Raw genomic sequence first — 144,179 nt, 5'->3', positions numbered from 1 at the left:
CCACTGATGGCAAAGCTGAATTTTCAGCGGACATATGCTTTTGTGAAAACCTTGATACTTTTATTCTTCTTCGAAGAATAGAAAGTTCAAAAGAACAGCATTTATTTAAAATATAAATCTTTTGTAAAATGCCTTTACTGTCATTTCATCTTCACTGTCATAAAATGTCTTGACTGCTCATTTTAATTCAACATTGCTGAATAAAATTAATGAATAAATAAATAAAATAAAAATCTTGCTCAAACCAAACATTTGAATGCTACTTACAAAAAAGGTGCAAAAGCTGTCACTGGGACATTACCCTTTCAAAAATGTCTAATATGTACCATTTAGGTATTGATAAATTTAAAGTGTTAATATGCACCCTATGCAGGGATAAATAATTTACAAAGGTACACTTTGTGCAATGATGCTGTCCCAATGACAGCTTTTGTAACTTCTTTTCTAAAAGTCTACCATGGTTTGCTAAAAAAAATAGGGGGAATTCAACATTGATAACAATAATAAATATTTCATAAGCAGACAATCAGCATTTTTAATGATTTTGCAATATTACTGTTTCATGTTTTTGATTAAATAAATGCAGTCTTGGTGAGGATTTATACCAAATTTTTACTGGTAGTGTGTGTATGCATGTGAACATGTCACTATATATACAGTACACACACACACACTCCTATCTATATCTATTTACAAAGACATGGCTGAGAAACCTAGAGTATTGACTGACATACACAGCCCACACATTCAAAACAGCTTCGCTCCACTGCAAAAAAACACATAACAAGTGTATATTGCCTCTCCACTATGGCCACTTTTCATGGTCTGAACTTGCAGTATATAAAATCATGGATGGTTCTTGTTGGCTAAAATCAATTTTGGGCAATGCATAAAAGAGATTTGGATGATAGATCCCATCACACAGGCTGCACTTTCACAGCAAACAACATTAAAATGCGGGTGCATGTGATAAGACATCAAATGCACAGATGAAAGATCACGGAAAACACTTCCTGCTTTCATGATGCATGAGTGTAGATCACACATCCACTCTGAGTGTCTGAAGCTCTGTCAGAGTAATCTTTGGATTTATAAAACTAAAATATCAACGCACCATCAAAATCTCATCATTTATTCTTTGTTCTTTATAATAAACAAATAGAATCTTTTAGTTTGGGTAACTGTCCAGTCTCACTGTTGGTTTTAATGTAGTAGATTAATGTATTATATTAATTTATAAATTAATTTGGAAGAAAGTAAACATTAAATAAAATAAAAAAAGTAAATTATATGTAGCCAAAATTATTTTTTGAGAAAGTGCATTGACATCCCTGCCTATAAAGTGAGACCAGGCTAGTTTTTCAGTTCATGGTTTAATTAATGGCCTGTAGACCTTGTCTTAAATGTCTAGCTTGACTGACTCTCCTGCTGCTTCCAGTAGGTCTGGAGGGGCAAACTGTCTTCGAAATAACAGACATTATCTGCTTCTACATTTAAATGCTGAAAGTCTCTTCTCTTGAGAGGAATTTCCATGCAGGTGGGCGAGACAATCAAGAGATGCGAAATAGACTCAACTGAGTTTCTTTGGCTTTTACTTTATGTACAGAATATCAGCTTTGACACCACACTATTACTAACATACCCCACCAAATCATTTTAAAATGTCATTTAAAATGTACACCTCAAAAATGCACACCTAAAATGTACAATGGTCCAAAAATATTGATGACTACCCATGCTTGCTTGATTGGGCGGAATGGTGCAGGATTTCCAACTTTAATTTTTAGAGGGCCTCAGGAGACATAGATAATGGGAGTTATTCCTGTAGGCAGAATAGGGCTATAGGTGTTTTTAGGCACATTCTGATTTGGGAAGCTTGATCTCTGGCAGAGAGGCAGAGTCTGCACAACACTGCTCCCTACAGGCCTTCAAATCCACCGCCAGAATTAGAAGAAAGCCACCTCATGTTGAGCTGTAGTCTGTCTTGTCCTGAGGGTCAACAGAAGAAGGATTGACTATGATTCACAAGCTGCTTGCATATTTAAGGCATCAGTTTCTGCCAAGAAATACCTTTAAAAAATTGGTTTAGCATTAAGCTATTTCCGTCATGAGACATTTTATCTTTCAGTAAAGGTGTATAAGAGAGTTCCAGTGATGCTCATGTACTGTAGTTGATAATGATGATCACAGGTCAGTTCATACACTCTGTTTGTTATTCATTGCACACTGTAAACAAATTCTGGTATCTATATCTCGTGATCATAAATGCTCTTAGAAAAACACTGTAAACAGAGCAGTTCTATAAATCCATCCTGATCTTGAATGTAACGCTTTCTTTTATCCTGCAGTCTCTGTTCGGTTGTGGGCAAAGAGAAATCTAAGAAGTCCTTGCTTTTTCTAGTTCATTTAGTCAGAGCCAAGGTCTATTTTCTGCTGGGATCAGGTCAGCAGTAAACACAGGCCTTATTCCTTATTCCATGTTAAAGAGAAATATTTATCCACATGTGGTCTTGTTGCCCTGGGTTTACATGCGTCACTAATACATTCACATTCACTTTTTGTTATTGTGTGGTACATGAAGGCGGTAGAGAGAGAAAAAGGAATGAGATGAATGTGCACCAGAGCTGCTTTTTTAAAAAAGAAAAAAGAAAAGGAAAAAGTGTTAAAATTGAATATTTCCTTGAATAAAAACTATAAATAATACAATGGTTTAAATCTATTTTACACAAGAAGTAAAAACAAACCTTTATCCCTAGAGTGTAACTGTTTAAATCTCTTTGATTCACTCAGATTTACTGAAAGCAAAGTGTGTGTGTCTGCTTGTACATGCACTCCCCCCACCTACAATTCCTGCCAGCCCAAGACTCAAACTCACAACCTTTCGATTGCGAGTTCAACTCTCTAACCATTAGGCCACGACGCTTTACAAGTTGGCTCACATTCACTCATTCATTCATACACCAACTGCGGTGTCAGCCATTCAAGTCGCCATCCAGCTCGTCGGGAGCAGCTGGGGTTAGGTGTCTTGCTCAAGGACACCTCAACACTTGGTCAGGTGGAGCCGGGGATTGAACCACCAACCTTCCGGTTTGTAGACGACCTACATGAACCACTGAGCCACTGCCGCCCATACCTTCACCGTTACTATACATGGCTGTGCTCAAAATAAATATGTGCTGATTGCATTTGCACTGAGAAACAGTGTGCTCAAAATCATTTGTACATTGTTTCCATTTAAATAGACCTAAATTACAGGACGATGGGGGGGCTGTAATTTCTCCAGCCTGTTCAAGTTTATGTTTTTAGAATTGAAACTCTGAGTCTGAGAAACTTGTATCTGGACTCATAGCTCTCTATAAGCCCAGGCCTTGGGGTAGAAAATAAACCTTTCATCACTCGTCTCTAACCTTGGGAAACAACAGATAAAGATGTCACTCTAAGGTCCCACCAAAAGGAAAAGTCACCTGATAAAGTATGCAATCTGTCTGCCTCTGGAGAAAAACAGAGGATGTTAAAACCAATCTCAGCCCATTGCATTCTTCCCACTATGAACATAATCTTTTCAGCACAGAAATGTCAGCTGCAAGGATGCACGACATGTTAGCTGGTGGCACAGCTGCCAAAGCAAATTGATAAACTGATTAACATCTTTTGCCTAAAGTTACTGCTCATTTTGAATAGAGAATACCGTATGCTCTGACAGGTGAGGTCGCCCTAACAGTTTACAGTGTTGAATGCATTTATTAAAGACGCATTAAGGTAAATGCACATTAAGGTTATTTGTACCAGATTTGATCGTACTGTTTGTCTCTGGACTCTTTTCACATGAGCAAATTTACATAGTCAATGAGCTCTGAATTATTTATTCAAGAAAATCCATCAGAATCCATCAACACAAGGTGCTGCAGATGGGTAAAATATAAAGTACTAACAAATAGAAAGAAAAATAACACAATAGAAAATTACGTTCCAAACAGATCGTTATAGAGTGCAACAGTGCGGAAATAAAAATCTCATTCATTTCTCCATAGGGGAATTGATTTTTAATGATAAGATAGACTAAGATAGAGCTACTGTGAGCTACGAGGTTGTTATTCGGTGATATACAATTTGGTTGAAGCCATCAGCCTGAATAGATTCAACATATGTTTTAAAATTTAAATCATCATGTTCAACAGTGGAATTCCTAGTCAAAAAAATAAAATAAAAAATAAATAAAATAAAATATGCATAACCAATTATTCTGCAAAAAATATTCATCAGAGAATCAAAAAAAGATAATTGTCCCAAAAAACACAATCTACAGCTATGATTCATCTCGTAGTTGGTTGCTTTTGTTCAAGGCTTATAACAAATACTTTAGAAAATCCATCTGGCAAAAATAAATGGGAAAAACACCAACCAAGGAACCAAGAACCAAGGCCGCTGAAAAATCAGTGATCAAACTTATAAAACTTCAGACAAATAGACTTCTCATTGTGACATCCAGGCAATTAAACTTGACTTGACATTTACCTGTCAATCAGAAAATGTAACGCTTAACAGATGTTCACTGTCATCTTGCTTGATTTTTGGAGCTATAACTTTTTGGTCACTTTATTTCCCTTTGTCTTCATATTCCTTTTAAGGTCTTACTAAGCAGTTGTCAATAAATTGTGTTCCAAGTTTCCACCTTTCCATCAAAGGACTGCCTGCAGTGGACACACAAAATGATTTCACGAAAGTTCAATCCGAATCTTAGACCTCATTATAAACATAAAATATATAATGTTGTACTAAAAATAAATATAATAATAACAATAAATAGTAATTTAATGACAGCACTGTCTTTTAAAAATGTGTATATAAATAAAATGACTGCATTACCCTGAATCCTTCATTATTTTAACCATTTGCTGAGTGACAGCAGAGACAGGTGGTTGCTGCCCCGGTTACGGCCTTTTGCTGATGGATGCAGCATCAGTGAGGAGGGCAGGGAACTATGTGTCATGAGAACCAAACATGCATACTCAAACACCCAGGATAACATAGTCAAACATGCTTCGGCTATGGGCCAAACAAGCTGTCGTGACAAGAAAATTCTTATAAGGCTGAGGGGCTGAGAAGATGAGACAGTCAGTTGCTAATCATGTTTTTCACAGTGGTAAAAAGTTTTAGCTGTACTTCGAATATACTGTACTTGCACCTGTATTCTTTTCATTTTGACCAGTGACCTAGATTCTATTTTCATGTTCTCCAAGTCTGAAGGAAAAATAAATGTATGAGGGGGAAAAACATTGCTTAAAGGCTCATTTAACACCATTTGGTGCAGGTCTAAAAAGCTCAAACCTACATATGATGTTTTGAAAAGATTATTTGGTTAGTCTATTTGTGTCAATGGAGAAAAATATCTGAGATGAAAGAAAATGCTAAAATCTAATTGCAAGACTTGGAGAGCTGTTCTTCTTGACATGAAAGAAATGAAAAGCATACATTTTTTATAGTCTTCTCCATCTTAGAGTGAATGAATGTATTGAACAACAGCTGAATATAGCCCAAAATCATTTTCATTGTCGTAACTGCACATTCTTTATATCTACTGCATAAACCAAGGGCAACAGAGCACAGCAGGGAAAGAGTGTTTCTCTGTGTCAGTCTTCTATTGCATTGAGGCCCTGTGAGTAAATATGAAAAATAACCCAGAATATTTAATAATCATTATCTTAAATTGCCCAGAATTCACATAGGGACATCTAATACTTTGATTTCACTTAAATAATCACACTGCAAGATACCTAAAGATGAATTAGATATTCTCCAGCAAACTCTACAAAGTGCTTCGGTCCTAAATTATTTACTGCTGTAAACTTTTTACGCCACGCAAATATAAGTGGTTCCATAATGGCAGTTTTATCAAAGCCTGCTGCTAGGACAGCTCCTTTGAAGTTAACTACGCTGAAAAAATAAAAGGATTAATTGAATTGATTTTTTTTTAGGAATGTGGTACATTTAAATAGCTATATTTAAATAAACAAATTTAGTTGACTAACTTTCAATTAAATGTAGCTAAAATAAATTGTTTGCAACCACTTATCTAAAAAAAAAAATTATATATATATATATATATATATATATATATATATATATATATATATATATATATATATATATATATATAGTAACATATAAAGTATATATAAAGCAGTTGTTTACACTAATAGATATAGGTTTGAAGTTCAATCGTTCAGCTCAACCTGCCCCAAATATTCTTGCCTGAACTTTTTTAGTTGGATTTGTTTTTTATTTGGGTTGGAAGTTAGAACTAAACTTTGCAGGATGTCGGCCCTTAAGAAGTAGGGTTGTACATCTCTTATAGTGACGCACATTCACAGAAAATAGGTTACTTATGCATTGCAAAATAAGGTGGATACCTGTGACTGAAACTGGAATATATTTGATAATTAACTTACATCAAGACCATTAAAAAAGTATGTCTTTTTTATGCATGCATTCATTATTAACGTAATTCAGATATACTACATCCACCATGTTGCCATTGTCAACTGAGCAATTGTGTCATCAGTTCACCATTCATCTCGGCCTTATAGGATAGGACAGTGTCCATCCGTTGTGCATTCAGAAATCTAGGCTAAGCTTTAAAATTCATGTAGGCTACTGTTTCATAAATATTAAGGAGTGTGACATAAGACTACTGCTTTTCACATGTAGGCTATGTGGAACTCAGAAGCAAGCTACACTGTAACTGATTTTTGTAATTTAAACAGGATTTTACTGTAATATGTACAGTAAAATGTTTATACAGTATTTTACTGTAAACAGCAAAAGAATTATGGGAAAATATACGTCTACTGTATTTCCTCAGTACTGTAAATCAATTTACAGTAGTGAACTTAGGTAGGACTTATTATTCCATAGAAATCACAAGTGAGTTTTCGAGTAGCCTGTCCATTATTTTCATAATAATGACCTTGAATGAGAACTGTACTAAAAATAAGACAAACAGCAATAATAATAGCAATCAATCAATCAATAGGCTACAATCTCTGTTGAAGGCTTGTGTAGCTATTACAACTATTGTGTACACATCCTTTTATAATAATGTTATGGACAAATGCAATGATTGCATCAAAAGCTACATGTAGCTTCTGCTCAGGTTAGGATGGGCTAACTATAAACTAAGCTACACGTTACAGCAGGAAAAGAAATCACCAAACTTGTTGCAAAATTATTTGGATATTAATTATTCAAGTAAAGTCTTCGTTATTCTTGTGAAATTCACGCTGATTGTTGTGTCAGTGTACGTGACTTTTGAGACGTCTGCTTTAAAACGACATTTCCCATAATAACTCGCGGCGTGACTGGCGTTACCCATAAGGCTGTTGGTGCTTTATCTCCATGCAGGAAGGTCATTGAGAGTCAGACTCGGATTGAGCAGATCTCAAACTTCAGCAGTGAACTATGCTCGGACAAGCCGTGCGACGCTTCGCCACCTCTGCGGTTCGCTCCAGTCACTATGCGGAGGGACCAGGAAAGGTGAGGAGATTTTAGGATATGAGCAAAATAAGTCGTTTGTTGTTTCAGCTTCAGCTTCTATATGACTGGTTGTCACAGGCCTTGTGTTCGTCTGAAGCCCTTCCGGATGTCGTTTAAAGTGTTAAGTAAAAAGTTATCACTTTGACGTGGCTGTGGTTAAGATTATATAAATGAATTCATTAAATTGTTAATCCGTGATTGTAATGGACCTGCAAAGGAGCAATGCAGGAGTGTCTTTATCTTATCTTAGCTTAGCTTAGCTTAGTTTAGCTTAGCTTAGCATGTTTAGCTGATCAGGCCACTGCACCGGTCTGTGTTACGTCTAGGGTAACCTTCAATGATTTTCAATTTGAATGCATTCATGTGCTTTAATTGAGTCAATAAGGTTTATTTTAATTAAATTGTGCAGCAATATTGTTTAATGCCCTTGCATTGGCAATAGTGCACCTGCTGCGTATTATTTTACACTGATCCCAGTCATTGAAATTACTTGTCTTAAATAATGGTCAGTTAAATAAATAAAATACTTTTGTAGTTCTATTTAGCTCCTAAATATTACAATTAGCTTAAACTGGTCTTTGTTTATCTATCTATCTATCTATCTATCTATCAAACTAGTGGCAAATGCGAAGATCTTGATTTTCATTTATTGAACTAAAGGTGTGGGAACTCTAGTATAAATAGACTTTTCAGCCAATACAAAATTTCTAATTTCAGTGGTAACTTTCAGTTAAGTCAGTCAATAAGTCAATTTTATTTATGAATGTAGTGTTGTTCAATGTAATTCATTTAATGAAAGTCAAAGCATAATTCTGAAATGAATTTTTGTGTTTTCATTTTTGCAGAACTTGCCATTCTCTGTAGAGAACAAGTGGAGGCTTCTTGGCATGATGGTGCTGTTCTTTGGCAGTGGATTCACCTTCCCATTCATTGTTGTCAGGCATCATCTCCTGAAGAAGTGAAGCTCCTACCAGTCACACATTGTAAGTAACTTCACATATTACACATTCTGAGCACATGTGCTTCACGGCTAAATGACCTTTAATGTTCTTTAACTTCATTAAAATTTGAAAACTATTGCAAACAATAACCAATTAATAATTTAGGATCCCGTTTTTTTTATTCTCCTCTTACATTGCTCCTTTGTGTTTTGTTTTTCTTTTAGGTCAGTGTGATTCTTGTCCAACACAGCTCTCAGTTTCTTCTGGTGTGGATCCTGTAATGTTATTGTAAATAAAAATTGCCAATGACATTGCTATGTTTTTCTCATTCTTTATTTCACACTTTCCTTAAAGCATAGGCTAAAATTTACATAAATGAAATGATTCTCCGGTTACACTTTATTTTAAGGTGTCCTTGTTGAGCAATATTATAGGTTATATATATATATATATATATATATATATATATATATATATATATATATAAATAAATACATACATATAAACTATATGGTTAGGTTTAGAATTAGGGTTTGTTTTAAGGTTACTTGCATGTAATTGGGCAGCAAGGACATGTGATGTGCAACAAGGACACCTTAAAATAGTGTTACCAATTCTCCTTGTAAATGTATATTTGGATTTAGGGCTGAAATGATTAGTCGACAATTAAAAAAAAATTGTCGACAAATGTTTTTGTTGTCGAGTAGTCTTCGTTTTGTCATAAGATCTAAAGTAAGAGCCTGCAATAACGCATTTTGACCAGTGTGGCACTGTAGCGCAAGACTATTCAGCCCTCCCGGAGCCGGATACAGTTCGTAGTTTGGATGAATATGTAAATATATACTGCACTCTTTCCTCCTCAATAACAAAATAAACGCATCAAAAACTGACAGCGGTGAGCAGTTTAAAACACATCTGATTACAGGGATGTGGATGTTTGCACGAACATACTCAAAAATGTCCTATCACTTAACCTTTATTTTGTTTCTTATCCATATGACTCACAAAAATGTTTTAGATAATTAAATGGTGAATACGAGTTTCTCTGCCATCTCATTTTGTGTGCCAAATATATTTATTTAATTGAATTGTATGACTATAATTACATATGACTTTCAAATGCTGAAGTGATTACCTTAATTTATTTGTTAGAATATGTATAACTAAGTATTTTAACTAACTGCAAAAGCTGAAAAATAAATCTCTACTGATTAATCAGCGAAATACTCAGTGGTTAGTCGATTAATCATTCTAATAATCGTTAATCGCTTTTCAAAAAAATTGTTTTTTGCAGCCCTACTTGGATTGAATCTCTCCAGAGTCCGTTACATTTTATTCATTCATCCATTCATTTGTACAATAAAATCTTCACTTAAACACTGATATGATGTTTACTACAAAGAGTTCTCTTAAAGAAAATTCTGTTCATGTACTACTCACCCTCCACTTGTTTAAAAACTATGAGTTTCACCTGACGGTAGCCATTGACTTATATAGTATTTTTTCCATATTTTTAGGTTAACTATCCCTTTAAATATTATAGACCTATATAATAACATGAAAAGGCTGTAAAGTATCAGAAGTTCGTAGCTTTTGCACTGTCTGTTTTATTTACATGCAGGATTTCAGGAACATTCTCACTTAATGAGAATGAAATGCATTCTACATTCAGTGTGATTACAATGTAAAGATTATTAAAATGGGAGCGTCAGCCAGGATTTTATGCATGCGCCGAGAAGTCATTCACTAACAGCTGGAAAGGCATTTTGGAAGGTTGTTGTTTGCCCTCTACAATTGTCAGCTTTGTGCCTCTGCTATGCTGAAGTTCATATATGAACCCATTATAGTTCAATTAACCTTATACTGCCAAAAGCTATAAATATCTAGGAACAAAACAACAGGGAGGGAGACTTGCAAAGTGACAGGGTAATATTGGAAAAGAACTGGCATTAAAAATTTTATTTCATTGGGAACTGGCTCACTCGAGTTTTGTGTGCATCAATCAAGGAGATGTGGCTTGCCAATTTTTTTTTGAAGACCATAGGACTAAGGGGTTGTAAGACTGTGAGCAGTAAATCTAGCTTGTTATAAACCATTCAGACCATACTGGTCATATACAATTTGGTTGCTTGATAAATTCAGCTATTTTTTCACTGCGCAGATTCACATGGAAATGTCATTACTCCACATCCATTTTACAATTGGTTTGTAATGTCCAGTATCTTTATTTAAAATTTCCCTTAGGCAGATTTAAATACATGCAGTATCTCTCCCACTCAGAATATTCTCATCTAAACTTGTAAAATCAGCACTACATATTACATATTAACTTTTAAGCGTATTGTTGGCATATGGCTTAAACACTTGTTTTATGCTGTGAGCATGTTATCTTTACAGTCAGTGTGACTTTGAAAGACCTCTTAGCGTTCTGGCTTAGTGTAAGCATTTATGTCTCACTGTAACACTACGTCCTTGAGAACAAAGATGCTATCTTTGCCGCTGCCAGAATGCTAAGGTCACACAGAACAGGCCATTAAAAACCAGCCATCCCTAAATCAAAGTCTGCCAGATTGTATGATAACTCTTCCCTGGACACAGGCCCTGATTAAAACAAAACAGCGTCATTAAAAATCAATTTCATAATTGTATATTAATGTTTAATGATTTTGGACCGTCATGCAGCACTATAAAGTTAATGTACCATCAAATTTGCCATAAGCAATGAAAGCGAAGGCAACAATAAACTGTGTGCGTTAATTTTGTATTTGCTCCTGAAAAGAATGTTAAATTCCAGTTTGTTTAATGGAAAGCTACCATTTTACCTCTGGGCTTTTTATATCTCGTTTAAGCTAAGATGTCTGAATGGGTCTAACTTTTTAGTTTAATTGCTGAAATAATTAGCGACTTTTGATTGTCTCAAGTCTCACTCATTCGCTCTGTCCCCTGACTGTTAGTTTGTATATGGCTATACCATGACTTTTAATGGAAAATATACCGTACATATACAGGGTTTTAAGTCCAAATGTGGGAAAGATGCTTTAAAGTTTGTTATACTTACTTGAAAGGATATCCTATGGCTTAAAGTGGCAGATCAAACAAAATTCACGGAATCACAGATTCACCCTCATATTGTTTTAAATTGGTATGACTTTGAAATGTCTTAAATGTTTGTCCATAAACAGTGGAAGTCAATGAGCAGCAAGAATTAACTCGCTATCACAAAAAAAATAAGTGAAATATTTACATTCTGTTTACTTGTTGCCCACTCTCAGTTTCAAATTTATTGTGCTTTATTTGTACAGAAATGCCGCCTAAGATTGCCAAAGCAGCTGCAAGGGTGGACAATGAAAACAAATACCGGTGAAAATAAAACAAAAATTATCCCAAAAGGAACACTTAATTTTATGTGAGCCACCTCTCGCATGCTATGCTGCTTTATTTTAGCAACCAGTTGGTTTGGAAAGAAATAAAAACCAAACTGCCTATTAGACTGAGAGCTTCTTTTTCTTTTCTTACATGATACTCTACATCAGATATCTGGCCCACGAGATCCACTATCCTGCAGAGTTTAGCTCTAACCCTAATCAAACACACTTGAGCATGCTAATCAGTGTCGTCAGGTTCATTAGAAAATCACAGGTAGGTGAGTTTGATCAGGGTTGGAGCTAAACTCTGCAGCGCATTGGCCCTCCTGGACAAGATTTGAGGAAGCCTGCTCTACAGTCTCGTCAGAAGAAGACTGTAGTGTGATTCTGGAATTTTTTTTTACTTTAATCACAGTCATTATAGGTCAATCAATGCATAAAATAAAAATAAATACAATTATTTAGCTTTGAATTTCTCTGGACAAATTTTAAAAAATACCCTAAATGCTAATTGCTGTGCTTTAAGATCTCATTAAGATCACAATTAGATAATTTCCTTAAGTAAATTGATTATTTTCCTATATGAGTAAAAAGGTTTAATTTATTTTTCATCCATTTCTGGGTAGCTCACCACAAAATATTCTCAAAATGTAGCACTTCAGGAAATCTTTTTATGATGGCTTTCATTTGGGATGGGAATGATATGGCCTAATGGTGGAAGTGTCTACAGATGAATCGGGAATATACCATGTCAAACGGATATGTTGTTTTTAAAGTTAATGACTGAAAAAGAGATATAGCTATTTTTTACATATAATACGTTTATGTAAAATTACATTTAAGATAATAAATGTCTACATCCTAATCCGATTCAAATTCTGATGGGAGACTGGAGACATTAAAATACTGTGTTTAGTGATAAAACTACCAGAGCCTAATGAGACATCGAGAGGGTGGTGACATATCGTTCCACTAGTAAATAGGATTGGCCAAGAGTCTATAACTCTCCCATTATGCCTTTTCTCTGCCACAATGTTGTTTTGCGTGGAGTTTGGGGGCTGTGTGTAGATCATTATTTGTTCCTTTTCGCAGCTGCAAGCTCTCTTTCCCACCCACGGACAGAAATAGATGTCTTTTGAACCTGATGTCTTGACGGTTCTGAGGTCTCATCTGTTAGTTTCTACCTGTGCTTGTTCACGCATTGGCAAACATCATCTGGCCTCTAAAATACGCCCTCACAAAACAAGTCGTCAAGTCCCCGATGCAATATGTTTTCCACCAGAGAGGTGGCAGACACTTGTCTTTATTATAACTCTGTCCTTCATACCACAGCAGTAAAATAAGACCCTTTCTCAGTGTTTACCAAGTACATGATCTTTAAATGAAAAGTGCATTTACTAAAGATAAATCATGCTGGTTGTTGGAGTATTTTAATAAGGTTTTTTAAAAAAAAATGGCTATTGTGTTGAAAATCATTACCAAAACCGACAAATTAAGAAAATGACAACTGTTCAGTGGACCAGGGGTGGTTTATAACGGTGATTATAGGTTTTCAAAAAATGGTTGAATGAGATTCAGAAATGAAGTATCTCTCTCTTTCCATGAGAGTAGCCTATTCCTCCCTAAATCACACTCAGGCTTCACATCTATGTCCATTGATGCTATTTGCATTGTATCTATGCCAGAGGATACTCTGTGTTCCACAATAAAAGTATTTCTGATAACATGCAATAAAAACAAAATGCTTTTCAGAACAAATGCATGATTTTTAAGAGCCACCTATATTAAATATTGCCTGATACGGAACGATGCATAATATATGAAACTAAACAAGAGTGATGGGAGAACTTTGCATCTCAGCAGAATGGTTTTGTTGGAAATAAAACCCTAGGACAGCTGCTGATGATGCGGATCAGCCTGATACAAACAATTCAAAATTGCTAAACTTACTCTTTGTCTTTCTCGACAATTTCAGTGACTGACAGTTTTGTCACCCAGGCAGTTCACTGATGACAACAGTAAGAGCTTGTCATTTTTGCAATTTGCAGCTCCTATTGCTGTCATTTGTTTCTGGCTTGACATACACAACAGCAGAAACATGACCAATTGCTGATGCTCTTATTTCAGTTATTGTTTTCAATTTCAGTGCCTTTTTATTGTTGTCATCATCATCACAAAAGGTTTATTTCATTTCAAGACCTGAAAAGACATTGTGCTGCTGTGGCTTCTTTGAGTTTAGATGGTGATATGCCTTCCTTTGGGATTTTGTTTGGAATTTTTTGGACTGTTTGTTAAAACTGCAGATCAATATTTTACCATGTTTCTATAAAATCATTGCAAATAAAAGGTTGAGATGATTCCTGAGGCTTGTTTCAAAACTACAGATGTGAAAACATTAAAAGACAGTTCATCATTTATGTATAAAACAATAAAAAGTCTCCATAACATGAAATTATAAGAATTTGCAGGTTTTATATAACTTTGATAAATCTGGCTAGCACTTTCATTATACTGTCTTCACCATTATAGAAACTTTAATCAGCAGATCTGAGCACAACATATTCAATGCATGTACAATATGTTTCTCTTCACCTTTGTCTGTCTTTACTTTGAAGCTTATAGTTGACTTTGTTTGGTCTTTATCAGTGTCATTTAAAAACACAATGCAATCTATTGCACAGCATGGTGTTTTGTCTTGCAAGGAGGGCAGTACTCTGTCTTTTTAAAGTCAGGCCTTCATTTGCTACAAAGGCACTGCTCATTTGACTATCTTCCTTTCCTGCAAAGCGAATGTGAGACTGATGTTGTTGGACCAAGACAACGCAAAGATAAAATATCCACAGACTCTGAACTTCTGAGGCAGAGAGAGTTCTCTTTAAATCTCCTTTCAATGAAAATCATTTACAAAATGACTCAGTCCGACCTTCATTCAAAGTCCTTGCCTTATACCAAGGTTCATACCTAGAAGAAAGCTGAAAAGGGCTTAGTCTTGAAGTCAGAGATTGTTTGAGCTTACCACAGCTACACTTTTTAACAGCAACAACAACAATATTATTAATAATAAAGATTTAACATAATCATTCAAATACTTTATTAAAACTGCAACACATAGGCAAATGAAAAAAAAAATGCCTCTGCCAACATTTTTGCACAACTGCAAAACATTGCCTGATATCATTCACTGCAGTTTCCAGGTGCAATTAACACTATATTGCAGTAAAACGCCAACAACATTTGTTCCTTTTCACACAAATTATGATTAGAATGGCAAATTGTAGATTATTTCTGTGCAATTCCTTGCACAATGCTAGGTTATGACCCTTAATACGTTCACCATAGTGCAGGGTTATTCAAATTTTGTCCTGGAGGGCCAATGCGCTGCAGTTTCGTTCCAACCTTGATCAAACTCACCTACCTGTGATTTTCTAATTATCCTGAAGACACTGATTAGCATGCTCAGGTGTGTTTGATTAAGGTTAGAGCTAAACTCTGCAGGAAAGTGGATCTCGTGGGCCAGATTTGAGGATCCCTGCCATAGTGCCTAAGTTAAAAGTTGACGTTTGCATCACACCACCAGCACAATATGTGTAGAGTACATCATTGCACTAGCAATATGGAGCACTCTGGTACAAGTCTCGTGAAAGACTTGTTGGTTTTAATGTTGCTGTTGAGGGTCACAACACCTGATAAAAGAGTTCAGACACTTATAAGCAAGCTAAAATGGTATGTTTGTATTTATTACATTTTTGCTTTAGTTAACACTACCAATTAGGTTTAGGATAGGACTTAGTGCAAGTGATACATTATTATTTTTAATGCAATAAAACAAACTTTTAGCAGAACTCATTAGAGATTTCATTTCCAAACTGCCACAATACATACAACAACCAAAGTAATAAAACCAGATTCATATACTTAATCTGTTTCGTATAATATTAGCTGCACTCACTGGACATTTCACTTTAAAAGTGTGGCAAATCATGCAAGAAGCAACATATCATTTTGCAGAAATATTATGACAAGCACTGGGTTGTATATATGTTTTAACAACTGCTCATTTCTATTTTACCCATTTCAATCTAAAGTGGCCATTTATTGTACATTATTAATGCTTAATAAAACAAATGCTTAATAAATTACATTTTACTGAATTCCATTTAGTTCAGTTCCAGCCTCAGTGCCCCCCTGAATAAGTTCTGAATACTTTAATTAATAGAATTTATTAAATAGCAGGTCTCTATTTGGTTTCTGACAGAAGACTACTTCAACTTTTGTTGCAATGCTAATTGATTTTCAAGATCCATAGGCTTTGAGTTGATTTGCATTACCGTGGATTAGCTATGTGATACGCCTCTCTTTCCCAAATTATTTTGTGTGATATTTGCATGGGTGGCATGACAAAGGGTTGTGAAATGTTAATTACATTTTATAGAAGCCAAAAATGGTCTTCCATATGAAGCTGAATTAGGAGACTAATGCTTTAAATGACACTTTCTTTTTCAGTCTCACAGTAAGTCAGGCTGGAATTAACCATTCAATTTTAGCCTATGATAAATGAGCTGTGTTCTGTAATTCTCAACTTTTATTAAATAGATTAATCATTACTTCATTAAAGATTTATCCATTGGTTTGAGCAGCAGATTGAATAAGTAGCTTTTATGCCATCTCTTCCTCATATCAGTTCATCTATTTCTGTCCAAGTCTGTGAGATATTGGGTTAATAAAAGTTCCAGGCTCTTTTGTGTCTTTAAGAACAATCTGAAGAAAATAGAGTCAATGGTCTGATCATATGAATCAGCAGTTTGTTAATTTAATTTCAGCTAGAGTTGGTCAGACTCCCTCGAGGGAAATAGTTGACATGAGAAAATTAGATCCAGGTTCAGCTGTGCTGCTTCCCAACAGTCTATATTTAACCTTAAGATCTTAAAGAAAAACTAGAGAACCCGTGAGCAATCGTAAAAAGCTATGTTACAATTCACAGGATCCTTACAGTGTGCACTTTTCGTACGCAGTGAGGAAATATATGTAAGTTTACTGTGTAATATAGAGTTCCACACTTTCACATACAGTCAGGTCCATAAATATTGGGACATCGACACATTTCTAATCTTTTTGGCTCGATACACCACCACAATGGACTTGAAATGAAACGAACAAGATGTGCTTTAACTGCAGACTTCCAGCTTTAATTTGAGGGTATGTACATCCAAATCAGGTGAATGGTGTAGGAATTTCAACCGTTTGTATATGTGCCTCCCACTTTTTAAGGGAACAAAAGTAATGGGACAGATTAACAATCATGAATCAAACTTTCACTTTTTAATACTTGGTTGCAAATCCTTTGCAGTCAATTACAGCCTGAAGTCTGGAACGCATAAACATCACCAGACACTGGGTTTCATCCCTGGTGATGCTCTGCCAGGCCTCTACTGCAACGGTCTTCAGTTCCTGCTTGTTCTTGGGGCATTTTCCCTTCAGTTTTGTCTTCAGCAAGTGAAATGCATGCTCAATCGGGTTCAGGTCAGGTGATTGACTTGGCCATTGCATAACATTCCACTTCTTTTCCTTAAAAAACTCTTTGGTTGCTTTCGCAGTATGCTTCGGGTCATTGTCCATCTGCACTGTGAAGTGCCGTCCAATGAGTTCTGAAGCATTTGGCTGAATATGAGCAGATAATATTGTCCGAAACACTTCAGAATTCATCCTGCTGCTTTTGTCAGCAGACACATCATCAATAAATACAAGAGAACCAGTTCCATTGGCAGCCATACATGCCCACGCCATGACACTACCACCACCATGCTTCACTGATGAGGTGGTATGCTTTGGATCATGAGCAGTTCCTTTCCTTCTCCATACTCTTCTCTTTCCATCACTCTGGTACAAGTTGATCTTGGTCTTATCTGTCCATAGGATGTTGTTCCAGAACTGTGAAGGCTTTTTTTAGATGTTGTTTGGCAAACTCTAATCTGGCCTTCCTGTTTTTGAGGCTCACCAATGGTTTACATCTTGTGGTGAACCCTCTGTATTCACTCTGATGAAGTCTTCTCTTGATTGTTGACTTTGACACACATACACCTACCTCCTGGAGAGTGTTCTTGATCTGGCCAACTGTTGTGAAGAGGGTTTTTTTTCACCAGGGAAAGAATTCTTCAGTCATCCACCACAGTTGTTTTCCGTGGTCTTCCGGGTCTTTTGGTGTTGCTGAGCTCACCGATGCGTTCTTTCTTTTTAAGAATGTTCCAAACAGTTGATTTGGCCACACCTAATGTTTTTGCTATCTCTCTGATGGGTTTGTTTTGTTTCTTCATCCTAATGATGGCTTGCTTCACTGATAGTGACAGCTCTTTGGATCTCATATTGAGAGTTGACAGCAACAGATTCCAAATGCAAATATCACATTTGAAATGAACTCTGGACCTTTAATCTGCTCCTTGTAAATGGGATAATGAGGGAATAACACACACCTGGCCAAGGAACAGCTGAGCAGCCAATTGTCCCATTACTTTTGGTCCCTTAAAAAGTGGGAGGCACATATACAAACTGTTGTAATTCCTACACTGTTCACCTGATTTGAATGTACATACCCTCAAATTAAAGCACATCTTGGTCGTTTCATTTCAAATCCATTGTGGTGGTGTATAGAGCCAAAAAGATTAGAATTGTGTCCATGTCCCAATATTTATGGACCTGACTATATAAAATGCATTCAAGTGTATTTAAATAAAATACATCTTAGGCCTATATGCTATATTTAAACAGTCCCTTATGCTGCAAACGACTGAGATGTAAGACATGAGCTGCTCAAATGCTTTGTTCTAGTGGATGATTATATACAAAAACAATGGCAAATCCCTGGGGAATCACTGGTTTTAAAAACAAAGAAACCATTGATATCTATGTGTCAATCCCTCTGATAAGATATCTTGTATCTTATCAGAGGCACAATCAAAACAATGTTCTTCCGCAAAATGCATGCCATTTAATTCCTTAAAGGGGTCATATGATGTTGCTAAAATGAACATTATTTTGTGTATTTGGTGTAATTAAATGTGTTTATGTGGTTTAAGGTTCAAAAAACACATTATTTTCCACACACTTTACATTATTGTTTCTCCTTTATGCCTGCCTTTCCGAAACATGTTTTTTACAAAGCTCATTGGTCTGAAAAGCAAGGTGTGCTCTGATTGGCCAGCTATCCAGTGTGGCGAATACCTCAAGCGTGTGACGGAAACGTTACTCCCCTTAACATACTGACTTATACTGTCTTTTAACGTGTTGCTTTGCATTGCATATGCGTATACATCGCACAGCGTAAACATAAAACGATGTCTGCATTTGTGATCGGAGAAACAACAAACAACAAGCTCTACTCTACACTGCTCAGAAATCACGTTTGAATCATCAGTGGCAAATCTTTTAAACATGCAAACGTACTTACAGACTGTGAGTCAAAAGCTCCAGACTGTCCTTGCAAAGTTTGAACTGCCCCACTTTATAGAAACAAACACCGGTTTCACGAGTTCACCTTGCAGATAATAAAGTGAGAAGAATAGTATGTGTATTTGGCATGCTGCCCAGGGAGAGGGTTTTCGAGCTCGGGATTGGCCCGAACACTGAGCTCTCCCCCTCCGGAATGGGTCGACGGTGAGGAGGAGGTGGAGGGATGCTGAAAGACTAGAGAGAATGAAGATAATGCTGCTATAAGTATTTATAGTGATTCTCTCTCATGGTGGTTGGACATCATGTTGTAGGCTACTCTCACTCTCAAACAGTCCTCATCCTCTGTGAAATGTGTTGCACACATATTTGGGTTGAACTGTTCCGGAACAGTGTTGTAAATCCAACTTAACCACTGATCTCTAGTTGTGTCTAAAGAGAAAGGAAAGCTTGAAATCGCATCATATGACACCCTTTAACCCCTAAAGGGCCAAAAGGTACACACAGCTTGAAGTTCATTCTATACTAACAAGCAATTATATTTATATAGCCATATACAGTGGGTAAAATAAGTCTTGAATACACCACCATTTTTCCCAGCTAATTTATTTCTAAAGGTGCTGTAAATTTTCACCAGATGTCGGTGATAACCAAAGTAATCCATACATACAAAAAAAACAACAACAAATAAGTTCAGAAATTAAGTTATGTGTATTAAAATGGGATGACACAGGGAAAAAGTATTGAAAAACTGAAATATATTTAATACTCTGTACAGAAGCCTTTGTTGGTAATGACATCTTCAAGACGCCTCCTGAATGGAGAAACTAGTCACATGCGTTGGGATTTTGGCCCATTCTTCCACAGAGTCTGCAAATCTTGAAGGTTCTGTGAGCATCTTCTATGAACTCTGGTCTTTAGTTATTTTCTGGATTCAAGTCTTAATGGGTGGGCCATTCTAGAAGCTTTATTTTGTTTTTCTGAAACCAATCAAGAGTTTCCTTGGCTGTGTTTGGGTCTTGCTGAAATGTCCACTGGTTTCATCTTCATCATCCTTGTTCCATAGGTGTTGGGACTGAACCCGTTAATAATAATTTCCACTGTCTAGGGGCAAGATTGCTTTTTAATTACTGATAGATTTCAGCTGGTGTCTTGGCTTTCCTTGCCTTTTTGCTCCTCCCTTTCTTCATGTGTTCAATATTTTTTCCCTGCATCATTCCATTTTATTACACATAACTTTGTTTTCTTTGTATGGATTACTTGGTTTGTTACCGACCTCTGGTGAAAATTTCAAGTCAACAGCACCTTTAGAAATATATTAACTGGGAAAAAAGGGTGGTGTGTTCAATACTTATCTCACCTGCTGTAATTAATAGTTAGTTAATAGTGAGAACTGGACTCTAATCTAAAGTGTGACCAGTATAATTTATATAGTTATCTATTATTTATTTGAAAGAATTAACAAAAAACATTTCATGTCTATCATTATATCATTAACCTCTTGAGCAGTAAATTGGACATAGCAAAATAACACACATCCTCTTACACAAAACAAAAACAAAAATAGAAAATGTATCTAAAGAGCCAAGTAATGCTTTTGTTATGAATATTAAAACGTAGCCTAATATAACACACCCTTTCATAGTCATTTTTATGTTAAGTTAAAGGTGCTCTAAGCGATGCCGGGAGTCGTAACTTCTTGTTGACGTTCAAATTGTTGTCAAACAAAACGGAGGCTAGCTAGACCCTCCCTCCTCCTCATCCGTGCACTAACCCCCCAAACCCCACCCCCAAATCTTTCTTGTCGGTTATTGGCTGGAACAGTTTGTTATGTTTCATGGTGCGGGTGAGCCCAGTTTGTTTTTCTTGTTGTTTGTGGAGCCTGTGGTGTCTAGAGAGACCCCGTTTTTTTACAGTGTATTCAGGGGACAAGCAGCTAGCGGATAGTGAGGAGATGTTTGCTGGACGTGACAAAAAATGTTTTGGCCTAAAAAATGTGTGACATCACTTAGAGCACCTTTAAAATGGCAAATGAGTTATTTATGTAAAGGACACCAGAAGGCTCCCTACAGTGATATTGACCTTGCTAGTAATAACTTTTATAGAGCAACTTACCCAACAATGTCTAGCGCATATTGGAAAAGAAACACAGTTGAATGCAAAAACGAGTTCTGTGGGAACTCCCTAAGAATGAATGCTAAGTCTATAAGAATGAATGCGACAAATACAGTATGCCAGTTATTTCTGGTGATGCCACCATAGTGTACATAAACACAGGAGCAAGTGCACTATGGTGGCACTCAGTTAGTCAAGTATTTAAGACACTAAAATTATATGGTCCGTGGTGTAAAACCGAAAACAAAAATGTAGATGCTCCACAAAAAATCCACAAATAAGATTTGCACATGTATTTTAGTTACATTTTGTGTATTATTTAATAAACAACTGGTGCTAAATGTGCTAAATAAGTGCTGCACTGTAATTGTTTAAAGTCATTGTTCATTCTTTTAATTTGTGTAATTTAGGTTCTATTCTATTAATTCCTAATAAATTCCCCGTTTTGGAAATGAATTTTTTTTAATGAAAGGAGATTTAGGAAAATGTAACCCGTTCCAAATGTCACATGACCCTTTCCTACATTTTATTTCCTACATTCCGTTGACAGTCGCTATCTCCCTTTTATTCCTTTTGGAGACTAAGATTATAAGAAGCACACAGATGGAAGTCCTCAGTGGGCTCAGCTTCTTTTCATCTGAGGACTTTATCAAGAAGAACAGTCTGTGTTAAACACACTCACACTCTGTCTCCTTTTTCTTACACACTCTTTCTCTGTCTCATACAAACACTTCGCATATCTCGTTCAGCAGCTGGAAGCAATGATTTGATTCAGTGCTTTTGGGAGATTGGACCCCCATCGTTCATTCGGCCACAGCCCATCACTGAACTCTTTCACAATGTCCATCTGGGACCTCACACTAAGTGTGTTAGATTGTCTGTCTTCAAGACTTGGACCTTTTGATATCTTCTTTGACAGCCATGACATATGTGCTGCCTTTTTAAACAGACAAATAACCTGGACTAAACAACACAGTTATTTTAAGGAAGCTAATGCATAGTAGATAAGAACTTAAAGATGGGTTGTTTCTCAGTGGGAATCACACAGTTTTTAAAGCAGTGAGAGAGTAAAGCATCTATAATATTGCTAAACTATCTGTAAATGTGGTTAAGTTACTCTGTTCTGGACAGTTTTCAATTATTATGAACATTACAGTATTACCTTTGCTCCTAATTTACCAATATACTCCTAATTACTGCTTATTAATACTTAGTAAAGTAGTTGTTTAAGAATTGGGTAGTACTAAGGATTTAGAATAAGGTCTTGCAAAACCTTTTTATTTTATTTCAATTTTAATTTTTTTAAGTAATAATAAACAACCAATATCACGGCAATATTCATGCTGTTAACCAACTGGTTAATTGTGAGAATTAGACACTTAAGTGTTACCAATATTCTTATTACCTCATCAAGTATTTAAAGTAAAAAGGGTACACAAAAAGCATGCATTTTAAGGTTAGACTTACATTTTTTATATTAAATCAACTATTGTATTGTATATACATTTTCTACAGTCTATATACAATATTAACTCCAATTACATAATGAACTGTAATTTAATTACAGAAAAAATATAACAATCCCTTACTTTGCTTTTTAAATTGAAAAGTAATTAAACTACAGTAACTAATTAAACCCAACACTGGCACTAGACTGACATATTTAGTGCTTGTGTCTTTTGCAGCAGCATCATGTGCATGACACAGCATTCTAAAAATGTCTTGCTAAAAGTAGTTAAACTTTTTAAGAAATGTTTCTCAATACCTCTGTGGGGGGTTTTTACTCCACTGCACTGTGTTTCATATTTTTGAATCCAAAAGCTTGAGGACCTTCTAAGAGCACCGCTCAAGTCAAAAACAAAAGCAAAAGAGAGCAAAAACGAAAATTCCACTGTCTTTCATCTTAGAATTTTGCATTCTACTGTATTGCTTTTCCACGTTTTCTTTTTTTTTATGTAAACTTGCACAAGATGCAGTAGCTGTGTGTTTTGCAGTGTCCTGCACATGACACAATGTTCTAAAAACGAGGCACTAAGTTAAAAGAAGTTAAACTTCTAACGGGTCTTGAAACCTTTTTTTTAATTATTATTATTATTATTATTATTATTACACTGCCCTGCATCTCACATTTTTAAATGCAAAACGTGTTCCATGTAAATGGCCCCTTATTCTGATTTCGCAACACCACATTGAAAAAAGAAACGTGCCAGCTGTTTGGCACTGCGATGGAAAAGTTGCTTATGCTATTGAGTATAAAATGTTTTAAATCTGCAGTATCTATTAACACCCACAGATTCACTAACACCACCAATAATTATTTAGGTCACCATGAAGCAGAGTATTATAATATTCTTTTGTCCTGGAAAGTATGTTCTGCATCAATTAAATGCATTATCATCAGTGTCATTAGTGTGTCTAAATCTCTGTATTTCTCTCTCTTCCTCCACCGTACGATCAAGCACCTCCTCTTCATTGGCCAGGCCTTTTCTTCTTGGTCTCCGAGGGAGAGAACTGAAGAGGTTTTTGAGTGTGCGTATGCAGCAGAATGTGAAAAACTGAAGTGCTGACTGCTTATACCTGAGCGCCAACTCAGGGAGGACGATATGCACTGCTGCTCAGCAAAAACATCTAAGTTTGTTTATCACCTCCCTCACCCTTGATAAGGAATCACACAAATGTACTATTGTGTTTTCTTCCTTGCTGTGAGCTCAACAGTCCATCTCTGCTTTTATCGCAATTCAGTTTTACAGAGCATATGCACTGTTGCATCTGAGAGTCATAAGATTAACGTCTGTGTCTCAGACTGTAAGTTCATTTTACTGTTTTGCAAAATATATAGATTATTTGAGGTTCATATTTCTCCCGCAGGTGCTCTGGCAGCAAAGTGTACATCTCAAGGATGAATACTGAGATGTCTTTTAAGCAGCACGTCACATTTCACATTTGTTGATTTATGTTTTCACATATTTTATATTTTCAATGCCAAATTAAAATTATGATTGTTTTCCATCTGGTTTCTTGCTCATCATGCAGTCTGTGAGAAAATCTTCTGTGAAAGCTATATAAATCACTGCTGATTCAAAATAGGATTTATTGTTATATAGAGTTAGGTCCATATATATTTGGACACAGACACATTTTTTTATTATTTTAGCTGCTGGCCAAAACATATTCAAGTTACAATTATATATTGAATTTGGGCTTAAAGTGCACACTCAGAGGTTAAGGGGTTACAGCTCTTTAATATGTACATCCCCCCTTTTTCAAGGGACCATAAGTTATTGGACAATTGATTCAAAAGCTGTTTCATGAACAGACGTGGGCTATTCCTCAGTTATTTCTACACTAATTAAGCAGGTAAATGTCTGGAGTGAATTCTAAGTGTGCCATTTGCATCTGGAAGCTGTTGCTGTGAACCCACATCATGTAGTCTAAGGAACTCTCCATGCAGGTGAAACAGTCAATTGTTAGGCTTCACAAACAAACAAACAAATCCATTAGATACAGCAATAACTTTAGAAGTGTCCAAATCAACAGTTTGGTACATTCGGAGAAAAACAGAATGTACTGGTGAGCTCAGTAACATAAAAAGGCCTTGACGTCCACGGAGGACAACAGTGGTGGATGATCGGAGAGTCCTCTCCATAGTAAGAGAAAGCCTTTCACAACATCCAGCCAAGTGAAGAACACTCTCCAGGAGGTGTCTACAATCAAGAGAAGACTTCACAAGGAACAAATACAGAGGGTTCACCAGAAGGTGCAAACAAGAAAAAAAAACATCTAAAAAAAGCCAGAACACTCCTGGAAAAGCATTCTTTGGATGGCTGAAATTAAGATCAACCTGTACCAGAATGACTTGAAGAAAACAATTTGGAGAAGGCTTGGAACAGCTCATAATCCAAAGCATACAACGTCATCTGATGGCATGAGCATGCATGGCTTCCAGTGGCCATGGGTATTTAGTGATGATGTGACAGAAGACAGAAGCTGCCGGAAGATTCTGAAGTGTATAGAGATATACTCTCTGCCCAGTTTCAGTCAAATGAAGCAAAATTGATTGGGCGGTGCTTCATGGTAAAAATGGATGATGACCCAAAACACAGAGTAAAAGCAACCTTGGAGTTTTTGAAGATAAAAAGAAAAAAGTGTATTATTCTGCAATAGCCAAGTCAATCTCCTGATCTCAGCCCGATTGAGCATGCATTTCACTTGTTGAAGACAAAACTAAAGGCAGAAAGACCAACAAATAAACAACAACTGAAGTCAGCTGCAGTAAACGCCTGACAAAGCATCACAAAGGAGGAAACAGTCTCTGGTGATGTCCTTGAGTTCCAGACTTAAGACAGTCATTGCCTGCAAAGGATTCTCAACAAAATATTACAAATTAACATTTTATTTTTGACTATATTTATTTTGAGTCCCTGAAATGGGGTGGTGTGGGGCTGTGTATAAAAATGCTAATTACTAAGCATTTTATGTTATATTTTTGTTCAACCCCTTGAATTAAAGTCTGCACTTCAATTTCATCTTGATTGTTTTATTTTAATTCTATTCTAGTGGCATACAGAGACAAAATTATGAAAATTGTGTCTAAGTCCAAATATATATGAACCTAACTGTAAATATATAGCAAGATTGTTGTTATTCGTCTTGCTTCCTCTCATGGGCCACCAATGATTTAAGATTTATCTTTATCTCATATTATACAAATCCATCCAAAAATACATTACTTGTAATGATATAAGCTTCTCTAGTCCTACTTTTCCACCCATAACATAAGAGCTTTTAAAATTACATGGGGAAATTATGGGCTAAATGGACTCTTAAGAAGATTCTCTAAGTGCTAAGATGGACTATGGGTCTTGTCCTGTCACCTTCAGTGTTTAGCACTCGCTGATGGGCTCTATTTTTGGGTTCAAGCTACCCCTTTTACTCAAATTATTATTCTGTAAGTGAGCTCTAATGATTTTAGTGAGAAGCTATTTCTCCTCCTTAAAAATTCAAGGATCGAGTGACATTTTCACATTGCAGTTCAGTTTTTGTTTGGCAGTGTTTTCAAAAGATTGCTAAAGCCCTGTTTTGGTAGTAGCACCAGAAACCCTATTAGAAGAGTAGAAATGATTCTCAGCTTTTCCAGGATATCCCTTTAGGATTATTCTAAATCAGATGTGCTTTCTTTTAAATCCACTGTCAATCCCAAACTTTTATCACAAATTTAACACAAACTTTGAATGGATAATCTACCCAGAAACAGACAGAATAACACTTCAGTTGTAGAGGGAAATAAAAACAATAAGTCTGCTGTATCATCTAATATGGATGCTATGAAAAAAAATATTTAAAAATATTTAAGAAAAAAAAAAAAAAAACATCAGGTCTCAATCCCTCATCCACAATATTGTAGTGTGCTAAGCTGCATCTATTTCATTACAGCAATAATAAATGAATGGTAGGTATTTGCTAATGCACTCTATTCATCTTTTTGAATGTTGCTAATGGCACGAAACACACTGCATGAACTCTGCAAATTCAAAAGGAAGCTCAATTTAATACCAATCAATCAATCAATCAAGAGCTACTGTTCAGTGACTTTTGTAAGAGCAGAAGGAGGTGGTTGATGGAGGGGCAAACAGCATATTAAGGGAGAGAGCGACCAGCATACCTCTCTTCACATGGTTAAAACTGCCTTAGGAAACGTGTTTACGTGTCTCTGTGTGTGGGTGTAAAGTTTCTGATTTCCACTGAATGTCTCATCAGTTCCTGGGTTACAGCTGCTGTTATAAGCTATTAATCACATTATGCATGCCTAATGACGTAGAAATAACTCAAATCAAAGAAATGACCACTGTGGAGCTACTAACAAAATAACACCTCATTTACTTGTATTTATGCATGCAATTTCATCCCACAATCTGATGGTGAGTCACAGGGGAGGCAGAAGAAATTGGAGATCTTTCATTAACAAAACAAAAAGTGGGGAACGGAGAAATAACACAAAGGAAAAGGTATTTAAAAGTAGTTGTAAAAGTTTAAATGCAATTTAACTGTTTAACTTTACATTTTTAAAAATATGATGTTTATGCCTTTATCTTTCATCAAGCCAGAACACAAGCCAGTGCAGAACAAGGAAAAACAGAAAGTAAAAAAAGGAAAAGGTCTTTCAAACTTGTTTTAAAAGTTAAACACAATTTAAACTTTTTAACTTTTTTTAATTTAAAAAAATATATATATGATATTCTTGCCTGAGATGAGCAGTGAGATTGAGTGAAAGTGAGATTGAGTGCAAATGTAAAACAAGGGCAGTTGTGGCCTAATGTTCTCATAAGGTCATAGGTTTTTATGCAGTTGCTCCACAGGTGTGTGTTCAGGCCAGGGTGTGTGTGTTCACACTAACTGCACTCGGATGGGTTGCCATAGTTAGCCACACATCACACCAATTAAAGGGGATATTGTATGACCATTTTCCACAAGTTTGTATAATTCCTTAGTGTCTTCATAAAATGACTGTTACATACTTTGGTTAAAATTCCTCAATGGTTATGTAAAACAAAACTCTTTTTACAAAAACAGCTCTGTTCACAGCGATCAGTTTCAGTGCATGTCTCTTTAAATGATAATGAGGCTTTGCTCACTTCAGCCCCCCCCCCCCCACCCCCCACACACACACAATATGGCTCGGAGGTGGTCTTATAGCTAGTTATCTACATAGAAACCGGCTGCAAATTGAAACAGCTTGCTAGATGGCAGTTACAGACTCGGACCATAATGAAAGCTGTGTTGCTAATTTTCATCCGATTTCTCTTTTAAAAAAACTAACTTAAAAAGTGTAATATCAGTCTATGCTCTGGCGCATGTGTAGGAAAACAATAAAAAGTATCACAGTGGCACAAAATAATGTGAGACTTATCCATTTAGTGCACCAGAAAGGATGCAAATGCATGTGGTTTTTACAGGCCAGTAAACTCAGAAGTCGGATGTCAGAGCTAGGAATGACGATACACCCAAGTGGGCCATGTTCCAGGAGAGAAGTCAGATTTAAAAATTTTTGAATGGAGTTTACTTATGTTAGCATTAGCAATGTTAGCAAAAACAGAGCATTACACCACATTTTGTTACTACAGGCACTCACATACACCATAACAACATGTTCACAAATAGCGGTTGGGCAGTAATGAGTGTATAAGCGCTTTCACACTGCGTAGTTCTGAACTAAGTTCTAGGAACTAGCCAGCAGGGGGGTTCCTAGAAAACCAATTTCCACCTCTGGACATTTTCCATTCGTACCGGCAACGGAAACTCTGAAATTAATGAACAGCTACTGTACATCTTTGTTTGCGGAAGTTGTTTTTGTTGTGTGTCATGGGTTTTGTGATTACAGCGAAGGAATGTAAATGCACAAAAGATCACAATACTGCAGACAACAGGTAAATGCCATTATTGCTGTTTTCCACATTGGATACTTCAGAGTTCCTGCTGTTGGTGTTGGAATTTTTCAGATGTGACCAGGAATGCATGTCAAGTTCATGCGTGAGGCACTATAAAAGGCTGTGATGAGTTGTGCAACTGTCAAACATGTCAAAGAGACCTTTACATCAACTAACTGACATCAGAGCTTCTGTTTAACTGGCAGTGATGTCCTGGGAATTGCACCCATGATTTCAGAGGTGTATGATTGATTTAAGTTGGTTTCATTGCTTGGTATTAGAGGTAAGTCATTGTCAGCCAATGCCAATCAACTTAATTAAATCAATAAACCACCCCTTGGGGTCCGTCCTTAATTCAAGACAATACGGCACCAGTGCAACACTAATGGTGCTTTTCCACTGGATGGTACGGCGAAATTTTGAACAAAATCAACCGTTTGAACGAGCACACCTGCTGCCATCAACCTCTTTTGAAACAAACTTCTTCATCTTGCAGTTAATAACATCCACATGCTCAGAATGAAGAACTCCATTCCATCGATGTGCTCCATTGTTGTGGGTTTGTTTGTGTCGCGTCTACGATGATGTCACGGCAGTAGAGGCGATGTCCTGGCATTTTATCATACCCGTCAGAATGCCTTACCAGGGTTTATCAATATTGTGTCCTTTTTCTCATGCTGAACAACAATATTTAACATATCTGCATAACTGTAAGGGTATGTTTAAGGTTGGGGTAGGTGTAGACTTTAATAAAACAGAATCTAATAGGTAGAAAAAAATATTTATTGTTGGTTTCCTGTATCCCTTCTAACTACAACCGTGAATATAACACATAATTACTGTATTTGCATTACTGTAAGGATAGGTTTAGGGTTGTGGTAGATGTAGACGTTCATAAGCCATGCAGTTAAAACCCACATGAAAAATACAATAGTAATTTATAGTAGGCCTAAATACTACAGTGTTTTTGAACCGTAGACTATAGTAAAAGTAGCCTACCAGAATTCATTTGTTGTGGTAATTCTATAGCCTATTGCTGTGGTAATATAACAGCAATAGTACTATAAACAAATTACTTTACCCAATACTGTACAAAGTTGTCCACAACTATAGGGTATATTATACTAATGCCTTACACTAGAGTAGCCTATACTACAGTATTTATTATAGTTTATCAGTTCACTATTAATATAGTATGCTGTAGCATTTATTAACAAAGTGTAGTAAAAACTACAATATTAGTAAGATACACTTTACTATACTATGGTTCAAAAACTCTGTAGCATTTACTACAAATTACTAAGGTTTTTTTTTTTTTTTTTGCGTGGGAAAGCGCCATAACTTTAGGAATTTCCCAGGGAGAGTGCGAAAGAGTGCGTCATTTCAGCCCCACCCATTCACAGCGCTGAAATGTTTCGTGTGATTTATGTATTTTAATTAAGCATTTTCAGAACTAGCTTTAATTTACGAGTGCAGAGGCAGTGCTGAGGGAATTGGACCGTCTCTCATTGTTCCTACAACACAAGGACACAATCCTCGCGCGCGTAGGCTGCATGTCGCACATGACAACACATTACATTCAAATCTGAGCGCCACTGTTTGTAAGGTTGATATCTGGAGCAGCTACATATTTGTGTAATTTTAAAAATGCCCATATTTGGCAGAAAGGATGGAAGCCAAGACTTAGGAAATAGGCTAAGAGAGAGAGAAGGAATGAGAGTGGAAATCCGGAAAAGAAAAGAAAACGTACTCGGTTACTAAACGTAACCTCGGTTCTCTCTAGAAGAGCGAACGAGTACTGCGTCTTAGCTAAGACGCTACGGGAAAAGTCTCTTTTCACGAAATACTGAAGCAAAAAATTATCCTTAATTTTGTATTTTTGTAAAGCGCATTTGCAGCAGTACACAGCCATAGGCGAGACGGCTCGTTCGCTCATTGGCTTGTTCTGCGGCAACTGCACAGCCTATCGAGCGCGGGCTGATGCAACATCAGACCAATAAGGGCGCTTCGCGCCCTTCTTGCCACTTCCCGCCGAAACGGGTGTGGCCCAACCTATAAAAGGAGCTCGAAAAGGCTGACTCACCTGATTTATTTCATCGCCGAAGCGAACCAGAGTGAATCGTGCGCACGGCAGAGAACGCAGTACTCGTTCGCTCTTCTAGAGAGAACCGAGGTTACGTTTAGTAACCGAGTACGTTCTCTTACGAGAGCTCTCTCGTACTGCGTCTTAGCTAAGACGCTACGGGAACCCAGTGTAAAACGCCGTGCGCGCAGGGATCACACACCAATAAACCTGAAGCAACGCCCAGGATTTACAGTGCACAGTCACCTGAGGGACTCACAGAGAGTCCAGGACAGAAAAGGGAAAAAGCCCTCCGTCCCATATCTAGCAGCATCCGTAGATGCGGCAATATGACGTCACACAGCCGAGGCAAGGCCTGACCAATGTGGCAATGCGGGTCTTACGCAATACTGCCCATATAACAGTCGGCAGCGCATAGCGCTCGTGAACTCAGAATTCCCCTCAGGGCCCTGATTCGCCTATACCGACAGCAGCCTTGCTTGCAAGGCGGGAACCTCCAGGTTATAGAACCTGATAAATGTAGACGGCGAGGCCCAACCTGCCGCCATACATATATCCTGCAAGGAGATCCCAGTAGACCACGCCCACGACGAGGCGATGCCTCTTGTGGAGTGTGCTCTGACGCCCAACGGGCACTGAAGGCCCCTGGAAGCGTAAGCTAACGCTATGGCGTCAACTATCCATCTGGATAGAGTCTGTCTCGAAACAGCCATTCCCTTGGAACGCCCACCGAACGAGACAAATAGCTGCTCCGTCTGCCGAAAGGCAGCAGAGCGAGACACATAAGCTCTTAAAACCCTGACAGGGCAAAGAAGACTCGAGTCTCCATCCTCCCCTGACACCGGCAGGGCAGACAGGGCAATAACCTGAGCCCGAAACGGTGTGTTGAGGGATTTCGGCACATAACCGTGCCTAGGTTTGAGTATGACTCTTGAGTCATTGGGCCCAAACTCCAAGCACGACTGGCTCACCGAGAGCGCGTGCAAATCACCCACACACTTCACAGAAGCGAGAACCAACAAGAATACTGTCTTGAACGACAGATGCTGAAGGCTAATCCATTGGATAGGCTTGAAAGGGGGACCTTTCAAGGCCTCCAAAACCGCCGCGAGGTCCCACATAGGGACTGACGGAGGTCTGGGAGGATTCAGCCTCCTAGCTCCTCTGAGGAACCGGATGACTAAATCATTCCTTCCTATTGACTGACCGGACGCCGTTTCAGAAAACGCCGCGATGGCAGCCACATAAACTTTGAGCGTGGATGGGGCTCTGCCCTTATCCAACAGCTCCTGAAGGAAGGAGAGGACCTCCGTCACCTCACAACTAAGGGGTGAATAACCTCGAGCTGTGCACCAGCTGGAGAACACCGACCACTTCGAGGCATACAGACGTCGTGTCGACGGAGCTCTAGCCTGAGTGATGGTATTTAGCACTCTCACTGCGAGATCAGCGGGTAACCATTGAGTGCCCATACATAGAGGGACCACAACTCCGGTTGAGGGTGCCAAATCGAGCCCCTGGCCTGCGAGAGGAGGTCTCTCCTCAATGGTACCGGCCACGGGGCGACATCTGCTAACTGCATCAAATCTGGGAACCATGGTTGGTTCTTCCAAAGAGGTGCTACAAGCAGTATTGACCATCTCGTTTCTCTCACCCGTTCTATCACCTGCAGAAGGAGGGAGACGGGAGGGAACGCATAAAGCGGGCAGCACGGCCATCTCCGTGACAGCGCGCTTTCGTTCTTGGAAAAGAACGTGGGGCAGTGAGCGTCTTCGTGGGACGCAAAGAGGTCCACCTCCGCCATGCCAAATCTCTGCCACAACAGCCGGACTGTTTGCGGGTGTAGAGACCATTCGCCCGTAGGAACATTGCCTCTGGACAGCCTGTCTGGACCCAGATTCTGCAGTCCAGGCACATGCACTGCTCTCAGCGAGCACACGTTGCGCTGAGCCCAAATCAGGAGGCGTTCCGTCAGCCTGCACAGGTTTCGGGACCCGAGACCGACCTGGCGATTTATGTAGGACACCACGGACATGTTGTCCGAACGGACTATGACGTGGTGATCCTTGATATGGGGACAAAAGCGCGTCAGCGCGTTCTCCACTGCCAGCATTTCCAGGCAGTTGATATGATGGAGCTTTTCCCATTCTGACCATAGGCCAAAGGACGGTCTGCCTTCGAGCAGCGCTCCTCATCCCGAAGTGGAGGCGTCCTTCGACACCATTTTCACACTCGGGGAAGTCCCCAGGCTTACACCTGATCGGTACCAGCCGTTCGCTGTCCAAGGTGCTAGAGCCGCAACACAGCTCTGATCGACCTTGAAATGTAGCCGGCCAGACGCCCACGCTCTGCGCGGCACCCGAGCCTTCAGCCAGAACTGCAGGGGGCGCATGCGGAGCAGGCCCAGCCGCAGAACCGGAGATGCTGAGGCCATGAAACCCAGCATCTTTTGACAGTGTTTGAGCGACACAGTCGCGCCACAGCGGAAAGAACTCGCTGCACGCTGAATGCCCATCGCGCGCTGTGATGACAGCCGCGCCGTCATGGAACACGAGTTCAGAACTATACCCAGAAACAGGATCGTCTGACTGGGGTTCAGCGAACTCTTCACCCAATTGACACTGAGGCCGAGCTTCTCGAGGTGATCGAGTAAAACGGCTCTGTGGTCCATGAGCTCCGCTCATGATCGGGCCAGAGCCAGCCAGTCGTCCAAATAATTCAGCACTCGTGTGCCTCTGAGTCTAAGAGGAGCGAGCGCTGCAGCCATGCACCTCGTAAACGTACGAGGAGCTACGGACAAGCCGAATGGCAGGACTGCAAACTGGTATGCCTGGCCCTCGAAGGCGAATCTCAAATATCGCCTGTGGTTTGACGCTATCTGTATTTGAAAATACGCGTCCTTCAGATCTATTGACATGAACCAGTCCCCTCTGCGAATCTGCGCGAGGAGCTTCCTGGTCGTGAGCATTTTGAAACTGCGTTTCATCAATGCCTGTTCAGCTGTCTTAGATCCAGTATGGGCCGGAGACCCCCGTCTCTCTTGGGCACCAGAAAGTATCTGCTGTACAGCCCCCCCTCGCTTTGAGACACAGGCTCTACAGCCCCTTTGCTCAACAGTTTTGATATTTCGGCCCGAAGTATGTGTGCTACTTCTGTTTTGACCGTAGTTTCGACGCGCGCTGAAAAGCACGGTGGGCGTCGAGAAAACTGTAGCGTGTAGCCTCTCTTTATGATGCCTAGCACCCAATCCGAAACCCCTGGAAGCACTGACCATGCATTTGCATGAATGGCTAAGGGCTGGATGCGAAACGCGCTCTGTTGACTGGGCAACGGCGGCGCTCGAGTGTGCTGCGCATCTGAGGCGGGGAGCGCGCTGATCACAGCGGGCAGATCGCTCTTCCTCGACCCCGTCCCGGCGCTTAACCGACTGGAGGGAGGCTGAGCGGGTCCCGTGGGACTCGATATATCTGCGAGTAACCGTGGGCTGCATGTGTGCACTTTTACCACTTTAAACTCGCTGTCTGCCTGTGCAGAATGTACGTGCACGGGCCTCGTTTTTACAGAAGCCCCGCGCCGTATGTGACATAGTGTATGTGGGCACTGGGAAGTGGGCACGTTTACTATGCGGCGCGCTCGACCGATCTGTGTCGATCTTATGTGCGCTAGCCCTGTGTTTAGGGCTGTGCTTATATGTGGAGATGGGCACTGGGTAGTGGGCATCGTCACTGCATTTATAGCACCATCGGCCGTGGCCGGACGAGCACGCACGGGTTTCGTTTTTACAGAAACCACATGACGCGTGTGACATAGTAATAGTGGGCACTGAGGGGTGGGCACGTTTACTATGCAGTGTGCGCGACCGACTTGAGTCGACATTATGGGCGCAGGCCCTGTGTGCAGGGCTGTGCTTACATGTGGAGATGGGCACTGAGGAGTGGGCATCGTCACTACATTTATAGCACCATCGGCCGTGGCCGGACGAACGTGCACGGGTTTCGTTTTTACAGAAACCACATGACGCGTGTGACATAGTGATTGTGGGCACTGAGGAGTGGGCACGTCTACTATGTAGTGCGCGTGATCGACTTGAGTCGCTTTTATAGGCGCGAGCCCTGTGTGAAGGGCTGTGCTTATATGCGGAGATGGGCACTGAGCAGTGGGCATCGTCACTACATTTATAGCACCATCGGCCGTGGCCGGGACACCAGAAATTACACCTTTTTCGGGAAATATCTGGGTAGCCATGATAACGGTTTTCGTGTGCAGGCAAGCGGGCAACCGTACAGGCTTGCGCATTGCAAACAACGCTGAAACAGTCACAATCTCTGGAAACTGAAACAGCGTCGCGCTTAGGTGAGAGCCCGGCCGCAGCGGAACTCGTACACCGGCGCTTCAATGAAGCAGCCATCGTGTGTAGTGCCGACGCAGCGTCATGCAGCATGCGTAGATGGCTTTCCCAGGATGGCTTCGGGGCTCCCGGCCTCACCGTAATCCTCTGCCGCGGTCCCCGCGGCGCGGGGCGACGGCCAGTAGAGCGAGAACGGTGGTCTCGAGCTGCGTTGCTGAAGCTGTTGTGATAACGGCTTTTGTGTGCAGGCAAGCGGGCAACTGTGCAGGCTTGCGCATTGCAGAAAACGCTGAGACAGTCACAATTCCTGGAACTGAAACAGCGGCGCGCTTGGGTGAGAGCTCGGCCACAGCGGAACTCGTACACCTGCGCTTCGATGAAGCAGCCATCGTTAGTAGCGCCGACGCAGCGTCACACAGGAGGCTTTAGATGGCAACACCGCTTTTGCCGCCGTCCAGCAGAGGGCGGACAAAGGTGCGTCGCTATCGCCTGTTCCACCGGCGGAAGTGAGTGGTAGTTCCTGTTTTTAGCATCATCAGTGTGGAGAATGCTAGTGAGACAGACGAACGAGTTCGTGCTGAATATGGAGCGTTCCAAGCCTTCGCCACCTCTTCGTGAAGCTCAGGAAGAAATGAGGCGGGCTTTGAGAAGTACGCTCATCCGAAAGGGAAATACCATCCAGCCGGGAACGAGAGGGGGGGGCGCTGGTGCAAACCACTCGCGGCCGAGACTCATCGCGGCCAACACGATCATTCGCCCCGGCTCCTTCTCGATGTCAGCTCGTCTGCTGGGCTTCTGAGCAGAAGGCGCGAGATCCTCGGAGCTCGCCCAGCCCTCACTGCCCGAAGCTAGCAGAGAGCGCGTGTCCTCTTCCCCCGACGCGGCCCTGAGATCGACTTCCTCGGACGACGCGCCGGCAAACAGCGGGCGCTGCCCACCGGGAAGCGATGCAGGGGGGGCCGGTTAAGCAGGGCGAACCGGCGAGCTCGGTTGAGCTGAAGACGGTTCTGGAATCCGCTGGAAGCGATGCTTTTACGGCGCCTCAGCGCAGCGGAGAATGCAGGCTCAGAGAAAAAGGCCAGGCGAGTTCTCAGAGTCACCATGGCAACAGCTCGCAGTGGGGGCATCCGCCGTCAGCGAGCGAGCGCTGCATGATCTTCACCCAGGCAGGAGACACAGATGACGTACCGGTCTCCCTCGCTGAGTGGGGCTCTGACGAGCCGCAGGAAGGCATCTTAAAAAAGACGCGAGCTCTTTTACGAGTGTGTGTCGCAGGGCGAACACACACACACACATAAAGAACAGCTTGTATATAACAGGATTGAAAGGATATAGGCGCCGGATAGCGCAGCAGGAACGGCAATGGAAGGCGGCGATGCCAGCAGCTTCAGAATGGCTCGTCCTGCTGATGTGCTTTCTCAGACGGCGCTTGCTTCCTCCGTGATCCAGCGATGCGTGAGCTTCGCTGAAGAGATGAAAAATCAGGTGAGTCAGCCTTTTCGAGCTCCTTTTATAGGTTGGGCCACACCCGTTTCGGCGGGAAGTGGCAAGAAGGGCGCGAAGCGCCCTTATTGGTCTGATGTTGCATCAGCCCGCGCTCGATAGGCTGTGCAGTTGCCGCAGAACAAGCCAATGAGCGAACGAGCCGTCTCGCCTATGGCTGTGTACTGCTGCAAATGCGCTTTACAAAAATACAAAATTAAGGATAATTTTTTGCTTCAGTATTTCGTGAAAAGAGACTTTTCCCGTAGCGTCTTAGCTAAGACGCAGTACGAGAGAGCTCTCGTAAGAGAACCGCACACGCCACGGGTGAACAGTATGCGTTCTATTGTATAGCCTCTCTGTAATGAGGTGAAACTGAGGCTATGCGTCACATTTAATTAAGGCCTGTCAGAGTCACTTTCGCTGCAAGTTTATTCTCTTCCGTGGCATTAATGGAAAATGCCGTATTAGATAACTATATAACTTAGTGACTACTGAGATTTGGTGATAGGTGTATTGGGGAAGACATCGTCATTGTCCTTCACAATAAAATATTCATAAAATTGCTGTCCCGTCACTTTTACGGCTGTACTCTGACTGTGTATGGCATCGGTGGGAATATATCAGTACGCCACATTAATGAAAAGACGCTCACTCTCTGTCCAGAGAACTGAATTACGTTCTGTTTGGACGACTGAACTGCATTTGTTGCTATGGCCAGAGGGACCCCTGCTGGAGAGAAATAAAACTAATTCTGTGAATGAATGTTTGTTTATTTATTTATTATTATTATTATTTTATTATTATTATTATATTTTTTTAATAAGCGTATTTGAATTATTTTTATGCATTTAGTCTCCACAATGTAGAATTAACAAGAACACACACGCACACAGTGGGGCCTACATGTGGACACACTATGCAATGTCCCACAATGCTTTTTGAAAGCTCATAAACACAGACAGCTTCATGTTTACTTGTTGCAGTTTTTATTTCACTGCAGTCATAATAATTGATTGCTTTTATATGCACATTTTATATTTGCTTTCCAGTGTTCCTTAACAAAGCGACGTAAAACTTTGTACAAATCACTTTAACTGCAAACATCAGGACATGTAGCTGAGAGTACACAATGCTTACTAAGCTAAGCCTTACCAAGAAGAAGGACCTAATAACTGCTGTGCTGGAAACCGATGTGTATATACTAAGATGAGTCCCAAATGCCACTGTACATCTGCATATAGACCAAAATTTGTCTCTCGGGGGGGGGGGTCTGCCTTCGAGCAGCGCTCCTCATCCCGAAGTGGAGGCGTCCTTCGACACCATTTTCACACTCGGGGAAGTCCCCAGGCTTACACCTGATCGGTACCAGCCGTTCGCTGTCCAAGGTGCTAGAGCCGCAACACAGCTCTGATCGACCTTGAAATGTAGCCGGCCAGACGCCCACGCTCTGCGCGGCACCCGAGCCTTCAGCCAGAACTGCAGGGGGCGCATGCGGAGCAGGCCCAGCCGCAGAACCGGAGATGCTGAGGCCATGAAACCCAGCATCTTTTGACAGTGTTTGAGCGACACAGTCGCGCCACAGCGGAAAGAACTCGCTGCACGCTGAATGCCCATCGCGCGCTGTGATGACAGCCGCGCCGTCATGGAACACGAGTTCAGAACTATACCCAGAAACAGGATCGTCTGACTGGGGTTCAGCGAACTCTTCACCCAATTGACACTGAGGCCGAGCTTCTCGAGGTGATCGAGTAAAACGGCTCTGTGGTCCATGAGCTCCGCTCATGATCGGGCCAGAGCCAGCCAGTCGTCCAAATAATTCAGCACTCGTGTGCCTCTGAGTCTAAGAGGAGCGAGCGCTGCAGCCATGCACCTCGTAAACGTACGAGGAGCTACGGACAAGCCGAATGGCAGGACTGCAAACTGGTATGCCTGGCCCTCGAAGGCGAATCTCAAATATCGCCTGTGGTTTGACGCTATCTGTATTTGAAAATACGCGTCCTTCAGATCTATTGACATGAACCAGTCCCCTCTGCGAATCTGCGCGAGGAGCTTCCTGGTCGTGAGCATTTTGAAACTGCGTTTCATCAATGCCTGTTCAGCTGTCTTAGATCCAGTATGGGCCGGAGACCCCCGTCTCTCTTGGGCACCAGAAAGTATCTGCTGTACAGCCCCCCCTCGCTTTGAGACACAGGCTCTACAGCCCCTTTGCTCAACAGTTTTGATATTTCGGCCCGAAGTATGTGTGCTACTTCTGTTTTGACCGTAGTTTCGACGCGCGCTGAAAAGCACGGTGGGCGTCGAGAAAACTGTAGCGTGTAGCCTCTCTTTATGATGCCTAGCACCCAATCCGAAACCCCTGGAAGCACTGACCATGCATTTGCATGAATGGCTAAGGGCTGGATGCGAAACGCGCTCTGTTGACTGGGCAACGGCGGCGCTCGAGTGTGCTGCGCATCTGAGGCGGGGAGCGCGCTGATCACAGCGGGCAGATCGCTCTTCCTCGACCCCGTCCCGGCGCTTAACCGACTGGAGGGAGGCTGAGCGGGTCCCGTGGGACTCGATATATCTGCGAGTAACCGTGGGCTGCATGTGTGCACTTTTACCACTTTAAACTCGCTGTCTGCCTGTGCAGAATGTACGTGCACGGGCCTCGTTTTTACAGAAGCCCCGCGCCGTATGTGACATAGTGTATGTGGGCACTGGGAAGTGGGCACGTTTACTATGCGGCGCGCTCGACCGATCTGTGTCGATCTTATGTGCGCTAGCCCTGTGTTTAGGGCTGTGCTTATATGTGGAGATGGGCACTGGGTAGTGGGCATCGTCACTGCATTTATAGCACCATCGGCCGTGGCCGGACGAGCACGCACGGGTTTCGTTTTTACAGAAACCACATGACGCGTGTGACATAGTAATAGTGGGCACTGAGGGGTGGGCACGTTTACTATGCAGTGTGCGTGACCGACTTGAGTCGACATTATGGGCGCAGGCCCTGTGTGCAGGGCTGTGCTTACATGTGGAGATGGGCACTGAGGAGTGGGCATCGTCACTACATTTATAGCACCATCGGCCGTGGCCGGACGAACGTGCACGGGTTTCGTTTTTACAGAAACCACATGACGCGTGTGACATAGTGATTGTGGGCACTGAGGAGTGGGCACGTCTACTATGTAGTGCGCGTGATCGACTTGAGTCGCTTTTATAGGCGCGAGCCCTGTGTGAAGGGCTGTGCTTATATGCGGAGATGGGCACTGAGCAGTGGGCATCGTCACTACATTTATAGCACCATCGGCCGTGGCCGGGACACCAGAAATTACACCTTTTTCGGGAAATATCTGGGTAGCCGTGATAACGGTTTTCGTGTGCAGGCAAGCGGGCAACCGTACAGGCTTGCGCATTGCAAACAACGCTGAAACAGTCACAATCTCTGGAAACTGAAACAGCGTCGCGCTTAGGTGAGAGCCCGGCCGCAGCGGAACTCGTACACCGGCGCTTCAATGAAGCAGCCATCGTGTGTAGTGCCGACGCAGCGTCATGCAGCATGCGTAGATGGCTTTCCCAGGATGGCTTCGGGGCTCCCGGCCTCACCGTAATCCTCTGCCGCGGTCCCCGCGGCGCGGGGCGACGGCCAGTAGAGCGAGAACGGTGGTCTCGAGCTGCGTTGCTGAAGCTGTTGTGATAACGGCTTTTGTGTGCAGGCAAGCGGGCAACTGTGCAGGCTTGCGCATTGCAGAAAACGCTGAGACAGTCACAATTCCTGGAACTGAAACAGCGGCGCGCTTGGGTGAGAGCTCGGCCACAGCGGAACTCGTACACCTGCGCTTCGATGAAGCAGCCATCGTTAGTAGCGCCGACGCAGCGTCACACAGGAGGCTTTAGATGGCAACACCGCTTTTGCCGCCGTCCAGCAGAGGGCGGACAAAGGTGCGTCGCTATCGCCTGTTCCACCGGCGGAAGTGAGTGGTAGTTCCTGTTTTTAGCATCATCAGTGTGGAGAATGCTAGTGAGACAGACGAACGAGTTCGTGCTGAATATGGAGCGTTCCAAGCCTTCGCCACCTCTTCGTGAAGCTCAGGAAGAAATGAGGCGGGCTTTGAGAAGTACGCTCATCCGAAAGGGAAATACCATCCAGCCGGGAACGAGAGGGGGGGGCGCTGGTGCAAACCACTCGCGGCCGAGACTCATCGCGGCCAACACGATCATTCGCCCCGGCTCCTTCTCGATGTCAGCTCGTCTGCTGGGCTTCTGAGCAGAAGGCGCGAGATCCTCGGAGCTCGCCCAGCCCTCACTGCCCGAAGCTAGCAGAGAGCGCGTGTCCTCTTCCCCCGACGCGGCCCTGAGATCGACTTCCTCGGACGACGCGCCGGCAAACAGCGGGCGCTGCCCACCGGGAAGCGATGCAGGGGGGGCCGGTTAAGCAGGGCGAACCGGCGAGCTCGGTTGAGCTGAAGACGGTTCTGGAATCCGCTGGAAGCGATGCTTTTACGGCGCCTCAGCGCAGCGGAGAATGCAGGCTCAGAGAAAAAGGCCAGGCGAGTTCTCAGAGTCACCATGGCAACAGCTCGCAGTGGGGGCATCCGCCGTCAGCGAGCGAGCGCTGCATGATCTTCACCCAGGCAGGAGACACAGATGACGTACCGGTCTCCCTCGCTGAGTGGGGCTCTGACGAGCCGCAGGAAGGCATCTTAAAAAAGACGGTCTGATGTTGCATCAGCCCGCGCTCGATAGGCTGTGCAGTTGCCGCAGAACAAGCCAATGAGCGAACGAGCCGTCTCGCCTATGGCTGTGTACTGCTGCAAATGCGCTTTACAAAAATACAAAATTAAGGATAATTTTTTGCTTCAGTATTTCGTGAAAAGAGACTTTTCCCGTAGCGTCTTAGCTAAGACGCAGTACGAGAGAGCTCTCGTAAGAGAACCGCACACGCCACGGGTGAACAGTATGCGTTCTATTGTATAGCCTCTCTGTAATGAGGTGAAACTGAGGCTATGCGTCACATTTAATTAAGGCCTGTCAGAGTCACTTTCGCTGCAAGTTTATTCTCTTCCGTGGCATTAATGGAAAATGCCGTATTAGATAACTATATAACTTAGTGACTACTGAGATTTGGTGATAGGTGTATTGGGGAAGACATCGTCATTGTCCTTCACAATAAAATATTCATAAAATTGCTGTCCCGTCACTTTTACGGCTGTACTCTGACTGTGTATGGCATCGGTGGGAATATATCAGTACGCCACATTAATGAAAAGACGCTCACTCTCTGTCCAGAGAACTGAATTACGTTCTGTTTGGACGACTGAACTGCATTTGTTGCTATGGCCAGAGGGACCCCTGCTGGAGAGAAATAAAACTAATTCTGTGAATGAATGTTTGTTTATTTATTTATTATTATTATTATTTTATTATTATTATTATATTTTTTTAATAAGCGTATTTGAATTATTTTTATGCATTTAGTCTCCACAATGTAGAATTAACAAGAACACACACGCACACAGTGGGGCCTACATGTGGACACACTATGCAATGTCCCACAATGCTTTTTGAAAGCTCATAAACACAGACAGCTTCATGTTTACTTGTTGCAGTTTTTATTTCACTGCAGTCATAATAATTGATTGCTTTTATATGCACATTTTATATTTGCTTTCCAGTGTTCCTTAACAAAGCGACGTAAAACTTTGTACAAATCACTTTAACTGCAAACATCAGGACATGTAGCTGAGAGTACACAATGCTTACTAAGCTAAGCCTTACCAAGAAGAAGGACCTAATAACTGCTGTGCTGGAAACCGATGTGTATATACTAAGATGAGTCCCAAATGCCACTGTACATCTGCATATAGACCAAAATTTGTCTCTCGGGGGGGGGGGGGGGGGGGTTGTGCATACAGGGAAATCAGTAATGCATATATTTTGGGTTTGTTGTTGTTGTATGAGTGAGTGTGAGGTCTTGAAGACTTCTTGTCTAACGTTGTTAGGGTGTTAACTGTTCCTACAGGGTAGGAAATAAGAATGAATAAGATTGATGATCAAAAACCCAAATTGTTGAATATCTGCTAGAATTCTGGTCAACTTTATTCTGACCAAGAGATGGAACATAAATAATCAATGGTATCTGCTGAATTCAACAGGATCTTGCCGTTTTGTGTGTGTGAAATGGACCAGAAAGTTACTTAGCAGAATACACATTCCTTGGGAGTATTTGTGATATGGAATAATGTTTTCAATCGAATTCTTTTAGCTTTAAGCTTTCCGCTGATGCCTTTCACTGGCTCAGTTGGAAGTTATTCCCTGTTAATTTGCTTAGGAACCATATGTATTGGGAAAAGTGCTAAACGCATAGATTGAAACTGAAGTATTTGAAAATCAATGTTTCAATGGACAGTAATCGCATTCAAAAGCCTTCATTCCTGTAGGCTACTTATAATGTCAGCCACTGTAATACCAAGTTTAACCAAACGAGGGCAACACAAACACAATGTTGCACTCATGTCACTTCTCTTTCCTGTCAGATATGGCTCAGCTCAGTTTATATTAAACATGCCTTTTCTTATCAATCTCTTAACTACTGGGATGACAATCACTAAATGATTATGAGTTGTTAACTAAACACTCAAAAACATGGTCACATATGGGTTGGACATGCCATAATTAAAAAAATTATATTTAAAAAAAAAAAAAGATCAAGCCTGGAAAATCAAATGGAAACTGGATAGCAAATTTACAGAAAAAAGTGGACATTTCCATTGAATATATACCCTTTAAGTTACTATCATCTGTAAAATTAAGAAAATATTTTATAGAATATAAATTATATAAAGTGACATATTATCGTCATTACAGATTTACTCATTATTAGTTACTACAAGGATCCACAAATGACTAGAAAAAGTAAAGGCCTGTGAGCCCTGAATAAAGCATTACCTCCATACTGCTCAGTCTGCAAATGAAGGTTGAATGCTCTAACAGGATGTGCACATTTTAATGGAATCTGATGTTTCTCTTGTTGAAGTAATGAACTGATTTGTCAGAGGCTAATAAAGCCAATGTGTTTCCCTTTCTAGGCCCTAAGAGTAGCTTTCAGTCAGCTTGTTTGTTTATTTATCTTTTCTCATCCCACTGAATAGATCTGTATTTGGAGCTCAGAAATGAAGCAGGCCTAGAGGCTTCTGAGCCAATCTTGTTTTTTCTGTCATTGTTATGGTCTCTCATAAAGAAGCTCTTGGATGCGGCTTGCCTGAGGGCGTTCAGAGAGAAAGCTAATGAAAAACTTGAGTGGAACGGACTAAACATCACAGACTCTACGCAGAGAACATACACTGCAGACTTACAAGGGAGCAGCTTGTTTCTGAATTGGCAGGGAACACAAGTCTTTTTTGATGCATCAGAACAGAATAATTCTTGCATACAGCCATCCTTTTTTGGTGTTTAATATGGGATTGTGATGGTCCTTATTTTCCTTTTATTAAATTTTTATAATTTATCTATATATTCATTTATTTATTTTTAATTTCTGCAGGTTTAGTCATCCATAGGTTCTAGGTTAGTTAATGAAAGAATGTTAGGTTAAAAGTGCCTTGGGAGCAATTACAATATGTAGGATATTTTTATCTTTTTGTCCAGAAGTCAGTTTTTGCATATGCTAGTCAACCTGTTTCATGTGCCCTTTGTGTGGTTGTGTGTGTTCTTTGAGCAGAAGGCTTGCCCAGGCGAGGACAGCAGTACTCTCGCAGGGCTCCTGAGGGGCCAGGAGTCACAGATGGGCAGCTGTCATGTACACTCAACCTCATCACAGCCACCAACCGTCCAGAGAAGCTGCACTGAACAAACTTCTTTTACTTTCCAGAACAAGTATTAGAGTAACATGTAGAATTTGTGCTCTGTATTTAACCCATGCAAGTCCACACAAACACAAACACTGTCAACACCTACAGCAGGGATAGGCAACTCCGGTCCTGGAGGGCCACTAGCCTGCAGAGTTTAGCTCCACTGACGTTTTTTGATTCTTACACTTTTTTTTTATCATGATAATCTTCACAAATTAATGTTAAAGCTTAAATAGGACATAAACAAAGTACACAAGGGTTACTTGACTTTAAGGTCACCACCAACCTTCCAACAACTCTTTTAAGGTCTCCGACAACCTCATACTAATCCCATTTAGCCATTTGTTAACAACCGGTTTTTATTCTGCTTTTTAATCAAGACTAATGAATAAAAGCTTTAAAAAAAATAGTATTACTGATACATTTTATTTTGCTTAAAAATAAAACATGATATCCTGAGCTTGTTTTAATTAAATACCTTATGGAATTTAACCAAAAACCCATTCAGAAAGCTCACAGGATGATGCAACAGGAAGTGATAAACTAATTTTGGCCTACCAAAATGCATCATCCATGCAGCACTTTATACCTGAGGCAACACACAGAGAATGACTACAATGAGTTCATTTGTACTGTAATGTGACAGACAACCACTTATCCAGTACTAGAACTTCAGATCAATACTACGTACTACTGTATATTAGCTTTTACTGAGAAATAGAGGATATGAAATGTCTAATTTCACAGGTGTAGATGCTGCACACGGTTTTTCTTTTTAAATTCACTTGTATTCTGTTATGGGCTGGTGAGGTACAAATGTACAAGAACGAAGAAGATCAACAAAAAGGTACTTTCATTAGAATATCCAGGAGACAGTTAAATAAATCCACATTAGAACAAAGAATAAACATCAACAAGAACAGACAAAATACCAAAGAAGACTTTAAATAAGGCAGCTGATGAGGGGAAAACAGGTGGAGGGAGTTACTAATAATGACTAATGAGCAAATTCATCAAAAACCATAGACACAAACAAGGCATGAGAAAGGGAATCACAGAAAACCAAACCAAAACAGATCATGACCATATTCATCATCATGACTTAAGGTCAGTCACAATTTTTATTAAATGACTTAAGAGCAAACTTCCGACTTAGTAATAAGGCCTGTCATATATATTGACCACCATCTATACATTCAACAAAGATTAAATATTCAGAGATCTTATTCCGATGAAGAGTAAAGTTAAAGATAGTAAAGGTAATAATAGCCCATGTATTGCCATTAAGGACAAAAGCCTGCCTTGTTGTCTGCAGGCAAATCAGCATGTTCTCTGAGATGTGAAAGCTGAGTCCTACAACAGGTGTTGTTTTGATGAGTCATGTGGGCAGAAATTGCATGTAAGGCCAAAACATTGGCTGTTTCACTGAGATTTAGTCACTCATGGTTGAGGAACTCATCATCTTTAACATGGTTTAATATGTGCCTTTCACCTATTTAACTCCAAAAAAAGGGAAGAGGACGAGTGTCCTATTTAGTGTCCACATGTAAACCTTCAGCAAAATACAGATTCTGCCCTTTTGTTATCAGAGCGATTTTTTACAAATCATTGCTACAAGTTACATAAGTTTAATAAAGGCAAACGGTTTGCCTCAAGAGGGGGCAAGAATGATAAATGTCTTTTTTCATTGATCAATCCCACTTTTCAGCCATTTGAAAGAACACACAAATGCTAGTCTGCAGTGAACGGCTGTTTTCTCTTGGTTCACAACAGAAATGTTGCAGGGCCAAGTGGAAGCAAAACACTTTTTTATTCAAGGTTTTTTTGTTGTTTGTTTATCAACAGTGCATTCACAACACTTTTACCACAATTTTCAGTAAAATCTCACCATTGACATGAACAAATGTAAGCTTACACGCCATGACATTTTTAATAGATAAATCAAATTGATTAAGTTTATACTTTTTTTTTTATGCATTCTAACTAGTGACTTTTACTATCAAGCATCACTATACTTTACACTATGGACATTATGGACATGAATGATACAGCAAATTGTGTGACTTGTTAAGCAGGTGTGCAATACTACTAGGGTTAAAGATTACTGTTCTTGCAGTTGAAATCCGTACATGATGGACAATAAAATGGTGGAAAATACCACTTACAATTAAGGAATGAAGGTCTATAGGGCGACTTGAGGGCGGGGATTTTTTTTGCTGGTAATCAACCATTCACAAGATGATAACACATTAGCATCATGATCCCATATTTTGTGGAGACAAGGACCACTTTCCTTTTCTTATTCATTGCATTCAGAAGATTAGGATATTGCTTCACATGTTACAGTCTGACTGTAACAATCATACTCTATAAATACAACACTGAGGAAGGACTTAAACACACCATATGCGTCCTCTCCCTCCACAAACAATCTGATGGAAGTGTATTGATCCAGCTCTCTCGCGAGTGGCTTTATTGAATCATCTGGTGAAGTCCTGTGATTGATCGACTGCAAAAGTCACCATTGCCAGTGATAGCATCACGTGATTTTGGAGATTTGACAAAAGATAAACCAGTCTAGTTCACTGCTGTTTTATATATCACTATATCTTTCTACAGTTGTTGGCAATATCAGTGTAAATATTTCTTCTCTTGTTAAGTATGAGAGGAGATATGTCACAAAAGTTTGTACTCATGCCACTAAAAGGTAAGGATGGTCAGCAATGAGCTTTAAATTTTGCTTTATGAGGCAGATTGGGGAGAAGAGGAGGCCAGTTCAGAAGATGTCTCCTAGGAATTTCTATTATTTACAGTCTGCCTTCCTGTGGACTCAATGTGAGTTGACAGCAACCATAAGAAGCTCATGAATAAAACCATGGGTGCTCAAAAGAGAAATGCAGATTGTGGATTTCATGTTGCCACTGGCCAAGGTTGATGGGTTATGAGTTTTGGGGGGTAAAAAAAAAGGAGATGAGCTCAGTTGGTAGTGCTAAGTATCCTTAAGCACTTGTCACAATCTCATTAAGACTCTATATTGTCAATCGCTGTGGCTCCAAAGTATCTTAACAAGCAACAGATATTACTTTATTATATCACTCATTATGTCTTTGTATGCACGCCAGTGGAATTAAAAATGCTATATTACAGCATCTCGGCTGAGGCAGGGATAGACTGAGACATCAATGCACATGCAACTCGACATATGCTTTATGTAAATCATAATATGATAAAATTCATTGCTAACCAATCTGGACAACTTCTTTCAGGTTTTTAGAAACGTACACATTCAGAAGAAATTAAAACATGTAATGATTATGATGTGCTTATTCTCTATTGAGTCCATAATGATTATATTAAGCTGTTGGGCTTTTATATGAATTTATTAAGTCAAATAAGATAATCTATGAGAAAGAACTATAAATTACTTTTACTAATGCAAACACGTTAACATTAACTGAAAAAAGTATTGCAACCATTTTTATGTAAATGTTAAATCAAAAATGTGTGCTTTTAAGATTGTAGTGTTTAAGTCAACGAGGCAAGCATTTTAATAAAAGAAATCTTTTAGTAAAAGATCTTTTTTACATCTTTTTTTACTTGAGGTAATCATGCACAAGGAGACTAGGAATGTGTATTAGGAAATTAAATAAATAAATATTCCATTAAGAAAGTGATGCTGACTGTGGAGCTCTCATGCCCTGATGATCTCATCTATTTGGCAATATTTTCCAAAAGCCTGCCGTCCGAGAGCCTTTCAGTCTGTCTAGTTACTGATATTTCAGCCTAGTAAAGCTTAAGAGGAAAAAGGTTCCCAGAGACAATGACTTAATACACGCTCACTGAATGTTCTTTACAGTCTTCTTACTGGACGTCAATTGAGGTGAGCTGCTTGTGCAACGCTGGGATAAAATCATCTGTAAATTACATTAAAGCTGCTCTGCATTTTTCAAACTGATAAAAATTCTCAAGTGTGTGTGTGTGTGTAAGAGTAGGTAAGGCCTTTGTTACAGTTATAGACATTGATTGCACACAAGAAATAGAATTACATTGCAACAAGGGCTGGGAAAAGTGATTGCTACCAACAAACAGCAGGCAGTGTTCATAAACAAAATAATTCACAGTATATTGTTTAATTAATAGCACTGTAGCATATGGCTCTCATTTTTTCCACACCTCTGAATTACTGTCACTCTTTTAAAATGATTTCTCCCAGAATAGCCCGATCAGCCATGCTTACACGTGTCATTTAGTGTGACAAAGCTATATTTGGTGTAATGATTCTTGAACACCATGTAAATTAGACATATTATGTGTTCAATATGGCAATAAATTAGATTACCACACATATCTTTTTCTACTTCATTCTTCTTTTTTTTATGAAATTGGTTGAGATTTAGAGATCAATGTTTAATACTTTTGCATATGGTCATGTTATTGTACAGCGTTTTTTAGAGAGCTCTCTGTGTGGTTGTAAATATTTCATGAAGCCATTGCAACAGCGGCCAAAAATCTAATTGCAAAACAAATATACAAGATGCACACCATGCTATGTGCAGCCTGCAGTGTCCCAGCAGAAAAGCATCATGGATGTGTGCTTGTTTGCTTGTCTCAGTCCCTCAGGGGAACTCAGATAAGTGTGGTATGGATAGTTTACATATTTTGTAGCACATGCAATTCAAGACAAGAATGGGAATACTGAGGCATACAAAGTGAGAGACTGTGGTTTCAGATGCCTAGTTAAATAAAAAAATAAAAAAAACATTGAAGACAGACTAGTTACTGGTGCTGTATTTATGGCAAGGAGTTGATTTACTTTGGAACAATTTCAAAACATAATTTATACATCATTCAGAATGTTGGACCTTAAGAGAACATTCAGAAATAAAATTTTCACAGATTTCTAGGAATGTTAACAAAACATTCTTAGAAAATGCATGCTTTTGTTAGCTAGGAAAGTGTTCAGAAAAAAATGTCAAACTACTTCTGATCATGGTTTTAAGATCATGCTGGCATACATCAAAACAGATCTGCAGGATAATGATGAGACTTTACTGTCCATGAGTTGACCTTAATTTGTCCATAAAAAAAAAAAAAACAGTAAAGCACTCATATCCTCCAGTGCACTCCAGAGTTGGCTAGAAGACTGCTTAAACATTCATGGATTTCCCTCATTTTATAAATATAAAATTCACATCATTTATTTTTAAGGGCACTGACTGCTTTTGGACATTTTTCGTTTTCAAGACTCTCAAGAAGATAGTGATTATGCTCAAATTCCCTATACAGACACTTCCCGACCTAGACTTTTTATGACACTATAGGCTGTTTAAAGTTTTATATTAATGTAACGAATGATTCGCTGACATTTTGACCTAACTGTAGTGATTTGATATGTTTGGGTGAAAATTCATGTTAGACTTTGTTTAAAGCTTTATTCAATTTATCTATAAAAGTGTAGACTATAGAACATACAGTGGGTAAAATAAGTATTGAACACGTCACCGTTTTTCTCAGTAAATATGTTTCTAAAGGTGCTGCTGACTTGAAATTTTCACCAGATTTAACAGCCCAAGTAATCCATACATACAAAGAAAACAAAACAAACAAGTTCAGAAATTAAGTTATGTATAACAAAATGGAATGACACAGGGTAAAAGTATTGGACACACGTAGAAAGGGAGGAGCAAAAAGGCATTGGAAAGCCAAGACACCAGCTGAAATCTATCAGTAATTGGAAAGCAATCTTGCCCCTAGTCAGTGGAAATTAATATTAGCTGGTTCAGTCCCAACACCTACAGTACCAGGATGATGAAGATGAAACCAGTGGACATTTCAGCAAGACCCAAAGAGCAGCCAAGGAAACTCTCAACTGGTTTCAGAAAAAGAAAATAAAGCTGCTAGAATGGCCAGCCAATCGTACTTGAATCCTACAGAAAATAACTAAAGACGAGAGTTCATAGAAGATGCTCACAGAACCTTCAAGACTCTGTGGAAGTTCAATACTTTTTCCCTGTCATCCCATTTTAATACACATGACTTAATATCTGAACATATTTGTTTATTTTATTTGTGGATTACTTGGTTTGATACCGACATCTGTTGAAAATGTCATGTCTACAGCACCTTTAGAAATATATTAACTGGGAAAAAATAGTGGCGTTTACTATACTTATTTTAAACACTGTATTGTTGTAAAAAGAATACATACTCTTAGGTTCTTTATTGGTATACAGTTCCACAAAGAACACTGTCTGAACCATTCCCTGTTGCCTACATTGTGCATTATGTGCCATTCACCGTACAGAAAATTCTAACACTGTGAACAAGTGACCAATCTCAGCTGCAGCTTCAGCATCGATTTAAAGTGTAGGGGCGGAAGCTTAGGATTCTAGAGAGCATTTAATTGGTCAGAAGATTTGATGAGAAGCTTGAAGTACGAGGTGATATAAAAAATATAAAAAAGAGAAATAGAAAAATTAATTGATCCACTTTGGCAGAAGTGACAAGCTTTGAATGCTTATCGTTTGGAGCACACTGGCTTATAGATACCCTTAAGACTAACATACATACTAACACCCAAAAAACTTTATTTTGATTTCATGGGGGCTTTAACATCCACAGAACCTAAAAGGTTATTCAAATATTCTTCACACTAAGAACTGAAAGGTTCTTTGGGGAACCCAAAATGACTTCCTCTTGCTGGTATGCAGACGGTGGATAACAAATGGGTTGCAAGAAGTCCCAATGATCTGCTCTCTCAGGATTCTTGCACTAACCATCCCAGATTGTCCTATACCTTCTTATTTAACAAGAAGCTTCAGTAGTACCACACTCAGAAAGATGTCCATAATGACAAAGTAGGGGCTAGCAGTCATCAGCAGGTGCTCATGCTCCTTCTCTTGGCTAACGCTCTAAGATGGACGATTAGCTGCACCCTGCTTTGAATCTCATTATCGTGGGTCTGGCAGACGCCATGGCAGCAGCCTGTGCAGCAGGACAAAGAGCCATCCCTCTTCCCTACAAATCATCCACAAAACACAAGCTGGCTTCCCGCAGTGTGGCCCAATCACACCACTGAGAAAACACAACCTCACTCCTACTTTGAGCACAAAGAAACGCATTATTACAGAATGTATAGGAGAGGGTTATTATCTTGCACTGTTTCCTGGCAGTATGTTACAGTGTTCTGACTGCCTGGGGATGGGGGGGGGGGTGGGGTGGTTACATTTCTTTTTTATTAGTAGTATTATTATGATTTAGAAATAATTGTAAAGGGTGCTAAAGGGATCCAATAAAAATCTGCTAAGAATTTATAATAATTTGGAGTGAGCTGAAATTCTGAATAAATCTATATTATCTCTTTAAAATTTATAGAGAATGTATTACTGTTTTGATCATATAATGGCAGCTTTAGTGCAGACTCAAAAATCATTAAAAACAAATAATAATAATAATAATAATAAATAAAATCTTGCAGACCCCAAATTTTGGAATGGTATAATAGTGTCTAATAAAAAAAAATTCTAAAGTAAATTAACACGGGGGGGGGAATACTTGTATTATTTAATAATACAAGTTGTATTCTCAAATTGGTCTACTTTCCTGTTAATACTAATGTTTCAAATTCCAAATTTACAAGAGCATAAATGTGCTTGTAGGTGCAAATGATTTTATATATGAAAATTTAGAGGAATGGAGACCGAAGCAAGTGTCTGGTTGCCCACTTTGACATTCGAGAAATGTCAGTGAGCTTTATATAGTGTCCTCAGCGCTGGAGGAAGATATATTTTGACTGTAGACGAGGAACAGTGAAAACAGATGCATCTGCATGCCTTAAGTTCCCATGGCTACATCAGATTATTGTCTGATTACTTACATAAAGCACGTATCTGCCTCCTCTCAAGCACAACTATGACACATGGTCTCAAATTTTAAGTTATACCTAAACACCAGCTCAGTTAAGGAGGTCTACTGACACTTAAAAATGAAATGAAAAATAAATGTTGTCAATTTAACAATTCAACCATACAAATATATAGAAATAAATAACATTTTAAACTAACAAATTCATAAACATTTATATTAATATTAATGCATATTGTAAAATGTAGTTCGATAAAAATAATATAAAACATGAAATAAATATTTTAAATTGAAATATAATTGGACATAAAACAACTTTATTTGATGTTCATTTCATATATATATATATATATATATATATATATATATATATATATATATATATATATACGAGTCTTCACTGTCCATGAGTTGACATTAATTTGTCCATAACCAGAATGTTTCGTCTGAGACCACTCATAGTCTCCAGTTGGCTAGAAGACTGCTTAGATACAAATTTGCATAAAAACATTATTTGATTCATGCTTAGATAAAAAATAAAATAGTAAATTAATATCAAAATAGATTCTAAATTGTATTTCTTTCCTCATTGGTCAAGGGTTTTTCTCTCTTTATTTGTCAGTGAAGATGCTAACGATCAAACTAAACATGTCTGTTGATTTAAGAACATAAATGATTTGTGTATGACAGTCAGGGACTAAAAAGGTCATATGAATATTTACAGTGATTTAAAAAGCACACACAGCTATATAGTGTAGAAACCATGACTCAGCTGCGGTGTGATTTCAAAAAAACAACTAGTTTTCATAAAACTCACCTAGTATAGAGCAGAGACTGTAGAGTCTGTATTAGCTTAGCTTGAAAGACCAAACTATTTAGGCTACATAAATCATTATGCGGCGGTATCAAATGTGAGCCGGTGTGTTTTGAATATAAGGAAAGAAGTACTTTCATTCCTTCTCTTTAGACTGCGCTGCGTCGATTGTCGAGCTCACGGATGTGAATGGGTCGGTTCGGTGATCTGCTGGCCTGGTCTGCGCATGAGCGGGGAAGCGCAGGGAGAGGAGTGGGACTGGGAGCAGCTGTGGCAAATGTTCCACCAGTCCAGCAATCTCGAGAAGAAAAGACCATTTACGACTGAAGAAAACACTTTAACGCACTCTTTGAGCGGAATCTAGTGAGGAGAATCGCGTCGGGCGTCCGCGAACACCTGCGAAGCGTCCAAAGTAGCAGATCGGCGCGTTTTCTGAACTCACTTGCAAACAAAATAACAACCCCGAAAGACTGACAATAAAAGCCCACAACTGACACCAAACCGAACCAGGGCCTCGATACACCGTCCTCTCCTCAACTCGGACATTTACCCTGCACTATTTCAGAACAGTCTTTCTTCTCTTTGTGAAACTCGTGAAACAATGAAGACTTAAACTCATGTGTTAGCCGCTGAGCTGTATGTATGTGTGTGTGTGTGAGTCTGTGCTCTTCTCCAGGAAACTTTGTCCCGTCTCTTTAAAAGACTGGAAGCAGAAGAAGCTGTAACAGACTCGGAGAAGAAGCTCAGGCTGTCTTCTTGATTTCTGTATGGAGGTGAGGGGCGAGGACAGGGGATCGGACGGCAGCAGAGGCCCCGACTCGACCCACTTTCCTCTCTACAACAAACCCCCGCGAGCACGGCTGGCGGATCCTGACATGATGATCTACCCCGGTTCTGGAGGAGAGGATTTCACGGGGAGAGCCGCCGCTGCGGGCTGCGAGTCGCCCTCCTCGGACGGACCGGGCAGCAGCCGGATGTCACCCACCGACGGGCCCACGGTTCTGCCAAGTTTAACGGCGCTCCCTCCGCCGCCTGGAATCGGGGCACAGGGGAGCGTGGATGAAAGCGATCAACAGGATGGGCCAGAATATGAGGAAGAGGAGGTTGTTTTCCCCCTTTCAGCGCCGCCCTCCAACCAGTAAGGATTCATCCCGCACACATGTGTCTTTTATATTTTTAGTAATTCATGATGGGAAAGGACTTCTGACATGGGAGGGTTACAGACCTGTTGTGATCATCTTAATGGTTCTGTCAAAAAGTAGTTAGCTATCTACTTCCATATGGTTGATGGCCGTTTGTTGTTGTTTTTGTTGTTAACTGGCAGTTGTTGTCACTAGAAATTTAGTGTGTAAAAACAATGAGGTGAAATACAGGGCTAAGTTGCAAGCATTAAGAGAAAGAGATGACAACTCTATACGCGTATGTGTGGTTATATATTAGCTATTGATAGTCTAAGCTATTGATAGTCTGTGGGAAGTCGTGGCCTAATGGTTAGAGAGTCGGACTCCCAATCGAAAGGTTGTGAGTTCGAGTCCTGGGCCGGCAGGAATTGTGGGTGGGGGGAGTGCATGTACAGTTCTCTCTCCACCTTCAATACCACGACTTAGGTGTCCTTAAGCAAAGCATCGAACCCCAAATTCTGAGTATGGGTCACCATACTTGGCTGAATGTCACTTCACACTCACACTTTAAATAATGTAGCTAATATTGATATAAATGCACTTTTACTATCTCAAAGACAAAACACCATTAACATGATCCTAGTATAAGCTTAAATTTAGCATTTAATGAGACCTGAATCAATCCAGTATATAACTGATAAACTACATACTTCAGTTAGCGAATCAGTGTTTAAGAACTGTTTCTTGTCACAAATATTGTGTATAATTGTTTTTTTTTTACTATGAAAAAATTTATAAAAGATTAAAATATTTTACTGTTACACTTTTTTTACTGTATATTGTAAAGTAACTTGCAGTTAACTAAGTTTTTACTGTTGCGTTTTTACGTTTCCCTTACATTATTTGACAGTAAACTGTAAGCTAGGTTTTGATACAGACCATTGGCAAGCATTCATAAGTAGCAAATGTAACTGTTTGTATGCATATTTAAATTTAACAGACACTCTTGTCAAGTCACCTTTGTGACTTTCATATGAGATATTTTAATTCCTCGTATTGCAGAATTCGAGGTTATGTCTTCTGAATTTTTGCCATTTAGTTATGAGTTATCAATATTACTTTACCACTTGAGATGCATAGTCTTGTGGCATTTTATTCTCCAGTGTATTCTGCCACTGCATCTGTTTTTAGTTTATGAATTATCATTTTGTCATATGCATTGCAATAATATGGTGTTTTGAATGTCTTTGGTGTATCTAGACCTTTCTTCTGCACACATTGTGAAACCGCAGTTACTGATGAATGATTTGACTGCTTTCTGTGTCATCCATTATCATATTTCTGATGAGATCAGTGGCTGAATCTAATGAAGAATGTCAGGGTGGTGACAGTCTATCTCACGATAAGCTAAATGATAGTGTGTCATTTATTGTGACTCTCATATCTTCGGTTGCTCAAGAGTAGGTGGATAATAAGGCCTGGAGTTTTATATTGCGATCAGTTGTTTCAGCTCAATTCTAAACTAAGGTTAAGGTAAAAATACATTGATATCAGAGTTTCGATATCTTACAGTAAAACATAATTTGTAAAAAATACTTGAAATGTTAAATTGTAACTTCTATTTTACTGTATATTGTACAGTAACTTACACTTAGCCAGTGTTAAGTAGCGTTTTTAGTTTTCATTTTAAATTGTGCACCATTTTTTCAGCTCCTCAAAAATACAAACACTAGCGACAATGGCCTCGTGGGCAGCATGCTGACATGTTGTGCTTCAGGTGTCCTGAGTTTGAGTCCCAGCTCGCAGACCTTTCCAGTTCCCACCCCACTCTCTCTCACCCACTTCGCTTCCTGTCGACCTACTGTCCGATCTAAATAAAAGGCATAAGACGGCAAAAAAGTCTCTCTTTTCTATAAAAAAAAACAAACAAAAAAAAAAAAACACATGAACGCTATCATCAGTTTTATATATTTTACAGTAAATACTTAAAAAAAACAAACCATCAGGGTTTTTCCTGGCTCGAAATGAGGCGGAGGTGTTATAATCCTGATCATGTGCACACAATGTACCCATCCTTTAACTGGTAGAAATAAACACTTTTTTACACGCAACATATTTTAGGTGCTATAATAATTGAAAAAAAAAAAGACAATTCTAAAGTTACATTTTACAAAAACAAACTTGTTGAACACGAAATTAAATGAAACATACCAGCTAAAATTTTGTATAGATGAGCATAACATTAGGTTGTTAAACATTTCATGAAACTGAAAATCTTTTTCCACTCCTTATCCACATGATACATCATGAAATGCGATCGCAGCAGGCTAACAGGTTCATTAGAGCTAACATTAGCACCAAGCTAAGACTTTTTAGAAAATGAATAGGAAGTTTTTTCTCAAATCTCACTTCAGTTCAGCATTGTTTGTAATAACTTATTTATATTTTTTATACTAAGCTACCAGCTTGGCATTTCTCATGAAATCTTTCTTTAATGTTAAGAAAACACCACAAATCTCATTAAATAACATACAAACCATACACTATTGTAATTGTGTGTTAAATATAGGGCCATATGAAATGTTACATTTTTTCCCAAATTTCGTTCTAATTTTTCTAGAATCCTTTTTAATCATAAAATGACATTTAACTATCAAAAAGAATGTCTAATTAATTAAAATCATGGAACTTATACAGTCACATCAGTTTATTAAAAGTTTGTCAAAAATGACATGTTTAGGGCACAATGAAATATTTTCATTTCTTTCACCATATGTTTTATTGATACCAAATTCTGTGTTGTAGCATGTCTAATTATTTGAATGCATAAAAATTACTTAATTTCTTCACATTTAATCTTAAAATAGCCTTATTAAATGTTTAATTTTTATTTTTCCTCAGAAATTCTGTATTATGTATCTGGTTATCAAATGAAGGCGTAAAACATTAACTTATCTTTAAATTATTGAACCATTATTATTATTATTTTTTTTTTGGCAAGCAAAGGGGATTCAATATTAAAATTAAAACATGGAAGAAATGTTGTGTGATCATTCCTTAAAAAAAAAAGTTGTAATAATTTTAGTAGAAGTAGTATGTACATTTTGCTGAAAAAAAAAGTCATATTTCTGCTGCAATGTATTCAAGGTAAACCAGACTTTTATTTTGACGGGTTGCCCTGAATACCTTTTGTGTGTAAATCATAAGACGCTAGTTTAACTCTAGTTAAATCATAAAATACTCATGAAGTGACTCTCAGAGCAGTTCTGGAGATGTTGTTTGTATATTTATATCCTCATTTAGTGAGACGACAAATGCTGAAATCACCGCGAGCATTGTGTGCATGTAATAAACGGAAGCGCGCGTCATTCATTCATACAGAGATATGATCACCTAATATGAGTTAATGCTCATCAGATCGCGTAAATCAGTGCAAAAACTAATAGAAATTATGATTCTGTGTAAAGAAATAAAGTAAACTTGTATAAAAATATCTGTATATTTCCAAATATAAACTAAAAGCTCTAATGGAAGCAATTCAGTGATGCTTGCACATGACGGCCTCTCTGAGTTTTGTGGACAACCAGAGGCGGCACAAAATTTTGCAGAGGCGGTGTTCTGTCGATTTGTCCTACCCTGTCAGATTTTCCTACCTCCCACTAAAACAGTGGGTAGTACAATTCAACAACGAAAAATTCTACTGTAAAGTTATGGTTTGTTAACGTCTATACCTACCTCAACTCTAAACCTACCCTTACAGTAATGCAAATACGGTTATTATGTGTTAGGCCTATATTCGGTTGTAGCTAAAAGGTATACAGCTACAGGAAACCAACAATAGATATTTTTTTCCCACCAATTAGTTTATTGGACAATTGTTTTTATTAAAGTCTAAACCTACCCTTACAGTAATGCAGATACATTATAGTTGTTTAGACTGAGGACACAATATTAATGTGCGCATAAGCACTACACCCTGGTAGGAAAATCTGTAGGTTAGGATAAAATGTCAGGACAGCGGCCGCCTCATAATTCTCTATGCAGGAAAAAGCCAGTACATTGTTTCATTGATCAAAGCAAAGCATGATAACATTAATAAGAGACCTGCCTATGATTTGACAGCAGCTCTTACTCCAACTTTAAAGCAATAATTGTGATTCAAGGAATTTTGCAATGATAATTCAGATATCATTTCCTGTTGGTTGCCAGTGGTTTCTTTGAAAGTGCTCAAAGTTGTCACAGAAAGCGTGGGGGCGATTTATTTTGTCTTTCAGTATCAAACATGGCTTTTTCAGATGTTTTTCTTTTTCTTTAGTGCTGCACAGTTCAAAAGAGGAAAAAAAACAAAGATCATAGAAGACATTCTACAGTGATTTTATAAGTTTGACTTTTAAATTGTGCCCTGCCACTCTACTGTATACAGTTGTTAGCTCTTGAGATACACTTGCCGTAGACTGGTGACCCAATTATTACGAAAGTTTCCCCAGAGCTTCCAGATGATTTACTGTGACAGACTCGACTGCCTATAAGGCTGGGCAGTGTTGCTCTCTGATGCACCGATTCAGTACCAGAGGTGCTCCATAAGCTTATATTATTGTATGCACTCAACGACTGCTGAATTTGCACCATGATGAGGTGTAATGCACATTTCAGCCCTTATCTGCTCAAAATAGCTTAGGCTGCAACATAATAGAAGCCTGTGTTGGCTTATAGCTCAGTGCACGTCTAAAATATGCAACACCTTTGCAGTGAAGAGGAAGCACATGAGTGTCCCATGCGATGTAGGTGACATTAACAACTTGAAAGCTTGTTTTATTTTTGGTGTATATTTTGACACCAGGATGTCAAAAAAGACTGCTTCTTGTGCAGGCAGTGCATAACCTGTATAACGAGTATAGCTGCATATTCTCTTGATTTCATCATTTCCAGATCCACTTTCAGTTTTCTTTTAAACTGAGGCAGTTGTTTCAGTGTTTTCTCAAAGAAGTAGGTTGAATGGCAGTGCAGTGTGGTACACATTCTCCAGGTTGGATGCGGTCCCGCGTGTCAGAATGTGTGACTAAAGTTAGTGCCACAATCATTCACGCCTCTCTGCTGTGCACTTCATTCATAAACAATGATGCCAGCAGTGAAATAAATATTTCACAGATGCTTTCTACTTTTTAACAAAGAGAGCATGTGAAGGGCGGGGCATTTCTTCTTTGTAGCACCGGGCCTTGAACGCAAACAAACAGCACTGTGGAGAGAGAGCAAGTTGATTTTGTTTCCACAAAGATTAGAATGGATTTGGAGTCATAAAGAGTTTCCCTTTAAGAGCTGGAAAGAGAGAGAGAGTTTGATTTGGAGATCAACAGTGGTGCACATTGTGTCTGCAATTGTTCAACAAACTCACTCTCTGTCAGGGGCTAATTGAGCATCCATCCTTGTTAATTGCCTTCTTTTTAAGAAATAACAGGGACTTTGGAATGCCAAGTAGCACAGCCAATTGCAGAAACTGCTGGCCGCTGTGGTGAAATATGTTCTTCACACAGTCAAGAGGCTTATGTGGTAGAAAAGTCTTCTCTTTCCTCTTTTTTTTTTTTGAACAACTTCTCTAATTCATTGTTTTTGACTGCATTCATGACCTTATGTGTTTAGTTGAAGCAGCAGTTTTATTTGACAAGGATTGTTTTTAACCATTTCTAAATTGGTCTTAATAAGTAATCTGCATTTACTCTTAACCACCTCCTTATTGCATGTTTTAAAACATGAACACCAGGATTTTTTCAAGCTTTACACATTTCCGATAATTCCCTGGCTGTTCATGGACATCTATTAATTTCTGTTGATAAGAACATAGGTCATGTAGGCCAAGCTGATATGATGTTTTCCACATTTACTGTAAAAGGTCTAATGCTGTAAAGGCTCAGCTCTTTCATTGATTGTTTAAAGACCAAAAAAATAAAAAATAAATGTCCTAAATGTCAAATGTTAGTGAGATTGCATGCATATTAGCAATGTATTTCAAAAACTGAATAATCTGAAATTTTCTTTTTTTTTTGGAACACAAAAATAATTATGCTTAATACTCTGTATGTCAAACTAGCAACAGAAACTATTTATAACAGTGATAGCAATGCAAAATGAACAAAGCAATACTTTAGAGCTAGTTTGTACATTTTAATAGCATAAACTAGGGCTACATAAACTGAATCACATGCGATTCACCTGCGATTACGAACGCGATATTGCATAGCTTGTCAGCTAACTACGGCTCTGTCTATTAAGTGCCGCTCCATTTGAAAGCAGGTGATGGACATTTACCGCTAATCACAGAACCGGCTTTACTAATGAGACACGCATGACAATTGCATGCGATTACTCATGCAGCCCTAGCATAAACGCATTTTAGGTAAAAATATCTGTTTTTAATTAACAAGAAATACTCCCAATTTTAATTATAACCAACAATTCTCCTGCATGATTCAATTGGATTGAATATACTCAATACAGCCCAAAACTCAATACAGTCTGTGATTGTCAAATCTGCAAAGGATATTTGTGGTGGTGGTGCCTTCACTTCCAAAAAAAAAACCATGATAATTTACTCAACCCCATCGCATCCAAGATGTTCATATATTTCGTTCTTCAGTTGAAAAGAAATTAAGGTTTTTGAGGAAAACATTCCTGGATTTTTCTCCATAATATAGTGGACTCCAGTGGGACCAATGGGTTGAAGGTCCAAATTGCAGTTTCAATGCAGCTTCAAAGGGCTCTACATGATCCCGGCTAAGGAATAAGGGTCTTTTGTAGCTGCATTAAAACTGCAATTTGGACCTTCAACCCGTTGGGTCCCATTGAAATTCACAATATGGAGAAAACTCCTGTAATGTATTCCTCAAACTCTTGACTTCATCTTATTAGATTTTGGAGCAGAGCTATTGTTTAAAATAAGAGTTTATAAGATTTCAAATCACAGTGTAAAGTATTCCGATTTAAATTTAGTCACTAACACTAGAAAGCTGATGATAAATCGATTTAAATTTGTAGGACATGAAAGGAGTTTGCAAATTATTTAACTTTAGGAGCAGTCTCAAGTTTAAAATCTTTCACTTAGCAGTGACTTTGGTTTATTTGAAAAAGACACAAACCTTTTTTCAACTAGCAGCAGATTTGTGGATCAGCGTACAGGTCTTGAGGATGTATTATCCATCCCTTGCTTGACCCCATTTCGGCTCCTGCCGCACAGTAACTGCTAGCTGAAGATGGGCTCTTTAGTCATCTATCTGTGTGCTGGAGGACAGTCCCGTGTGCTGACTCTAACAAGCTGTGACACTCCATCATGTGTGAAGAAAAACAAAGCTGTTTGGCAGCTGCTCCCAGACCCTGCACATCTCCACCTTTTTTTTCCAGTGTGGAAACTTCTGGAAAAAATGCATAGCTAGTCCAGGCAATTTATATAATAGTTAGTTGTTGAGCAAACCAGTGGGTCACTGATGTTCTGACCTGCAGAGTTTGCTCATTTACAGAGTGTAGTATTTTTTTTATGTTGGAATTAAAAAAGAAAGCTTGAGTTTGAATTTGAAGAGGGTGGGATGCCAAAAAGTTTATCCAAAACTAAAAACTCTACCATTATTTACACACATAGTGAACAACACAAGGGTGGTGACTTTGTGTCCTCCCACTGCTTTTAGCATCTCACATCCCATTTGTCCCCTCCCTTCCCACCCTGCCTGCTCTCTTTTGCTGAGCCGTTTCATACTTTGAATTATTTGAGCGACGCCTTCACAGAGGAAGGACATCAAAGGCAGATTCTTCATTCTCCAGCATCTCTTAGTTAAATCGTTCCCTCAATGGAGTGATAACCAGCTTGGATTATTTCACTTTTGGACATCAGCTAAGACTGTGCCAGCCATATGTGAGGTGGAGCCCCATCTCCACTCGAGTTTCTGCCCACTGACTTAAAGAGCTGTGCGGTGAGGGCACTCTAACAGCAGGTTTCTTTGGGACATGGCGACGACCAAATGGGAGGTTTGTCTGGTGAGACGGACCCCGGCGACTAAGCAGCTGAGCGGGATTACTTTGTGAGAGTGTGAGAGCGAGCCCGAGAGCCCAGGATGCAGCAGAGGATGAATTCAGCGTAAGTGAGACACGAACGCTGCCGTCCGGAAATCAGACTCACAGAATATGGAGTGAAAAACATCCATATTTTCAGTTTTGCCCTTTTTGTCTTGTCTGTTCCATTATAATAAAAAAAATATACATTTTTAATAATAATAAAAACACTTCTGTGCTTTTATTAAAATTGATGAGCACAGTTCTGACCAGAGCTGGACGATTTATTGCACATTCATCATAAATTGACAATGAATGTGCATTAAGATAAATGTTTTAATATCATCTCTGATTTAAAATAAGCAAAAACTGCTTTAAAATTGGATCTTTCAATACATTTTTATGACTCAATCAAAAACTATTATAAAAGCTGGAATAATTCAACACTTTGATTCAAGATGAAACACGTGGTTTTACCATTACTGCGGATAGATGGATGGATGGATAGATAGATAGATGGATAGATAGATGGATAGATTCCTTTGAGAAAAAAAAACCTTAAACTAATTTGATCAAATGCATTAATATTGTTATATTTTATACTGCCTAAAAATATGGATTTGTTTTAAGCTTAGTTAGTTAGCCTAGCCCTAATTGGCGCTGGAGATTGTGAAATATATTTTATACTATAATTTGTATATATTTTATACATTATTTTACATATATTTTGTATATTTATTTTATATATTTATAATTTTTGTAGTATAAACTATGAGTTTAGTGATTAAATACTAATACATTGTCTTATTTCAAATGATGAGTGATTGTCAGGTGGACAGATGTTAAACTGACAAATTTGTAGTTGAGCGTGGTTCCATAGAGTTGATGAATTATTGATGTTTTTCTTCATTATAAATGTTTTAAACCATTTGAGGGCAAAGTTGATAATTCATCAGTTTCAAACTGTCATGAAGTTTTCACATCAGGAATGCTATTTTTCTGGGGTTCAGATGGAGATCATCAGGATTTTTGGTGTCCTCTGTCCTCAGAATGAGAGATGGGCTCGTGACAGCGGACAATATAGTGGAAGGGCACTGGTAACATAAGGCTGTGCAGATTCATTACTCTGTCATGCTGATGAGCGGTGACGTGACCTCTTTAGAGGTGTTTTTGAGGTATTCGAAACCCATTGAGCGAGATGGATGAGTTGAAACTACTTGAGAGAGCGAATACAACTGCTTAATCAAGTCTCAACAAGCCTGCTCTGCCCTCGTTTCCTCCAAGATGAAGTGTAGTAAATTGAGAGGACCAGCTCCTTTTCTGATAGCTGGGATGAACTAATCGCAGAAAGGTCATGTTTTGTTTTCAGCTAGCCAGCTATGAAGATGAAACATCCAGGAAGAATACTGTCCTCCTCCTAATTAGAACTCCTAACCAATGTTGGGGAAAGATACTTTTACAAGTAAGTCATTTAGGGCTGCAACTAACGATTATTTTGATAATCGATTCTGTCGATTATTTTTACGATTAATCGATTAATCTTTATATACTTATATTTGAGTTTTGCCCATTTTTTCCAATTAAATTATTAACAAAGGGTCTTTATCATTCAACAAAGACTTTTAGAGATTTTAACCATTTTGCATTGTCATATCCTCATCAAAAATATACCTGGAGTTTTGTTTTATTATGTGTTAGTAATCCTTTGTCAAACTCTTCTGCAATCAAAACACTGACCCATACACTAGCAAATTTCACAAGATTTCAAATAATGTTTTCACCATGGCAGTCCTTAGGGCTCCTAAAGTAGTTTAACATCCCAAACAAAGCTTATTAAGGAATCTTTCAGAACATATTTTCACTAAGAATAAGAATAAAACAGAATAAATTTGCAGTACATTGCATTTTATTATTTTTTTCCTGTAAACACACAACTTATACCTGGGAAACAGCTTTATAGCTTATGCTGTGAAATTGTAAACAATCCTTCGAATAAAGTGCCAGTGGCATGAAACCTGAATGGAACTCACATTTTAAAGTAAGATCCATCAGAAGGTTGTCCAGAAAAAAAAAACAATTTGACACACACAAAAAAACCTGCTGTGTGAAAAAGAGCAGTGAATACTTAGAGAAAAAAAAGTGCATTTCAAATACATTTAAACTTTTACCTCTCTCATTCAGTCATAATAAGGCTGCAAGACTGAATTATGAACTGGTAAATGACCAACTGAACACAGAACATGTTTGTAAATCTTTAAATGTTAACTGTTAAAAAGCAATGTTATTAGCTTTTACGACTGAACATTTGCAAACAACATTGTACTGGAGAATCTGCACAAATAAAAGTCTTAAACAGTTCAGTAGTGCAGAGTTTACAGGTTACTCTTCTTTTTTTGAAAGCTCAAAGTAAAGTACTCCCACACTTTGGATGACTTCGTTCGATTAGTTTTATCTTCCGCTTTTTTCTTTTTCTTTCTTTTTCTTTCTTAAGCTTACTCCACTGCCGTCTGTCTCCAGCATCTCGCTGAATGCTGCAGACGCAGTTCGGGAAGCACGTGACATAAAATGAGGCCAGCTATTGGCTATTCGCTACTCCTGCTTTACTGGCTGAATAAAACCCTGCGGTGGCTCATTACTGCCACACTGCAGATTTAAAATATGCACAAAATGAGCCGCTTACGGCAAATAAAAGTTGTTTAGCAACTAATCGATGACCAAATTAGTTGACAACTATTTTAATAATCGATTTTAATCGATTAAATCGATTAAATCGAGAGAATTGTGCTTGAATGCTGGAACTTTCACTCTCTTATGGCGCTTTTCCACTGCGTGGTACAACTCGGCTCGGCACAGCTAAGTACGGAACGGCTCTCCACTGCAGTTTATGACCGCTTTAGAGTATTCACATGTTGTTATTGTTGTGCTGCCTCTACTGCCGTGATTCGTGAAACAACTTTTTCATTCCACGTCACCCCATCAAGATCACACTGGATCCGCTCCTCTGTTATCAAGGAGACGTACGTCTGTACTCAACAGACAACGGAAATTTTTTTGGGGGTTGTTAAAAAAAAAGTGTGCCCGTTCAAAACAGTTGCGTTCGCTCCTTCGCTGGCTGTGCTGATTTAAATCTAGTGGTTCTGTTGTGTTTGTGTCACAAGTTCAGTGACGCAGGTAGTGATGATTCTCTCCGGTCAGTCCATGATCAGTATAGTTTACACATCACGTTTTGGTAAAGGTATGGTTCACTTGGAACCTCAACCGATGTGGTACTAAAGAAAGTATCAGGTACTGTACCAAGTGGAAAACCCCCCAAAAGTGAACCATACTGAACTGTACAGTGCCGTACCATGCACTGGAAATGCACCATTATTGGGTTAATTTGGCAGCCAAAAGAGCTTTTTCACTTCACGTGTGAAGTACCACTTTTCTTGTGAAGTGTCATTATAATGTCCTGTTTGTGGGCTAACGAGCACACACTGAACTAGTGCATTGTTCTCACTCCTATTTATAATTCAGAGCGAAGTTGTGTCAAAGCTGTGAATGAAGTTGCTGATGACTCGCTGCTGTCTGTGGTTGTAATCATTTATTTTTGTCAGCTGTGCTGCATATATCAGTTGATTTCCATTACGGCGAGGCACAAAAAGGGCTTTGAGTATCAAGGCATGTGAGTGGTTTGAGTGTTATTGAGAAAGTGTCACCTGTCCACCTCAGCACACTTCCTGTTCCTCTGCTTTTGCACGAGTCGAGTTTGAGGCGACAGACTTTCACAGTCATGCTTGATATATATTAGCTTCAGTCATCTCAAATGCAAATGTGTAGCTGCAGAGCTCTTGAGGTACTTATTGAAGATGCTCAGTTTGAGAGCATCTGGCCTTTGGTCTGTGCTGGAAAATAGGCAGACTGTTGGGCTAGAGTGTAACCATTATTAAGATGTTAAAGGTGAAGTGTCAGTTCTCTAGATGTCTGCTCTTGGTCGCAGTTATATTGAGAATTTGTCTTTAAAGCACGGTTTTTAAGCAGCCTACCCTAAATGACATTCTGTTTTAGTTTGCAAACAGTATGTAAAAATGTTAGACATATTTGTTCTGCAGATCTGATGTTGATATGCAAAAGCAAGCTGTCATATTATAGCTGCGATGTATTAGATGTCATCTAATCCAACAGTTGAGTTTTTTTTTTTCGTCTCACAAAACATTTTCATTTTTTTTCTTCTTTTTTTATTGCTAAAAACTAGTCAGTAGAATAAAATGATCACATGTAATGATTTCTTACCAATGTTTAAAAAGCAAAATAAAATAGTTATAATATCATTTTACTTCCGATTCGTGAGTCCAAACTTTTGACTGGTACTGTATATAGAATATAGTATACAGCCTACATAAACAGAATATATATACATAAACACATTTTTTGCAATGATAACCCAAATGTGGTGACCAAGCACTTATGTGTGAAAAACATAGGTCTATGTAGTGGAGCCAGGGTATTTTAACAATTTAACAATAAACTTTATTATTCCAAATGAGTCTGACATCAGTCACTTAATAGTAGATTTACTTATTATAAATAACACAAATAGAACAAAAAATATATAACTTAAATTAAGAAATTAAACAAGGTAACTGTGTACTATGTGTACTGTGTACTCGGGCACGGTTCACATCCTTCGAAAATTATCGCACAGCCTAATCAATATTCAGTCATAAAATCGACTAATCGAATATTCGAAAATCGTGGCCCATCCCTTATATATATATATATATATATGTATGTATGTATGTATATATGTATATATGTATGTGTTTGTGTTGTCACGGTACCAAAATTTCAGTATTCGGTACCGATACCAGTGAAAATCCACGGTTCTCTGTACCAATTTCGGTACCAAAGCAAAACACAAAAATATGCTAATTAAAAAAAATTAATTAAGATTAAAAAACTTTTTATCACTAAAAATAAAACCAATGCCATTCTTTATACTTATTTACAATTGTGTTTAAAGTTTTTCTACAAGGTATATAATTATGAAAAACAGTAAACAAGTTTCACCCAAATTTAATTTGTCTTTTTATGAAATTTAAACACATTTTATTTTTGGTAAATGAAGGGGATTTGCTATTAAAATTAAAACATGGAAGAAATATTTTGTGATTTATTTCTTTAAAAAATAAAGTTGTATTAATTTTTTCAACAGTAGTAGCAGTATCACATACATTTTACTAAATAATAGTAATATTTAGTAGCACAATGCCTTTATGTAAAAATGAACTTTTAATGAATGCATATTTGTCATTTTAACTGAACTTAAGACTGGTGGTGATGCTTAAAATATTTTTGGTCATTGAGGGTTTCTGTAAAAAAAAAAAATAGTAATAGATCATATGAATTATTATTAAAAGATAATACTGCTACTAATTCTACTACCATACTAACAATATACAATGCACTATGGATTGATGAACTGCTGGGTTCATGAATATTAATCACGTTGTATGCGATCGGTCAAACTGATTTGCTGAAATCAAAACAGGGACGGTAATAGATGAATGCCAGCCAATGAAATTGCCATTTGCGCATTAGCTCTGCCCACTACTAGAAAAACCGGCATATTGACGTGAATCGAAAAGTACAGATCACTTGATGGAGAGAGAACGCTGAAGCTCAGATGCTGAAATTAATGCAAACGTCACGCGCTTCAGTCTATGTAGTAAACAAACCCGTACATCTCTGCCATTCGATCATTCACACAGAACATGCAGGATTCATATTTCAACAACTTTTGCGGCTTAACATTTACCGATATTGGTCCATATGGAGATATGATTTGATTAATTTATGCTAACTTTGACAAGTTCCGTGACTGTCCATATTTTCATAGTTTCATTTTCATGACTGGATTTTGAGATTCCGTCCTCGTTTTCTGCTTCGCGGAAATCATAGCGCTGTATGCGTCAAGAACCGGGTTTGAACGGGACCTCGGTACTACCGGTACTTAAAGAAACCTGGTAACGTCACATTTAAATTTTTTAGTACCGACTTGGTACCGAAGTACCGGGTCTTTTGACAACACTAGTATGTGTATATATGTATATGTATGTATGTATGTATGTATATGTATGTGTGTTAGGGGTGTAACGGTACGCAAAAATCACGGTTCGGTACGTACCTCGGTTTTAAAGTCACGGTTCGGTTCATTTGCGGTACAGTAAGGGAAAGAAATGCAAACATTAAACTGCAGGTTGTTTATTACTATAAACTTTTTTTTTTTTAACAATTTGTTTACACTTTTTTTAAAATATTTTTTAATAAAATATATATAAAATAAAAAAAGAATAAGAAATAAAATACTGCTGCAAAGTTCTCCACTAAATAAAATACTCTGTCTCAAACCAATATCATATAATAAAATATAATGAAAAATATGAATAAATAACTATGATTACAGTGCAGCATTACCAATCCCAGCTTGTAGGCCTGCTCATATTTAAAAAATATATATAACTTTTCCAAAGTGTAAAGTGCAGCATCAACAGTTTCAGTTTTTAGACCTGTGTCCTTTATCAGTAGGCTTTATATTTATGCTCAACCTGAAGTATAGATATTGTTGTCGTGAAGACAAGATCCTGGTCTGTCGGCGCCTCGGCGGCCTCCCTCTATGTCACCTACAGTAGCAGCAGCACGCCAGCGCCGCGTCAGGCTCCGATTCTGGTGTGTAAAGACACAGAAAACGTGAAGCAGCCGTCACGCAACTGACACGCAGCAGAAGCGACATGCTCACGCCACACAGCCAGTGTGTCACCGGCCTTAGAATCAGCTGCAGGGCGGAATTTGCACTGAACGCGAAGACTTCCACCACTTAATATGTTCGTTTGGAAACACGAAAATTCATATGTTCCGCAAACAAAATATTGCATTCGGTCAAGTCTCAAGTCATTTAATGGCTTTCACCCCTTTTAATTAAACTATGCTTGCACACATGGGGCTGTTTTGTTTATAGTTCTTTAAGCTACTTAATTATAATTGGTTTATAAACATTATTTTAAATATTATGCACTTTTTTCACAGTCATATTTTCTTATGCTTTGAATAAATGTGCATTAGTAATATTTTGCCCACTGCGCCCTCTTGTGGCCTAAGAACCCAAAAGCTTTTATTCACCCTAACTAAAATTATGCATTTTAAATATAAATATATTTAATTGCAAATTCAAATTTAGTTTTTCAGCCATTTTGACAGCCCTAGTTCGCACAGCTGCATTGTGGCACGAACACTCATATAAACAGTAGCAGTGAAGATCGCGCGCACAGAGGAATGCAGAAACTAGTTGTCAGCGCTGTCCTGTGATTTATCACTAAAGTAGCTTGGAATCTCAAAACTTATTATAGCATATTTTTCTACTTTTGAAGGAACTAGGCTATTTACAACCCACAGCTTCACAATAATATAGAGACGGTATGACTAATTCACACACACCATCACTCGTACTGGTACTGTGCTAATTTATCTTTATTTGATCTTTATTTATCTCTTACACCAAGCAGTAATCTGTAAGAAATGGTACGAACATACGAAGATAAAATAACTGCTGATAGTGAGCTATGATGTCAGATCGCTCTTTCAATAGGAAAAAATATCTCACCTTTAATAGTCAATCATATTTACAGTACAAACCTTGTCAGTGAACTATGAGGGCAAAAAAACAAAACAAACAAAATAATCATTCATTAATCGTAATCGAGGTAAAATGTTCAATTAATCGAGGTTTTGATTTTAGGCCATAATCGTCCAGCCCTAGTGTAGAGGTGAGAAGCTTGTTCAAATTTAAAACAAGCTTCATCAAAAAAAAGTTTCATCTGCAGATTTGGTCTTGTTTAGGGATTTGTGCCTTTGTGCATACAGACATCTGACTGCTAAGTAAGTTAGTGATTGTGTTTTTCAACATTAGTGTGCACCCTTCATTTACAGAGAAAAGAAGGTCCGGGAAAAATCTGTAGATGGAAAAAAAACTCCATACAAGTTCATTGTGCATTTTTCTTTTTTTTCTACTCATTACTTTGCACTTTTTGTTAAATAATAATAATAAAAAAAAATTGTACTATTTATTAAGGTTTTTAAGGTATCTAATATTTGGATAGTTAATTTCCATGATCTAAATATTCTCAAAAATTAAAAGTTTGTTGTCATTTGGAAGTGTGTAGGCCTCCTTACATTTTATGCTGTTACATTATGATTTTATAATCGGTGGTCTTTAAAATGACTTTTTTTTTTTTTTTTTTTTACACAATACCATGAAGATTTAGCTAGATAATTGAAATTCAAATAATATGCCTTGGTGAGCATAAAAGAGCTTAAAAACAAACAAACAAAAAACTTACAGTACTTTCCCTAAACCAAACAGAACTATAAAATATATGTTTATTGTATGATAATATTATACTAAAATATCATAATTTATATTTGTAAGTAATGTTATCACTCTCTAAATAAGGAATAATGGCATTACAATGGTGGAATATGTAATGGTCTCAGTATTGTCATTTAACTTTTCATCTAAAGGCTTGTTGGTGTGAACAGACATCAAGGGTGTGTGGCTTTTGTTGCTTGTACGTTATGATGGCCAATATTGATGTCCCGCTTCATCTGGTCCCCACATCTGTGTTTTCAGGAGCCTATGAATTATTTGACCGCTGACGTTTTAATAGAGCACTAATAACCCTGTATTACTGATGTCATTTCATAGCGTACAGAGCTGCGAGGCAGTCCCACTGAGAACAAAATGCAGCCTCCGGGAATTATGAGGGACTCTCCTTCTGCTAACAGTGCAGTTTTAGTCAAAGAACTGCTTCACAGAGCCCGCATATTCAATAACTTAATATAGAGGGAAGGAAGAGCTTAGCCTAGTTAAGCTTGCAGTGTGCAAATTACGCCTACGCTCTTTATCACTGTGGCTGATAAAATGGGCCAATAGTTTACATGACCAAGTGTATTTTTCATCTTGTAAATCATCAGTTTTTACTTTTTGGACTGTATAATATGTGCTATAAGGGGAGCTTGGGACTGTCGCAATCACAACTTTAGAAAATGTCCACAGAAAACTGACATTCAGCACAAACTACACCGCATATGCTTCTGTATGAATACAGTGAGTTTGAGTGTGGGAGAGCTGCTTGCCCACATGATATCATGCTGTCTGCAGTCAGTGTGACATTTCATCATGGGCAAGACTCTAAATATCACCGTTGTTCTCACTCTCATCTCCCACCTCCTCTATTCACTTGCAATCACTTCCTCTTCACCACATCAACACACACACACACATGTACTGACTTTTATGCTGTAATTGACTTTGTCTAGTTTTTGTGCCATGTTTGAAGTGCGTATTGACTTGCTGTTCTTATCAGTTTGAATGAGATTAACTGTGCAGCCAAACGAGTCTAAACATTAAAATTTAAGTGCAGATGTACCATGAGGTGTTTTAAGTGTGTATTTATTTATTTATTAGTTGGCTTACATGTTTTAATTTTAGAAATACTCTGAACCACAGTGGGCGTGCAAAATCATGATGTTTATCAAATGCCTTTTTTATTTCTGAAAGTTTCAGAGGACACTTCTGCTTGGCTTCTTTTTGCAAGGACCCTTTGACATTTAATTCAAGGAGTGGGCAACATTTTCGACACGTACAGAAAAGGGCTGTCACTTTTTATTCGATATTCGAATATACATTCGAACATTGTGAAATATCCATAATAGAACTATAAATAAAATATCCGGTTTTTAAAATGCCATGTGTAGCGCATTTTTACAGTCTATGATTAGACCGTTTGTTTTTTATTTTCTTCTTTGCCATCTTATCCAGTAGAGGGCACTCTAGACGTATTGTAGCGTAGGCCCATGACCAAATCAAGCAAATAATAGCTAGTAGCCCGTAGGGCACGTAGATATTTGATATCCGTTCGAATTAGACTTTTCACAAAAGTGACAGCCCTAGTATAGAAATGTTTTATTTTTTCTTGTTTTTAATTGTATATTTAAAAAGAATATTCAATATATAAGGTTTTGTGTTATCATGTTATTTCTGTTTTTTTTTGTATTATTATTATTAATTGGATATTTAATTGTGCATGCTTATTTCCTATATTTTAACATTTTGATTTAATAACGCAGCTGGATGTAGTAATCTTTAGCAAATCTCAAAATGAAAATCCATTTTTTCCATATTGGGATTGTTCAATTCTCTTGTAGAGTTTAAAACAATTTAATTGAGTTTTTAGTGTTCTATTTTTACTTTTTATTAGATAAAACTTTGTATTCCAAGATTATTTAATTTTCTTTAAACCATTTTTAAAACCTTTTTTTTCTGAAAGAGAGAAAGAGCAAATATGAAAGCAGACCAAGCTATTACTATGTATGCGTAACCCACTGGATAAGCAGTTTACTTGCCTAACGGTTTTCTTGTGTTGTCTATTATAGTTACGTTTTATCCGCAGTGCGTGGTTCACTTGGAATCTTTGGCTTCCATAAAGCTCATAACTAAATAAAACTGGCTGTGGGACGAGTAGGAACATTACTGCAAGATGAGTTGTATATTTCTTAAATAAACAGTATAATAAAAGCTGCATTTAATATTAACCGTTTTCATCCTTAACGCTCACATGCCAGTGATCGATCTTTCATGTGTGTTTTCTGCTTTACGCTTACATACAGTTATAATGGAGCTACAGTGGGTTTATGTGGATTCACAATGGTTAATTGGATTTTTGTATCTGTATAGATGTCAGTTGTTCTTTTACTCTCTGTCTTTGACCCTCTGTTGCAAAACACTAAAATCAGGCAAGAGTTGTTCTTTTTAATTTTTTTGCCCCTTTTTCTGCAAGGATCTAAAATCACTGAAAAATTAACCAGTGTTGTTAGAAAAGCTGCTGTTTAATTTAGAGAGCCCCATGTTTTTGACGACCGAGGCTCTGCAGTAAAAGCTTTTTACATTTTCTCGCTGTGCTGAGGCGCTTTTTTTTTTTTTTTTTTTGAGCAATATTTCACTTTGGATATTTCCGCATGAGTTTTTGTGGAGAGAAATATTGCAGCGGGAGCCCTGTCATATCTCTGAGTGAAATGGCAGCTTACATTTTTTTTTCTTTCTTAAAATCAAAAGCAATCTCTGCAAGCCTCTTTTTACAGAGTTACAGCATTTCAGCAGAGCTTTTTCGAAAAATCTGGAAAGTGATTTGGTATAAAATGTACTAAATATAGGATTGATTATGTCAGCATGCCAAAAAGATCCTTTTAAAAAACCTGCTTCAGCATTTTTCCAACATTCAGGGCTGCATTAAATCAATGCTGATGGACCAAATAGGAAGACACTAAAACCTGATTTACTGCCGACTAACTTCCGTCATCTGTGCTTTCTTTCTTTCAGATGGTACCATGGAATGTTGGACAGAACCATTGCAGAAGAGCGATTGCGTCAGGCTAGGACACCGGGCAGCTACCTCATCAGGGAAAGTGACCGCCGACCTGGATCCTTCGTACTGTCCTTTCTCAGCGTGACCAATGTGGTCAATCACTTCAGGTGAGCTGTGCTTTCTGGATCATAATGTTTCACTGAAGCTCACAGATCCCCAATACTGTACATGCCTATTTCTATAGGCCAGAATATTGTAGAGACTAATGCTACAGTCCCATTGTGAGTCTTAATGCAATAGAAATGTGAATTATTTGAAATGATTTAAAATGTAAATATTTATTAAAATGTTATGTATTTTTTACTTAATGTCTTGCACATGTACAAAAGTTTTCAAAGGTGCCTTTATTTAATAAGAAATACTGTGAAAAATCACAATTTAAAATAACTTTACTATATATATATATATTTCCTCTCACTCTCTCTTTCTATAATGCCATTTTTTTCCTTTGACAGCAAATATGAATTTTCCTGCTACTGTTACATGATGCTACAAAAATCATTTTAATATGCTGGTTTGTTGCGCAAAAAACATGTATTTATCAGTGTTATTTAATGAATAATATTTTAATGCAAACCAGGCTATTTTTTTCTGAATTCTTTTCTTTTTTTAACATTGAAGTTGTCATTATTAAACCTTTTATTCATTGAATACATCCTTGCTGAATTAAATGTACTAATTTCTAGCAAAAAATCTAGATGCCCCAAACTTTTAAACAGTAGTGTGTTTAAATGAGGAACAGATGAGGAGCATTGCAAGCAAATAATCATGAGAGCCAAGTATAAGGTAGATAAGCACAGAAGCTTGAGTGGAAGTAAATAATAGATGACATTTAAACACTGTATACTCAAGGCATTTTTCCATCAGTAAAGAACAAACTTGTTAAGCTCAATGACTGATTTATAAAGAAGCATGCAGTAAGCAAACAAGTCTTTTGGTAATATATTAATTCCATTCTACGTGGCAAATGCTTCTAAGAGTGTCTTTTCTTGTTGCAGTTGAATAAACATTCACAACTTGAGTTTTACAGCCACTACAAATGCTTTTGTGCTTGTTTTATTTTTATATGGGAAGGCTCTCAGAAGTAGGCCTAAATAAATTCTTTATTGCAGTAAATGTAAGTCAAATTCATTCAGGCATTGTAATTTTAATGCAGAAAGGCAAAACAGTTTGTGCTTTGTGTGTGTGTTTAGGATCATTGCGATGTGTGGAGATTACTACATCGGTGGACGACGCTTCTCGTCCCTGTCAGACCTCATTGGTTACTACAGCTATGTGTCTTGTCTACTGAAAGGTGAAAAACTGTCGTCTCCAGTGGCTCCCCCAGAGGTACGATAAGATCTTCTACAATGCTCCTCGTATTCGTTGCTATATCTGAGTTTGTGCATCCAGAAGCAGGAGTGTGCTTTGTAGATTTTTCAGTGCTGATCATCATAGTGGTAATGTTTGTCATGCTCCCTTGTGGTGTTGCTATAACCTTTCATTCTCCTTCCAGCCAGTAGAGGACCGGCGACGAGTGAGGGCCATACTTCCATACACCAAAGTGCCAGAAACTGATGAGATCAGGTGAAATATAAAAACTTTCTTAAACCTCATCCAGTATCACATTTCAGAAACCAAGCTAGTGTTCTGCATGTTTGAGGGAGTGAAAGTGAAATCAAGACCTTTTGGCTATTTATCCTGCACTTATTATGCACTGGCTTTCATGCTTGGGGTTGTGAAGTGTGAGGAGTTTAAATCCTCCTAAAAAGGGTCAAATAAACCCGTTGATGCTCTCTTTATTTTAGCAGACATAATTCTGATAAAATGTAAAAATAAATTTCTCAAATGAGAACGTTACTGAATAATTATATATATATATATTTTTTTTTACCAAAATAATTGTGATGATCAGTTTAACCATTATCGTGCAGTCCTAATTCAAACTAATTCTGGCTTTAAATTCAGTATTACAACTCGATCCATTTCATGCTGAACTCATTGCACCCACTCAAGTATTCATGTGTGTAGTTTGAATACAATTTGGACATTCTACATCCACAATGTATACTTTCTAATGTGACCTACAGTGACAGCCGTGTTGCTGTTTCCCCACCATTTATACATAAGATGACTTACCTGTGGCCTCATGCAATATTAAAGTGTCCTTATGACTATGGAATGTTGGGAGAAAGCAGTAGGTCATCCAGTTATTATTGCCTGCTATTTAAGGCTATTACTGTGTAGAAGGGAAGCTGGCATATTTGGATGCAGGACAACTTTTTGAGCCTCCTGTAATGAGCTGCTGATAGTAGTCAGATGTGTTAAATAGAGAGGACATTTAAAATGTGACTGAGCAGGATTGAGACTATTCACCGGAGTAGCTGCTTGGAATGATCTTCTTCCTCTGTGGTATTCAATGGCTCTTACAGGAAGTTACAAAAAGTAACATTGCAGGAAAGCAATTTAGATTGCAACTGAAGCTGGGAAATCCTGTGTAATAGACTAATTCCCTTCCTAATTTTTTTAATTTTTAAGCTGCCTAATAATAATAATAATAATAATAATAATAATAAATACATCATAAAGTGTTACCTCTTAGGGCCATATAGTGTTTTCATGTGTATAGTTTTACATTCAAAATGCAACAGCTGATTGTCAGAAAGAAAAAAAAAACTCTGAAGAGTAACAGGATAGGATAACTTTTTAGAATCATTATGATCTAAAATGATAAAAAGTGTGTTGTCATTTCATTCCATTGTCTATTTTTCTCTTTTATATAATTGTATACCTTATTGTCTTGCTCAAGTTTTCTCAAAGGAGACATTTTTATCGTTCACAATGAACTGGAAGATGGTTGGATGTGGGTAACCAATGTTCGGACCGAAGAACAGGGCCTTATCGTGGATGATCTTGTTGAGGAGGTGGTAAGTGTCTTTGAGCTTTTGTCCTTTAAAAGCGCCTTATAAAACCTTTCCGCAAACATCCTTTGGAATTTGCACATTAATTGAAAGATTCATTTGAATGTATTTTCAGGGACGAGAAGAGGATCCCCATGAGGGAAAAATGTAAGTATATATAGTATAAGACCAGTATATCTTTGTTTAGTTTTGCATGCGTATCACTTCTGCCCCGTTAGTTTTAGATAGTTCATTGTTCCATAGCAGAAGAAACATCTGTCAGAATCAGGGAGAAACGCTGCACTGAATAGGAGTGTTTGAGCCTCAGGCTGTTGATCTGATCAGAGAGCAGCTTTGATAGAGGTGGCTTGATCCCTTGTGCTGTGACCGTAGTAGGCTGCTCTGACTCAGACTTGACTCACAGGGCCTCGGGGTGCTGCCCTTTCTGCCCCGCTTACTTATGTCTCATTTCCTGTTTCCTCTTGTTTTTCTTTTTCTGTCTTCATAGCTGGTATCACAGGAAGATCAGCAAACAGGAGGCGTACAACCTGCTAATGACAGGTACATGAGTGCGACAAACCACTGCCTATAACAAGTTTGTGTATTGAACATAAAAAAAAAAACCTTGACTGTAATATCAGGTGATGTGCTACAACCACAGCAATGCATTTTACAAATGAAATTTTGACATCATTAAAGTAATATTTCTCTTCTAGTTGAAAAAAAAAATATTTATGAATGCCTGTTTCCACAATGGAATAAAAAATGCATAAATAAAAATGTTGAAAAGATAATTACGACTTTTCATTTAACTTTAAAACAAAACTTGTAAATTGAATTTACATCACACAACTCTGTTCACATCGCTTTTATTTATTTTTTGTTTTGTTTCCGGCACTGAATAAAAACGTAATTGTGATTTTTATTTCACAATTCTGAGTTTTTTCCTCAATCTAAACTCCCAAGTTTTGCAATTATAAACTGTTGTGAGGGAAAAAGTCTGAATTATAAGAGAAATTTGCAATTACATTTTTAAATTCTGCCTTATTCTGTGGCAGAAGCAGGTTTCTATAATTATTTATCAATATATATATATATAAAAAACAGTGTCAATTGATATTGGATATTTAATTGTAAATGCTTATTTTCCCTATATTTAGATGACCTTTGCCATCATCTAACACTGTCAAAGTTAATCTTTAATTTTAAGTAAAGTTAATCTTTATTAATCTTTAGCAAATGTCAAAGTGACTATCCATTCATCATACATTAGTCTTTTATCTGTTATTAGCCAAAATAATGATCTGTCTCTCATTGCATTTACTCCCTCATGTTGTAGATAGATTTTTGGGAGGAACAGACTAAATGACTTAACTTCTAATTGTGGCTTAACTACTTCTTTAAATCATAAAAGTGAACATGTATTAAGCACTTTTGATTTATGAAGGCATTAAAGACTTCATTATACGGCATTATCTGAATCATTTGTCATTTTTGGCTGCACAAACTTTGAATACTTTTCTTGCAAACCTAAGATGGGATATTCATTAAAGATAACTGGATTATAATGGAGTACAACAGAAGCTGTCATTATTTTCATAACTGCCATTTAAATCTATTTAAAACACTTCTAATATGCTGCTTCTCCTCTGTCCAGTTGGACAGGTCTGCAGCTTTCTGGTCAGGCCATCGGACAACACACCAGGCGACTACTCCCTCTTCTTTCGTACCAATGAGAACATCCAAAGGTTCAAGATTAGCCCCACTCCCAACAACCAGTACATGATGGGAGGGCGGTACTATAACAGGTAGGACAGCAGACACGTGTCTTGTCAGAACCTAAAAGCATCATGTGGGGTCTGGCTGAAAATGGACTCTCGCACCTCATATCCTCGTCTTAAACACCTGTTTGCCTTCCCATCATATAATAAAATTAGGGCTGACAGTTTAAGGCGTTAACTTAATTGATTAGCTATGAAAAAATAAAGCGATTCAAATATTTTAATGCAGTTAATGCACTGGCCCCGCCCCCAAACCTGTACGTCACCTTACATTTCATAGAGTTGACTGTTGACAAATATGATGCAGGGCAACAACTTCATAAATGCAGTTTTGCACTAAAATTCAAGATATTGGGGCAAAAAATGCCCCGTATGAGTTTTTGTCTTATATTATCGTATTTTCCGGACTATAAGTCGCACTTTTTTTCATAGTTTGGCTGGTCCTGCGACTTATAGTCAGGTGCGACTTATATATCAATTGATTTGACATGAACCAAGAGTAAACATTACCGTCTACAGTCACAAGAGGGCGCTCTATGCTGCTCAGTGCTCCTGTAGTCTACCACTGAAAACAACTGAAAACTGTTAACTGAAATATTAAATTAAAGACAACTGTGAAAGACTGAATGCAAACAAAATGCCCCCAAAAAGAAAATCCTATTCTGCAGATTACAAACTGCAGATAGTAAAATATGCAGCCGAAAACGGTAATCGAGCAGCAGAAAGAAAGTTTGGAGTGAGTGAGAAACTTGTGAGGGACTGGCGTAAAACAGAGGTTACTCTAACTCAAATGAAGAAAACAAAAAAAGCTAACCGCGGGCTGAAAGCAAGATGGCCAGAGCTGGAGGAACGAGTCCACAGATGGGTGCTTGAACAACGCGCTGCCGGGAGAGGCTTGTCAACAGTGCAGTTGCGTCTCCACGCCCTGGTAGTAGCCAAGGAGATGAATATAAATGATTTTGCTGGCAGCCCTTCTTGGTGTTACCGCTTCATGCAACGCAACCGCCTCTCTATCAGAGCACAGACAACATTGTGTCAGAAACTGCCAGCAGACTTCCAAGCTAAGGTCGACAGTTTCCGTGAGTTCGTTTAAAAGCAGGTTACTGAATACAACGTGTCATCGGACCATATTATCAACATGGACGAGGTCCCCCTCACGTTTGCCACCCCCATGGGCCGAAGTGTCGCAGAGAAAGGGCAGAAAAGTGTGAATATAGTGACAACAGGTCATGAGAAATCACACTTCACAGTGGTGCTGGTATGTTGTGGAGATGGATCGAAATTGCCACCGATGGTCATTTTCAAATGGAAAACCATGCCCAAAGACGAATTTCTCCCCACAGTTGTCATGGCCGTGAATGAGAAAGGGTGGTTGAATCAAGAAATGATTAACATTTGGCTTACAAAGTGCTACACTAAGCGTCCTGATGGCTTCTTTAAAACACGCAAAGCCCTGCCTGTGATGGACAGTATGCGAGCGCACATAACGCCACAGTTCAAAGATAAAATAAAAGCGTGCAACTCCATACCTGTCATCATCCCTGGAGGCTTAACCAAAATACTCCAGCCACTCGACATCACGGTGAACCGGAGCTTTAAGGCAGTCTTGCGTCGCCTGTGGGAGGAGTGGATGGTGGATGGAGAGCACAGCTTCACGGCAACCGGGAGAATGCTCCATGCAACTTTCCAGCAAGTCCTTGGATGGATCGACACAGCATGGGGTTCAGTAACAACTGAAACCATCCTGTCGGGATTCAGAAAGGCCGGAATAACTGGAACTGATGCAGAGTCTGACGACAGCCCCGCAGAAGAAGAGACGGCGCTTCATCTTCCTCCGGAGTTGGTGGAGTTCTTCAGAAGCGACACAGAGGATGAAGAATTCAACGGATTCAGTGAAGTGGAATAAGATCGCGGGAGCTTGGTGAACTTGCTTAGCGTTACCGGTAACTGTTGGACTCGCTGGCTTATGTTAAGTTTAGCCTATTCAGCCTTCCAGGTATGTTTTTATGCTATTGTATGGCAAACTGTTAATGTGTTATGTTAACATACATATTCAGCCTGTTGTTCTGTGTACTACTGTGTACCGTTAGCTGAATAACTTGCCTTTCCAGATTACCAATATCTGTTCTTGGTCTTGGATTTTAAATAAATTAAGTTAATATTTCAGTTAACAGTTTTCAGTGGTAGGCTACAGGAGCACTGAACAGCATAGAGTGCCCTCTCGCGGCTGGAGACGGTAATGTTTTCTCTTGGTTCTTGGGTCTAAATAAATGCGACTTATAGTCCGGTGTGACTTATATATGTTTTTTTTTCTCGTCATGACGTATTTTTGGACTGATGCAACTTATACTCAGGTGCGACTTATATTCTGAAAAATACAGTAATATCCTTTGATAAGTGATATCACACAAGCAGTGAGAGCAAAGCTTTTTTTCACGCTCATGATTTTCACGATCGAACACGAATGTAAATGTAATTTTATACCACAGTTCAGTAAATAAGAAGTTAATATTGTGTTATATTTTAAACTCAATATTGTCTTTTTTTGTTCAATTTTGCCGACAAAAATATTACCTATAAAGCTACTGTTGTGCATCTCCAAGCAGCACTAGCTGTTTGCATCCACCTATTTTTATGCACATTTTGGATTATCGCGTAAAAAAACACTGGATGGAAATGCCACGATGCACATAAATTAAAAACAATGTGCATAAAAAACTTATGCGCACAACTAAGTAGGATACACTTTTTATCCAATAAGAAATAATTCGCATAAACAACGATGGAAGCGTATTTACCGAATACATTCCACCATGCGCATTGAAAAAATCATGTGACTTTGTGCTATGAGACTGGATAACTTGACTCACCAGCGGACCGATCTCGTTCGCAGCATCTATATGTTGTTTTGGCATTCTGAAATGCCTGAGGAAAGTCTGTCATCAAAGTATTTCTGTATAATTACGGTCTTACATGACTGCGTTCCCAAACAGCAGGCATCCTCCTCTAAAAGCAATGACTGCATTTATTGTGTTCTGTCTGCTCTCTCTGAAGCGCAAGTAATTTATTACGGAAATTATTGTATTCAGTAGGGCTGTCACTTTTAGTTCGAAAATCGATTGCACAATCGATCGGACCAACCAAAAAAAGTTTCGAAAATGAAAATAGGGAATCGATTTTAACCAAATATGTACACTATTAATTTTAAAAGAATTAAACAATTAAAAAATATAGATGTAACAAAACGCACAAACAAGCAGATAAAGAAAATAAAGAATTCCGAAAGTGCAGTATGCGTTGCGAAAGCTAGACAGAAAATACCAGCAATTTTACGCGCCTATAAGACCCAGTGATGTCGAAAGCGATCTCTTATGCTGCGTTCACACCAAACGTGAATAGAGCGTCTGGCACGAATGATTTCAATGTTAAGTCAATGTAAAGACGCGTTTACGTGCATCTGGAGGTCTCGCAGCGAATTCGCCTCATTCGCGCATCTAGTTAAAGGAGTTTCTGAGTTATGAAAAGGACCATTGCAAGCTGACAGCGACCGGCTTTTGCGGTGGAAAATTGGCAGTAATAGCCCCACCTTGCCCAGCTGTACCTGAGTGTCCCTGGGACATCAGTGCGGTCGGCGCGCATCTTCTCAACAGCTGGACATATAGTGAATACAAAACGCTCTGCTCTGGATCCCGAAAATGTTGATCGGCTTGTTTTCCTGTCCAATAAATTTGTAATGGCCCTAGCCTTTTTTTGCGCATTTCATTATGCCTGCCTAGTGCCGCCTAGCCTAGCTAAAGTGTCGGTTACGTTCAATAAAAAAACACACATGGCCTGTTCTCAAGTCCATTTAAAGTTTCATTTTTTGAACAGTTGTTTGAAATGGATTGAATGATTATTTAAAATAATCTTGGGAGATTTTTGAATTGCCTAAATCATAAATGCAGCCGGGTTGAAGCCTGCAGTGATGTTTTTCGTTTATGGCAGCTGTCCCCTCTGCATCTATATTTTTTTGAGAATGATGCACTCCTATTGCTGTTTGTTATTCTGCACGAAACTTCATGCCAATAAATAAGAAATATTGCTGACTTGTGCGTTTCCAGCGCTCTCTTTACGTTCGTCTGTTATTTGATGTTGAAAAAGGAAACGAAAATTGCATTTTGAATATTCGTCGAATTTAAAATAAAAATCCACATTCGAATGCAAAAACTTTGCATTCAAATTTTAGGTGTACATTAAGGAGGCTGCCTTATAAGCCCAGAGTATACTTCGCAGTCCGTGTTTCCTTTCCGTCTCGCCAACTGCTATCGCCAACTATCAAAGGCGGACGAGCTCGACACACAGTACCACTTCTGTCTTATCATTCACCTCGTGTACGCACACCGTCAGCGCGGTCTCGGAAAAAAAATCGCCTGCACGCGGATGACAAAAATGACATAATGTGGATGGTTCGCGGACTACCGAAGTATACTTGACCTTTATCAGTAGTGCACGTGATGTGATGGCGATGTAAGTGTCATTGCATTAAAAGGTTTATGTTAGCCTATCGAGTTGAAGCCACTAATGCTTTGAATAAACGTGCATTAGTAATATTTTGCTCGATGCGCACTCTTGTGGCCTCAGAAGAGAAGCAAAAAGCTCCCTAACTGAAATTATACATTTTAATTTTGATAATATTGAAGAAATAAATTGGAATTTCGTTTTTCAGCTATTTTGACAGCCCTACTGACAGCCTGACAAATAAAACAAAATACTTTATTGCCATAACAACATAGCTGTCTGGACATTTTCCTGATGAGCTCTCCAACAACAATAACATAACATGCACATAACTGACATATCAGCAAAACCTGACCAGAAACATAAGAATAACATGCAAAACAGTGAGCAGAAAAACTCCATGTAATTGTATAATGGCACGATCTTGTATTCCATAATCAGAATAGCATTAATAACTTTATCTGCTATGTAGTGCTAAGCAGTGTTTGCAAATTGCACAATGATGGATAAATAATGATTAAAATTATGCTTTTATTTATATATATATATATATATATATATATATATACAATTGTTATCACTGATTTGGTTGTAAAGATTTCAGATGACTCCAGATTTGCTTCACAACTGTATATAAATGAACACTGAAGTGTTTGATTATTACAAACAGAGATGAATAATTTATAAATGCACAAATTTAAATTTCATTCATTTGCCTGCAAACACCATTTTTCCTCAGTCTACAAATGACTAAACCGATTTCAGTCAAATACTCCAAAAGTCTGCCTGTCCAAATATTTTTGCTTCCTGATGCTGAACAAAGCATTTTAGAGATTAAACCCTGTCCCATATATTATGTCGCAGAGCTGATTTAATTAAAATGTAACACAATGTAATTTTGCACATAGTAATAAACCACATGGCTTTACATTCAGCTGGTCTCTAATTAAACCAAGCTTTTCCTGGCAGTGTTGACGATATCATCGAGCGTTATCGAAAAGAGCAGATCGTGGAGGGCTACACTCTGAAAGATCCCGTCTCAGTCCAGGTAAGTGAAAGGTCATTCCAATCAACTCAGATATCGCTGAAGAACCTCTCAATAATAAGCATAATACTGCGTCCTTTTTGCTGTTTAGCAGAAAGAGCAAGTCCTCTCCGACTTGGTCGACGGCAGAGAAATCTATAACACTATTCGACGGAAAACAAAAGATGCTTTCTACAAAAACATTGTCAAGAAAGGATATCTTCTCTTCAACAAAGGTACCACAGGCTACTATTTTTTTGTATCGAACTGCTTCCATTGAAATTTTACTGGTTATCAGCATATAAGACTGTTTGACACATACACGTAACATTTGTATTCAGTGCTCAGTCATTCTCAGTGGGATGAGAGGATGTGGGTAATTTGTAGCACATAAGCCCCATGTGAGTGTGGTTTTGTCAAACATTGACAGTCTTTGATCACCTGTGAAACGCACAGGAAGACTCTTCACAGAAAGCTCAGGATCAGCTACGCAGAACAAAAAGCAAAACGTTTACCTGAACACAGAGCTGTCCAGTTCAATGACAGTGGCTTTGCTTAGTATGAGATTTGCCGCTCTGTGGGATGTGCTCATTGATCGTAGGCTATGAATCTGAATTAGTTCTGACATCTTGTCCGGTTAGTATTCAGCTGTTTGTATTTAATATTCAGGGGGTTTAATGTGGGCTAAAATCATTATACCTCAAATCCTGACTGTGTTATACAGGCTCCCTGTATTCAAATGTAATTTTTTCTTAAAAATCGGTTATCTGAATACATAAGGTGTTCTGCAAGTCTGTTAGTTAAGGCTTTATCTACCTATATCTACCTGTATCTACCTCAGTGTTGTGCATTCTAAAATGAATTTCTTATAGTTCTGATTAGGGTTTTACTGTACATTATTTATATTTATATATATATATATATATATATAACTTCATATATTAACAAAATTGGAATGAAATTAAGAGCTTGTCTGAGTCAATACCCAGCCCTAGTTCTGACGCATTTTCTCATTGGCATTTAACTGTTGTTTGTTAGTATTCAGCTGGTTTGAGGGTGTAGTAAAATCTTTATTATATAGGCTCCTTGGGCAAGAATTAACATACTTGTCTTTTAAATTCATTACATAAAAAAACAGGTGTTCTCCCATGGTTTGGCTCCCTTAAAATTAATTTTCTAAACCGTTCAAGTTAAGTAAATGTGAGACCAAAGCATCTTGCTTACATTTTCACTTGTGCATCCACAGGTAAGGGTAAGCGCTGGAAGCATTTGTACTTCATCCTGGAGGGCAACGACGCTCAGCTCATTTACTTTGAGAGTGAGAAGCGAGCCACCAAACCCAAAGGACTAATCGATCTGAGTGTGTGCTCTGTGTATGGAGTCCACGACAGTCTGTTTGGCAGGTATGCAGTTGTAAAGCTTAAGTGTCCACAGTGTTTGGGTCCAGTTAACAAAGCAGCAATATTGATGTACATATTTTATGTTAATGCTATTTTTATGTCCAGGCCAAACTGTTTCCAGATTGTGGTTCAGCACTTTAGCGAGGAGCAGTACATTTTCTACTTTGCTGGGGAGACACCTGAGCAGGCACAGGTCCTACATCACTTCTACATATATATAACGTTAAAAATATAAAAGTCCTGTAAAATACAAATACATTTATTTTTACGTTTAAAATAAATATTTGTCTATTTGAACTTATTTTAAAATGTAATTTATTCCTGTGATGGCAAAGCTGAATTGTTTCAGCCATTACTCCAGTCTTCAGTGTCACATGATCTTTCTGATTTGGTGCACTAGTAACAATTCTTATTATTAACAATGTTGAAAACAGTTGTGCCGTTTAATATTTTTGTGGAAAGCTTGATACAACTTCACAGGCTTATTTGATGAAAAGAGAGTCCAGAAGAACCATTTATTTGGAATAAAAATTTGGAGGGGGGGTGGGGGGTGGAGGGGGGGTTAAAGTCCTTATTGTCACTTTTGATTTCTGCATGTTGGAACCAAGTCTGTGTAAAAGTGATATATGAGTCTTTGAACCAACCAAGTGCCCTGCATTCACAGGACTGGATGAAATGCCTGCAGACATTCTGCAATAACCTTAGGAAACCCTTGCAGACCACATTCAACAAGCGCTTGCGTCAGGTGAGAGAGAAGTCTCACTGTTTTTATTAATGTTAGCTTCTGTTGCTTTAATCATGAGTTAAGGTGTTCAGATGACTCTGAGTGTGCCGTCAGAGCGGGCCACAGCTGAGCTGTCTGGATGCTGGTGAGCAGAGGGATGAAAACCTCTTTCAGAGCACCTGATCCCAGACACGCAAATCTAAAAAGAACCTTGTCATCTTCATTACCACAGGCATATTTTTGGAAAAAGATCTCCGCGTGTCATCTGCTTCTGACATCTCATCACTTATTCATTACAGAGCACGGAAAAATCTAACATTTGCGTGTCATTCTCTGGCCTTAGGTTAGCAGTTTAGTCCTGTATGTGGAGGAGGCCCACAAACTTCCCATCAAACACTTCACCAACCCCTATTGCACCATCTCATTGAACAATGTGCAGGTGGCGAAGACTCATCCCAGAGAGGGACAGAACCCTGTGTTCACCGAGGAGTTCATCTTTGAGTGAGTACATTGTGACTCTCTAGACTCGTTTAGAGGCTTTGAAAGTGATGCTCGATTAAGGTTCTGACTCCCATTCCTCTCTCGCAGTGACTTGTCGAGCGACATCAACAGATTTGAAATAATCCTAAGCAACAAGACCAAGAAGAGCAAAGAAAGTGACATCTGTGAGTATCATCGCCTGTTCATTACCATATAATTATTGCATTAGATTTGTTTATACCTCACACCGGGTTCATAAATTAACACTCAGCAAGCATTGTGTGAATAAAAATGCACTTTGGCAGACAAATGAAATGAGATACTGACCAGTTTAACTGAAATAGAAAAAAAAAATAATAATTGTTTAAAATATAAGAATAATATATAAGAATGATTGTCTGACTACAAGTTAACAAGTCTTATGGTCAACAATGCAGCATTTGTTTCAGAACAGTAATATTATGAGATTGTTTTAATAATAACTAGTTTGTATTTAAATATATTTCAAAATGCAGTTTATTCCTGTGATGGTAAAGCTGAATTTTTTTAGCAGCCATTACCCCAGTTTTCAGTGTCACGATCTTTCGGAAATCATTCAAAAATGCTGATTTAGTGTTAGAGACATTTATTATTATTAAATGAACACCCCCATCACGAAAAAAAAAAAAAAACACATACTTCATTTATTGAATATAATTTTGATATTTATGGCCTGGCACTATGCATTTTAAATGTTACTGTAACTTGATTTAAGTCTTTTTTTTTTTTTTTTTGGAAATCAGCAGTATATTAAAGGTGCTCCATAGAGATCAATTTCATTCCTTTAACCTCCCCTATGCTCTTTTTCCTTGCACAAGTGCACCCTCTGCTGGCACTAGACTTCTCCTCTTCTCTAATTAGTTTCTCTTCTGTATTGTCTCAGTGTTCATGCGCTGCCAGCTGAGCAGGCTGCAGAGGGGCCAGATGATCGATGAGTGGTTTCCTCTGAGCTCCTATGTGCCGCTGAAGGGAATTGAGCCAGGCTCACTGCGCATAAGAGTGCGATATTCAATGGAGAAGATTATGTCTGAGGAAGAGTACAGTGAATTCAAAGAGGTAAACATACACGTGGTCATATTTTACACTTTGAACAAAAAGATTTTTGGTTGGAACTATTACTTGTGTGGCCTTGAACACTTACCCTTTTAACAAAAGTATCTTTTTCTGACATGCTCTCTCTGTCCATCCCCAGCTCATCCTGCAGAGAGACTATCATGTGATCTACGCGTTGGCTCACGTGTGTGGACAGGACCGCACCCTGCTGGCCAGCATCCTGCTCCGTATCTTGAGACACGAGCGAGCCGAAGCTCCGTTACTGAGGATGTTGAATGACAGAGAAATTAATATGGAGGGTAAGGCTCTCTCTTGGTATTATTCACAGTTCAGTATTCATCAGCAAACAGATGTCACAGCTACACTGAGGCTAGGCAGCTTCCCTCAGGCTTGTTCATTATGTTTTAGCTACAGAACAAAGCTTTGACAGTTTTGTTTGTGCTTTTTATACAGTCCCACTTTTCAAGCAATGACTAGTTGTTTAGTAATGAGACATCATCATGAAAATGCGCAGTGTGTTCAGAGAAGAGTGTCACGAAACCAGTATTAGTAGAATTGACTCAATTTGGTATGTGGATGAATTTACAAACTCAATCATGATGAAAGTATGGCTCATGAATATTAATTAGATTGTGATTTCAGTGTGCAGGAAGAGTTTTTTTTCCTCAATCAGAAGAAAGAGAAGAAAAAAGAAAACCTTAGTTAACCGATTAAATCTCTTTTCAACCACTTCCTCCAGTATGATGACATTTTAGTAGATTGTTGTCTTAAGAAGAAAGAAGAAGAAATATGTCTTAAACATCAAATCGGCATATTATAATGATTTCTGAAGGAAAAATGAATAACTTCGATTTTTTTATTATATTCCAAAAAAGCTGTTATTTTTTATGATTTTATGATTTTTATTACAATGATGTGAGCCCTAAGGGAGCTTCTTTTTTTTTTTAATAATTCAAAAACCTTACCTTGTTACAGTGTAATTATACATTTAAGTGCTGAGTAATATTAATTAACTGAATTAACATGTACTTACTATATGGTTAGGATTTGGGTTATTTGCATCTAATAATGCATAATTAAGTGTTGTTATAATAGTTAGTACATGTAACGTGTAACAAGGACACCTTAAAATGAAGTGTTACCAGTATTTTCCTCCAATTCAGGATACATTCATCATACATTTTCTTCTGAATTATGAATTAAGACTGTTCAGTATAAATTGAATGATTAATATAATGTAAATTTATTGCTATTGATAACAATAATAATAATGTACAAAAAAGGATTATTTTTTATTAAATTACTTATTTTTTATTGTCCATCATTTATCATAAACATCCTTACAATGTGGTTTCTTGTTTTGGTGTTGCAGATGAAGCTACGACGCTGTTTCGGGCCACAACTCTGGCCAGTACTTTGATGGAGCAGTACATGAAGGCCACAGCCACCCCTTTCGTCCATCACGCCCTCAAAGACACAATACTGAAGATCATGGAGAGCAAGCAGTCCTGTGAGGTAGTGGAACTAAATAGAGCCATGTTGTTAACATCTGTTAACATCAGGCTCCACTGTGCCTCGGATCTGTAAATGTTCTGATGTGTTGTGTTTAGTGTTTCTGCGCCAAATACATCATCATGATGTTCTCTCTTAAGCCTTGGGCAAATTGGCTTTTGTCGGGTTTCTGTTGAATAGTGAATAAACTGAACTGGCAGTCAGAATCCTTTTCCCTCATGTGGCGTGTTCTCTGGTCTCCCTCCGTAGCTGAACCCGTCTAAACTGGAGAAGAATGAGGATGTTAACCTGAATCTAGCTCACTTACTCAACATCCTGTCGGAGCTGGTGGAGAAGATATTTATGGCTGCTGAGATCTTGCCCCCGTAAGCATGATAGCACACCACCATATCAGCTTTACTGCTTTGTAGTAAAACCTTAGAAATGTGGTACCCCACTAACTATACTAATCCTTATTTTACCATGGCATCACAAGTGTCATTCCAATGTTTATATACAGTGCGAGTGCAAAAAGGTATCGCTTTAAAGCAGCTTTATATTTATTGTATTTTGATTATTTTTGGGATAAATATTGTATATTTCTAGGTCAACCTTTGGTATTTAACTGTTATTCTTATCATCATATTCCTATCATCTAGTGCTCTTTTAGAAGGACGGTGCAAGAATATTACAAAGATTTAACCTTTTAAGAGCACTATTTCTTGAATTAAAATTTTCTTGTGCTAAAAATGATCAAATATTTGGGTTTGTAAATTTCGGGGGAATTTGTATATGTTTTGAGAGAAGTCTATTATGCTTTATAAGGCTATAGAGGTTATTTGATCAAAAATACAGTTAAAAACTGTTATATTGTGAAATATCATTACAATTTAAAATGACTGTTTCCGTTTCAATATATCTTAATGTAGTTTATTCCTGTTATGGCAAAGCTATAGTTTCAGAAGTCATAACTCCAGTTTTACTCCAGTACTACATGATCCTTTTTTATATGTAGGAGTTGGAGCTCAAATGACATTTCTTATATAAATTTTATTTTTGCATTTATTTGAAATAGAAATCTTGTGTACTGTAACTTCCATATCTTTACTGACACTTCTGTTCAAATTAAGTTGAATATTATATGTTTTTGATTTATTTTAGGAATACATTTGTAACATTAGATTCTTATTGGTCATCAGCCATAATCAGCTTAACAGAATAGTTATTATCAGAAAATAATTATTAGCTTGTTATAAAGACCAGTGCATCCCCACTATATTAACTTCCTGTCCATATTGTGCTGAATTAATTAAACACTTCTTGTCTAAGGACCCTGAGGTACATTTATGGCTGTCTTCAGAAGTCTGTGCAGAAGAAATGGCCTACCAACACTACAATGAGAACCCGAGTTGTGAGGTAACACATTGTCAAGCTATATTTGCATGTGTTTATGTTAAGAGCAACATCTTGCAAAGTGTCAAGATGTGTTTGTCTCTGTCCTCCAGTGGTTTTGTCTTCCTAAGGCTCATCTGCCCTGCCATTCTCAACCCCAGAATGTTCAACATCATTGCTGGTGAGTGCACAGCTTGCACACAAGCTCTTTCAGAGGCAACTTATTTAGGTCAAGTACCCACTCAAATATTTCATTCTGCACCTGTTAGAGCTTCAGTCTGATAGAAGAGCACTTAACGGTCCAAATGTGTAAAAGGCATAAACATGTCATAGTGGGGCAGTCAACTGCCTTTCGTATTTTTATATGAAAATGGATTTGTTGTACATTTTATATTTAGCTGGAATAAAATATATTTATAAAGGGTTTTAAAATTCTTTCTAATAAAAATGTCAGATCATAAGAGCATAAAAATCGTATGAATAGTAATTTATTTTTAGTTAATTTTAATAAAATTGTAATTTAATTGGAACGCAATCTACATATATGCTGGATAAATGCAAGACAAAACTAACACTGCAGTAAACGGTCAGTGTTTGTCGAGGATAAAGAAAAATGTGTTTGTGTCGAGGATAAAGAAAAATGTGTTTGTCAAGTTGTAAAAGAAGTAAATTCTTAAGTATACTCCGGTATCTTCTGGACATTAGATTGAAGTATAAATAAAGGTGTTTAGAAATGTTTGAATTTATTAACGTTTATGTATTTTGAGATTTATTTTTGTTCAAACTTTTTTACAGTACTTTAAGGAAGGATGCATTAAATTGATTCATTTTATTTATAAAATTCTATTTAGAAAATTGAGTTTTTTAATTTTCTGTTCACCACAGAATTCTAAAAACTTCCTAGACTTCAAAGACTATAGATGTGGGCAAGTTTATTAACAACAGACTACATTACCAAACCAGTATTAATGTGACATCGTAAAAAAATGTTTTGTGTAAAAGCCATGTCTAAAAAAAAAAGTGTACAAAATGAAATGACCATTGGTACCTTGACTTGTTTAGTCTAATAATAACTGTAATGAAAATCTGTCTTGTGTTTGCAGACCCTCCATCCTCCACAGCAGGCCGAACGCTTACCCTGGTAGCGAAGTCTGTGCAGAATTTGGCCAACCTGGTGGAATTCGTTGCTAAGGTGTTTGGATTTTCACGCTGTGTTAGAAAATGAGTTACGCTGAATAGATGTCAAAGTGTCCTGTGAATGCTAATGTTGAGATGCATTTGTCGTGATGTGTTTGTTTTGCAGGAGCCCTACATGGAGGGGGTGAATCCTTTCATCAAGAACAACAAACAAAGGATGATCATGTTTCTGGATGAGCTGGGGGTAAACTGCCCTCTATCCATTTTTAAAGCAGCATGGGTTGCCTGCGGCTCAGTTTATGAGCTCTGTGTGAAGTAGCTTCCTATAACATTCTCTTGGTGCTGTTTCTCCAGAACGTTCCTGATCTCCCGGAATCTACCGAGCACTTTAGGACTGATTTGCCCCGTGACCTTGCTGCCCTGCATGAGATCTGTGCTACTCATTCTGACGAACTCCGCACCCTCAGCAATGAGAGAGGAGCACAGCAGGTATGTGTCTCTCTTGTTACTCTCTCTCTCTCTCTCTCTATATATATATATATATATATACATATATATATATACATAGGGGACCTAGTAACATTTCCTGGTTCAACCCGGGACGAGCGCTGTGTGAACAAAAGCCAGATCTAATGCCGTGTCTTAGTGATGACGTGAGTTATCGCGCGACTCTTTTACCGGCTGTTTTGAAGGAAGATCAATCTTCGCGACGAAAAAATATGTGCAAACTGTAATGAAGCAGAGATCAGTTAGTTCCTCACTATCCGCGCTGAAGCTGAGATAGTTTGCTTGCTTCAGTGAAAGTATAACGTGCCTAACGCTTTCGACTCGTACATTACACATCACGCCCTGATGTCACGTGTCGTTACAGGATCTTTACGGGTTGTGTGTGAAAGCACGCACATATCCCGGGTAATCACTGGCAGTGTGAAAGTGCAAAATCTAGTGACCCGGGAACAATTGCCGGAACACTTTACCCGTGTATTTGCCGGAATGGCAGTGTGAAAGGGGCAATATAGTATTGATTTTAGCTGGAATAGTTTCATTTCAAAAGATGAAATAAATCCAGTGTCTTCAGAGACACAAAAATGGCATGGCTACAATATTCCCTCTAAGCTGCACGCATGTGCGGCCGTGCACTTTTTATGTTGCTACTGCACAGAAGAAATAATGTGCAATGCACAGGACACAGGCAAACCACTATAGAGATGGCATGCTACAGATCAAAACCTGTGAATGCAGTTTATGGTTTCATAGAGTAGTATGTGTACACACAGGTGTAGTAGTGTGCAAACTGTACTACTTATGGATGTTTGGATGGCTATTAAAATATTCCTGTTCATGTTTTTTCAAAATATTTTTTTTAGCTTACAGATCTCAGTTTAAAGGCTTTTTCTATTCTATTGTCTGTTTAAATGCTTAAATTCGTTTTTTTATACTATATGGTGCTGTCAAACAGTTAATCGTGATTAATAGCATCCAAAATAAGTTTTTGTTTACATATGTGTGTACTATGTGTATGTATATATATATATATATATATATATATATATCACACACACACACATATGTGTATATATATATGTATATGTGTGTGTGTTTATATATTAAAAATATTTTAGCTGTAATATAAATAATATGCAGTAGTCAACATTTGAAGTGGATCAAAACCTTTCATCAAAGTTGTCCTAAAACCAAAACAATACCCGTTCTTGTCTTAGGACAACTCTGATTAACTTTTTTGACCCACTTCAACTGTTGACTACTGTAAATATATACATGTAAATATTTTTTTAATATATACTATATTTGTGTGTATTAAACATACATAAGTATACACGGTACACACACATTTTATGTAAACAAATTTATTTTGTATGTGATTAATAGCAATTAATAATTTAACAGCACTATTTATATTACAGTATATTATATTACATAAACCTAATGATTGACCTCAGAAAGGGATATTTTTCACATTTTACTATTATATGCCTATTATTTTAATATAAAGAACTGTTCTTCATGATTAAAAAAAATATATATTTCTTTGTAACACAGCACTGTTTTAAAAAAAAGGGTAGTATGGCTATATAGTAACGCAATTACCAGGAACAATAAAAACTAGCATAGCCATATACTATAATTGGTTACCAGAGATAATCTTCAAATATATAATATAGCGGTCATTAAACACAGAATGTCTAGACTGGCCAGTTAGAATCACGTTTTCCAAAGAGCTGTGTGATGAAAATAGTTGAAAACAATTCAAATTAAATTTAAATGTTTTAATAGCAGGAGTTTTAATAGCTGAATATTAACTTCACTCATCAGTGATTTACCACATAAGATTTTATATCTCAATCCAATAAAATATGTTAGAGCTCCTTTGGGCCACTTGGTTGAGAATCATTGGATGCATTTTTTTTTAAGATGGTGTTTCAGTTGGAGTTAAATTTGAAGAAAAATGAACTCCAAAGACCCTGTGTTCTTTTCCGTTCTGGGTAACACTTTATTTTGATAGTCTACTTTAGACATTCTACTAACAGTAAGTAACTTTGAAACTAAATGTCAACTAGCAGTCACCCACACACCGTTATTGGTGCAAACATTAATGAAAAGGCCACCAGAGGATCAGAAAATGACAAGTGCATCACAAGTGACCTTAAGAAAACAAGACAAAAATGCATTTCCTTTGGCTTTGCTGTGCCATTTTTTAACCCAGCAGGTGAAGATGATAATGCAATCTTTCTGTTCTTCACAGCACGTGCTGAAAAAGCTGCTGGCCATCACTGAGCTCCTCCAGCAGAAACAGGCGCACTATGCCATGTCCAACAGCAACAGGTAGTTCCTCCTCCGTCATTTTGTCTGTCAGTTTGTCTCCGTCTCCATGGAGTAGCCAGTGGGAACCCAGCATGCTCCACCCTCATCCCCATGCCAGCTCCCACCCTCCCCTTATCTTCCATCCTCCCTTTTCCTCCGCCTCATTGTCTGTGCCACGAGAACTATGCAAACTACAGCAGAAAACAAAACGGCTGGGCTCCCAAGTCCAACACCAATGACTTTATAATCACACGGTTTGACTGCTCTCCGTATCTTGGGTACATATCAATCTAACAGACGGGTCGAACGAATGACCCATCAAGTCGACAGAATTATGTTTTTAAATACAGGTTGCCAAAGTGTATCTCTTCATCTGCTTGATCTGAAACTGAACTGACACAAGGCTGCAACAATTCTTCTCTCTAACTGGACTATGAGCTAAAATGCGTTTTATACTGTAATTTGTTACTGATTTACATGGCTATGAATATGCAAAATGTGCTCAGACTAGTGTTCTTTGTCCTTTTCCCTGATCTATTTAGTTCGATTTGTGCTGTAGACTGGATTTAGTTTTTCTTTTTATCATCCTCAGAGAGTATGATTATTTTATATCAAAACAATAAATTCTCTTGCTGGAATCATGAGTATATAATTTGAGGTAACCTGATTTGTTTTCCAACTTATTGTACAATATTTTTGATTGGTTGGGTCTTCCCTGAGACAAATTCAAAGCCAGACACGTTCTCAGGAGAAAAGTTTAAGGTAAAAAATAAAAATGTTTACAGCAGTAAAATTTATAGTAGTAAAGATTGTATCAGGAATGCATGCACTTATTAAACATGTTTTATAAAGTACTGACTGTCTCAGATCAGCTCGAGAAAACAGCTTTTGAAAATAACAAGACAGCTGTTGTGCTCCTCTAAAAATATTCTAGTGTTTGTCTCTGTTTTCAGTTCTTGATTTTGAATAAAGGACCATTATTATGGTTATCAACAGCATCTGTGATGTGTCACTTGAGCATAACCCAGAACATCCCTTTAACCCCAAGTTTTTCTGTAGAGAAGCTGACCCTGTAATGTGTGTACTGGAAGACATCTGTTAAACGACTACCCAAAGGCTGAAAAGTGTACAAGTGTTACAATAGTCATTGAAGTTGCAAGCAGTTTATGCTCATCCTGTGGATTTTCACTACCATTCAAAAGCTTGGGGTCGGTAAGATTTTTAACAGCATTTTTGAAAGACGTTAAGAAAAAAATATTGTGAAATTATTACGATTTAAAATAACTTCTATTTTTAAAAAGTGTATTATTTCCGTGATGACAGCTACATTTTCAGCATCATTAGTCTTCAGTGTCACCTGGTCCTTCAGAAATCATTCTAATATGCATATTTGCGGTTCAAGAAACATTTCTTTATCAGCTGAAAGCAGTTGTGCTGTGTAATATTTATGTGGGAACCTGTGATCCTTTTTTCAGGATTCTTTGAAAAGTTCAGAAGGACAGTACAGTATAGTCAACAAATCATTTATAACAAATGTTTTACTGTCACTTTTGATTAATGTAATGCATGCTTGCTGACAAGCAATAATTTATTTAAAAAGTAAATGCTCCGTGCTTGTGGTAAGTGTTAATACAACAACCCAACAATTATATTAATAATAAAAAAACAATGTTTTATTTTCACAGAAGAAAAAGCTTTACATTACATTTTGCTGAAATATCTACAATCCAGTTTGAGAAGTGCATCCTCTGTCAGTTATGGCAATCACTCAACCTGTTCAGAGGATGTTGCCAATTTAAAAACAATTTCATTGTCACAATGCATCCAAATCCTCATCAGTCCACTCCTGCAAAACAGAAAATCCATAAGCTTCAAGCAGTAGTCAGAGGATGTGCGTCTGAGGAACAAATCATTTTCAAATAAACTTACTTCCTCAGCCACCATCTGCCTTTTCACCACGTGATCATCATCTTCATATCCATGTTTTCTTTTCCTGAAGAACATGGACAGAGGAAAGCATCAGAATCATAAACCCTTATCATCTGAAGACTAGTCATTTAGTATCTGTCTTTGGTGACCCATCAATCTCACACGCATCAAAGTAGCTCATAACTGTGTAGTTATAGATCATATGTAGTTCTTTTCTGTGTTCCAGGTTGTTGTTTAACCGCCGCCTCAGAAGAAATAGATTCCAAATAGATTCCATAGACACTTATAATTGTTGTGAACTAGAAATCCTGTCTCTAAACAGGGTGAAGAACAATCTGATCTATAGCATGTAGGCATTACAATGCCATAACCTTCTGAAAGTGCTTGAAATTTCTTATGGCTTCAACCCCTCAAGACTTAATCCTGAACGGTCACCATGCCTAATTTTGTCTTTATTTTGCAGAACTGAATGTACCTTTATGGCTGTAGCAACCACTATCCAGATCCTCTGAAAGAAAAGATTGGTAGCATAAACTCCTCAGATGCAAACGAAGAAGGTGGGTGCTCTGGCTCTAGTCAGGCAACAAACCGCAAAGCAACAGATTCAAAACTTAAATTCACATTGAGCCGTCAAAGAGATATTATTTCTGACATCTTGGACATTCCTGTACTGAAAATCACGAATCTTCAACAGAACAACCAAAACTATGTGTAAATGTGAAAAGCTTGTCGACTTGACCCCTCATGGAGACATCTGCAAACTCAACTTGGATCTGTCTGACTTCGATTGACACCACTGGTGTAATCGACCCGGGAGCTGCGAGCCCTAGACTGGGATCTGTAGCAAGCAAGAACTTTGGCACTGCATTGCTCTTGAGCATCAGGGAAGTGAGATGCACGCCTTAAGAAACCGTCTACACAATACTACCGCACAAGCTCTTCCTGTTTTCGACTGTGGTTTCAGATAAAGATAGGCTTAGATCCTACAGATATCGACTGATTCCTATCTTACCTTCTGAGCCACTTCGCTTGACAAGATGCTGCATTCTGGCTTTATCTCCAAACCAGTGTTTGTATGTGATGCATGAGCAGATCAGTGAGACCTATTCAATTTTGGAGGATAGATTAAACGAGGCTGGAGCATGCGTCCACTTTTAATAACCTGCCCCTGTTCTTCCATCGAACCTACAATGGCACCATCTCAAGCTCAAATGAATTCTAAAGCTTTTCCCTAGAATGGGCCAAGTAGATTATGAGATTCTTGGTAGATTTCAGATCACACAAAGTTGAGCATCAAGACCTACTGACTGTAAAACTATATTATTTTATTATATCAGTCTGTTCATGTTTATCAAACTTGCTTGAGGAGTTAATTTGGCTGTTTCTTGATGTGTATTATTATGTAAAACCTCAAAACGTATCACCAGTTTATTATGATTCTATAATGTCCTTTTGTTTGCTCGATTTGACAAGTAGTTGCATTGTCCTGTACTCGCTGACTCCCTCACAAAGAAAGTACTGTGTTGGTACCACTGTACAGTGGAGATAACTGATGGAAATACCGTGGTACTCTGATATACATCATTGTAATGAATGACTGCCATGGCACATGTCCAAAAAAACTGCTTTTAACCATAAAAACATGGTAATGCATTCATGTCAGTGTATGAAGGTGTATAATCGCTACAACTGACTTGAAATGGCTCACTTTGTACTCATTCCCTGTTTTCATCTACAGCTGATGTAAGGGATTCTGTACAGTACATTTAGCTACATTTTATGACCCAGCAAATCTATGAAAAGCATGATGCGGATTTACTTTTTTTTTTTTTTATATATATATTTTAGGTAGCTCATGTTTTTTATTTTTCTATTTTATACTCAAAACCCACAACTTTTGCATCTTGGATACAAAACACCAAGTTACTAACCTGGCTGAATAAAACTCTTAGTATGATTAGTTTTGTGTGCTTTTTAAATAAACTGATCTGATTTGAGCTGTAAGGGCCATGTCAATGATTTTATATTTTCCAACAAATACTCACAAGTTTGTAGCAAATTCAGCATGTATCCTTTCCAGTTTCTGTTTGCAGCCATTGACCTCCTCAGCTTTGGGAAGCTCGTATGCTTTAACAAGACTTGTTATTCCTACAATGAAAACACAATATCATAGATTCAGATCCTTGATGCATCGATAGCAAAAACTTTGATGACCAAAGTTGTCCTTAACACAGCAAGGTTTCAAATAACTGGTTTGCCCAATAAGTTACTATTATGCACAACAACAGCAAATCAAAAATTGATTTATGGATATGCACTACATTGGTAAGTTTTTTTTTTTCTTCTATAGTTTTGAGAGAAGCCACTCACCGAGGCTGCAATTATTTAATCAAAAATAGCATGAAACCGTAATATTTTAAATCTATTTAATAAACTTTATAACGTAATTCATTCCTGTGAATTTTAAGCAGCCATTTCTCCAGTCTTCAGTCTCACATGAACTGTCATGAGTCTCTTGGCCATTCAAGTTTTTAGATCAAAAGGGTTTTTTTAAGGTTTTTGGTCTTCTAAAAATGGCACTTCATAGCTAAATTGATCTTTTAGGAGATAAACCGCTCATAAAATAACTTTGATGAAGTTCCAGGCCACCGTTTATCAGATTTACCCACTGAATATCTGAGACTTTTTATGAAGGTTTAGCAGGGATGTTCAGAGTTATTCATCTCTTATCTAGTAACATTTTAACAGTTAAAGAAAAATACTTACGTCTCATTGACTCATACATCTTTGAGAGGGTCTCTTTATCCTCCTTAAGCCCCATGCATTCAGTCAAATATCTGTAAATGTCAAAGAAAATACCTTTTAACGTTGTCCCGTCTCAACCGTTAGAATCTCTGAATGCTGAAGGAGAAACCTACGCCTCCATCTTGAGGCCAGCACGTGCAGCACCGTTAAGGACGGCGGTAAGGGCGATCTGAGACGGAGAAAAGAGGAGTCCAGCATCCGTCATTGCTGCTCTGTTGAGAAAGTCTTCTGCACTCTTTCTCAGCATCTCTGGGTTCTCTAATAATGGGTATCTGGTCTGAGAATACAGAAACGGTACACTTCAATTCACTTGATCTACAGTTAGCAATTTTTTTAAATGTTTGAGTAGCCCCAGCCAAGGGCATGCATTTGGGGCGGGACTGTCTACAACTAGGCTTTAGACTCACCTTTAGGTCAATCAGGAAGCCCTCCAAGGGCCGATAAGGATTGTGAACAACCAGATGAAAATTAAGCTGCTGGATAAGAAGCAGCTCATACTCCAGAATCTGTTCTAGAGCCCTCTCCTGTCCTGCTGGGCTCTCCTGAAGGTTCCCCACAAACTGAGTGCTGGACACATTAAACTCATCCACTTTACAGGAGAGATACGCACAAGTCAACCTGCAAAAGTGGGGCGAGAAGGTCAGAAATTAAAACTCTCTAATAAATCATGATCTTATAACTCTTTCAACTGCGCACACCTACATTATCGTCCGAGGGTGATACTCCATCAAAGAGTTGTTCAAATAGAATCTTCGAAAATACATACAAGCTGTGCCCTGAAAAAAAAAAAAAAAAAAACATACACTGGTTTTAAAACACAAAAAGCCAGAACGGCATACTAGATGATCCAATTTTTAAATGATAAAAGTGACATATATTACCACAACAGATTTAGGCATCACAGGCTTGAATATGGCACAGAAGTCTAGCAATCGCTTCTCATAGTGTCTGAAGAGCACTTTCTCTTCTTGTTCATTAAGAAACATGGATGTATTTATTCCAGGCTGAAAAACAAATGAAGTCGACGTATGATTGATGTTAATGCTTTTAACATTATAAATGGCTGGAATACTGTGCTTTGTGTGTAGGTCTGTAGATAGATAGATAGATTTTTTGTAGACTTGCATGTACAATACGTGTGTACTCATGTATGTCACTTACCTTCCCACTGGACATGCCTTTTGAGCAGAACTTCCGATTAGCCTCTAATCTTAATTTATCTAAGGATTTCTCTTTATCGTAAATCCAGAATTTTTTCTGAGAGCTGTTGTGATACATGTTGAATATAAAGCTGTGAACAGAACAATACAACTATGATTACACACCAGATACGTGCATTAAACGCAGCTCTCGTGCACAGGTCCAGCAGACGAGTATAACGTTACACATATATAATAAAGTCTACATATATTTAAGAACCACGAGTATTTAAGTGCAATGCACTGCCGAGGGAGTTAACTAAGGCTATTTTTTTTCCTATTTAAATAAAAATATAGTTTTATCCTAAGGATGAAATATTTCTGTCTCACCCCTCTTGGGCACACGGTGACTCTCCGTCTGTGTATCAAGGAACGTCGTACAAATATTAAATGGTTTAAAAATCCAGCTACTGATCTCTGTTTCAACCGAAGTTTCCACAGTAAGCATGCGCGAGCCGAGAACAGGTCGCGTATGATTCACGCAAAGACGGATTCACGCCGTCTTTAGTCGATTTTTGATGATGTCGATTCTGTTCTCCACTCACGAGTCTGACTCATTTCTGCGAATCGGCTCTTTAGAACAGTTTGTTTAAAAGATTCAGATCGTACAAACAATTCAGCAATGGTTTTACTCCATGCACCAGGGGTGTCAAATTTAGTTTTTGTTAGTTTGGCTCCAACCTCAAGACGAAACACAGGTGAAAAGGGTAAAAAAAAACGATTAGTTATCGCCAGCTGATTGATTACATTGACAATTGCAAACATTTTTGTATTTCAAGTTTTCTACAATGTTAAGTTTAGATATGCAAATTAATCATTATTTAATTAAATATGCGCTAATTCGCGTACATTTCTAGTACAAAAATCTAAACACTTTTGTTTATTTTTATTTTTTTTGGACATATTAGAGTCAAACGTTTTTACAGATGGAATTTTGGATATTTCATTTTGTCACTTCAGAATTCAGAAAATGCTTAGAACGGACAGAAAACACTATTTTCTCAATTTTGGGGGGAATAAAATGTTGTATATCAAGCAAATCCCTTTGCAAAAACCTTCAGGATATAATAAACAGGAATAAAAATGTAAGTTTGGTGTGTAAATGCTACTGAAGTGGAGATTTATGGCTCAGTGTAGGAGAAAAAAACTCATTTTGAGAAAACGGCCTTTAAAAATATGTATTGTAATTTAAATCTATTGACAAAGATAGATAAAGTGCTAGAAAAGAAACACTCAACAGTGTCTTTTGGGTGTTTTCTTTCCACTACTCCGTAAAAAAGCCCAAAATCTCAAATCTTGACAGGTACATGAAAAACAGTGTCTTGCCTGCAGTGCAGTGTTTCCTGTCAATTAAACACACCTGGACCATCTCATCAAGGTCTCCAGGATTACTAGAAACTTCCAGTCAGACGTTTTGGAGCATGTTTGGATCTCTGTAGGACAGAGGCCTTCCAGAACCAGAGAATGTGCCAAGGCTCATCTTTACACCCACTAAAACGACCAGTTAGAGCCATTTATAACCACACATGACATCGTTTTATAAAGGTCTTTATTATTTGTTTCTTAATTACTTGTTTTTAAGACTTAATTATTGAATTTGAACAAATACAATTATAAACCGTGAATGATTCGTACTCGTGTTTTTTTAACTCTCATATAGTCACGCCATACACACCTTTTAGTTTTATTTGTCAAATTTCAGCACTGCTCAATTCAGTCTGATTCGTGTCCGAATCTTTCTTACCGAACAGGTTCAACTGATTCACTGAAAAGATCCAACTTAAAAGAATCGCCGCCAGAGTTCAAATCTCCATCGCTTTCTCGGAGAAGAAAAACATGGCCACGAGGAAATATTTCCGCAGATCAATCCAGGAAAAAAAGCGTATCCTCGAGAAATATGACCAGCTTCCTCCAATGTCCCAAAGCGCTGCAGCGCGTCTGCTGAACATCTCAAGCCAGCTGCTTTGCATCTGGCTCCGGAGAAGGGATATTAAAAATGCCAAGGCTAACCTTCCCATGACTGTCTTTCCAACTCGCAAGACGCCTCGAGTAAAGTTAGAAGATGCACTCTGGAGGTGGATCGATACTTCTCGTGAGAACGGAATTACAGTTGATGACTCAACAATTCGTAAAAAAGCCACTCTGATGGCTACAGAAATGCGCCTCTGTAATTTCAGGGCAAGCACAGAGTGGTTGACAATCTTCAAAACACGGGAGACCGTAATACGAAAGATGTTCCAGGTCGACCGAAAAACGGGAGATGCACCAAAAGAGCCCAAATCCGGTAACAAGCCTAAAAGCAATCTTACAGCCAAAAAGACTCATCGAATCGAAGCTGCAGTGTGGCGGTGGATCGATCATTCTCGCGAGAGCGGCATCAGCGTAGATGAATCGACGATTCGTTCAAAAGCGGCTCGGTTGGCCAGGACTGTGGGTTTCCGTAACTTCAGAGCGAACTCAGAATGGTTCTCCCGCTTTAAAACTCGAGAGGGAATCGTACGAGCGATGTTCCGGATTGGCCGAAATGATCAATCTTCGGATAAGACGGAGGCACAATTGGTACCAAGGATAAATTTCACATCTACAAAGACTCGACAACTTGAAGCGGCGCCTCGGAGATGGATCGATCATTCTCGAGAGAGCGGTACTATTACAGATCAAATGATTCGTTCAGAAGCGACTCGGTTGGCTCGGTCGATGGGGTTCCGTAACTTTCGAGCAAACGCAGACTGGCTCAACCGATTTAAAACCCGTGGGAAAGTTGTACAAGAGACGTTCGAGTTCAAACAGTGTTCAGAAAATCCCCAAAGCGACCAAACTGAGGACAGAAGTGCGCCTGATCAAGAGACCCAACAATCTGATGAGAGCATAACGGGCCAATCGAGCGATGAAAGCGAAGCACTAACGGATCTGGACATCCCCAAACTCGAACCGACAGCTGTCACGGCTGAGCTCAACGGGGATTTACACACGGTCACTGTACCTTCACTGTGGCAAATGAAAGAGGCTATGAAAACACTGGCCACCGGGCTACTGTACAGAGGATTCTGCGACTTTAAACTTCTTCATCAGTTTGAAAAAGAGGTTAACACTGTTTTGAGAAGATCTGTGGCCCTAGCAACGCACAGCGGGTCTCAAGCATAACATTCTTGGACTTCAGTGCGTTGTAGAGTTTTAGAGACTGGTCCATTATCTGTGTAAATATAACCGTGTTTCTTTCAACCCAGTCATAACGGCACAGGTGCAGCACGGGCTCTCTCAGATGACCACATGGGGGCGCCAAGTGTTTGTTTTAACATTCTCATATGTTCGAAATGTGGTTCTGTTACCTATTGATATTATTATTATTATTTTTAACCCAGTTTTTAATTTGCAGCGTTAATGTGTGTTACATTATCGTAAGTGCTTAAATTGTTCAACGATGTTGGTCTAAACACTTAAATTACTGACTTTATTTTTACACAAAAATAAAAGCTTTTGATAAATAAATCTGTTGATGACGTTCGTTTTTTTTTATGGAAAAACAGTTCGACCAAACATTTATCTTTTTAAAAAGCCACTGAAGCTTATGAAGCAAGACCGAATAAATTACCAACCACCTATTTGAGTAGGGCTGTGTAACCTAATTTGCATAAACAGGAGTAATTTATGAATAATAAATGTCCTTGTATTCAGCGCGATCCATTAATTTGCATATCACCATGGCACTACAGTTATTTTTCCTGTGTGTTGTGCTACCATGAAGCGATAAGAACCTGCATAAAACCGAATCAAAAGGTGAGTATGTACTGCCTTTTTACACTCTCTAGTCTCCTGCTGTTGTTGAGGGGTGATATGTGTTTGTAGCCTACCTAAATAACTGTCTTTTTTCATGCTTTTGAGTGGACACAGGCTGTTGTAGCCTATGCTTATGTGTGTGGCTACAATCACTATCATGTACTAGTGCTCTGTCATTGTGTGGATTGCATAAACATGATGTTTCACTGCATTATTAATGAGATCCGAGCTCTGCCTTATAGGCAGCTGGTAAGATGCAAAAACTGGTGAATTGATGGATTACGAGATGATAATATATAAATGTTTCTTTGATGGCAGCTTCTCAGACCCTCGGTCAGTGTTTCGTCGTTATCAGGTGGTCTGGTTGAATTAAAATCTCATTTCCATGTAGCACAGGTATGGACAGATACTGTAAGATTCCCACTTCGGAATCCATCAGAGGTCATTTGCATGATCTGTTTGTCACACAGCAGCTGATAGCCGCTGTCAGCACTGCCTTCAGCCTGGAAATGTGGGCTTTAGGGTGCCAAGAAATTTTACAGTTTGACATTTTGTCTGTATTGGTATTTAATGCAGGTGGAGATGAGTGAGGTGTCAGTGCTTATATCCTTAAATTGCAAAAATATTCCGGCAGATGACTTTAGTTATCAGCTGATGTCTTTGGGTACTGTTGTTTAAAACAGGTTGGAAAGAAATCAGCTGTGTCTGACACTGTCCACAGTTCCTCAGTTTATCTTTATCTATCTTTTGTCAATATTTCCTCTCTGTACTGATGGTTATGAATAAATCAATGTCCAGGCTTGGTAAATTGATGGTGTGGAGAGATAGAAATGTCTTATATTACTGTCGTCGTGATGAACAGCTGTCACCGTGTCCCTCGGTGCCCGGATTTGTAAGGCAAAAGGTCGAAGATTGTTGTGCTGAGGCTCCTTGTTGAGGTCTGAGCAAATAATAAACTCGTTATGTTGCATTCAGGCTGAAGTATGTTTTATGCACATATTGAAAGTGTATGTCGTGGCTATTTTTAACAAGTATCAGCTTGAAAGAGCAATATCGTGGCATTTACCCTTTATTTCTGTTAGATGCAATATGATCTATACTGGGAAAAATCTTCCAGAGTAATTTACCTGCATAATGTCAGTCAATGTTACCCATCAAAAAGATTGTCTATAAGCTACAAGTATTACATAATGGCTCATGCATGTAACGAGGACATCCATTCAGACGTTCCGTTGTGGCCTTTATCAACTTAACACCATAGTATATAGACTCTAGAGAACCAAAACTCACTAAGTTCAGTGCAATATGCTGGAAGATATTATGGAAATGTGATTTATGTAAATTTGTAGCCAGTAGCACTTCACCTAGTGCAATATCTTGGAGCTCTTTTGTAAAATGTTGAGCATAATATTCCTCTTCATAATTAAATAGTGTAGTTCTGTTTGTTTGTTTGTTTATTGTTATTATTATTATTATTGTTTTTTTTCTTTTTTAGACAATTTATTGGAATTTTTTTATTATATTGTTTCATATCAGTTTGATTATTTTTATATTTAGATTAAGTTAAATTTACAGCAAAGGTACATTTATTTATTTTTATCAATATGTAATATCAAATTTTGCACTGAAGTGATGCATAAATGCGCATTTAAAACCGTTTTTTTTTTCTTTGTTTAAATTTTATTTAGACAAAATAGTAAATGAACCTATGTCTTTTTATAATTTAAATATTGTAAATCCATAATATCTGATTGATCTTTTGTTGAAAAAATAAAAATAAATCCTACTCTGAAAACCCCTTTTTCCAACAGTCAAATTTACATTTATGTTGACAATGATTAATATTTAGTATTTATTTTTCTTTTGAACTGCTTTTAAACCCCAGTTTTTGGTTTGGGCTTTGTAATATTGGATGTGTACCAGACACTGGCACTGAACAAAGGCAAGCCCAGGCGTTCACATATCATCCACTCTTTATGCAAAATTAATGCATGCACCCCCATGACAGCATGATTTAATTTCCTCCTCTCATTTTCTGTCGCCCGTTGCCATGGACACCGACGAGGACGGGGTTGTGATATTAGCTGCTACAATATGGACAAGTGCAGCTCTCTCCATGAAGCAAACAGCTACTAAATCACATGACCTCATCAAATCTCTATTCTGCTTGCAGACTGGCTGGCTCTGTGCCATGATTAAGGGATGTAATATATTCATAGCTTACTTACAATTTCAGGTTGAAAAACCGTTGACGATTTATGTCAGACGTACCCTTCGACTCATTGGAAGTGTTATATTGACAAAACCAAACTATTTTGAAAATGCATTTGTCAGAAACACGACAATTATTCCTGTAACATGTTTTGGAGGATAGAAGGATGCTATTGGCTTGTGGTCCTCATTGCGACAAAGGCGATTGCTTAGAGAGGATGGCGTCATAACACCATGCACAGTGTTGACTGTGTTGCCACCCAGATCATGTTTCCTGCAATGACCAATTGTGTGTATCTTTATGCGTGTGTGTGGAAGCATATTAGTCTGCCAGCGGAGTAATGTATGCCTGTGAATCCAAGTGTGGAGATCAAAATGTCTCAGGTTGGCATTGGGCACCCTTCCCCCATCAGTTCCACACACACACACACACACACACACACCGCAGGTCCCGTTCTAACCATCTCTCTCTAATTGGGCTCTGTCTAGATTCCTCAGCTTAATATTGCATCCTATTTGCTTCTTGTTTTCAGTGCATTTCCAGCTGTACAATACCATACTACGATGCCGACTTTAGGTTTCAAAACTGGTTACACTTAGTTTTAAAAGAAAACACAATTCAACAATGACCTCGAGATATATAATGACATTTTTGCCTTTTGTATAATGCTCACAGCTGATAAACTTCACAAGGAATTAAACCAGCACTGAGCTGACTTCAGCTAAACAATCACACTATTGTCTTTACAGCAGAATCTGAATTGTGTCCCCAAGTTTATATAACTGATTCTGCTAGTCTCCTGTGTATCTTTGTGAAGCTGCTTTGACACAATCTGTATTGTATCATAAAGTGTTAAAGAAGTAAAGGTGACTTGATTCGATTGGACAATTCAGTTCTTTGAGTGTACAATATTACAGGGAGGCTGTAACTAATTAATAATTTATCAGTTTATCTTAAAGGAACAATTCAGTAAAACTGAAAACTGTGTCATCATTTACTCACCCTCATGTCGTTCCAAACCTGAATGACCTTTTTTCTCCTGTGGAACACACACACACAAATTCCAAATATATGTTGTCTTCTTCAGATCAGACGAAAGAAAGTCATAAAGGTTTGGAACAACATGAGGGCAAATAAATAATGCCATTTTTTAGGTGAACTATGCCATTAAGTTATTAATTTATTACAGAAATTATTTTAGAAATTAAATTATTTTATGTTCCTCACTACTGAAGTGACAAAGCAAATATGGACACTCCTGTACGTCCAAATCTGAATTCTGACCACTCTTATTCTGTCAATAAAGCTGAAGGTGAATAGATAATCAGACAGCAATCAGAAATTGAGATCTGCCATTCAAATGCTATCTTAGTGTGGACGGAGAAGAGGACGGGCAGCCTGAGAGTGCAAGCATTCATGTGAAAATCCAATCCTTCACAGTACACAGCCCCCGCAAAGCCTGCAGAATGACCCTTTTATCAAAGTGCCTTGTCCGTAGCTCTCCAAATAGCCAGTGCGCTCTCAAGGAATAGATGCATGTACAAACCTGGCTGAGTAATGTATGACCTGTCTTCACAATGTTCTGGGTTTCTGACCCCGCCGTGTGTGTGTTGTTAGAGTGTGTCTGTATGTTGTCCATGGTATGTTTTGAAATGGGTTTCTTATGGTCAGGTGTTCAGAGAATTGAATGTGTTATGTGGCCTGCATTGAGAGTGTTGAAATGACAGTGTGGTCTTCCTAGGGCAAGAAGGGTGTACTAACACTGAGAGATCAAAAATCTGCCATTGAAAATTTATTATTTTATTCACAAATTCCTGAAAGTTGTTTCTGGGGGGAGAAAGGGCCAAAGCATTATCGTACAGTAAATTATTTTAAAAGGTGTTGGGGAAAACAAAACAAAGAAACAACAACACAATTTGGTTTGTAAGGAAAATATGGAATTATGGGCTATTCTGAACACAATGATGTCATCAGATTACTGTCAAACTCACATTCACGTCAAAGCAGAAAATAAATGTATTTTAAACAAATAATATTTGAGCTGTGTGTGGATGAAATGTGTGTGCCTCTGTGTGGATTTGACTTTAATTAGACTGTATCAAACTGAAAATAGCCCCCTTGTGGTCATTAGTTCCAAAATGATGTATTTTTCCGTAATAGACTATACTGGAAACCTAATGGTAAAACATTATTAATCCCTTAAAACAGAGCTGATTCTTTGCCGTGGGAAATCTGAATTTGTTTCACATCCCTCAGTTTTTCGTTTAAGGATGTGTTAATATGGTTACAGTTATTTACAAAATAAAAAATACTCATGAGTACAAAATTAGATAAAGTGGACTAAACGTATATGTAATCTATACATTTCATAACACGTTTTAATTCCTTTTAATTTTAAAAAGCTGCAGTTGGTTCCCAATTCCACCCCTAGATGGCGCAATGATCTCGTTGTTTGACTGGGCGAACGTAATTTGAAAAATTGCCCTGATGTGAGTGATTTTATAACATCTCTAAATGTTCTCTCTATGTTTTTCAACATCTTGAACACAAAATATTTAAAGCTATACCCAAAAAAGTATATATATATATAAATTTTTTTTTATTATGTATTTTTGACTAGTCCACCTGAGCGAGGATGGACTAAGCTGACAGTCGAGTTTAGTACTATGGTGAAATACAAGTGGCTGTTGATTAAGCTATTGGCCTTTATAGGCTACTCTTCTGTCTTTCTTTATTCACTGCATTCACCCCTTTTGCGTCTGAAAGAGACCAAATGGATCCCAGCAGGTGAAAGTAAAGAAACGTGAAAAGACGCCCCTTTTTGGTTCTGCTTTCACACCAACACAATACCCTGTCCCACCTCTTTCTATCCGGGTTTCCTACCTGATTAAACCTCTTCCTATGAACCCATTGATAGATGGTGCTAAACCTAAATCAACAAAAGCTGTATGAGCCCCTCTTAAAATTTCAAACCCTTTTGACAGTAGGCCGCTTCAATTAGCTTTTGTTTCTTGTGTGTAGTGAGCATGTGACAGAGAGAGAGAGAGAGAGAGAGAGAGAGAGAGAGATGTCTTGTATGCTTTAATGTAATAGTTTGCTTGCTGATTAATTTCAAAGATTTCAAAAATAAAACAGTTTTTTTTTTGTGTTTTTTTTTGAGTGTCTGCCTGTCATCGTCTGCCTGTTTCTCTAGACTATGTTAGCTGATTTCATTCAGTGTATGCTTTTTTTCCCCTTATCTGTTGTATTAACAGTAGCCTACTAGAAACACATAGAAAAATTACAGAACTGTTCACACTGTTGTTTGTCATCAGACTTTTTGAATTAGTGGTTTGTCGTGAATTGCTGTTTTGTTTCCGAGACTTCATTTTCTATCACTTTTAATTTCTGGTGCATATAAATGTGTGCAAATGTATTCTATTATTGGTGTGTTAGCAGGCCTCCTTTTTGTCATTCAAATGAAGGCTAAACTTCAAATAAGAATTTTTCGCATCATCATCCTTGGTGTCGGTGAGTGACATGGGAACCCGTAATTGACTGCGTGTGTGGGAGCAAAAGTAAAGAAGGTAGGGTAGCCTATATGTAGATGTAGATGCTTCTGTTCTTCAGGATTGACATCCTGCATCCATGACCATTGTAAACATTGAAGCTTTGATCAGTACTCTACTGTTGCCTCTGCATCACTCTTTTTCTAAATTTTAACCAATTTATATCAGTATACGTTTAATTATGTTTGGTGGTGTTTCTTAAAATTGTGTATACATTATATACTCCCATTAAAAATGGGCATTTATGGTTTTTCATAAATGGGCAAATACCTCTATGTGTATTTAATATTTAATTGCATGGAATAACCCCAGTGACCAGTGTAAAATGAATTTAAAGCAATGCATTTATAAATGATATAGTCTTTAATATTTTATTAGGTTTGGATATTTTTTTCTCGCATTTTTGTTATCTCTTTTTTTACCCCTCTGTGATTTCTTAGCATAAATTCAACATTTACAATTTAATACTCACTGATATCATCGAGGGACCCTTAATGTATAGCAGTGGGAAAATTCAATAAAAAATAAAATAAAGAAATAAATTAAATGAGTAAATCTATGCTCCATTCAATTAAAATATCAATTAATGAATAACCATGTATTAATATATTTAATAATAAATGCACACAATAATAAATGCTAAATATTACAACATCATATTGGCTACAATACAATAATAACATGCAGTAGCAAAAACCAAGATCTTTAACATTTTATTTTTTAATTTTCTCCTTAACCCTAATTCTAAAGTAAATTATGGGAATAATAGGCTATTAACAATAAGTGTCAAGTCCTTGTGAGGCCATACATGAAATAGCTTTATGTGTTGTTGACCAACATTTGTGTCATTATTCTGTGAAATAATCTCATAATTTGCACCACTATGAGAATTAAATCATAATTTAAGTACATTTAATATTATAGATAGCAGCTCTGAATAATTTACCAATCTCTCTCGTTTCTTTAAGTGGTGGTCTGACTGAAAAACCCATGGAGAAGTCAAGTGCTACCAGAGGGGTGAGAGGTGAGGTTGGCACAACCCTGTGGTCACCTCCAGGCATGCTATCACACACTGACAGGCAGGCGTGATGCCACGGCACTTCACACAAACATAGCCACATTGACAGCCGACTGACCCAGGCTGACAGCACCAAGAAGAAAAAGGGGGGGAAGGCAGAAGTTCTCTGTGTGTCCGTCACAGTGTGAGCGTGTCGGGGTGTCAACAACTTTTTTTCTTCCAGTAGCCCCCAAACCTTTCGCAATGGAACACGGTCACATACCCAAACATCTGTGACCTTACTGGACACGGGTCACTGTACAATAGCATTCAAGATGGATGCAATGGCTTTAGATATACTAAATGCAGTATGTCCATGTCATTAGTGATGGGTTGAGCTGAAAGACTTGTAGACAGAGGATAGGATCTAACTTGATTTAGCTAAGTTAATATAGCCAGACTAGAATGGATGTGGCTCTCTGCCAGCTAAGCATCTTTGTCTTCATTATAATAACATGCTATAGTGGGCTTAGCTGTTAACAGTTAGTTCATGAATTCACCAGTCAATAGAGCCTTTCAATTATGCTGAGACACACCATAGAGCTCTGTACTACCCATGGCTCTTTTGTCAAAGAAAGGCCTTTGAAATGATTCTATAGAAAGACTTCAATGTGCAGAAATTCGAGCAAAAACAAAAAATAAAAAATTGCAATGAAATGACATCACTGATCATACAGAGGTCTTTTATTTCAATTTGAGACAGCAAGGCCATCATCCGTTTTCATCCTGTGTACATGTGGGAAGGGAAGTGGAGAAACCGCGTTGTCTGTATGTTTACGAGCAAGAGAGGTATACTGTCTGATTCCCCTTGAAGTTTCGAAAGATACCAGTGAAGATGCAGGCCTCTGAAGTTGATAACCCCAGCATCATGTGACAAGCAGATGAGAATGACTGAGGCTTTTGAAGCCCTGTTGAGATCCGTTCTCATTAAAGAGCAACGTCTCAGCTCTTCTGTAAAGAATCCTCAAGGAAGTTGACCTCCTTGCCTTGGTAAAAAAAAAAAAAAACATCCACACAATTTAAAATTCTCCACTATAAAGCTCAAAATCCTCTTGCATTTCATGTTTGTTTAAAGAAAGGTCGAGAGAAAGGAGACATTAGGGGGAGAGTGAAGACAAAACAGTTTAGACAGTCTCACAACAGAGTAGGAGGCAGCACAAAAAAAAAAACGGACAATAATGTGAAGTCTCATAGCTTTGTCCACCTCTAGATGTCCTCTATGTTAGTGTCTTTTTGGTCTTTTAGGTCCATTTTCCATGGCTTGCACTCAGCACCAGGTGGTTCCAGTTCCATGCATACTACAGGGTCCTTAGTTTTAGGTAAGAAAGGACTGATAGTTTATCCCCTTCATGCTGAGATGATGACAAAACTCACCCTGTGCTGGAGCCATGTGTAACCAGGTAGAGCCTCATCTTGTGTAGGCACCAGATTGAGCCTCTTCGGGGTCCCTCAAGCCCATTGAAGCAGGTTTCTGACTGTCTCTAGGTGATGAGAGGTTGTTGAGGGCATGGAGCCTTGCTGACAGGCATGAAAGGACCAAAGATCACCTGTCACCGGCATCATCACATCAAAGTCCACAAGTGGCTCCTTGTGTGAGGGATCTGCTCATGAATATACTGGGCAATCTGATCCCTCTTATTAGCGGGATAAGGATTTTGTGGGTTGTGTGTTGAGCAGGGATGGCACATGATAAAGCACCACCCCACTTATAGTATGCGTGCTTTCACCAGGAATATGTTTTAGGTCTTTTTAATGGTATCATCATCTTATTATTAGTGGCAAGACCCCTGAGTGCTGAAGTGAAAGGGGCTTGCGATGTCCCCCTGAGCCCTTGCTTTTACCCCTTAATCCGCTGGCTAATAAGTTCATAGCCAGTCCATATGCTCTGGTGCTGTTCGGGAGGGGGAGGTGTTGCCCCATGCTACTTACACCGAGCGGACCCATTTCTCAGGTACCTCTCCTGCTGACCGATCTTTTGTTCTATCGGATCAGTCCACTCCACGGTCAGAATAGTCTGAATTGATTAGCCCTGCACCGTATAATTGCCAGCAAATCCCACTGAATCGTTTCCCATCCATTTGAAAAGGACAATGTTCGTTCTTTTTCTCCCCAGCTTTTCTTGGTGCCCCTCCCCCATTACCCTCCTTTTCATGCCGCTTGGTTTGTCTCCCACCCCACACCCCAAGCCACCTCCTCGAGGTAAGACGAGAAGGGGGGAGGGGCCGGAGGAGAAAGCGGTCCTATTCCGGACGAGCCCCCTACCCGAGTACTGGCAAAGGATGAAAGCAGGCGGCGGGTGGATGTGTTCTAATCTGTCACCCTGGAGTGTGAGTGGCGGGCTGATCGGAGTCCTTACCTGCCGGTGCACAGTCAGGGTTGGGAGGACAGTGGGAGGAATCCAGGGAAGGGGAAAGAGCTGGGGTATAGTGTGAAAAGGGACTGTGGGGATATGCACGGGATTATTCAGAGGCCCAGGCGCCAACATCAACTGCCCCTGCAGCTGTACTTATTCAGTCGAGAGGCCCAAAATCTCAGGTCGGGGCAAAAGTACATCAGTCTTACTGAGAATATTGTTATGTTGAAGTAGACCTGGAGGGCCAATCAAGTGTGCCATGTTTGGAACAAAGGCTATTTTAACATGTTTTACTTTGAGATGGCTTTTTCGGTACAGCTACAATTCAGGTCTCTTTCTACAATGTTTGTGACCGTTCCATGGTGTAATTTTATAGTCCACAATTCATTTTAATATCACACATCATAAGTTCTGCTTCAGCCATTAGGCCAGAAATCTTGCCCAGAAATTAATGTGACCCACCTTCCCACCGTTCGACAACATGCAGGTTTTACCATTATCCTTGAGCCGGGCAGAATATCTTTCATGAGTTTTGAGGTGTACAGACTTTATTAGGTCATCATTAATAATATGCATTCCAATAAAGTCAAATGTCTAATTAACATGCTTTATCCTCTTCATGCACCATGAGCCTCACCTTGAGGATCGCTTGCCCTTCATGAGAATGATCTAAACTATAATCTCAAAAGCTTTGAATAATTTTATGCCAAACTGGGGTAAACTAAGAGGTTTGCTAAAATATATATATTTTTAAAAGGTTTGAATCCATAATTGAATACTCCATATGAAAAATAAATGTTACCATTCTTTTCTAGTTCTTCATCACATTCTATGTCTCAATCACCCTTCTATGACCATGTTATTTGGCCTATGGGGCAGGTCCTTTGGGAAAAGGTCATAGGTTAAGGTTGTTAAAGACTGTGACCCTTCCCATCTTTGACCAGGCCTGTGTTCATGCTCAAACAAGCTCCTAGATAGAAGGCCCTCATGGGGTTTTAGGAAACACAAGATCTATTGTCTGTTCTGAGAGCTGACCACAAACAAATTGTGTATGTTCTCACAATATGACCCTGGTGGCCACGTGTTAGGGATGTCTTACTAATGAGATGGTCACTGAATCATGCCGATTGGGAGTTTGATTGTGATTATTTTAAACCAAAATTCTGAAATTCAGTATTGTAACAAATGTAGTGTGCAATTGAAAACTGAAACTACACTGTGGTGTGTGACTGTATTCAGCTCAACTGTAAGAAAATATATAATGATCAGTATTAATAGCGTATCAATATATGAGTTGGGTCTCTTCTGTGGCATTCTCTACTTAAGTCCAAGTTCTGTCCAACTGACAAGCTCTCTGGCTGAAGGTCATATTGGTAGTGACCACTCAAGTGATTGATGATGAACTGGTCAAGCCCCTCATTCTCAAATCCCCTCCCTTCCTATCAAAAATTAGCCATTTTACCATCTACTGATGTAGGATCTTATGGAGGGCAGGGCAAGTAGAATGGTTGAAATCCCATAGGTCAAAAGTTAAATGACGAGGACTGTTTACAGGGACAAGAGTTCAATTCATGATCATTATAAAATATCCAGCATAAAAACTGTCTATGGTGGCCTTAAGCAAGCTGTGTTTTTAATGAGGGGGAAAACTGTGTTTTATTCTAAGAACTGTGTGAAATATTTGGAGTAGAACACAGTTAGTTTGTAAGTAACACCTGATTTCCCTTGATCAATTCTGAAACAGCAGATCCTCATCAACAATGTAAATATGTTTAAATAAATATTTAATCTCTGTGTTGCTGATCTCTGCTAACATAAAGCCAAAAGGTGGTCTCCTTGGACACTTTGGGTCACTTCTCTACTTTATTTCAGGCATCCATCAGTGCTTGATGGATGACAGATCTGGGGTGTGAGCCTGCCTTGCTGCTTAAGTTCTTAAATGGAAACTGCATATACAAGGAGTGGTTATTTTCCAGCTTTCTGCCCCTTTAAAGACATTCAGGGTCTGTAATCAGTGCACTGAGGAGGGGTGTCTCTTTGACTGCTTGTGTGTGAAAAATGGAGCGATAAAAAGCACAAAGGCAGAAAAATCGGAAAGTAGGGTAAAACTGTTGAAGAGTTGCGTGGAGCCTAACCAGAGCCCACCGCAGAAGGAAACCCAGAACCCAACATGAACGATGAGCCATCGCAGAAGAGAATGACGGAGCTGAGGATCGCCTCGGAGCTTAAACTGGACCTGTCTGTCCATGTGTGAGAGCCAGCAAATGAGCGTGCATCAGTGGCAGATGCAAGGGAATACGAGAGCTTGGAGGAAAGCCCCACCAACTGCACCACCACTGAGGGTTAGCTGCCGCTAAACTCTGGGGAATCTATTGACTTTAATGTGGATTTATATGCGGACATTCACAAACCCCCACCCACACGCCTTCTCCTGCCTCATATTATCAGTGCTACCTCAGCTCTGCCATCATTTGCCACTTTGCCACTGCTTCCTGTCTGCCCCTTTGCTCACCCTCAGCCCACCATCTGTGCAGTGGGATCGCCGCGGTTCTGCCAGTCTCCATCGGCATCATGGCTTGTGAATCCCTCGTCTCCTCTTCCAGCATCAGAGTCCCTGACTCCACCTCGGCCTGTCAACTCAGCGGCTCCACCATGGCTCCTAGCTCCCTCGTCTCCACCATGGCCCATCAGTCCACAAGCTGCACCGGGTTCCATCATCCCTTTGGCTCCGCCTTGATCAGTCGTCGACCATCCACCGCCCTCGGGACTCCACTCCTTCAGCTCTGCCTCGTCCCACCATCCCTCCGGCTCCACCTCAGTCCTTTGTCGCTCTGGCTCCACTGCGGCCTTCCAGATCCCTGTCCCTGCCTCAATCGCCGGCGCCATCTACTCCACCTTGGCCCTACAGATCCTCGCTGTCACCCTGGCTCCACCGCGGCCTTCCAGATCCCTGTCTCTGCCTCAATCGCCGGCGCCATCTACTCCACCTTGGCCCTCCGGATCCTCGCTGTCACCCTGGCTCATTGGCTCTCCGTCTCCACCTCGGGCTCATCCACTACCTTCTCCACCACTGTCAGTCGGCCCCCTGGAGTTGTCAGCCCTTCCTCCACCATGTCTTTTCCCTCCATCGGCTCCACCATGGGCTGTTATCATGGCTGTGGCCTGGGTCTTGCCTGGCTCCTCCTTCTGCTCCAATTCTCCCTGGCTCCTCCCACCATTGTCACCTCCCTGGGCTCTGTTGGTCATCCTCCTGCTGGAAGTCTATCCTCCGCCAGAGCCTCCACCTGTCTTGCCTGCCTGTCAGCCATTTGCCTTCCCCATCACCATCTCACATCCACTTTGTCCTCCTACCAAGTCCCCCTCCATCCCCACGGCACGAGGACGTGCCTTCCGGGAAGGGGGCGAACTGTCACACCCCTGTGGACTGTTGATTGTGGTTTCTCCCTCTGTGTCTATATTTGGTTATGTTCCCGTTTTCATTAGTTAATCACATTCATTGTGCTCACCTGTCTGCCCCTCGTTATCTGCCCTATATTTGTTCCTGTCTCTTGTGTTCTAGTTTGTCTGTTATTGTGAATGTTAACCTGTGCGTGTGTTCCTACCGTGTTTGGATGTTACCTTTTGTGGATTTATTTAAGTGTTCTTGTATTCTTTGTCTACGTCATCCTGCCTGATCTCTAGCACACCATACCGTGACCGTAATGGAAATTGCCACCTTCGATATCACTGTAATTTTAAAACATAACACACTCAAAGTGAATACTAACATCATCTGTCAATCTCAGGCTACACAAAACAGCTAAATAATGTTACACTGGATATTTGCTTTGCTTTTCGCTAACAATTCAAAACTTAAGATGGTGTTTGTTTGTTTCACATTTCAGGTAAAAAGGAATTCTTCTTTATAACATTCACACAGTATAAATATAAGCACAGCTGTCCTGTATAAATTCATACTGTTCTGCATTGTTTTACTCGTCTCGAGTTCACAGTGTGCATCACAGCTGTCTCCGTCCAGTAATTGATTTCTTCAGTGTCAGCCATTTTCTCACTCACGTCCTCCTCCCCTTTACATTCTGCATTCCATCTTTAGCAGGGGCAGCTAAAGGAGAAAATTTATCTGCATCACCCTGCCATGATGACAGAGTAAATATTCATCCAGACAGCCAAGGTTCCCGAACCATTACCGGGGCGTTCACTGTTGGCCCTGCTGGTACAATACAAAAAGGGATTGTTCAGAAGAATGAATGGAGCCAAAGTACTGAAGGGCACTGAGTTGCCCAGACAAAAGTTTGAATGTTATTAGTCGAGTGCAGAGACTGGGATAAATATAGAGACTAAAAGATAGTGTGCGTGACAGTGATTTAAAGATCAACAAAATCTAGTGACATTAGGCTATAGTTTAAAATTGCTGTTTGCATACATTAAATATGGCTAGACATAGGTCTAATACATGATATAGAAAATGTGATGGCCCATCACCAAAAATAATTAATCGCATCAGTTTTCTAAATGCATTTTATCTTATTGTGAATGATTCTTTCATGTACGTTTCTTTCTTTCTTTTTTTAATTGACCTTAATTGACCTAATTTTGAATGAAAATGTCATCATTCGATCTTTCAGTGATTATGTATGAAGGACTTCTTTAATCAATTAAACCTAAGCCCCACCCCTGCAAATTCATGTTCTTCTGCTTCCACATCCCACAAGTGCATCAACAACCGATGCATAGATCAAAACCCCCTCTGCTACATTTTTATTTTCCCATAATCCCTGGTTATTTACACCACAGTACGGAAGAAAAGATCCGTCACTACTTCTGTTTTAATTGCTATTTAAACAATCCTGTTTTATTATGCATAAACACAGAGCTGGGTAGATTATTTACAAATTGTAATCCATTTCTGATTATGAATTACATGAAAAATGCATAGTTAACATAATCCATTACATACACATTTTAGGAAATATAATCAGACTACTTTTAGTTCACTTTAGATTACTTTTGACCAATCTCGTTTTTCATATTGATTTAAATAGGATCATCTTGTACCATTAATACAAAAATAAAAGAGTAAGAAAATAGAAACGCCTTCCAAAGTATTGCATGGTAAAAGTATGCTAGCTAATGCAATGTTGGTACACTTTTTAAACCTGAAATGATTTTTGTAAATCCAGTGGTCATCTAATGCTGTGTAGCCACCTGACTAATGAATGACTTCTGTGTGAATGTCCACAAAACTGGAAGATTTTCTGAATGTATATAAGCAGTAGGTTATTTTATAAGGGAAATGTAAAAGACGGAAGGAGGAGAATCATTAAATTATGAATAAATTATTGCTATTGTATAAATAATATGTAATGTAATCCATAACTGTATTCTGTTTAAGGAGTATTTTAAAATGTAACAATCTAATTACAAATTACATGTAATCAGTTACCACACAGTGCTGCATATGGTGGTCTTGGGTGCAGTAAAAGACCTAAACCTCGACTGGATTAAATCCATTTAGTCCTATACATTTAATTGGTGACCTGTGAGATATATATTTGTTTGGATGTCCTGAGGGGTTAACTACGTGATGTTTATGAGTTGAATCTGTGTGTGTGTGTGTGTGTGTGTGTGTGTGTGTGTGTGGCTTGCGCTATTGCTTTGTGTCATGCTGGTAGCCCCTCCTGAGAGGCACTGCACAACACTGAGGTGGGTGCAGCTGCAATGGCTTTCATCTCCTCAGGCACTCGGCAGGGAATCACAGTATTTATGAGTGTGTGTGTGTGTGTGTGTGTGTGTGTGTGTGTGTGTGTGTGTGTGTGTGTGAGAGAGAGAGAGAGAGAGAGAGAGAGAGAACAGTGAGGATGCAGTGACTGTCATTTGAAGCTAATTAAGGGTGGCAAAAATATCGAATTTCTGTTTCTCAGACCTCACATCTGGGACTGTAACACTGGTTATTCAATATATTGGTATCAGTTAGGAGACAAGTGAAAACTCTTTCAGCGTATTTGTACTTTAATCAAAAGAAAGTCGGTTCAGTTGTTCACAGGCCTTCTTGGAAAGCATACAAGTCTCCATAGAAACAAAGCTGTGGGAAATCATTCAGTGGGACTGGATTCTGCTGATACCATCCTACCATCCTTTTGAAGGACATCTCCTCCACTGCGACTCCCTTCTGTGCTATGTGCTAGGGAAAACACAGCCGATAAAGCAGCTACACGTGAATCTCAGAGGTTGCCCACGGCTATGGCGTGGGCAGCTAATCCGCGGTACACCTTTTGCTTGCTCAGATTCCGCGTACGGTTGGGCAGAGCATTTTAGCCCCTGTGGTGTGCCGCAAGGCAAGAAGTGATACCTGCAGTGGAAAACCCTTGCTTCTTCTGGGTCTCTGCGCTTTCTTTTGCTCAGCTTTGATTTCGCTCACCCCTAAAAGGGCAATAAAGGCCTTATTTAGATATACTTTTGACTTACAGGTAACGTCTCTGTAAAAGTGTATTGATGTCAGTCTGACATGTAAGATTAGGTGTAGTCTTTATCTGTTATATCCAGTGTATATACAGTTTATTTTGTTACTAAATCTTTCTCTGTCAGGAAATATCAGATTTTGTCTGGTATTCAAAGTCAGTCAACTTGGTTGTCATGTTAGCTCTTCTACCAGCCACGAGGCAAATGCGGGGGAAGAGCAGAAGGCAGGAGATGAAGTGAAGTAACAAGCAGAATTTTCTGAATGTATATTTGTGTTTCTCAGTCTGACATTTTGTGGCCAGAAACAAATTCAACAAGTGTTCTTAATGGTGTCTTGTGACCTTAGAGACTTTGAAGAGTTTGTCATCTCTAACTTGTGAAGAAAGTTGTAGCCTAGTTATAGTATTTCAAGAATTAAATCTTGCACAACAATTATATATATATATATATATATATATATATATATATATATATATATATATATATATATATATATATATATATATATATATATATATATATATATATATATATATATATATATATATATATATATATATTTAAATTATTATTTTCATTCAACAAGAATGCATTCAATTGATCAAAAGTGACAGTAAATATACAATTTTTACTAAAGATTTTATTTTTCAAATAAATGCTGTTCTTTTAACCTTTCTATTCATCAAAGAATCCTAAGAAATATGCATCACAATTTCCCCCAAAATATCAAAAAGACATGTTTCTTGTGCAGCAAATCAACATATTAAAATGATTTCTGAAGGATAATGTGACACGGAAGACTGGAGTGATGGCTGATGAAGATTCAGCTTTGACATTACAGGAATACATTACAGTTAAAATATAATAAAATAGAAAACTGTTATTTTAAATTGAAAATATTTACAAATCTTGCTTTTTTACTGTATTTTTGATTAAATCCTTCAGGTACTAGAGAAGATCTTACAGTGGGATGAATCAAATCAAGGAGTCAAAAGGAAAAGAGCTAGTTGAGGTGTTTTCCTGTCATTTACCTTTCCATTCTGGATCTGAGAAGAGGATTTGGCAACTAAGGTTCTTTAAAAGCCTCTGGTTTTCATGGCATTGCTATTGAGCAAGCTCTAATCTGAGTTTGGGGGATAAAGGAGCTATTCTGTTTTCTAGAGTTCTCTGTAGATGTTGCTGTATTCTTTCTCCGGCTCTGATAGCCCTTGTCAGCTTTCTCCAGTGAGATCTTATTCAGAGATGTGAGGACTGGCTTGATCATTAGTCACTGCAGCAAAGGGCCACATCAAAGTAGCTTCCAGTCATGCTCTGGTGCCTTAAGGCTTGAACTTGGAAAGGGTTTCAATCTACCTGCCTATTGTAAAAACATTTTTGATGATTTAAAAAAAAAATTGGTTAAAAGCATTTGAACGCTATTACAAATTCCCATGCACTTTCTTTTCAGAATAGAATGACATGCAATTCTGTGGCTGTGGTGTACAGTCGTGGCCAAAAGTTTTGAGAATTACATAAATATTGGAAATTGGAAAAGTTGCTGCTTAAGTTTTTATAATAGCAATTTGCATATACTCCAGAATGTTATGAAGAGTGATCAGATGAATTGCATAGTCCTTCTTCGCCATGAAAATTACCTTAATCCCAAAAAAAACCTTTCCACTGCATTTCATTGCTGTCATTAAAGGACCTGCTGAGATCATTTCAGTAATCGTCTTGTTAACTCAGGTGAGAATGTTGACGAGCACAAGGCTGGAGATCATTATGTCAGGCTGATTGGGTTAGAATGGCAGACTTGACATGTTAAAAGGAGGGTGATGCTTGAAATCATTGTTCTTCCATTGTTAACCATGGTGACCTGCAAAGAAACGCGTGCAGCCAGCATTGCGTTGCATAAAAATGGCTTCACAGGCAAGAATATTGTGGCTACTAAGATTGCACTTAAATCAACAATTTATAGGATCATCAAAAACTTCAAGGAAAGAGGTTCAATTCTTGTAAAGTAGGCTTCAGGGCGTCCAAGAAAGTCCAGCAAGCGCCAGGATCGTCTCCTAAAGAGGATTCAGCTGCGGGATCGGAGTGCCACCAGTGCAGAGCTTGCTCAGGAATGGCAGCAGGCAGGTGTGAGCGCATCTGCACGCACAGTGAGGCGAAGACTTTTGGAAGATGGCCTGGTGTCAAGAAGGCAGCAAAGAAGCCACTTCTCTCCAAAAAAAACATCGGATAGATTGATCTTCTGCAGAAAGTATAGTGAATGGACTGCTGAGGACTGGGGCAAAGTCATATTCTCCGATGAAGCCCCTTTCCGATTGTTTGGGGCATCTGGAAAAAGGCTTGTCTGGAGAAGAAAAGGTGAGCGCTACCATCAGTCCTGTGTCATGCCAACAGTAAAGCATCCTGACACCATTCATGTGTGGGGTTGCTTCTCATCCAAGGGAGTGGGCTCACTCACAATTCTGCCCAAAAACACAGCCATGAATAAAGAATGGTACCAAAACACCCTCCAACAGCAACTTCTTCCAACAATCCAACAACAGTTTGGTGAAGAACAATGTATTTTCCAGCCACTGGAGCACCGTGCCATAAGGCAAAACTGATAACTAAGTGGCTCGGGGACCAGAATGTTGAAATTTTGGGTCCATGGCCTGGAAACTCCCCAGATCTTAATCCCATTGAGAACTTGTGGTCAATCCTCAAGAGGCGGGTGGACAAACAAAAACCCACTAATTCTGACAAACTCCAAGAAGTGATTGTGAAAGAATGGGTTTGCTATCAGTCAGGATTTGGCCCAGAAGTTGATTGAGAGCATGCCCAGTCGAATTGCAGAGGTCCTGAAAAAGAGGGGCCAACACTGCAAATACTGACTCTTTGCATAAATGTCATGTCATTGTCGATAAAAGCCTTTGAAACATATGAAGTGCTTGTAATTATATTTCAGTACATCACAGAAACAACTGAAACAAAGATCTAAAAGCAGTTTAGCAGCAAACTTTTTGAAAACTAATATTTATGTAATTCTCAAAACTTTTGGTCACGACTGTACATGACCAAAAAAAAAAAAAAAAAAAAAAAGATTTTTGCATTGATTTTAGAAAAGAGCAGCAATTGCATTTTAACAATCAGTAGCATTTAAAGGTAAAACAATTATTAAGTTTGACAATTTTATTAAATTTGACTATACAGACCCAACTCATCTAATAATATTTTTATTTGTTTATTGTTGATGTTTTATTAATTTTTTTAATTTTATTTTATGGATGTCAACTAAAAAAAAAATCAAAATAGGCTTTTAAAGGTTTACAGAAATGGAAAGGCTTTTGAAGATTTAAAGAAACGGAAGTCATAACATAACAATATAGCCTACTCTTGCCATTACCACTATTCCTAACAGTACTACTGCTAATGATAAGAATAAAAGGTCTTCACTTAACTATAGTCCTAAATGCCTCCATAATGAATGAAATAATCAGTGTAATATTATAAAAGCATGCATCTAGAGTGCTCCGTAATCCGTTAGCAGTATTTTAAACAATTTAACCATCAAATGCGGAGCCCTTTTCATTTGCCCGGCATACTAAGAATATACAAACGTGGAGACACGTTCTACTTTCCTTTTTCTAGAGAGCTTTTATCCTCAAGTAAGGCATAAATGACAGTCGAATGTGTCTGTGGCACAAGGCAGTAATGATTGCATGAAATTACAGAGGCCTCAGCAGGCCTTCCCCTCCCTATCTCTCAGGTAGCTGGATCAGCTCTCACCCCTGCCTTTCTTTCTCTCTCCCTTCTTGCCTCTCACAAGCTATTCAAAGGGAATGTATAACTGAATATGAGATGGAGCGGGCGTCTTTCAAGGGCCAGAGCTAATGAGACGTTTTACCTTGAAATCAGAGCAAGACAGAAGGAGACCCTGTTGAGCTGAGCTTACATAGTGGGATCACAATTGAGTCTGGATCCTTCAGCGAAAGAGAGAGGGATCCAATCCAGATAGGGATAATGCTCTCAAACCAGAGTGGATTATGACAGGAGGACATTTTCAAGCGTCAAAGTGACCCCACAAAAGATGCCAACGTTGACCCGCTTTCTTTTGTTTGTTTTTGTCCTGGGTGACATCCATACGTCAGAGTTAAATCTGTACGGCTTGGCTTTCAGGTGAAAGCAGCAATTACTCTCACTTGGAAAGGCACAAGCTGGAACGAGGTTGGACGGAGGTGATGAGAAGGAAGCAAACAGGTACTCTTGACAGTTAGCGGTGCCAGCATGGATCAGAGAGCCATGTTATATGAGGCCAGGGATGAAAGAGGACAGGAGATTTGCGTTCTGAGGGGTCCTCTTTTTAATCAGGGGCCCAAAGAGACCGTAGCAGATCAGGCCACTAACCAATGTCATGCTAATAAAAGGGTACAAACATGTGAATGGAGGGTGCAGCTAGTTATGTACACTCTAATTAACGAGGTACCGGGAGCGAGATGCTTATTTGCATAGCATTGAGGAGATGGGAGGCGGGAACGTTGAAGTGTGGGGGAAGGGTACAGAGGAGCAGCCTAAGGCCATCCATCTTTTGGGCAATTGTATACATGCGTACAAAGCCGTACATTTACATTGCGTGCATGCTTATTACTGCATAGGATAATGAAAGTCGTTTTGGGCCGTGGCAAATCTTTTTTGAAAGATGATGGGGGATGTTATTTATTTTTCTTAAAATAGCACGGCGAGCAATGGCCGATAATTATCAGCAGCTATGTTGGTGTGGTAATGCTGTTTTCAGGAAAAACATGCATTTTTTTATGATTTTAATAATAAGCCAGTACACTTAAAAATGACCTCTGCCCTTTTCAGCAATTTTGTTAGACAGTGATGGGAAAAGTTATTTTTAAAAGTAATGCATTACTGTGTAACTCCCTAAAATGTAACTAATTATTACTTAGTTACTTTTTATAGAACGTAATGCATTATGTTACTTTTGCATTATTTTTTAAATCTGGACAGGGCTTGCTTGTTTGTTTTGTAATATAAAGAGTACTATTATTGCCAATGTAAAAGCCCTTTCACACCACAGACTCAGGCTGAAGGAAAAGTAAATTCATGTCTGTAGATTAGAAGAAAGTTCAATGCACTTCAACAATAAAAAAAGAACAAATGTTAGTTTATCTTGAATTGTTTTTTGCTTATTAGTATGATTGAATTGCTTCACTGAAGGTCAGTAGCAAAGCCACTGGTTAATAAAGGATATTTGTATTATTTAACATATTTAATGATCGCAGGTTTGCGTCATATTCTAAATTGTTTTTATTCATTTTGAAAAACACTAAATGTGTTTTATTTTTATTAATTTTTTTGTGAGTGAGATGAATTAATGCATGTTCACATTTATTCTAGAACTAAAGTAACATCTTACTCTAGATTTCTCTCAACATGGGGACAGAAGAGCTTTCAATCGATAAATGATCAATCGATAAATGAAAAAAAAAAGCATCTGGCTTTACTTATTTGAAAAAGTAACTTAAATATTTTCTTATAAATTAAAACTGAATGCGTTACTTTACCAGTTACTTGGATAGGAGCCTGCCCACGTCACCTCTTTTGAAAGACCCCGTGACCCTCGATGTCTGGCGTAGTCTTTATCCCTGCTTTCCCACATATTATCCTGCGAACGAACCCGTGTCAAGAGGCTCAGCATATGGCCGCGGGACTTTACTATTGTGGATGGGCCTTCATTATTGTCACCATTGTAAGATTGGCAATGTGTCTGGAGGAGCAGACACACAGCAGTGTGAACAGATCACATCAAACTGCATGTGCCCTTTCCCACCAACCCACAATCACACCACACACACACATCACAGTGTTTCCCTGCCTGGTCATTGTTATTGTCAAGGCCCAAATTTGGAGGCAGAACTACTGAAGTCATTATGTTAACAGAGACCCTGTCAAGTACTTTGATTTATTTGCTGTTAATTGTATCTGTCAAATGAATGAATATAATTTTGCCAGGTTTAACTGTCAGGTGTCAGTTGTTGAATTATGTTTAATGGTACTGGAGACCAGATATTATCTACAGTTTTTGCACCATCTGCTATAAACCACCTAAAACTACTGAGTGTGTTTTCATACACAGCAAACTGACAGACAAATAATGAATTGCACACCTCCGGCAGATGATGAGGTATCTAAAGCAGTCGGTTAAAACGAGTTTCTGTCATTCCTGGAGCTTGATCTCAAATTCTCATTCATCACCTTTTTAGGGCAGAAAGATGCCGATGGCAGAACGTTTTCTTGTTTGATTTGTTGGAACTGACACTCTGTGAGTAATTTTGAATATGAAGACATTACAATTATGAAATCAATTTATTTTCCATATTAAAATCACACCCCTTCATGGCAAAGCAGTGTTGAATAATTTGGATGTACAGTTATATTTTACATTAGTTCACAGAGTATTAGACTGTAAAATACTGCAGCTTAACATTATCCATTAATATGACAAAAAAATTCAGCCTTACTGGTAGCACTATACAATAACGTTCCATAACTAACATGAACTAACAATACTTTTGTTAATCTTAATGTTAATTTCAACATTTACTAATCCATTATTAAAATCAAAAGTAGTCTCTGTTAATATTATTTAATAGACCTGAGCTAGCAATGAACAGTTTAATTTTTTTTTTACTTACAATAACAAAGATTCATAAACACTTTAATAGACATAGTGCTCATTGTATTGCACTACATTAAATAATAGGATGTTGTTGTAAAGTGTTACTGCGTTATTGTATAGGTATTTTATTAATAAATAATACTTAGCTTTAGCAGTGTGCAGATCATTTCTGTGCCCTTTCCTGCAATGCAAACAATTCATGATTATTTCAGTTGTGTGTGTTTGTGTATGAAGTATTATACTTTTAATAACTATGTTTAAATGAGTTAAAATCCAGGTTAGGTTTACTTATATTATTTGTAATTGTCAAGATTAAAAAAGGGATTTAGGTCATTCAAAGAGAATTTGAGCTATGGCAGTGTGATATGAAATATTCTTATTGGGACAAAAAAAAAAAATTTAGAGAGAATGTCCCACCTTGCATGTACCATCTTAATTACATTTTTGCTAGGTAACAGAGGCAATCTGTTGGTAAATGGGAAGGCTTTAGCAAAGTGAGCAGAGGCCATTCACACAATGGCGGCACATTGCTGCTTTGCCGCACTTGAAATATGCCCCTTGCAAACTTTCAAATCTAATAGAGACTAACCCTTATTTCCCCTGTCTTTCAGGCCAGCAAACACAGGACACAATATGAGCTTTTCAACACCAGTGGTGACTTACGGTGGAGTCAGCTCCTATGGCCTTCTGGGATACTATAAACGGAACATGCCTCCAGCCTCTGCACCCGGGAACTTCAGTCTTCAGTGGTAACAATTCCCCAGTAACAAACACTTCTGTACAGGATCATCACAATGATCACACAAATATAGCCGCACATGAGCAGTGCCCGGTTGCATGAAACTCCTTAAGTGAGGGTTTCCCTGAGGGAGAAAACATCCCTGAGGTAAGGGATTTCATTAAGAGCATTGCAAGAAACCTCTTAAATGTCACCCTTACCTAAGTGTTTATACTAAGCGTTTCACTGTAGTTTCTGACAACATACGGCAAAGATCGCCGCTGTTGCTATAGTTACTACCTCTAACAGTAAACAGAACATAACGAACCACAAAGCCAAACCTTTGCTAAAATCACAATTGTATTAATATATTTTTGCTATGGAGAGTACAAACATAACAGAAAAAAAAAAACGTAAACCAAACTGGACAGAGGACGAAAAGGCAATTATTGTTTTCGTAAGTGGTTATAATAATAATAATAATACTTTTCAGCCTTTCATCAACCATTCATCGTCTCCAAGGGATTATTACGATCATTAAAAACATGCCTTGGTATTTCCTCCTCTTCAATTAACACTAAATCAGCAATCGTATTTTGAGTGAAAGTTGACTTAAGGGAGCTGTTTTGGTCCCTTAAATTTATTAAGGTGAAATGGTCACTAAGGACTTTGTAGCAACGCTTAAGGGAACACTTAGATAATTAAGGGGAAAAACTTAATAACAGCCTTAAGTTCCTTAAGGAAACCCTTAGGGTTTTTTTCTTGCAACCCAAGTTTCACTAAGGGTACCCTTAACCTTATATCTAAGGGATTTCTTAGCTTAAGGAGTTTCATGCAACCGGGCACAGGGCTGGAAACTTGTCATATCTGCGACTGTGGAAATAAATCTCATGTATGAAGCAACTTCCAAACTCTTCCAAGTTTTTTTATTTGTATTTTTTATGTCTTCTCAGAGACATAGTTGCATGTGTTATCAATACAATAAGCACATCCTATGTTTTTTCATGCATTATGTCTCTTATTATCCTCCATAATTTAGTCATTCATTGCTGAAACAAAAGTAATGCTCGCTATCCTTAGCTAATTACAGTTTCCTTTTAAGACTAGGCTACAATTCCACCAATACAAATTCATAAAACAATTATAACTGCATAGAGTATTATAATTAACAAATTTACCCAAATGCATTATTTGCTCAGGCAAATTTTGTGCATGTATTATTCTTAAAAGGGATAGTCCACACAAAAATTATCAGGCGTTTCTGACATTCTTCTTTCAGACGAACACATTCAGAGTTATATTCGAAATTGTCCTGTCTGTTCACATCTGTATAATTGGCGTGAAGACTCGCGAGACTACAGTTTTCTCTTGATCTTAATTTGCGCTTTTCATTAGCCTATGCCTACGTCATACGCTCGACCGCCTTGTCGTGAAAGCACATGCTAGTTTATAAAGCTTTAAGAATCAACATTGTTCTTAAACTAATGCATCCTTTCGCTTAAGAAAGCCTTTATTAACACCCTGGAGCCATGTGGAGTAGTTTTATGATGGATGGATACACTTCTTTCTGTTTCAGAAACAAGGGCAGCATTCATTACAATTAGACAGATTGGAACAGACAGGACAATTTCAAATATAACTGTGAATGTGTTCGTCTGAAAGAGGAACGTCAGACACGCCTAAGATGCCTTGAGGGTGAGTAAAACAGGCTAATTCTCAAAAGGGTCTCTGCTTCATATAAAAGAATAGTCACTTAGAATGCAAATAATAAAGAAACACACTTACAGGTATTTGTTCTCTGTTTCCACACATACATACGTGGAGTATCTTCAGCGATAGTGCTGGTGTGATGGAATCTAAAGGGCGGTGTCCCACGGGGGCTTCGGTTGACTGCTCGCTGACCTTTGCTGCCCTCGGACCACTAGCCACAGTTCAAACAAGAGGCACAAGGGACACATCAAGGGCAACCAAGGGCTAAAGAGGATTACAGATCAGCGGACATATGCCCGGCGAAGGCCGCTTGACCGAAACATTGTATTAGATCCTGTTTGTTTTTGCAAGCGATGGTAGTGTGTGGTATTTTTCATTCATTTTCTTTAAATAGGTCAACAGCAAAGAAAAGAATGTGTTTGTTTAACTCTTATAATACTATTTTAGTACAAAACAAATGTTTGGGTTTCATGATCTACACCTTTTTTTCTGAATGCAATCTTAAAGTAACCGATGTTTTCATTATTGTGCATTGCGATAAAATACAATTATTATTACATTATTATTTTTATTCTTCATTTAAGAATATGCAATGCTAATTGATTTGTTTTCTTCTTCAAATTTTAAACATTTACGATTCAACTTTCCAGGTTCAACAAATATTTTAGATATTTCTATTGTCCAGCAGCTCTTTCTTTGTACTCTCACAATACCTTCAAGATTTAATTCATAATTTTAATGAGATTTTTCATGTAGGCAAACAAAAGGTCTCATTCGTTTTAAGGCTGTCAGTACATGATGCTTTCACAAGGGGGCAGTCACTTCTGTCCAAATGCTCTGACTACCTCAACTCATTATGCAGTCTGCTTAATTGCATTACACTGACAGTACAAGCACCTTCCATCCTCATCTACTCTATCATATATAAACAACAACAAAAAATACAGTTCATGTGGTAGCTCTCATTCCCCTCATCTTAAAACATGTAAACCAATCTAAATCACACTAATATGTCTTGTTTTGCATCTAATGTGTTCATGCAGGCATGTGAACGTATAGTTATACTGTATGGTGTATTTGCATTATGGAGAATCAAGTAGTCTTTGAAAGCAGCTTCCTGTGAAAAAAACCAAAGCACCCAGGTTCGTTAGCTCCTCAAGCATCCTTGCTTTCACTCTATTCATTTCCAGACAAAAAGAACAAGGTTAGGTCACCCATTCTTACAAGTTCTCATTATTTATTTTGCTGCTCTCAACTGAGCTAACACAATAATGAAACTCTCATTATTTAGCACAGACAGCGGATCGGTCATTAAAAAGATACCTTTCGAGAAGATTCGCTCGTTCAAGGCACTGGGAACGAGGGAACCCTCAAAAGGGCTGTTTTGTGAGCCTCAGATAAAATGCTTTGTGTGAATGGAGTCTTCTTAGGAAAAGAAAAGAGCCTCTTCGGCTGTTTGTTTTGGAATTTGTCTCATTGATCCGAGAGCAGCAACCAGAAGATGAGGCCCGTATCCACAATAGCACTCACGACAACTCACTCCAGCGTCACATGGACGAGAACCATTCATGGTGCAAATTCATTTTATTCATAAATAATAACTCTAGCCTTTGAAGAGTAATTTTAAAGTGTGTATTTTAAAATTAAAACCTAAAAACTCTGTAACTCATTCTAAAAATGTAAGGTAAGTCATGACTTTTTTTGACAATCATTTATTAAACAAACTGAAAAGTAATAAATAAAGATAAGTACTTAAAATGCATTACAGAATAACAGACCCATTTAGGCTCATAGGTTTTAAAAGAGATCCCAGCTACTTCACTACTGGAATACTGTGGGGGGGAAAAAGGAAAAGAGTGATTTGTCTTTAATATCTTAAATTAATATGACTCAGTTCTGAGTCTCATATACTATTTGGCATTAGGGTTAGATATGTTTACATGTTTATTGAACAGCTCATAAAAGGGGCTATACTATAGTAAGACTTTAGTAACTGATTTTAAGATTAATTTTGGTCACTTGTTTTAAATTTTTATGTTGGGGGAAAGAGGGAGAAAATCAAAATAAGGTAAAGTGTATATATATATATATAAACCCTCTATAGCTAAGTGTAAGACTAAAATTGCCTGCTGATGATTACCAAAAATTGTAAATGTTTACAGCTAAAGTAAACTTCCCATTGCGTCCATCAATCTTCACAGCTTGATAATCAACAACAGAGGGAAATAAATTTGAATTCAGCATCTAACTGCCACATTGTTAACAAGTATTGATTGTATAGTGTGCTTTTGATAAAACTGGACGCTCCTTTGCAATATAAATATGCCTAGAAGTCCACAACACAGAAAAAATTGGATTTCAGATTGAACTGATATTTCTTAAAAGCCAAGATCACGTCATATGTGGCTATTAATTCTTCACTAATAAAATAAAAAAAATTAAACATCAGGCAGGATCAATACATTCATTGTATGCATACCTTCCAAAAGCTCAAAATCGAAGAAGAGAGTAAGACTTTTACAGTAGGTTAACACTAAAAACGAAAAAAATACTTCAGATATGCCCGTGTAGATTTTTTTTGAAGTTGTAGTGCCAAAAAACTCACAATATTAAAGTGGACCTCGTAGACGTTTCTTTGTGATCAAGCTGCATGTTCTGCATCGGCTCGTACCTCAGCATGTGTGCTTCCGATTTCCAACAGGAAGTACTGTACACACTCACAGGAGAATACAAGCATACTTGGCACCTTCACATGAAACTAATCCAATTCTGTTCTTTGATGCATTACAGAAAATCAATAGACTCCATACAGAAACACGGAGCACGCTTACAGGACGCGTTTGATGTCACTGGACCCAAACAAAGTGAAACATCCGACCGGTGAAAAAACATGGAAGGGTATCAGTAGAGCGGAGTTTTTTGAGTTAGCTTTTGTACTTGATCAAAATGCCCTTTTTAGATTTACTCACCAGCAGCAGGGGTCACTGGGAGCCTGCAGGCACTGATGTTAACACACGAACCGTCACTCTCACACGCGCACGCACACTTAAATTATCTCTCAGTCTTCTACAGTCAAACGTGAGAAGGCTGACTTCAGTCCCTCTGAAATGGATAAATAAATATACCTTTAACACAAACTGTTCTCCTTGATCAATCCCCTCACTACACTCTCCAAGCTTAACTAAATCATTTTTCCTCTTCCTTCACGGATCAGCAATGAAAACCTCCCCTAAAGCAGAAGCCACTTTCTACTTTGGAGAAGTGAAACAACTTTAAAACACTATTAAAAACAGTCATTCTTATGAAAATCGTCTAGCATCATTTTAAACTCTGAATAAAAAAAAAAAAGCAGAATGTCATTGACAATGAGTGATCCCTCGCTTTCAACCTTCTGGTGGTTCAAAGACGCCATCCCCTTTAAAATCAGCATTATTCTGAGGTCTCTTTCAGACGCCATGCTCTGTCCGTTGATGCTTTTGAATGTTACAATGATTGAATTGTTACCGTTGCTGTTTATGTATTGGCTAGGTTAAAATAACGTGTCCACAGAGGAACCCAGCTGATATGGTTGGAGAAAAAGGGGAATGTTCCAGGGCCTCGTGTCTTACAGTTCAGTCGGACAAGCCCTTCACGATGCTATGCAGCCATCAGATACTGGTGGTAGAAGAGGCCGAAGAGAGAGGTGGAGAACAGGCATGCAGCAATCCACCAAGTGAAGAAAGACAGGAGCCCTCGAAAAAGCAAGGGGGAGAAAACAGTCCTCAGCCCCCCGAGAGCCATTGACAGATGGGCCACACTTTGAGAGGCCTGCATCTCGCCTTGCCCCACCTCCACGGGGCTCGAGTCCTCATTTGACAGACACGGCAAATTCTCTTCGGGGTAAATCACCCACGAGTATCCACCTGGGGGTTAAAACAAGAGTCTGAAAAATTTGAGAAACCCTACCGGGGCAATTGAGAACGTGTCGAGAAGAACCTTAATGCACTCACCTAATGTCTTTAGCAGCAAAGTAGTGTGCAACAGCATCACCAGAGGTGCAACATACTGAAGAGCTATTACACACAGGTAGTAAAAGACTCGGGCGACCTGTGTGAGGAAAAACAAATTTGCAGTTAAAACATTTAGGCAAATTTCGTTCAAAACAAGCAGCTTGGCAGGAGAGCAGCTCATCAAACAGACTGGCTGAAACCATCGCTGGGAGCTTAAGTACAGCTGCAAGCGTATGATTCTGGAGCAGATGTAAGACCAGACACCCCTGCGACTCTACAGCCATTTGTGAGTCTCACTTATGGCTTGGAACATCAAACAGGCTCTTTTCCTCAGCTCCAGCTGTGGAGTGCTGTGGGTTTTGATCCTTGCGCTCCGCTAAACTCAAATAGCCTCCTCATTTTAGAGCTTTGAGGGCAACAAAGCCACGCAGTCCTTTTTCATACCGACATATTTCCACCTTTGAGGAATGTCGACACTGTAATGCAGGCCCCAAGAGTAGACGCTACAAGAGGGTCCCTGAGTGCATTTATTAACCAGAATTAGATCAAATATCACAAGAAATCACAAGAACAACCTTTAAAGATGGGACACTTGGGCTAGATGGGATATCAGGCTTAGAAGATGGCTTTGCCTCACAATAACTTGCATATTAATGTGATGACACATCTGTAAGAACAAGATAGTGATAAGAGTCTACGCACCATCTTTTGAAGGTCCACTGTACTAATGCGTCCCGCTTCCTTCTTCATCTGCAAGACGCCCTTCTGGGCCAGGTTAAGGTAGGCCTGGAGATGATGCCGCATCATGGCGAGTCTCAACACACACAGAAGCAGGATCACCCACAGACGCAATGTGTCATATGTCTTCTCAGACATCCTGAAAACAGATGAGCAGGTGACATCAGCCCAAACCCAAGTTGTGACCTGAGGAGAATTAAAAATGTCTCACTTAAAAAAAAAGAAAAAAAAGAAATCACTTTAAGTCAGCATAAAATGGCAATCACAACCCATTTTACAACTGCATTTATGAGTTTAACAAATATAGGGTGGAACGGGTAACACACACAAAAATGGAACCCAAATGAGAGTTTGTAGTGGATTGCCCGATGATTACCCCCCTTCCATAAATATCAACAGCAACAACTTTTGAGGACAATTTATGGCCAAGACGTGGAAACACATACATTAAAACACACATTTGTAGAAAAAAGTCAGTGTATCTCTCAACCTAACTCTCAGTGGGGTGTAAGCAGATAATACAAAACATATGATTGAGATTGTACGGATTTGTAACCAGTAAGTGTGTATCGCTATTTATTAACATTATTCCACCCTTCACAAAGTCAAACAAGGCCATTTATTTATTTTAACTTGAATATTGTGTGCCGATAAATAATCATATACACAATAAGTCCAGGAACACGTATTAAGTAGTGCTGTCAAAAGATTAATCTACAATTAGCGCTGATTATTTACTTAATACTAGTGCTGTCAAACAATTAATAGCGATTAATTGCATCCAAAATAAAAGTTTCTGTTTACATAATATATTGGTGTGTACTGTATTAAATAAATATAAATACAAACACATGCATGTATGTATTTCAGAAAAAAACATGCTGTTTATATATTAAATATTTTTAAATATAATATAAATTATACAGTATGAATAAAAATATAGACGTTAATATTTTCAAAATATATACTGTATGTGTGTCTTTATATATAAATAATAAATATACACAGTACACGCACATATCGCGATGAATCGCTTGACAGCACTAGTATTAAGTAAATAATCAACGCTAATTTAGTTTCCATGTTGACTTTAAAGTGCATTTGCTCAAGTGCAGATGCTCTTAAAGAAATTTAAAACAAGTTTAATAACAATTCAACATAAACTAGTAATGCAAAACAGAACTGTAAAATGAAATACTCACAAAGGCACACTATCTTTCCCAAATGTGGGATTTATTATGTAATCCTTTGTTATGGGCTTCACCCATAGCAGTACCATGATTAAGGGGGCCAGGAAGTTGATATGTAGCAAGGTCCTGAGGGATGGACACATAAAAACAACCAATTAGATAAGGTAACATCAATATCAGTGGAGCAGTAAACATCAACTATCATAAAGTGCCACTGCTTTAAATATATAATTTCAGCTATACAAGCAGCATAGCAGTAATCCAGGCCTAAAAGATGTCTAACTCTAAGCCCCATAGTGTCATGAGAGCAGGTATGGTGAGCTATGTGAGATGTGTAATGCTTAACTCCTCTTTTGTAACACAGTTAGCCTAGAGCCCAATGCTGGCTGAAAATGTAGACCAGATCCATACTAATCTGCTAACTTAGCGAGGATATAGTCAGACACTGATGGTCCACATGAATTATCATGGAAATAGTGCTAGTGGCTAACTGGTTAAATAAAAAATAAAAAAGTAACACACTGTCAAACTGTAAGGTCAAAGAAATACCCACAATTAAAGCTTTTAATGTGATTACTAATAGTTTCATTCTAATAGTAATTATGAAAATGAAACATAATGAATTTGATTTTCTGAAACATTTACTGTGTGACTTTGCAGTTGATTATTGTGAGGGCATCAATATGCATCTGGGCCAATCGCATGCCAGGGAAGGTGAGAAAGGCTCCAATGAGAGCACAGAGCAGAGCCAGGATCAGTTTAAAGGTCAGCTTGGATATGGGTCCCCTGTAGAGACAGAGGAAGAGAGCAAGACCTGTTCACTGCAGGGAAGCACAAGCCATCACATACACGCTTTAACCCAACCCATCGAGACATGGTATACTGTATACACACTCCCTCTGTACCTCTACTACCAGCCATGATACTTACTGAGACTCAAGGCCTTGGTTCTCCAGAAACTGCACGGCACTTTCGGAAAAATTTGCAAAGCCTATGAAAAGGAGAAAAATAAGGACATGCAAATAAAATGGACATAGTTGTGAGGTGTGTGATACATGCAGTCTATAATAAAATAAATAAATAAACAAAAAGGTGGTGGTGTTGGCGCAGTGGATAAGACACACGTCTTTGGCGTGAGAGACCCGGGTTCAAATCCACTGTGAGACACCAATGTGTCCCTGAGCAAGACACTCAACCCCTAGTTGCTCCAGAGGCGTGCGACCTCTGACATATGTGGCAATTGTAAGTCGCTTTGGATAAAAGCGTCTGCTAAATGTAAATGTAAATGTAAAAACACACATTGAGAGTGCATTGCAATGCTGTTACAACACACATGAAATTCATTATATACAGGGCCATCCCCCACTGTCTGGTTATTCTAACTGAATTTATTGATTAAATGTTAAGAGTTTGACATAAAAGATGATGCATAGATTTAATTACAGTAGGTTATAAAAAGGGGTATTCCATACCTGTTCCTGGAGGGCCACAGTGTCCTGCAGAGTTTAGAGTTTAGTTTTGGACGTCTGCAGGACACTGGCCCTTCTGGAGCAGGACTGGACACCCCGTCATACAATACAATAAGATCACTTCAAGGAAATCAGTTTAAGTCAAATATCACCTCATAATGAAAAAGGTAAGTTTTGTCACTCATGCACAATATGAATTGTATTCTTTCACAATATGAAAGAATATGAAATGCTTTGTGAGTCAGCTGTCCATGACAGGGCTAAGGTAACAGCACAGAAGACACACTCAGCAAATTATTGTCTAGTTATTGTTGTTGACAAAATCAATTTCATCATATATCAATTTCAAAATCATCATTTTTTTGTCAATATTACAAACTGTTAGTCATAGTCATAGTTATAGTCTTGATTTTGGACCCTGGTTACAGGGTCTATGGCTAGAAAATAGAACAGAAAAATATTATTTTTTTTTAGAAACATAGAAACATTTTTTTGCAACATACTGCCGCCTAATGCATGGTTTAAATCATAATGCAAGAATAACAGCCTGACCCTCGCTAACAATAAGTGATTCAAATCAAAAAGATGAAAGTGGTCTACAACATAAAAGCACAGCGACTGTCATGCACTGCCTAACAAGTTTCTACTTTAGTGGACAATTTTGTCAGAAATTTAACTAGGCAGCTAAAAGCTTTTCTTTTATTTTCTGCATGTGGCCACACATTCCTGGGGTTAAGCGACATCCCGAACAAAAACATGAGGAACAAATATTTTTCCCACGTTTTTCTTGTGAGACTGGCTGATGCTTGGGACTGTGACTGATGCGATACAAACATGCAAAGGAAAACAGCCAATGAATGTAGCTGGTTTTAAATATTTCTACCAGAATGTGTTAATTTCAGACTATAAAAAGTATTGGTTTATTACATACTGTAAAAACAAGAGAAAGCAATAGGCAAAAAAAAAAAGCAACTTGACACTACTATACCTGTCTCAAGGCCAAATTCCAGGTAGTTCTCTGTGACAATAAGAATAGCCATAGCTTTCACAAAGAAGAAGGCGGCGAAGGTGATACAGAGGGAGCGCTCACCGCCCTCCTCTAGTCTGAAGTAGTGAGCCGTGAGGGAGAAAAGGATCTTCCTGAAAGAAAATGAAGCTAAGGAACATATTCACAAAGGGCACATTATACCAAACTGCTCGACAAAAATAACTGTGATAAGTAATTGAGGAAATATTTTAGGTTATAATAACTTGCCCCATTGTAAGTAAATTTTTTCCCTTCATTTTTTTGACACACTAGAACATATAGACCCTAAATTGGATTTCAACAGAATTTTCCTTTAACTGGCATTATTCTCATGGATCCCACATACAGCCTGTCTGTACTACTGAAGCTGGTTGGATTCTAATCTAATCTGATTGATTGATTCCTGGCTAACATGTCTCTTATTTAGTGTCACAAATCTAATTTCCGTGAGGTGACAATTTACAAACAACAAATTTGAAAATCAAAAAATATGCCAAATGCAGAAAGAAAAATGTCTAGCTGTGCCTCTGTGTTCTGATGCCTGTGTGTGCCCGTTTTGATTATACTGGTCTAGGGCCCATCATTCAACTTGTGGCTACGACGTGCAAATCTGCAAGACAAGCGGGCGGCCATCTGAGGAAACGTTTCAGTGACCATCACTTTGACAAGGCCATTTTCCCCACCACACACTCTCCACTGAGATCAGGCAAAAATGGCTCCTTCCTTTCCACATTCAGCCATTTGCACACATATAGACCTATCATCATCGTCATCATCTTCATCACCCTACCAGGCACCTTCCTTCCTCTCTTTTTTTTCCCAGGCAAATCAGTCCGGTGGGCCGTGAAAATTGGGCCTCCAATCTTCGGTGGCAGGCTGAGCTAGGTAAAGGGCAGTGGCGAGCGCAGGGAGATTGATCTCTGTGGACTGTGTTGGGGTTAATGTGTGTGATTTGGTGAGGCACTAGAAGGGGAAAGTAGCAGGTAAAAGGCAACAGGTGCAGCTTTCATCACTCATGGCTAGAATGTCCCTACACAGAGACTGTGAAAATTGAGCATCTCCACAAGGGATGTCTGATATAAAGGATGTTTTAACATTTAGGGACTATGGGCACGTTACTGAATAAAGTACTTTAAGGATCCTACTGTAGATCTGTTAAAATAACATACAGCTCTGTAAGCTCACTAATGGTGTTTGCTAACTTTTCTATTATAAATGCTCATATCTGTGACTAGAGAATAAAAAAAAAACTATGTGTTACAGTATGATGGCTAACCTCAAATCAACCTAATAGCTGCATGTTAATGTTAACTTGTTAATATTTTCACAAATAATATCACTAATATTCCTTCAGAAAATGCAGACATCATGATTTCATGTTAACTACAAGGCATATTTAAGTATTTTATATTAAGTATTCTAAAAATAACAGAACTATTAAAATATTATTTTAGATTACTATTAATAATTTATATTACTTATATTTTAGATTTATTTAGAAGGCTAAAATGTGACTTAAACTAAAAATAATAATAGGTCTAATTAGATTTACACTACCATTTAAAAATTTGAGGTCTGTAGTTTTTTATCAATTATTTTTTAATTTTTTGAAAGAAGTCTTTTACACTTTTACACTCATTATACATCAATTTTAAATTTCAATCTTGGTGGAAAAATGTTGTTATTTTTTTCGTTATTTTTCAGAGTATTTCAAGTTATAAAGGGATACATGACAAAGGCCAAGACCAGCAGGCTCCACACCACACTGATGTTCATCTCTCCACTTGGCTCTGCCACACAGAAGTACAGCTCGGTGATGAGATACACCACAGTGGCAGCCACCGTGAAGTCCACCAGCCACTGGAATTCAGGAAAATAATGCAGAGCTAGACCAAAAAACAAAAAAAAAAAGAGAGAGAAGATTTAGGAACCACACTTAGTAAGAAGATCCTTGAAGCTCAAGGATTCATTAAGTTTCATATAATGTCAACCAGTGAGTTACCTAGTGTGTCCACTTCTGCAATGCATTTAGTCTCTAGCTGAAGGTCGATGTCTTTGGGAATAGTCATCGGCTTGTTCTCCATGTGCCCATTGTACTTCCTGAGAAGCAATGTGAACATAACCCATGTAATCGTGAACAATGAAACACAAATTAGCCTAAACTGAAATACACACATGCCCAAATTACCAAGGACATTCTGGGCCCAAAACTCAAATTGAGTGCTAGAGTGCTATCTTCTCCATTCACGTGCCAGTAGTGTTGCATAAATTGTATTAAAGTTGCTTTTTATTAATGCTTTTGAATATAACAGAATATACAAATACAACAGTTTTATTATTAGAAAGCACATCATTTAAAGCACATTACTCAAACATATCTAGGCCAAACATAAATAAGAATAATTAGCATATTTTATATATATATATATATATATACACACAATACAGACCAAAAGTTTGGAAACATTACTATTTTTAATGTTTTTGAAAGAAATTTCTTCTGTTCATCAAGCCTGCATTTATCTGATCAAAAATACAGAAAAAACAGTAATATTGTGAAATATTATTCCAACTTAAAATAATAGTTTTCTATTTGAATATACTTTAAAAAAAAAAAATTATTCCTGTGATGCAAAGCTGAATTTTCAGCATCATTACTCCAGCCTTCAGTGTCACATGTAACATCCAGTCTATCACATGATCATTTAGAAATCATTCTAATATTCTGATTTGTGTTGGGTTGATAGTGTTGGAAACAGTTCTGCTGTCTAATATATTTGATGAATAAAAGGTTAAAAAGAACTGCATTTATTCAAAATTAAAAAAAAAAATTCTAATAATATATTTTCTTTACTATCACTTTTTAGCAATTTAACACATCCTTGCTGAATAAAAGTATTGATTTTATTTATTTTTTTAAAAAGAAAGAAAAAAACAATTACTGACCCCAAATTACTGACCAGTAGTGTATATTGTTATTACAAAATATTTATATTTTAAAAACATAGCTTCTTTTTTTTTTCTTTTTTTTTTTTTTTACTTTTTATTCATCAAAGTATCCTAAAAAAGTATCACAAGTTCTGAAAAAATATTAAGCAGCAGAACTGTTTCCAACTTTGATAATGAATCATCATATTAGAATGATTTCTAAAGGATCATGTGATCATGATCCTAAAAATTCAGCTTTGCATCACAGAAATAAATGATAATTTAAAAACAATTATTTTAAATTGTAATAATATATCACAATATTACATTTTTTTCTGTATTTTTGATCAAATAAATGCAGGCTTAAAGAGCGGAAGAAACGTCTTTCAAAAACATTAAAAATAGTAATGTTTCCAAACTTTTGGTCTGTACTGTATATAAAAACATTCAAAATGATAACAGTATGCCATTTCAAGAAGTAGCCGTTATCATCTTCTGCTGCCCAGATAAGACAGAATTTATTCAGAAGCAACTGGACTACTCGGTCCATTCATTTATGATGTTTCAGCACTCTTGTAAGTGGCTTCAGTTGTAGGATGGTGGGGCTTCTCTGGCATTTAACCTCATCACACAATGCAATGCGTCACATGACTCATATTCTCTTCCTGGCCGTGTGAATTCAGATTGTTATGTGAAGTGGGATGTCATCTTCAGGGTGAGAAGTTCAGACGCTCCCAGGTTACATTTTAAAAGACACTTTAGTTACATTTATTCTATTAATATTCAGCTATAAGTTGCATGGGATGTCACGGTTTAAGTCAATTACACTACAAAAAATGATTTCGTACAGTTGTCATGTTGACTACTTTCTCTTCACTTGAACAAATACATGAAACTACAATATAGCCTACAATGAATTATCAATGACTCAGCTGCGACTAATCTGGAGAAAAACAGAAATAGTGTCCTTTAAACTTTTATTTTAGTGAGAACACTTAAACATCACTGTATATGATATAAATTATCATATTGAAATCATTCGTGAAGTGTTGCAATACAAATTGATAACACTATGTTTTCAGAATTACAACCTTTTACAATAGTTTGACCATAAACAGAAATGTATTTTTACATAAAAAAAAAATAAACCATATATTGGCATCACTGAGTATCATCAAATCAAATGTAATACAATAAAGTGGTCAAACAATAATAAATGCTCCTCATTATGGTTGTCACTTATACACTACTATTCAAACTATAAGATTTTTATTTTATTTTTTTTTTAAGTTTCTAATTCTTAACAAGGCTGTGTTTATTTTATTAAAACTATATAGTAATAACAGTCATATTTATTCCTGTGATGGCAAAGCTGAATTTTCAGCTCCAGTTTGTGTTACATTATCATTCTAATATACTGATTTGCTGATTAAGAAACATTTATTACTATCGTTGAAAAGAGTTGTAATGCTCAAGACCATGAAACCATCAGACAGTTGTTTTCAGGATTATTTGATGAATCGAAATTCCCAAATAAAAAACTAAAAGCCTTTACAGTCACTTTTGATCGTTTGAACTTTAAGGGCCTTTAAATATGAACACTGAAGCTAAATCGATACCATTTAATTTACTGATGAATGAAAGCCAAAGAAGCTAACTGAGAAGCAGGTATCAACGTGTGGGATCTGCAACTTTGCCCAAAGGACAGCAGATATTTCACAGTCCTAACTGAGGGCTCGGTCTCTATTGGAAACCAAACACCAGAGTTTGCACATTTTACTGGGGATTAGAGGAGCCCTCCTCGCCATTGAAAAAAAAAGAGCTAAATCCACACAACGTTCAAATCAAACATATTTCCACTCAACTCTAATGCTGTCTGCATAACAAAGAATAGAGAAATGAATGTCGGGCTCCGCTGGGAACGGTGGATATTGGACAGGGGCAGAGGCCTTAGCGTGAAAGGTTCTAGTATGCAAGCTTTCTCATCTGAACCTGAGATTCTTGGACTTCTCCTCGGGGTCTCTGTTGTTTACACAGGTCAGTGTTCAGCACAAAAGCACTGTGGGCATGCTAGTCTCCCTGCTCTGGATTGCAGCATACCTGCCTGAGCAAATGGCCCAAGAGCTCCTTGCCGAGCAAAAATGGGCTTTTGTCTGAGAACAGGAGGTAGATATAATAGAGTTGACAGTCAAAACTAAGCTGCTAGACACAGGCTAGTCTACCTACTCAGGGAATTAGCATTGTATGCATAGTCCACTGCAAAATATGGGCAACAAAGCTGCTTGATTTTGACCATGTTGTGAAATCCACAACATGTTCTTTGATACACAAACTATGTACCGTATTTTCCGGACTATAAGTCGCTATAACTATTTTTCATAGTTTGGCTGGTCCTGCGACTTATAGTCAGGTCTGACTTATTTATCAAAATTAATTTGACATGAACCAAGAGAAAACAACCAAGAGAAAACCTTACCATCTACAGCCGGGAGAGGGCGCTGTATGCTGCTCGGTGCTCCTGTAGTCTACCACTGAGCAGCATAGAGTGCCCTCTCGCGGCTCTAGACGGTAATGTTTTCTCTTGGTTCTTGGTTCTAAATAAATGCGACTTATAGTCCAATGTGACTTATATATGTTTTTTTCCTCGTCATGACGTATTTTTGGACTGGTGCGACTTATACTCAGGTGCGACTTGTAGTCTGAAAAATACAGTACAAATTTAGAAGCACAACAACAGTGCCGCTGTGTTATACCTGTCCTTCTTGCTCTTGCCTCCTTTCTGCTGTTTTCCAGCTAAAGTCCTCAGCTCATCTTCTGTGGGGTGCTGGTACCAACGCAAACTGAAAAGACAAGAAGTATATTACCGTCACTGAAAACCTATACATACATACATACATACATACATACAATACTGTTCAAGACTTCGGGGTCATGTTTCTAAAAGAAGTCTCTTATATTCACCACTGTGCATTTATTTGATCAAAAATACAGTGAACTTATTTATTATGAAATATTATTACTGTTTTCTTTTTAAGTATATATTTTCAGCAGCCATTACTCCAGTCTTCAGGGCCACATGATCCTTCAGAAATCATTCTGATGTGCTGATTAGGAAACATTTCTTTTTATTACCTACACTGAAAACGGTAGTACTGCTTAATATAAAAGAAAATATGCACCTGAAAATTTTTATCTGATATTATTTACTCTCAGTCTTGGAGTTTCATACCTGTATGACTAACTTTCTTCCTCAGAACAGATAGAAAAGATATTCTGAAGAATGTTTTTATCCATACAATAAAAGTCAATGGGGTCTAAAACAACATGCGAGTCAACCTATTGACTTTCATCGCATGGACCACTTTCATAATTCTTTCCTGGTGCCTTTGTGACCTTTTTTTTTTTAAAGGTTGAAAGCTTTCGTCTGAATTCACTGTAACTTCATGGAAGAGTCCGACAACCGCAGCTTTCTGGATTTCTCCTTTTATGTTTCACTGAAGGCATACTGATGTGGAATGGGGTTAATGATCACAGAATTTTTATTTTCATGTAAACCGTTTCTTCAAATTACACAGCTGTTTGATGGTAATAAAATTAGCGGATCTTTGGTGGCAAACATTTACCACAACCCCTTCAACTTTGTTTAGAAACCGGCCTGTCATGAGCCCTGAGAGGGCTGTACTGTATTCAGTTGTTTTCTCATGTTTACTTCCTAATGAAAACTTAATTATGAAAGTCTCCTGGGCAACACTTCAAGCCCTGCACTCGAGCCAGAGTTTTCCCAAACTATTTTTACAGCCAAAAACAAGCACAGATGAATTATTAAGCACATTTGGAAGAGC

At 38.5% G+C, this 144,179-nt stretch overlaps 5 protein-coding genes across 6 annotated transcripts in view; 3 read left to right on the top strand and 2 right to left on the bottom strand.

The window, feature by feature from the left end:
• The first annotated feature begins 7,372 nt into the window (after positions 1-7,372).
• On the top strand, positions 7,373-8,785 carry LOC132140349 (cytochrome c oxidase subunit 7C, mitochondrial). The gene is made up of 3 exons (XM_059549141.1): positions 7,373-7,533; positions 8,379-8,516; positions 8,699-8,785. Exons 1-2 carry the CDS (start codon positions 7,459-7,461, stop codon positions 8,493-8,495), a joined length of 192 nt encoding a protein of 63 aa, XP_059405124.1. The 5' UTR covers positions 7,373-7,458; the 3' UTR covers positions 8,496-8,516; positions 8,699-8,785.
• Positions 8,786-53,384: 44,599 nt separating this feature from the next.
• rasa1a (RAS p21 protein activator (GTPase activating protein) 1a) lies at positions 53,385-98,463 on the top strand. 2 transcript variants are annotated; one of them, XM_059550175.1, is made up of 26 exons: positions 53,385-54,378; positions 73,809-73,961; positions 75,048-75,183; positions 75,350-75,420; positions 76,643-76,760; positions 76,870-76,901; positions 77,242-77,294; positions 78,391-78,541; positions 83,981-84,059; positions 84,151-84,271; positions 85,282-85,438; positions 85,541-85,628; positions 86,100-86,180; positions 86,503-86,660; positions 86,748-86,824; positions 87,562-87,734; positions 87,871-88,030; positions 89,104-89,246; positions 89,493-89,608; positions 90,552-90,638; positions 90,728-90,795; positions 91,718-91,806; positions 91,918-91,995; positions 92,106-92,240; positions 94,516-94,595; positions 96,967-98,463. In XM_059550175.1, exons 1-26 carry the CDS (start codon positions 54,008-54,010, stop codon positions 97,013-97,015), a joined length of 3,024 nt encoding a protein of 1,007 aa, XP_059406158.1. In that variant the 5' UTR covers positions 53,385-54,007; the 3' UTR covers positions 97,016-98,463. The 2 variants fall into 2 exon arrangements, with proteins under 2 accessions (XP_059406158.1, XP_059406157.1); XM_059550174.1 differs by having other exon boundaries at positions 84,148-84,271.
• Positions 96,235-101,045, bottom strand: ccnh (cyclin H). The gene is made up of 10 exons (XM_059550176.1): positions 100,838-101,045; positions 100,470-100,599; positions 100,190-100,312; positions 100,011-100,084; positions 99,716-99,926; positions 99,422-99,585; positions 99,270-99,340; positions 98,549-98,651; positions 96,504-96,567; positions 96,235-96,420 (listed from the first exon to the last, which is right to left on the bottom strand). The coding sequence occupies exons 2-10, from the start codon at positions 100,584-100,586 to the stop codon at positions 96,388-96,390; spliced, it is 960 nt and encodes a 319-aa protein (XP_059406159.1). The 5' UTR covers positions 100,587-100,599; positions 100,838-101,045; the 3' UTR covers positions 96,235-96,387.
• An 851-nt stretch (positions 101,046-101,896) lies between these two features.
• On the top strand, positions 101,897-103,945 carry LOC132141027 (uncharacterized). The gene is made up of 2 exons (XM_059550173.1): positions 101,897-102,052; positions 102,259-103,945. Exon 2 carries the CDS (start codon positions 102,344-102,346, stop codon positions 103,649-103,651), a length of 1,308 nt encoding a protein of 435 aa, XP_059406156.1. The 5' UTR covers positions 101,897-102,052; positions 102,259-102,343; the 3' UTR covers positions 103,652-103,945.
• A 28,370-nt stretch (positions 103,946-132,315) lies between these two features.
• Positions 132,316-144,179, bottom strand: part of tmem161b (transmembrane protein 161B) — a 17,704-nt gene continuing 5,840 nt past the window's right edge. Inside the window, exons 3-12 of the mRNA XM_059550172.1 lie at positions 143,091-143,177; positions 139,412-139,509; positions 139,139-139,295; positions 137,371-137,522; positions 135,844-135,904; positions 135,559-135,699; positions 134,926-135,039; positions 133,688-133,862; positions 132,986-133,082; positions 132,316-132,898 (exon numbers count right to left, since the gene is read on the bottom strand). Coding sequence (XP_059406155.1) covers positions 132,633-132,898; positions 132,986-133,082; positions 133,688-133,862; positions 134,926-135,039; positions 135,559-135,699; positions 135,844-135,904; positions 137,371-137,522; positions 139,139-139,295; positions 139,412-139,509; positions 143,091-143,177 — 1,348 coding nt within the window. The 3' untranslated portion in view covers positions 132,316-132,632. The remainder of the gene's footprint in view (positions 132,899-132,985; positions 133,083-133,687; positions 133,863-134,925; positions 135,040-135,558; positions 135,700-135,843; positions 135,905-137,370; positions 137,523-139,138; positions 139,296-139,411; positions 139,510-143,090; positions 143,178-144,179) is intronic.

This window comes from Carassius carassius, chromosome 5 (assembly GCF_963082965.1).
Source record: "Carassius carassius chromosome 5, fCarCar2.1, whole genome shotgun sequence".
Lineage (NCBI taxonomy): Eukaryota > Metazoa > Chordata > Actinopteri > Cypriniformes > Cyprinidae > Carassius > Carassius carassius.
The sequence above is the reverse complement of the archived record's forward strand: the minus strand, read 5'-3'. Positions and strand labels throughout refer to the sequence as shown.

What these genes read in the sequence shown, in the direction of transcription:
- LOC132140349 (XM_059549141.1), top strand. Translation starts at nt 7,459, where the DNA reads ATGCTCGGACAAGCCGTGCGACGCTTCGCCACCTCTGCGGTTCGCTCC. An exon ending in ATGCGGAGGGACCAGGAAAG is followed by an intron (nt 7,534 to 8,378) that starts GTGAGGAGATTT and finishes TCATTTTTGCAG; the next exon opens with AACTTGCCATTCTCTGTAGA.
- rasa1a (XM_059550174.1), top strand. Translation starts at nt 54,008, where the DNA reads ATGGAGGTGAGGGGCGAGGACAGGGGATCGGACGGCAGCAGAGGCCCC. An exon ending in TCAGCGCCGCCCTCCAACCA is followed by an intron (nt 54,379 to 73,808) that starts GTAAGGATTCAT and finishes TCTTTCTTTCAG; the next exon opens with ATGGTACCATGGAATGTTGG. An exon ending in AAGATCCCGTCTCAGTCCAG is followed by an intron (nt 84,060 to 84,147) that starts GTAAGTGAAAGG and finishes TTTGCTGTTTAG; the next exon opens with CAGAAAGAGCAAGTCCTCTC.
- ccnh (XM_059550176.1), bottom strand. Translation starts at nt 100,586, where the DNA reads ATGTATCACAACAGCTCTCAGAAAAAATTCTGGATTTACGATAAAGAG. An exon ending in TGATGCCTAAATCTGTTGTG is followed by an intron (nt 100,085 to 100,189) that starts GTAATATATGTC and finishes TTTTTTTTTCAG; the next exon opens with GGCACAGCTTGTATGTATTT. An exon ending in GGCAGATGGTGGCTGAGGAA is followed by an intron (nt 96,421 to 96,503) that starts GTAAGTTTATTT and finishes TCTGTTTTGCAG; the next exon opens with GAGTGGACTGATGAGGATTT.
- LOC132141027 (XM_059550173.1), top strand. Translation starts at nt 102,344, where the DNA reads ATGGCCACGAGGAAATATTTCCGCAGATCAATCCAGGAAAAAAAGCGT.